The sequence below is a fragment of the Populus nigra genome, chromosome 16 (assembly GCF_951802175.1).
Source record: "Populus nigra chromosome 16, ddPopNigr1.1, whole genome shotgun sequence".
Taxonomy (NCBI): Eukaryota; Viridiplantae; Streptophyta; class Magnoliopsida; order Malpighiales; family Salicaceae; genus Populus; species Populus nigra.
This window is the reverse complement of record NC_084867.1, coordinates 14,051,599-14,165,194: the sequence shown is the minus strand read 5'-3', so window position 1 is coordinate 14,165,194 and position 113,596 is coordinate 14,051,599. Positions and strand designations below refer to the sequence as shown.

General features: G+C 34.1%; 16 protein-coding genes, 1 long non-coding RNA gene and 1 pseudogene across 33 annotated transcripts; 5 read left to right on the top strand and 13 right to left on the bottom strand.

The window, feature by feature from the left end:
• The first annotated feature begins 9,541 nt into the window (after positions 1–9,541).
• LOC133675749 (leucine-rich repeat receptor protein kinase EMS1-like) lies at positions 9,542–13,966 on the top strand. Its single transcript, XM_062097225.1, has one exon. The coding sequence runs from the start codon at positions 9,834–9,836 to the stop codon at positions 13,722–13,724; it is 3,891 nt and encodes a 1,296-aa protein (XP_061953209.1). The 5' UTR covers positions 9,542–9,833; the 3' UTR covers positions 13,725–13,966.
• A 1,592-nt stretch (positions 13,967–15,558) lies between these two features.
• Positions 15,559–17,062, bottom strand: LOC133675569 (heat stress transcription factor B-2a-like). Its single transcript, XM_062096990.1, has 2 exons — positions 16,622–17,062; positions 15,559–16,515 (listed from the first exon to the last, which is right to left on the bottom strand). Exons 1-2 carry the CDS (start codon positions 16,901–16,903, stop codon positions 15,934–15,936), a joined length of 864 nt encoding a protein of 287 aa, XP_061952974.1. The 5' UTR covers positions 16,904–17,062; the 3' UTR covers positions 15,559–15,933.
• Positions 17,063–22,491: 5,429 nt separating this feature from the next.
• On the bottom strand, positions 22,492–24,153 carry LOC133675071 (uncharacterized). Its single transcript, XM_062096350.1, has one exon. The coding sequence runs from the start codon at positions 24,046–24,048 to the stop codon at positions 22,624–22,626; it is 1,425 nt and encodes a 474-aa protein (XP_061952334.1). The 5' UTR covers positions 24,049–24,153; the 3' UTR covers positions 22,492–22,623.
• Positions 24,154–28,325: 4,172 nt separating this feature from the next.
• LOC133675649 (uncharacterized) lies at positions 28,326–30,173 on the bottom strand. The gene is made up of 3 exons (XM_062097098.1): positions 29,800–30,173; positions 28,804–28,907; positions 28,326–28,631 (listed from the first exon to the last, which is right to left on the bottom strand). The coding sequence occupies exons 1-3, from the start codon at positions 30,020–30,022 to the stop codon at positions 28,536–28,538; spliced, it is 423 nt and encodes a 140-aa protein (XP_061953082.1). The 5' UTR covers positions 30,023–30,173; the 3' UTR covers positions 28,326–28,535.
• A 1,869-nt stretch (positions 30,174–32,042) lies between these two features.
• LOC133676280 (uncharacterized) lies at positions 32,043–34,806 on the bottom strand. Of its 8 annotated transcripts, none has more exons than XR_009835563.1 (3): positions 34,115–34,805; positions 32,756–33,136; positions 32,043–32,411 (listed from the first exon to the last, which is right to left on the bottom strand). XR_009835563.1 is itself a non-coding variant. In XM_062097937.1 (2 exons), the coding sequence occupies exon 1, from the start codon at positions 34,738–34,740 to the stop codon at positions 34,123–34,125; it is 618 nt and encodes a 205-aa protein (XP_061953921.1). In that variant the 5' UTR covers positions 34,741–34,806; the 3' UTR covers positions 32,657–33,112; positions 34,115–34,122. The 8 variants fall into 8 exon arrangements, 2 of the variants coding, with proteins under 2 accessions (XP_061953921.1, XP_061953920.1); XR_009835564.1 differs by having other exon boundaries at positions 32,043–32,377; XR_009835565.1 differs by having other exon boundaries at positions 32,043–32,333.
• LOC133676282 (chalcone synthase-like) lies at positions 32,999–34,111 on the top strand (annotated as a pseudogene).
• Positions 34,807–35,278: 472 nt separating the features above from the next.
• Positions 35,279–38,039, bottom strand: LOC133676278 (protein phosphatase inhibitor 2). Its single transcript, XM_062097930.1, has 5 exons — positions 37,911–38,039; positions 37,607–37,645; positions 37,080–37,192; positions 36,565–36,741; positions 35,279–35,785 (listed from the first exon to the last, which is right to left on the bottom strand). Exons 1-5 carry the CDS (start codon positions 37,994–37,996, stop codon positions 35,547–35,549), a joined length of 654 nt encoding a protein of 217 aa, XP_061953914.1. The 5' UTR covers positions 37,997–38,039; the 3' UTR covers positions 35,279–35,546.
• A 482-nt stretch (positions 38,040–38,521) lies between these two features.
• On the top strand, positions 38,522–41,451 carry LOC133676279 (uncharacterized). 4 transcript variants are annotated; one of them, XM_062097931.1, is made up of 7 exons: positions 38,522–38,712; positions 39,341–39,545; positions 39,668–39,808; positions 40,239–40,347; positions 40,478–40,539; positions 40,640–40,743; positions 40,833–41,451. In XM_062097931.1, exons 2-7 carry the CDS (start codon positions 39,453–39,455, stop codon positions 40,975–40,977), a joined length of 654 nt encoding a protein of 217 aa, XP_061953915.1. In that variant the 5' UTR covers positions 38,522–38,712; positions 39,341–39,452; the 3' UTR covers positions 40,978–41,451. The 4 variants fall into 4 exon arrangements, with proteins under 4 accessions (XP_061953915.1, XP_061953918.1, XP_061953917.1 ...); XM_062097934.1 differs by having other exon boundaries at positions 38,534–38,712; positions 40,872–41,451; XM_062097933.1 differs by lacking the exon at positions 38,522–38,712 and adding an exon at positions 38,720–38,905.
• Positions 41,452–41,923: 472 nt separating this feature from the next.
• On the bottom strand, positions 41,924–44,127 carry LOC133676283 (uncharacterized). The gene is made up of 3 exons (XM_062097938.1): positions 43,835–44,127; positions 43,455–43,677; positions 41,924–42,218 (listed from the first exon to the last, which is right to left on the bottom strand). The coding sequence occupies exons 1-3, from the start codon at positions 43,991–43,993 to the stop codon at positions 42,160–42,162; spliced, it is 441 nt and encodes a 146-aa protein (XP_061953922.1). The 5' UTR covers positions 43,994–44,127; the 3' UTR covers positions 41,924–42,159.
• Positions 44,128–45,043: 916 nt separating this feature from the next.
• Positions 45,044–50,906, bottom strand: LOC133676238 (methyl-CpG-binding domain-containing protein 13). 3 transcript variants are annotated; one of them, XM_062097879.1, is made up of 6 exons: positions 50,483–50,904; positions 49,166–49,291; positions 48,965–49,060; positions 48,588–48,734; positions 46,805–47,465; positions 45,044–46,469 (listed from the first exon to the last, which is right to left on the bottom strand). In XM_062097879.1, exons 1-6 carry the CDS (start codon positions 50,564–50,566, stop codon positions 45,259–45,261), a joined length of 2,325 nt encoding a protein of 774 aa, XP_061953863.1. In that variant the 5' UTR covers positions 50,567–50,904; the 3' UTR covers positions 45,044–45,258. The 3 variants fall into 3 exon arrangements, with proteins under 3 accessions (XP_061953863.1, XP_061953864.1, XP_061953865.1); XM_062097880.1 differs by lacking the exon at positions 48,588–48,734 and having other exon boundaries at positions 50,483–50,906; XM_062097881.1 differs by lacking the exon at positions 50,483–50,904 and having other exon boundaries at positions 48,965–49,068; positions 49,166–49,293.
• A 12,634-nt stretch (positions 50,907–63,540) lies between these two features.
• On the bottom strand, positions 63,541–65,725 carry LOC133675861 (membrane steroid-binding protein 1). Its single transcript, XM_062097383.1, has 2 exons — positions 65,352–65,725; positions 63,541–64,084 (listed from the first exon to the last, which is right to left on the bottom strand). The coding sequence occupies exons 1-2, from the start codon at positions 65,657–65,659 to the stop codon at positions 63,745–63,747; spliced, it is 648 nt and encodes a 215-aa protein (XP_061953367.1). The 5' UTR covers positions 65,660–65,725; the 3' UTR covers positions 63,541–63,744.
• Positions 65,726–68,956: 3,231 nt separating this feature from the next.
• LOC133675428 (F-box/LRR-repeat protein At3g48880-like) lies at positions 68,957–73,524 on the bottom strand. The gene is made up of 3 exons (XM_062096796.1): positions 73,291–73,524; positions 72,596–72,991; positions 68,957–69,894 (listed from the first exon to the last, which is right to left on the bottom strand). The coding sequence occupies exons 2-3, from the start codon at positions 72,967–72,969 to the stop codon at positions 69,339–69,341; spliced, it is 930 nt and encodes a 309-aa protein (XP_061952780.1). The 5' UTR covers positions 72,970–72,991; positions 73,291–73,524; the 3' UTR covers positions 68,957–69,338.
• Positions 73,525–77,372: 3,848 nt separating this feature from the next.
• LOC133675383 (uncharacterized) lies at positions 77,373–78,128 on the bottom strand (the record flags this gene model as incomplete). The annotated part of the gene is made up of 1 exon (XM_062096727.1): positions 77,373–78,128. A coding segment is annotated over one exon (756 nt), but the record flags the coding sequence as incomplete, so codon positions are not given.
• Positions 78,129–84,306: 6,178 nt separating this feature from the next.
• Positions 84,307–88,206, top strand: LOC133676344 (protein DETOXIFICATION 24-like). Its single transcript, XM_062098008.1, has 10 exons — positions 84,307–84,443; positions 84,534–84,600; positions 84,902–85,154; positions 85,606–86,147; positions 86,467–86,553; positions 86,650–86,706; positions 86,821–87,059; positions 87,524–87,642; positions 87,820–87,906; positions 88,012–88,206. The coding sequence occupies exons 1-10, from the start codon at positions 84,311–84,313 to the stop codon at positions 88,093–88,095; spliced, it is 1,668 nt and encodes a 555-aa protein (XP_061953992.1). The 5' UTR covers positions 84,307–84,310; the 3' UTR covers positions 88,096–88,206.
• A 6,442-nt stretch (positions 88,207–94,648) lies between these two features.
• Positions 94,649–99,147, top strand: LOC133675013 (protein DETOXIFICATION 24-like). The gene is made up of 9 exons (XM_062096278.1): positions 94,649–94,788; positions 95,393–95,645; positions 96,514–97,055; positions 97,351–97,437; positions 97,537–97,593; positions 97,709–97,947; positions 98,436–98,554; positions 98,732–98,818; positions 98,942–99,147. The coding sequence occupies exons 2-9, from the start codon at positions 95,400–95,402 to the stop codon at positions 99,020–99,022; spliced, it is 1,458 nt and encodes a 485-aa protein (XP_061952262.1). The 5' UTR covers positions 94,649–94,788; positions 95,393–95,399; the 3' UTR covers positions 99,023–99,147.
• A 348-nt stretch (positions 99,148–99,495) lies between these two features.
• On the bottom strand, positions 99,496–104,102 carry LOC133675014 (uncharacterized). Of its 5 annotated transcripts, XR_009835319.1 has the most exons (5): positions 103,917–104,102; positions 100,969–103,304; positions 100,697–100,852; positions 100,581–100,634; positions 99,496–100,394 (listed from the first exon to the last, which is right to left on the bottom strand). It is a non-coding gene; the product is annotated as an uncharacterized LOC133675014 (long non-coding RNA). The 5 variants fall into 5 exon arrangements; XR_009835321.1 differs by having other exon boundaries at positions 100,581–100,852; XR_009835320.1 differs by having other exon boundaries at positions 99,496–100,634; positions 103,917–104,101.
• Positions 104,103–105,938: 1,836 nt separating this feature from the next.
• LOC133675619 (protein MEN-8) lies at positions 105,939–106,223 on the bottom strand. The gene has a single exon (XM_062097048.1). It carries the CDS (start codon positions 106,221–106,223, stop codon positions 105,939–105,941), a length of 285 nt encoding a protein of 94 aa, XP_061953032.1.
• A 230-nt stretch (positions 106,224–106,453) lies between these two features.
• Positions 106,454–109,905, bottom strand: LOC133676208 (probable methyltransferase PMT16). Its single transcript, XM_062097830.1, has 6 exons — positions 109,052–109,905; positions 108,255–108,465; positions 107,813–108,110; positions 107,323–107,715; positions 107,170–107,247; positions 106,454–106,930 (listed from the first exon to the last, which is right to left on the bottom strand). The coding sequence occupies exons 1-6, from the start codon at positions 109,721–109,723 to the stop codon at positions 106,687–106,689; spliced, it is 1,896 nt and encodes a 631-aa protein (XP_061953814.1). The 5' UTR covers positions 109,724–109,905; the 3' UTR covers positions 106,454–106,686.
• Between the last annotated feature and the right edge of the window lie 3,691 nt (positions 109,906–113,596).

Sequence of the window (113,596 nt, the reverse complement as noted above, 5' to 3'; positions counted from 1 at the left end):
TAAAAAGCATAGCAGATATATTTATGGATTAAATGAACAAATATCTAAGATTTATGGGAATTTTAATTATTCCTCATGGCTTGATTCAAGACTCCCTCCCTTTTAGTAACTTTTAGGCTATTAATTTGCCATCGAAATTCGAAACCTCAAGAGTCATATTGACAACATGTAAGCAAATGTTCCGAGAACTATAAGAGATTCTATCTTTTCCGGCCCTTCTACAGCACCGCCATTTTTTATTCAAGTTTGACAGCAGAAACTAAATAGAATATAGCCTCGCTCGCTATCAGGGAATCCATTGCAGCCAACGGTATAAAAGTCAAGGACATCTCATCCAATAGTGTTGCGAGTCATTTTTTGGCTAAGTGGGTTCCCTCTCTTGCATTCTTGACACACAATATAAATATGATTGTACTCCTTGTTGGCCACTTAATTAAATTTATTATTAATATATATCCGGCCCCATCTCACGATAATCACAATAAAATTCATATAATTTATCTACTTAATTAATATCTACTTAAGATGCATACAAGTAAGACGAAACTAAACTTAAATATATTACAGAAATAGAGATAAAATCCATTTTCATCGATCTATATTAGCTAGCACATAAACAAGAAATTAAGCCATGCATGCATTTCTCCATCACAGGAAGCTCTCTCGAATCTACAACCGCTCACAACCTGACACGTTTTCATCCACATCAATATCATAAGAGTAAGAAATACAGTAAGAATAGGGAACTGGCATCATTTTTCAGATGCCTTGACTGACAAATGACAATATGCTCAGGCTCAGTGTTGAAGATCGATCAGCATGAATTGAGGCAAGAAGGGCTTGCTTTTTCTTAGACATTTAAGAGTCTTTGACACGTCTAATGAAACTTTGGAATTGGCCGCCCTTCACTTTTTCGAGTCAAATATTACACAGGTGTCGTCCTTGCGTATCATTAACCAAACTTTAGAGGATCATTTTTTTAGTTAAATTTAGCCATTTGTCATCCTCTTGGATGTTTGTTTAACCAAGGGATACGTCTAGCTAGAATTGGAATCTGATCGAGTAAATTGTAGCTTTATTCCCATGTTTTTCAGAGATAATTAAATAATCTAGTCTCTTTAGTTTAAAAGGTACTTAATCAATCACTGTTTTTTCATCTTAATTTGCTTACAACCTTGCTTCTCTCTTGAATATATTGTTAATGAAATGCTAAGCTAGAGCCAATTTTCCCACTACTTTCTGTCGTGGACCCGAAGATTCGAACGCGGTGAAAGGATTACAAAGAAAAGACAGATGGGGGTGTCAGTTTACTGCTGGTTTTTTAGCTTGTATTTAACTCTAATAGTGTTTATTTTTGTTATTGTATTAATTAAATAAAAACTAGTTTTTTAAAAATAAAATTTTTAAACTCAGTAAAGTTTATCACATAAATCGTGAATTTAACAGATTAAGTCGCAAAACCCGAATCAATCCAATATATCAATATCTCAATATTATATATATAGAAAAGGTCATCTTGATTTTTTTAAACTCAAATCATGTTTTTTACTAGTCGTTCGGATAGTCTTTGAATATGTCAAATCGACTGGCCTATATCAAAACAACTTTTATATAGTTTAATTTTAAACTCAGACTAAAAAAAATTCAGATCAAGCAGTTTTAAAGCTGATTTATTGGTTCGAGTTTAATAACAATGTTAAATAATTTTCTATGACCTAAATATTTTTTTTATGTTATTTTTTTAACTCGGTGTAAACTTGTCATTTCTAAAACTAGAGGGATTAAATATATTTCTAAAACTTTAATTCTGATCAGTCATATTCTTGCCATATTGTAAATTTGTTATTTCATATAATCTAGTCGGAAGTCTACAATATTTTCATCTCTTTGATTTAAGAAGTGACACACTTCCTGCATATCTTTTTTTTTATGTATATAATTTAATGAATATGTACCTAATCCACCCAGAATGTTGTAAATTAGAAAAAAGCTTCTACTGGGGATGAAAAAACTTGAGACCCAATTTGTGGAGTTCTAACTTCTAACACAAAAGTTAATTTGTTTCTTTGATTTTTCTTTTTCTTGATATTTAGTCTTTTTTAGTGCTTTTTGTATGTCGAAGCAAGTTCATCTACGTGATCTGAGCAAAAACAGCCGATACGTCTGTCAATAGGAGGAGGCATCCATCCTCGATTTAACTGCTAGCTTTGTGCTTTGACTGTGTTATACATGCAGGCTAGGTCAATGAAATCCATGCCCATGAGAATGGCCCAAACATCTATTGCTTCGTCAAGGCCATTTAACTTCCTAGCACTAGGCCTGCATGTCTCATCCACGGAAATTCAATCCTAGCATGAAATCAAAAGCTTGGATCTATAGCTGGGCTGACACAGGCACATGCATGCAGCAAGGGGGAAGTAGCTCCTTTCGACTAAATTTTGATGTCCGATATGATGTGGAAGTAATGGTTGATAATGGGTAATGGCATGTGTATGACTTGTGTGGGTTTGGTGCCTTGTTTCACTTTCAATGCCAATAAAATTTTCATAGCTCAAAAAATTAGAAAAAAAAATGCGTGACCAGTCCATCTTACCCAACTCACCCTAGCTAGGGCCTAGCTGGGTATGTTTATAAATTTAAGTATTTATCTGTGAACTAGATCAAAATCCCAAGTATTGATCATAAAAACATCCTAATTATAATAATCTCGTGTTCTTCTTCTAATGATTACAAATCTTGCTCTTTATACCTCAAGTTTTAGACTTTGAATAATTACATAAGGTTATGTGTAGTTAGTGTTTTATGATATATATCTCATAAAGAAGAATGTCTTGCACATCTTGAGTAAGAATAATCTGAACCATGCTCTTTCATGTTCTTACCCCATCTCTCTCAAAACAATAAATCTTCGATCTGATGATCATCTTTTTCATGCAGCATGATCAGAGAGCGAGAGCGAGAGAGCAAGGGAAAGGACATTTCTCCTTACATGTCCCAATAAATCAACTACTCCTCCTACATCCCACTCTTAGCCTTGGGATCGATGACCTCTTTTAAGGGCTTATAATACCCTTGTCAAATCAAAATCCATTACCCAAATAACACCACTGACCACTAAATGGTCCTCGGTAAATTTGCACGAAAATATACGGGGCCATACAAAAACAGACTGATCCTCACTTAATGAAAGAAGGAAAATCATAGAGTCACTTGAAGTTTCTAAATCTTTGTAATAAAGCCATGCATTATTTTTGTTCACCTTTGCAATCAAACCTGTTAAAACAACTGCAAAACTTCCCTTTTCGTAACGCTGAAAGCGTGCACGCATCTTGATGCTCATGCATGATAGTGGGATGATCAGTGTTCTTCTGTTCTTCTTCTTTTTTCTCACTCAATCCCAAGAAAACAAAAACCCTTAGTTAATGCTTTGTTTGCTTTTCTAAGAAAGCTTCAGTTCATCTGACGCTTGAATCCTCCAGGCAAGATTTCGTGCTATTGAGTTGTGTTCTCATTAAATTGTGTAGCTGTTAATGGTTTGGCCAATCTCAACTACTACAAACTGTGGACGCGATGCTTTAGAGATGACTTCAGCCATGCTCATGCAAAAGTTCCTTTCTGGTACACCTATGCACTGTAGTTCATTAAATCAAGTGACATTAAGATAGTTTAAAATTTCAAGGATGGAATTGAAATAGAAGGAAAATATGAAAATGGTCGAAGGGGTAAACAAAATTGAAACTACATTGAGACGTTTTTTGAATATCAAGGAAGAAAAATTAATTTTTTTTTTTGTTAATGACGGTGCAAAAAAAAAAAAGGCTGTAAAGCCCAACCAAAACCAAGAGAAGAGGGAGAAGGGGAGGTGGAGGAAAGAAGGAAAGCTCAACCGAGGCCGGGATAGGAAGGAAGAAGGGGAGATAAATGTCAGTGCCAGCCGAACCATGCTCCAAGCAAGCCTAATCGAACCCTCTGCAAAATCAAGCCCTCCTATAAGTAAGCCCAACTAAACCCTTTCCTAACGAGCCTCACCGAACTCTCTCTCTCTCTTAGACCCTCGTCAAGTCACAAATGGTTATAGAGTTGTCTTGCTAAGCATTCACAATTATGCAAAAACCTGTCAACTTATCTTTCTTTTTTTATCAATACAACAAACCTACAAAAGCCATCCTTTCACACCAAGAGCTATCCCTCTTATTTTGTCAGACTCTCTTGCCTACTCTATCATCGATGACTATTTTCTTAGACACACCACAACATAAAGTTCGTATCTTTGCCTAAAATGACTATGCTTTCCATCAATGGTTATCTCTCATCCCAACTTCAACACCAAGTTTCCTGGTTTGACCACCTTTTCTCACTAATAACTCTCTCGGGATAAACTCAATTTTCTAGGAAAGCAAATACACATAATCATTTTTTCTCTCCACCATGTAAGCTAATGAGACCTAAGATATCTATAAATAACACAAATCACCTCATACAAATATTATTCACCCTTTCATACATTATTCACCTTTTATGTATTTTTCCCCTTATGGTTTACTAACTTAGTTAGCAAATTCACTTTAAGTTGTGTTGAAATGAAGAATCTGGAAACATATTCTTATCTTTCTTATGGAAGTCCATAATTCAATGAGTCTCCTAACAACAAGGATTGTACTAAATCCATCAAAATAGCAATATTTAACGAGATTTGTGAATATCTTTTACCATTGATTATATACTCAAGAATTTAGGTTTTTTAGCATTTAGATAATGAGTGATTACACTTTCACGTTAATATTCTATTTTTAGAAACTTGGGAAATAAAGGATTGGTGGTAGAGATCTTGATTCATGCAAAACAATCTATTTTAATGGGATTTTAGGATTATCTGGTTATTAAGTTAGTGACTTTACAATAAAAATTTATAGTAAATAAGCATTAAATTTTAAGAAGAAGAGTACTTGTTTTTAGTTCATGTGTGATAAATGATTTGTTATTAGATCACATGTGATAATTGCTCTGAGAATATATCAAGAAAAAAATAAAGATTGTAAATCCTTTTCTTGGGTGATTTGGAGATTATTTATAGTACTTGTACCTTGAAATTTCTTGTTTTAATTTGTTGAAGGGGTTGAAAGTCTTTTCCTTTTGAATGTACTATTGGGAAGGGAGTCTCTCATATTAACATTAATGTTGATGAAAATGTCTTCTAACACGACATTAATATTAATAGAAATACATATGTGCCTACAAAAAGCTTTTATATATTATCTCGTACACAATATTAATACTACTAAAAACAACTCTAATGATTAACATATATATAACCCACATGCTCTTGGACCTAGGAGTGGAGTCTAACATCTCACCAGACTTGCGTTTACTTGGAGCCAGTGAATAATAGAGCCTAAAAAGATGGGCTTAACATCTTACAATACCCATATATAATCGGGTCCAACACTAAACTGGTCTAGAAGGAGTTATGTCTAAGAGTGCTGGACTTTTGTTTTATAAACTTGATTTTTATTGGATATTGTCATCTTCTCTCTCATCTTTTATGAACTTTTTTAAGTAATAAATTGAATATAAAATATATTGATTCATCAAACTCATATGAGATTTAGAAATTAAATGGTCGAACATAATTTTGATGGAGTTTGCCAAAGGGAATGTTTTGTCCCACTAAACCTCATGTTGCATGCGTGGTAATTAAGACTCAATTTAAAGTTTATATATATATATATATATATATATATATATATATATATATATATATATATATATATATATATCAAACTGAAAGGACATAAAGACGCAAATATTATTACATGGATTTTGATTCGGTGGCAGATCACACAGTACCATCAGCAGCAGCGGCACATGTTATGCTGCCATCTCACTGCTCAGTGTCTCAGCAAAACTGAAAAAGTAATCATATGCTAACTATTTCTATGTGGGGCTGTCCTCAATAGGACAAATTAACTCAAAAGCTCCCTCTCTTTGTTTCTCCTTTTCTTAGCCGAAAGATAATGCAAACTGTATTTTTTTAATTTTAATTTTTTTAGTACACTATTATTAAAAATAATTTTTTAAAAATAAAAAAATATTATTTTAATGCATATATAAATAAAAAACACTTTAAAACACAGTCATTATCAAAATAGAGAATACATTTTAAAATAATTTTTTATTAAAAAATATATTAAAATTAATTATTTTAGATTTTTAAAATTGTCACATTAAATTTATAAAGAAATGTTTAAAAAATTATGCTGATGTTTTTTCATAACAAGTTTACCTTAAAAAAAGTATTCAAAAACAATTTCAAACTCACTCTCATTCACCTTAATCCCAGTTACCCAACATAACTATTTTGATCCCCAACTTCCACTTATACTTGAACTGAATTGTGTTTGTTCACAATTTCTTGAATTTAAGGCCACAATCCTAGTTTTGTGCCCCAGTATTTAGTGTATATTTTGCCATGCTTTGGTTGATGGATTTGACCTGTAGTTCAGATCACAGGTTAGATTTTTTCAAAGAAAAACTATAAAAAAAAAATTTATAAAAGTTTTGGTTTTTTCACTAACTTAGATTAATCTTTAACACATTACCGGGTGAACATGAGTTTCATAAATATAATTAATAGCTTAAATAACTATATACTAAATCTATTTTAAAATATGAAAAATATTATTTTAATATATATTTTTAATTAAAATAAACTTTAAAAGCCACTTTTAAACACAATCTAAGCAAAATTTGAATCTCAGAAGAAGCATATGGCATGGACTGTGCAGAAGAAAAAAGAAGAGGCAACTGGCAAAAATATAAATGCAATAGAGGTGGCGGTACAGGGGCAAAAATCCATACTCTTCCCTGCCTTGAACAGACAGCTCACTCCTCACACTCCACGGTCCTTTTAGTTTAAAATATTTTTTATTTGATAATATGTTGAAATAATAATTTTTGTATATTTTAAAATTTATGTTTAATGATATATCACAATGATATAAAATTAGAAATAAAATAAAAAGATTTAAGAGCGATTTTTGCATCTCAAAAACAAAAACAAAAACAAAAACAAAAACAAAAACACTTTCGATCGCTGCACTCTAACAAAACCACTACTCTCTCTCTCTGTCTCTGTCTCTTCAGGCACTCTCAGCTGTCTATCCCTTTCTCTTTGAGCAAGTCCATATCAAGAACAGAAGGCTCCTTTGAAAAAGACAAAAACAGCCCCACAAGTCCATAACAGAAGTACTTCACTCCCTCTGCATGCGGAATTGAGTTGCAGAGAGGCTGGTGCTTACGCGACAAGGAGCCAAATCCTGAAGATGTCCCTTTTAAGGGGCTGTTTGGTCACTTCACAACGTTACCCCTGCCCGGATCTGGAGTTTTGGACTTTACCTTCTCTGAAGAAAATATACGCTTTGGTCATTTCACAACACATGGAGCGCCCTCTGGTCCATGATTCTCTTAATGCCTTGCTAACATGCAAAGTTTTGCAGTCTTAATATTTCTTTTATGTTCCTTGTATTTATCTCTCATGTATTGTATTTCTTTTTAATTGAAGTCTATATTATGAATATCTCGACAACATGAAGTTAATAATTATATAAAATTATAATAGTTTTAAGATTTATAAAACTCAAACTAATAATTTTTAAAAAATAAACTCATGACTTAACCAATTAAATTATACTCCTCGTAATCTCATGAATTCTAATTATTAACTGTTATAACTTTAGCATCATAAAATTTATCAATTAATATTATATTTACAACGGAGGGCAAGATAAAGAAAAAGAAAAAGAAGGCCCAAGCAAGCTTGTGGTTCATTGAACTCTTCCTTTTGTAGGTGTTGATTGTAAGAAGCCTTGATCATAGGAAACAAAAGGAGATTTTGGATTCTAAGAAGGTTCATTTTCTAAAAAAACAAATTCGATAATCTAACCAAAGGTTAATACTAATTTTTTTTGGATTTTGGTGTTCAATTTATGCTTCCAGTCTATGATCTTTCAATATCAAGGATTCCAGTCAAGGCATCAAAGGACACTCGTACTCACACAACTCATGTTATTTTCAAAGCCTCGGTCTCCACCTTTTGGCCCCCCCATCTTTAATTTTGTGTAACTGTAATTAATGCCCTGATCTTCCTGAAATGTCACGAGACTTTAGCTAATTAGATAAGGTACGATTCAACAATATACAGTATATAGTTGTAAAGCCCATTATAGCTGCATAATTCAATTTTCTTCTTCAACATAGACTGTTCTAGGTCTTGGATCGGTCTAGACCCTAGATCAAACCACCGGGCCGATCCGTGTCTTGCAGTATTATAGATTTTTTTTGCAATTTCCTCCTTGGAAAATAGAGCAGTGCAGTTCCAAATCTTGATCAGCAAGACTTATTTTGCCCCCTAATTGCTCTAAATTTAGAAAACAAATGGCGAACCCAGAAAATGACAGAGATTTAAGATGCTTTCACCATATCCTGACAGAATCACCATGGTTTCGTAAATGAATATATCCCTTCTCTATGGCAAAAAGAAAAAGAAAAAAAAAGACGATGGCAAGAGTGCTAGGCTAGGCTATAGGTATGATCCAAAGTCCGAAACTCTCAACATGCACCATGGATAATGGCTATTGGGTAGCACAAAACACCATGCTCATAGAAGGATATCATTCCCCTATTTAATATATTTACACAGGAGGCAGTCTCTTCCTCCCTTTTCTTAACTTGAAGCCACAATCATACATAGTGCAAATAAAACTAGGTTAAGAACATTCAAAAGGAGAATAAAAGCAAAAAGGAGAGAATATATGTGCAAGAGACAAGCCCCGGATTCTCAGAAAGTAGAGGAGGCTGTGCCTTGCCGGTACTCCTTCGTGCTTTATTCTATTAAACTATACATGCTCTTAACTAGGTGCTCCTTCCATGTACGAAAAGATTGCTGGCGCCTTGAAAATAAATTCCATAGAAAGTCTTCGAAAGCCATGGTCTTGCATTGGGTTTCTCGTGAGCGAAAAAATAAAGTGAAAGTACAAATTGATCCTTTAATTTTAGAGGCTTTTCAAGCTAGTCCTATGGTTTCAAGAATGAGTTCGTCCTTCTTCGTCAATATAGGTTATATTTCGTTGGTGTTTCAAGACCCATAAAACAAATACAGAAAAGGCAAGAACGTGTTTAAGAGATGAAGATGAAGATATAAAACAAATATATTTTTGAGATAATTTTATATTTTTCAAACACAAAACAAACGGTGCCTTGCTTATTTCATGCCTTGTCATGTTTTACACATTTACTACTCGTAAAACACTAAAGATTACATATCAAAGTCATCTTTTTGACTGCACACATCTTGATTTTAATCATTTCTTTTATATATAATTCAACAAACTTGTATAAATTTTCAAACATAACAGTCATATGATTATCATGCAGGAGAGTTCATGGTATCCGAGTAATGATACTATGAATCATCACTCAAAAACTTGAACCTCATCTTGAAAATTAAGTTTGATATTTATACGAGTATGAACCCGATAACGAAGAATCCATAGCTTCGATTAACCTTACTTTTAAACAGAAAATTTACAATCGACTCGTCGAAACAGAAAAGCAGTTACAGAACACCTCATGTCATGTGAGTTGCATGCCTATCTGACACTCCCTTTCTCCCTCTCAAATAGGGCCATGGCGTCTTAGCTTGCTCTCACTTTCACCGTCTCCATTACTCACTCCGGTCACCTTCTCCTCTCTCAAAACGGGTTTTCCTTCTTAGCTCCCTCCTCCCATTTTCTCTATGTAAAACATCAAAAAGAACTCTCCTTTTCTCTTCAACAATGGCAATGCCTTTCAAGCTTGTGTTTTTTTGCTTTCTAATGTTAACAAAGCCTCTCATTTTGGTTTCAAAGTACACTGAAGATCAAAATACAGATAGGGAATCTCTCATTTCCTTCAAAAATGCACTCAGAAACCCAAAGATCCTTTCTTCATGGAACATAACTAGTCGTCACTGCAGCTGGGTTGGCGTTTCTTGCCATCTCGGCCGTGTTGTTTCCTTGATACTCTCAACTCAGAGCCTTCGAGGCCGACTCCACCCTTCTCTTTTCTCCCTTTCTTCCTTAACCATTCTTGATTTGTCCTATAACCTTTTTGTTGGCGAAATCCCACATCAAGTTTCCAATCTTAAACGCTTGAAACACCTTTCTCTGGGTGGTAACCTGCTATCAGGGGAGTTGCCACGTGAACTCGGTGTGCTGACTCGGCTCCAAACCCTACAACTCGGTCCCAACTCGTTCACCGGGAAAATCCCACCGGAGGTTGGGAAGTTGTCCCAGCTGAACACCCTTGACCTCTCAAGCAATGGGCTCACTGGGTCAGTGCCGAGTCAACTTAGTGAGTTGACCGGGCTTCAGTTCTTGGACCTTGGTAACAACCTTCTATCAGGTTCTCCAGTAAATCTCTTTAAACTTGAATCCTTGAAATCATTGGATATATCAAACAATTCCTTTTCTGGTCCCATTCCACCTGAAATAGGCAACCTTAAGAACCTGTCTGATCTTTACATCGGTATCAACTTGTTTTCTGGTCCTTTTCCACCAGAAATTGGTGACCTTTCAAGACTTGAAAACTTCTTTGCGCCTTCTTGTTCAATCACAGGTCCTTTTCCTGAAGAAATTTCCAATTTGAAGTCATTGAGTAAACTTGACCTTTCTTATAATCCATTGAGGTGTTCAATACCGAAGTCTGTAGGCGCAATGGAGAGCTTGTCAATTTTGAATCTTGTTTACTCTGAGCTTAATGGTTCTATACCTGCTGAACTTGGAAATTGCAAAAATTTGAAGACTGTGATGTTGTCTTTCAATTCTCTGTCTGGAGTGTTACCAGAAGAGCTTTCTATGTTGCCTATGTTGACATTTTCTGCTGATAAGAATCAGCTTTCAGGGCCATTGCCTCATTGGCTTGGAAAGTGGAACCAGGTGGAGTCACTTTTGCTTTCAAATAATAGGTTTTCAGGGAAAATACCACCTGAAATTGGGAATTGTTCGGCGTTGAGGGTGATTAGTTTGAGTAGTAACTTGCTGAGTGGGGAGATACCAAGAGAGCTTTGTAAGGCTGTTGATCTTATGGAGATTGATCTTGACGTGAATTTCCTGACTGGTGGTATTGAGGATGTGTTCTTGAAGTGTACTAATTTGAGCCAGTTGGTTTTGATGGATAATCAGATTGACGGCTCGATTCCGGAGTATTTAGCAGGGCTTCCTTTGACGGTGCTTGATCTTGATTCTAACAATTTCTCGGGTACCATACCTGTGAGTTTGTGGAACTCCATGACCTTGATGGAATTCTCCGCTGCAAATAATTTCTTAGAGGGTTCTCTGCCCGTGGAGATTGGCAATGCTGTTCAGCTGGAGAGGCTGGTGCTGAGTAACAATCAGCTAGGGGGCACTATCCCGAAGGAGATTGGCAATCTCACAGCTCTTTCAGTTCTCAACTTGAACTCCAATCTGTTGGAAGGAACCATTCCTGTGGAGCTCGGACACTCAGCTGCACTTACCACGTTGGACCTAGGAAATAATCAACTCTCTGGTTCAATACCGGAGAAACTTGCAGATTTGGTTCAATTACATTGCTTGGTTCTTTCTCACAATAAGTTATCAGGGCCCATTCCATCGGAGCCTTCTTTGTATTTTCGTGAAGCTAGTATTCCTGATTCGAGCTTCTTTCAACACCTTGGTGTGTTTGATTTGTCACACAATATGTTGTCCGGTTCAATACCTGAGGAGATGGGGAACCTTATGGTTGTGGTGGATCTTCTTCTCAACAATAACAAGCTTTCCGGTGAAATTCCAGGGTCACTTTCAAGGTTGACAAATCTTACAACCTTGGATTTGTCTGGAAATATGCTAACCGGCTCCATTCCACCAGAACTTGGTGACTCTTCCAAGCTTCAGGGCCTGTATTTGGGGAATAATCAACTCTCGGGAACCATCCCTGGGAGACTAGGTGTCTTAGGCAGCTTGGTGAAGCTGAATTTGACTGGTAATCAGTTGTATGGTCCAGTTCCTCGTAGTTTTGGAGACTTGAAAGAGCTTACTCACTTGGATTTGAGCTATAACGAGCTTGATGGTGAGCTTCCTTCTTCTCTATCAGGAATGCTGAATCTTGTGGGGCTTTATGTCCAGAAGAACCGGCTATCTGGGTCTGTAGATGAGCTCTCATCTATGTCCATTGCATGGAAGATTGAAACTATGAATTTGAGTAATAATTTCTTTGATGGAGAGTTGCCGCGGTCATTTGGCAATCTTTCATACTTGACATATTTGGATCTTCATGGAAATAAATTCACAGGAGGAATTCCTCTAGAGCTTGGGAATTTGGTGCAACTCGCATATTTTGATGTTTCAGGGAATAGGATATCAGGGCAAATTCCAGAGAAGTTATGTGCCCTGGTTAATCTGTTTTATTTGAATTTGGCAGAAAACAGTTTAGAAGGGCCCGTACCAGGAAGTGGTATTTGCCTAAACCTGTCAAAAATCTCACTTGCTGGCAACAAAGACCTCTGTGGGAAAATCATGAGTTTAGATTGCAGGATCAAAAGCTTTGACAAGTCGTATTATTTGAATGCTTGGGGACTTGCTGGGATTGCAGTTGGATGTATGCTTGTCACTCTTAGTATAGCCTTTGCTCTGCGAAAATGGATTTTGAAAGACAGTGGGCAAGGTGATCTTGAGGAAAGAAAACTGAACAGTTTTCTTGATCAAAACTTGTACTTCTTGAGCAGCAGCAGCAGCAGCAGATCGAAGGAGCCTCTGAGTATCAACATAGCCATGTTTGAGCAGCCTCTTCTGAAAATTACTTTAGTTGATATTCTTGAAGCCACCAACAACTTTTGCAAGACAAACATCATTGGAGATGGAGGTTTTGGTACTGTATATAAGGCCACTCTACCTGATGTAAAAACTGTTGCGGTCAAGAAGTTGAGTCAAGCCAAGACACAGGGCAACCGAGAATTCATTGCTGAAATGGAAACGTTGGGGAAGGTTAAGCATCAGAATCTTGTTCCGTTGCTGGGATATTGTTCTTTTGGGGAGGAAAAGCTCCTTGTTTATGAATACATGGTAAATGGGAGCTTAGATCTTTGGCTAAGAAATCAAAGCAGGGCTCTTGACGTCCTTGATTGGCCCAAGCGCGTCAAAATTGCAACTGGTGCTGCACGTGGGCTAGCTTTTCTCCACCATGGATTCACCCCCCACATTATCCACAGGGATATCAAAGCCAGCAACATCCTACTTAACGAGGATTTCGAGCCAAAGGTTGCTGATTTTGGGCTGGCCAGGTTGATCAGTGCTTGCGAGACTCATGTTAGCACGGACATAGCAGGAACATTTGGTTACATACCACCAGAGTATGGTCAGAGTGGGAGGTCTACTACAAGAGGAGATGTTTATAGCTTTGGTGTAATTCTGCTTGAATTGGTGACTGGGAAAGAGCCAACAGGACCGGATTTCAAAGAGGTTGAAGGGGGGAACTTAGTCGGTTGGGTGTTTCAAAAGATTAAGAAGGGTCAGGCTGCTGATGTTCTTGATCCAACAGTTCTTAGTGCAGATTCCAAGCAGATGATGCTTCAAGTGCTGCAGATTGCTGCTATTTGCCTGTCTGATAATCCTGCAAATAGACCTACCATGCTCAAAGTGTTGAAGTTCCTGAAAGGGATCAAAGATGAGTAGGTGAAAATTATCAGTGCCCGTGTTCATATCAAACCAGTTGTTATAATAACCCCCTAACATGTGTAGGAAGACGTGTTAGAATCTGAAGTTGTTAGTTAAGAGTTTAATGTTTCCTAGTCCAATCTTAATTCAGTCCATAGTTTCAGTTTCAGAGTTGATTGTCAATGTTATAAGAACTTAATGAGCATCTTTGAGACAATTGATGAACAACAAACACCATTTGGTACTGCAGCCTTAGAAAATGTGCAATCTCCGGTCATTTTCTCCGCCAAAGTTAAATTTATACTGCCATTAAAAGTGGAGGCAGGATGATTTAGAAAGCAGGCGGGTGAAGTCCTTCGAATATGCAGCATGATACTTTTATTCAGTTGATGTTGAGATGGTAATAGGTTCTTAGTAGTCACGCTATCCTCGAATCGATTTATATATATATATATAATGTATTAAGACTAAGTATCTACCTTACTTACATATCTAGATTAATGTATTAACGAAAAATTATTTATTGCAGTCTTTTCATGAATTTGAACTCGAGAGGTAATATATTTTGAAAACCCATTTATTTTTAAAAGCAACAGTATACTATATGTTTGCTTGCGAGGATAGTTATTAAACTGGTCTGGCGGGTTGATTTAGTGATGTGTTGATCAATAGCCTAACTTGGACAATTTTTAATATTGGACATCGACTTAGTAAAAGTTATTCCGGGTTGATCAAATTTGATCTTATTTATTTTTATGTATCAAAAGTGTTTTTAAAAAAAATTAATTTTTTTTGTTTTAAATTAATATTTTTTTTGGTGTTTTAAGATTATTTTGATATGGTGATGTTAAAAATAATTTTAAAAATATATTATTTTAATATATTTTCGAGTGAAAAACACTTTAAAAAGCAACCGTAACCACACTCTCAAATATACAACTTTAATGTCTTTATTTTTATTTTTATCCAAAACAATATTATTTTTTTAAAACTTATTGAAATGATATTGTTTTTACACTTGATTAAACTAAAGGTTAGCTCTACAATTCAACTCTTACTCGGATCACATCTCGAGTAATTACAACTATTATATCTAAAAATATTGAATGTGTTGGAAACAGAGTGCTAATGTATCCCATATTCTTTCTTTCCCTTCTTTTTCTTTTTCTTTTTTATTTTTCTCTAATACTACATCAGCTCATCTCTTCTCCTATTTTTTTTTCGTCATTGAATCTTTTAATTTTCCAAATACTTTTAAAACATGTATTATTTTTCAAAACTGTTACCAACTGTATTATTTTTTAAAAAAATAAAATAAAAGCTTGTTATATTTGGATCTTATGTAAAAAACTTTTGACTCAAAAACCAGTTTTTTCAAGTTTCATTTTAGGGATTTTATAAGCTTGTTGCAATTTTTTTTAAATAATATTAGTAATTTAAATGCCGTAATTGTTTTAACAAAATAACTTTTGTTTCTAACCATTAATACAACCACAGCCACAACCTAACTTGTTGACTGAAGCCAGCCAAAATCAACGCAGAAATTTCAAGATAGAAAGCATTCGTCTCCTTCAACCATGGGGGCTCGTGCTTAGTACTCTGTGCCGCCCAGCCTGGACTGATAACGGAGTTTTTTCTTTAGAACAGCAGCTTTGCTTTGTTTGCGCAGTTTCACTGGCACAAACCGCAACAATTTTTTGTCGCCGAAATTCTAGTGCTCTAAACACCGTTTTGAAGTGCAGTTAAACTTATTTTTTAAAATGTTTTTTGATGTAAACATGTATATTTCTACAAAATCAGAGGATAGAATCTGTAATAGGCTAAATGGAGAGTAAGTCAAGCTGATGGAAGATAGAAGAAAACCTGTTCAGTTCCATTTTGCCTTGGATCATCTCCATCTCCATCTAATACATACATTAGTGTCCCATATAAATAATAAGCCGCTTCTTGGGTGTGCTTATGGCTATCCCATGGTAATATTACAACAATCGGATTGCGCCGCTTGGACGCATGTCGGGTTTAATAACTTGTAACTGTTCTACTGAGTGTCTGTTTATCTACACAGTAATGCTGTGTTGTAAGAAGATGTTTTTTCAGGCAGAACGCAGTTTGAATGGCGTGGAGAGAGACGTGGCCTCATTAGATCTTTGATTAACTAGACCTTGTAGCATTCATTGTTCAATTCATGATGCGGTGCATCTTCACCGCCGCCACCGTGCCGCCGTTACTATCTATCTCCATTTCGACTACCATTCACCTCAATCTTCACCCCATCACTACTGCCGCCACCCGGTTGCCGCAACCGCAATTGCATCCCATCCTCCTCCACCTCCATATCCCCACTTAATTCCCTCCCTCTTTTCACACCAACCTCCACCCCACAAATCCTCGCTCCATCCCCCCCTTCCTCCTTCATCGGCAACAAATCCAACACCTTCCTCACCTCCTCCTCCTCCTCCTCTCGCAAATTCTCAAAATCCGACACCAAACTAAAAATATTACCACACAAACTCTTCATCTCCGTCAACTCCCCTTTTAACCGCACATTCTCCTTCCTCAACCTCTCATTCTCATCCAACAACTCCAATGACAACCCCGGCGAAGAACTCCTCGTCGATATCACTACTTGCTCATCCGATGAAGAATTCGACGACGTTTTTATCACTTTCACCGCCGCCGGTGCTGGTGCCACTTGCGCCACCGGTGCTGCCAGTTTCCTCCTTTGTATTTCACACAGCAAATTCTTTTCTCCTTTGCGAAAACATTCATTCGAAAACTCCCATCGATCCGGCACTACCTTCCTAAATCCCTGCAAAAAACCCCAAAAGAAGAATTAAATATAAAATTAAAACTTTGCCTAATTTCTACTAGGTTTTCTTTTTCCCTAGCAAAAATTTAGAAAAAATTAAACATACATAAGTATTTAATTGGCGAACGAAGCTAGAGAAATTGTTGTGCTTAAAGAATTTAGGGAGCAAATCTCTGGAGAAAAGGGTTGGATTCCAGACTACAAAAGAGGAACCATCTTCATTCCATGAAATCACATCGTCAATGGTGTGATCATCTACTATTTTAAATGTTTTTGTCAGAAATGGTGTTGGTATTGATCTTGATGTTTCTCCTCCAGCTGCTGCTGCTGCTAGTGGGGATGTTGGAGTTTCCCCGCTGTTTTGCTCCACCAGTAACGGTGACGCCATCTCCGTTAGTTAAGGTGGAGAAGGTTCGGTTTTGTTGAGGGGATTTTTTATGGAAGGGAAGGAGAGGAGAGTGAAGGAAATAATGGAGGGACAGAGAGATAGAGAGGGTGGACAGAACATTCCTTTTCCGCATTTAAAAAAATAATAATTTATAAAGTAACACGTGATAGAAAAATAATTAGGAATTTAGTATAATTTAAAAGTGTTGCCGATTTATTTGTGATATGCGAGGAAGCTCTATGCGACTTAACTGTCACAGTTAGTACTTGTGATTTCTGTTTATGGGCTGTTATCAATTTCCTATTAAAAAACAATAATCTGTATATTCATCAATAACCAGTTTTATGTTATTAAAATACAATTTATATAAACAACATATAATATATTAAATTGTAAATGACAGATATATACTTTAAAAAACATAATATTTTATTAAAAATTAAACTAATTATATATCTATCTACAATTATCATAACACATAATAACATATAATCATATCTAATAATCTCTTTATCTCGTTCAATTCGAGAACAGGTTTATAATATTCATATAAATAAAAAGAGGATTAATATCATCTCAACTTCAACTTGTGGATGAAACTGAGTCGCTCATGGATAGATCTGAGACACTCGTGGATGTGCTTGGATGGTGAAAGTAATCGGTGGTGGTTGGTTACGCCGGAAAAATTCAATACCATCCGCTAGTAGAGAAAAAAAAGCTTGGTTGTTGCGGGTTTTAATAGAAAAAGAGAAGTGTTTAAGGGTTGTTAATGGGTATTTTTAATGATGGAGAGAGAGATCTTGATCGGTGGTGTGAGGGAAGAAGCAAGGCAGAGAAATTGCAGGAAAGGAGAGAAAGAGAGAAGATCTCTGGTTTTTAATTCGAAACAAATTGTAAATAGTATCTGTAACTCGTCTAAGTGTATTAGTTTTTTTTAAAAAAAAAAATTCAATTGTGTTACTTCACCAAAAAAAATAATAATTTTACTATGTTAAAAAAAAATTGTATAGAAAACAAGAAAGTACATTACGTCTCTTCAAGAAACTTCCCATTAATTTAAAATATAGTTTTTGTTTTTTTTAAGATAACTAATATTTGTTTTTACCTCTAGAATATATTTTTTTATTTAATATTTAATATTTAAAAAGGAAAATGTTTTTCCCTTCACTCATATTCATAAAAGCCAACCCAAGGTAAATGTTAACTTGAGTCTATTCAAGTTTTGATTTTTTAAAATAAAATTATTTTAATATAAAAAAAATACTCAATTGTTTGAAATGTATAATAGACTTGAGTCTATTCAAGTTTTGATTTTTTTAAAATACCCTTGTTTTGGTCAAGGGTCTTTTCACTCAATCACAAAGAAAAAATAGCTTTATATATTTCTCCTAACCCACAAGAAGTCATAAGAAAAAAAAAACATTTTGTTAATATGCTTAGTCTTAAACAGGATAGTAGACTAATTATATCTCATAATAATTTTTCTCTTGAATTCAATAGTTTATATAAAAAAACTTTTGTATTTAAATTTAATCTTAATATTAGAAAACTGATTCAAGAATGCTGTTTTATTTATGATTTGTGTAAGAAGAAAACAACAATTATCATAAAAGAAAGTGGGTTCTTGTGTTGAAGGTAGGAAATTGAAACTACAAGCAACATAAATTCAAGGAGATGATTTTTGAGTTTTGTTTTTGTTATGAATATTTTTTGTTTAAAAAGTATTAAATTAATATTTTTTTTAAGTGTTTTAGATGATTTTAATATTTTGATGTGAAAATTACAAAAAATTAAAATATATTTTTAATTATATATATTTTTTAAAAGTATTCCACATTACAATACCACACATAAACAATGATCCAAATAAGAAACATGTAGAATCTGTTTGCCAAAAAATTGAATTTTTCTGTTTAAAATTTTTTTAGATTTTTGAATTATTTTAATGTATTAATATCACAAATTAATTTTAATAAATAAAAAATTATTATAATAAAAAAAATATTTAAAAAAACAAATATTATCCCAATACTAGTAACAAGTACAATCATAGTTTGGCGTAAAAGATGTCGGAAGGGGTGCTTCTTCTTTTTTTCCTACCTAGGCAAAGACTTTGAATTAGCTTTAATTAATATTAAAAAAAGCAGACTTTGGAACTTGGAAAACAATTTCTAATGAATCTCCTCTCTTGACCAGACCCTTCACGGCGCCGATGGCTTACGTTCCATCGAACAGGATTTGATACACCCAAAATTGCTTAAAAGACACTGCTCGATCCTATAATTTTATAAAAAGAAGTTAAAATGTTGGCGACAAATAATAATCCTCCCTGAGTAACTAAGACTCGATCTCAATTAACGAATATTGTCGGTATATATATTATTGTTTATAAGCAATGCGACTAATCTGATGAACATTAAAATTAATGGCTATATAAGTTTTTAGTAGCTCTAAGGTTTATAAGACTTGAACTGGTGGCTTCTACAAAACAAATTTAGAATTTGACCAGTAGAGCTACATACATCAAGATTATATAAGCATCATTCTTAATGTTGCATATTGTGCAGAGCCGCGACGATATCGTCCACTCTTGGAATATATCGTCCACTCTTGAAATGAATCTGTAAATCAAAAAATGAGATAGACGAAGATTTCTTAAAACCCTAACTAATCTTAAAGATCAGACATGAAAACTCTGTAGGAGACGCAAAGACGTTAATAGCAATTTTTTTAGGTTTTTTTTATTATTTTTTTGGATTTTTAAAAAATTTATCAAAATATTAGATAACAACACTTAAATTAAAACGATGCCCTTCATAAAAAGAATAAAATTGGAATAATATTTTAAGATTATTAAAAAATAAAAACTAATTTTAATGAACGTCCAACATCATCGAAGGCCCAATTAAACATTAGTTTTTATTTCTTGCAAAATTATTAGAATTGGAAGTATATTCTTGAGATTACTAAAGAATAAAATCTAATGTCACTTAATTAATGTATAGATGTTGATATCGATATATTGCAATTGATTTTTGCTCACAACATTATTATTTTAGTTTCAAATTTTGATAATGACCAAGAAATCGATATATTTACCCAGTCTATATATCGCACTCTTAATTGACCACCTCCTACAGAGTTTTCTAAGTCTTCGTTCTTGTGCTTTAGAAAATTCCGAAGATGAATCGCCCGAAGATTATTCTTCTTTTTTTTTCTACGATGTTAGGCAAAAAAAAAAAAGAAAATATCCTAAAACAGGCTCAACCAGTCATAAATTCGTTGATTTTTTTTATATTAAAACAACATTTTTTTTTATTTTATTTTAGGGTTCATTGGAGACCCTTTTTTTTTGTAAACTAATTATCAATAAATTAGAATTAATTCTTCTCAATTTGGATGAGTTCATCACCTTATTGTCACCAGCATCAAACCTCAAAAACTAATTTATTTACAATGACATCTTTAATCCGACCATCTGAACTCAAATTCTTTTTGGTCATATCTTTAAACAAACTGTACAGACTACAGAGTTACTAGAATGTTTATCTTGTAATGGTCTCTCTGTGCATCAACCAACCTTATTATTGTAAACTATACAATTTAATAAGAAGAGCCTGATTTAAGTTGAGTTTTATTTCAAACTGTTTATATATTAGCTTGGTAAAATCCGAGTAACATAGCAGATTAATTAATAACTCAGCAAAACTTGGATGAAAACTAATCTAGTTAACTCCAAGAAATTAAAATAATACTAAAAAAATACTTTTTTTTAAAATAATTAACCTAACAATCTAATAACTAGTTTTAAATTGGATCAAACATAGCTCTAAACTTATATGACCGCCATGTTATTGAGATGTCCAAAAGAAAAAACCTAACAACTACGTTTTTGTCAGATTGCAATTTATGAATTCAGTGATATGGCATGATCCACAAACTTAACAAAATGGCAACCTTTTGTTCCTGGTGCAATCTCCACCGGTCTTTTTTTTTTTCCTATTTTATGGGCTGTTTCCTGAATTCCAGAAGAGGCCTTTTCATGTAGACATTCCTCTGTTTTATCTAGTAATCCTATCAGACAACCTTTTCTTTGCAACATGTTGTGAGAAGTCACTTTCTTGAGGAAGATAACAACAAGAATGTCCAAGATAGGAGGCACATGCTCCCATTCATGAGATAAATACTCTTACCTATTTCTACTGGTTCTTATTTTTAACCCTAACTATATCCCGATGAGCATCTCTACTTGTTGGAATTCAGGAGTCTTCTGGTTGTAGGCTAGAGATGGCAGAGAAAATGTGACTTCTCAAAATTCCATCATTGACTGTTGTAACCGGGGACTTGTACTTTACAGAAGATCAAACAGTTTCGGAAGTGGACAGTTGGTCGAGAAAACGCCAAGTCGATGCTTTTAACATCTCCAGCTGCGCTTGAATGGACTAAGGCAATGCTGGGTGTAACTATTACTCCCTTCTGGTAACATATAAATATCGCATGTATCGTCATTGTATCTTGAAAATTTAAACTTTGGCAATCACAACAGAGAAGTGTCTAGACTCGACATTCAGCAGATTCACCAAAGAATGCATAAAGGAGCTTCCCACAGGCATAAAACTCCACTTCATTAATGCTTCAAAATTGGAGTCCTTCAGCACAGTACAGAATTGCAGCAAGGAATAAATCATTATCCCTCTTCTTTTAGATTTCTGTGAATTGATATCCATGGAAAAAGATAAGAACGGCTGGCAAAGGCGAGTGTTTTTAAGTACAAATAGTAACAAAATATAGGGATATGCATAAATAGGAATTTCAATAATCATGGTTCATGGATAAAGAGAAGAACGTACTCATGGTCCATGGTTCAGCAGCATGGACTCACTCAGGTCTACCTGGAGACAGATTCCCAACAATCAATGCATGGACTACAGAAGAGAAACAGATGCTCCTGCTTTGCGCAGTTTGTTGATGATCTTCTAGACCTTTGTGAAGCTATCCAAAACTCACTTTACCCATACTAACGGGGAATATAATTCAGTTTCCCATCGTTGAGGGCCGGGACTGCCTTTCCTATCGGAAGCACCTCAGTTTCTGGGCTGGCTCTAATTGACGCAAATCTCTATCATCTATGATATCATCCAGAGTCTATTAGAAAAAAAAAACTACATAGGAGTAGTCGAGTAGATGTCTACGTTCTTAGATTGGATTGAAAGTAGCAGCTAACACATTCTAGAGGTTATATCCAGCGCGAAAGTCACTAAGACCCCCAAATTAAGCTCAAAGTTACCATTCAGAATTTGTTATATATTTCTTGTTGATTTCGGATTTTTTTTTCCCGACATAACTCTTATCTTTCTTTGTATTTGTTGTCTTTATTGTTTTGCTTCCATCTAAGGTTGGCTAGTCCTGCTGAATGCGACGAGATCAGATACCACTTGGCACTAACATCATAAGTGGAAGGGATCACGGGATGTGGATGGCTACCCTATTTTGTTGCCAAAAGCCCACTCGGCCTTCCATTTGAGAAAAAAAGAAAGAAGACAATGAATGGAAATGGATACAGGGAGGAGACTAAGAAAGGAACAAGATGTCTGAAAATACTATCAAATATTAAAGAGAGCAGTATCTGTTACAGAAAAGAAACCCTCCTAACTCAAATTTAGAAGAAAAATTAAGTCCAGGGCCACGCATTGAAAACCATCACAAAAGAATGAAAGTCATCAAGAAACATACAAAGTGCCCCAGCGGTAAAAGACGAGGCTTGTTGAAGTGAAAGCTGCCCAAACAAAGACAATCCACCATGCCATGAACAAAGCAACTTCCTTGACAAAAGCAGTGCAAGGAATGAAATCACACCACAAATGGAGTTTCTTAAATGAGTCCCCATCAATCTGAGATAAGCTAAGGAACAGAAGTACCAGTATCGGCATGGCGAAAAACTGCAAAACTACAAGACATAAGTAGTGATTGTGCAGAAACACCTTGGCTCTACTAAAATCCAAATCTGGTATCTTGCTGGCATGTAATCTTTGGTACCAAGATAGCAAAGCTTCATTCAAATACATTTGCACATTTGGTCTTAAAGCCAAAATTTGGAAGATCCCTGATAGAAACAAGCAACAAAGCCTAAACTTATTGAAATCTGATTCTGTAAATCCCACATTCCCAACTAACATCTCGGCTTCTCCAACACTACCATTTGAATACATTCCATAACTATAATTTACGTTCTTGCTATAAAGAATTTGCGCAAACGGATTGATCCAAAGCAATGCCGCGAAAACCCCCAACAAATAATTGGCATACAGAATCATTCTACCAAACCATCCACAATAAATCATTGCCAAATTCGATCGAATCTGATCCGTTCCAATCCAAAATGACCTTGCATTCTTGCCAGCAGGTATGTACAGAAACCCCGCGAAACATCCCATTAAAACAGCAACAAAAAACCTCCCAAACCCATCAAGAGAACCAAAATCAAAGTCAAAAACAGAACTTGCAATCCCAGAACAAACAATTAGCCCAAAAACAAACCCCACAACACCAAAAATCAAACTCAACTGCTTCTCAGACTTCTTAGATGCAGATTTCTCGAATGAGACTTTCGCCAGCGAAACAAATACTTTACACAACACAAAACATGATAAAATCACAGGAATCAAAGACCCATTAACCAAAACCCCATAATCTTTCACCCCACCAGAGTACTCATAAAGCAAGAAACAAGAAAGAGCCACAAATGAGTAAACAAAAGAATACCAATAATCACCGAAATACAGTCTAGTTTGAAGGTGACCTTGATCAAGCTTCAATCTAAAGATCTGAGCTTTATTTTCATCAAACTCTAACTTCTCTTTGGATTTAAAGTTTCTCCTTTTGACCTCAGCATTATTAGTTTTTGAAGATAAATTTTGATACCCGTCAAGCCCAGAACCTGAATCTGAACTAGAGGGTCTTCTAATAGCAGCTTTGATGCCGCCGCCACCATTTTGTTGGCCAAGATTTTCTGGTTGGATATAAGTGTGAAGGCCTTGAAGGAAAAAGATTGGAACTTTGAGGAATGTGAGAAGGAATGAGAGTGAGATTGAGAGTGTGGCTTGGAGTATTGGAATCTTGTATGTCTGAAACAATTGGAGAAGCATTTTGCTTCTTCTGTTTTTTTTTAAGGTTAGAGAGAGAGAGTGTGCGTGCGCTTTAAGGAAATGGAAGGTGTATTTGTTGGTGAAGATGTCAATGCTGATTTTTAGGGTCTGTTAAGGTCTGTTTGGATATACTGTGCTTGAAATTGAAGTTATGATTGATATTATTTTTTAAAATAATTTTATATTAAAATATTTTTAAAAATAAATTCAAATTAATAAAAAAGGCACGAAGTGCTTGTCATGGCAGTAGCTACTTGCTAGCCTCTGCTTTCATCAGCCAAGGATACGGGGACCCGAAATGCTGATGTGTCTTGATCTTATTTGCTTCGTTTTTGGCGAAAGTTTTTTTTTTCCTGACTGAGCAGTTAAGAACATGTTTGTTGAAAGTAATTTTTGAAAAACTATTTTTTAATTTTTTTATATTTATTTATTATTAAAAAAATTAATTAATAAAAAATATTTTCCAGTCAAAGAAAAATTTAACTTAGTTTTTTAAAAAATATTTTTCCTGAAAAATTTGGACCGAAAACACTTTTCGGAAGTTGTGAAAAATTTAGAAATGTTATTTTATTTGCTGATTATATCAAATTTGATCCTCAAACTTTTGATTGTTATATATATTTTGTTTTGAATATTTATTTTTTAATTTCATCTCTTAAAATTTAATTTTTATATTAACTTTGGTCCTTATTTTTATAATTGTTATTTGTTTTTCCCTTATTATTTTTTATTAAAATTTTTTATCTATCAAATTTGATTCTTATTCTTTTGATTGTTACTTATTTTATTTGAAATAATTTATGAAATGTTAATTATTATTATTATTATTTTAATCTTTTAATCTTTTATTTTTTTTATTATTTAGATTTGATCTCTATTATTTTGATTATAATTTATTTTATTTGAGATAATTTATGAAATTTTTTTTTCAATTTCATTCTCATTCAACTTTTTAATTTGTAAGATTTGTTCCTCATTATTTTAATAAACTTGAAAAAAATAAAATATTAATAAGTTATTTTCCAGCTCATTTTTCATGATATAACCAAACACTGAAAAGTGTTTTCCAACTTATTTTTCATTACACTACCAAACATTGAAAAATAATTCACTTTCCCGGAATTCACTTTAAAAAAAAAAAAAACTTTCCAGCAAACAAACGGTATTGAAAAAAGTATTTTCAATTTGATTAATTGAAAGTATGTTTGTACCCATTTATATTTTAACTACAATTATTTTTTTTGGATGATTTTAAATTTAAATTGTTTATATTAAATTGATAGAATTTAAAAATAAACTCTATTTAAAAAAAATTAAAAATAAATCAAACCTACTTGACTATTTCTAAATAAATAACTTTTAAAGTTTATAGAGTATTCAAATGACTTGGTGTTATAATATTTTAATTGAAGTTTTTTAAAAAAATTATTTTTTTATTTTAAATTATTTTTTTATTTTAAATTATTTTTTTATATATTTTGGGATCGTTCTAATGTGCTGATATCAAAATAAATTTTTAAAAAGCATAAAAAATATTATTTTAATATATTTTTAAGTAAAAAATACTTTAAAAAATAATAATCACCACAATTTTAAAAACCTGCATTCTACTATTTGAGACTTATGAGTGGTTCAAGATTTGAGGTTTTATGAGAGGAATAATACTAAATAATTTTTTATAATTAATTTTTTTTTTAATATTAAGAGTATTCTTGTATGATATTTTTTACATACTGAAACTACTTTTTTTTGAATAAGATATTAAATAGATAATTAACATCTATCTAGTTTGTTGTATTTATAATAAATTATTTATTTTACAACCTCTTAGAAGAAATATCCTTACTTCTAAGACAAAAAATAACAATATAAATTAATAAAATGGATACAATTAGAAAACCAAACTATGGCAGAGTTAAATTGGGCCTTGAGATGGTTTGGAATTCCCTCGTTGGTTATCTTATTTTGTCCAAGAATCATGAGGGGGTGGAGGTGAAATTGAACCGGCCGAGTCGACATGTTTTATTTTAAACTGATTTTTTATTATTAAAATAATATTTTTTTAATTTTTTTAATTTTTTTTTATTATTAATTTTTTTTAACTTTGTTTCTTATTGAATTAATCTATCCGAAAACTTTACAGTAATTTATATAATGTAACTATACATCAAAATCAAAAAGCTATTGGATAGTTAAAACTTGTCATCATTATGGAGAGGCCAATCCATGTGCCGATGGTCTCCCTAATTTTGGTGCTAGCTACTTTCGATTAGGAAATTCTATTTTCTTTATTTTCATGATTCTCCTCCTTTAATAATTGAGAATCTGTTAAAAGATTACATGACAAATATTTGTATATAATTATTAATTTGTTTTTGGCCGTCGTCCCTTTTTGTAAAAAAAAAAAGGGGAAAATAAAGGGAAACCAAACTATGAATCGAATAATAAATAAATATTTAAAAAAATAATAGATTTACACAAAAAAAAAACTTTGGTTAATGGCTCTTTTTTCCCCAGTAAATTATCAAAACTATGTAGTAGGAAAAATGCTTTTAGTAACATTGTAAAAAAAACAAGCGATCCAAACCACACTAATGTATTTTCATATCTTTAGTAATAAATAATTCATTTTTAGGTCACTATTAATTTCTTGAAATGCTATTGCAACAAAAACATTTAAGCTAGGGGATCCATAAATGAAATAATAAGTCTTTAAGAAATAATAAAAACATATATAAATAAATAGTTAAACAGGGACAAATCATGAATTACTAGCTTTGATACCTCCAATATTGATTTATCTTCATGTCTTTTAGTTTTAGTGTTTAGTAAATAATTAAGCAGAGAAGTGGGTCAAGATAATTTCAATACAATCACTATATATTTAATTTGAATTGTCAATATATATCACATGCATGGTAATTAAATAATTATTTTCAATATCACATTAATGATTTAATAATTAAGAGACAATCATTAATTTAGATTGCCAAATTAGCAAGTCTTTAATCCACGGAAATTGTATGATGGAACCAAGAAAATATACATCCAACACCATGATCATGCCATATTCCTCCATTTCTTTCCACCCCAGGTAGAAATATATGTATATCCTCTCGAAGTTTCTTTGTTATGGCATGTGCTTGTCTACTTCAGTATTCTTCGCTTGATCAACACTTCCCTTCGACTTGAAGAAATGTTTTTTTTTATATAAAATTAGGGCGAATATTAATTTGTATATATATATAGCTGATCATTATACATCGCAAAACAAGGTTACCCTTTGGTGCCAAGCTTGCCGATCATGGGTGATTTTCGATGCAAGTGATCATCTTGAAGTGAAGAACACTTGGAGAAAGAGCATGCAATATATATATATATATATATATATATATATATATATATGCTCTCGTCCACCTTTATAATTAATTTATCGTTCCTTAATTTGGTGGAACCATGGAATTAAGCCATGCCTGGCTCGAAACTTGAAGAGATAAGACCATGCAAGTAAAGCACTCATCATCTCTCTATTTGCCTGGATAATTTGGCCATGGATCCACATAATTAACCTCCAAAAACGCAACAAATTATGCAAGTGATCTCTATATATGTGATGGAATTAAACCTAGCTAGCCAGGTATATACGTACGCAGGCAGATATCCAATCTGGTTTCTCATATTGAAATGGTGGATGAAGAGTTCATATACAAATTAAGAACATGTCTCTCTCTCTCTCTCTCTCTCTCTCTCTCTCTCTATACAGCTAGGGCTTTCAAGGAGCTGATCAGATCAATTCACTGCATCATGCGACCCCAAGATATAGTAGCTAGCTAGCTAACAATTAAGGTGCAATGTTCTCAGCTAGCTAGACGTGAATTATTTTATGAAAAGATTAAGCAACCAACTCTATCATAAAGATAAGGTTGGAATAAGATATCGAGGATTGATATCACTCTCCTTGTCGCCTGTCTCCATCCCCTTTTATCTCCACTCCCCATCCTTTACTGTAAAAGTATGTCTATTAAAACTCAAAGGAGAGAAAATTGCACACACACACACACATATATATCTATATATATATATATATATATATATTTAATTAACTGCCTAAAATTAAACAATCTCTGTCCAGCCATAAAATATCTACTTTGCGTTCTAAACGACTACTCAATCAAGAATCTAAAACAAAAAGTCAAGAGATTTGTCAAAATCCTAGAGGTTGCCAGGGATATTGACGCGTCCATAATCATATATATATATATATATATGAAGCGACCTTTGTTCTAATTAATCATGAAATGGCCCTAATTAATGATCTTGTATGTTTTAGTAACTAGCTTATACACTAATTAATAACATGATAATGTCTCACAAATCATGCATTAATGCTACACCAACATTACAACAAGCCGCTACTGGTGAAAGGAGAAAAAAACCATGACAGGGAAAAGAAAAGAGGCCACTACTACAGGAAGAATCTTTTTTCATCAGCTGGCTGGAGCCACGGGTGGCGGTGCAACTGCTACATTAGGAAGGTCTCTTTCATCTTTGTCATTCGTTCTGATATCAGCCTGTGGGACCACCTGTAGGGACACAGAGATAACTCATCAACATGATGGTCATAAGAACATAAAACTTAAGTGGGGCCAGGGTGAAATCATTTCTATCCATCTGATCACATGATCAAATAGTCAAACGCTGTGCAAGCAAAATACCATTGCTATCTTCTCATGCTAGAAATTGGGTGTCACCAACCTGATCTTGTGAAGGATCATAATGCTTATGGTGGGAAGAAAATCTCCTTGTTGATCTCTTATCAACTCTACCCTCCATTCTTGTTCTTGATGCACCAACAACATCTAAACCCAATATATACATGTACAATAAAATCAACTCACCAAAAGTGCATAAAAAGAACATAACAAGTAGTTATCGATGAATCTACTACCATCCCAACAAAAATCTTCCAGGGCATATTCGATACATTTTCCTTGTTTTGGACCATTTGTGAAACCACATTTTCCACCTTCAGCTAACGAATTACTTTTCTACGCCCTAATTATACCATTTCAATTAATATCTCTCAAAAAATCTCCCCCCTTTCTCTCCTACCAAACAACATTTTCTTTTGATTTCAGAGTTTCTTACAAACCACCGCTAAAAAATGGCTATTAGCATAAGATTTTAGCATCGGGACAGTTCATTTCTTGATTTAACAACGGATTAGCAGCGAGATATTTGTATAGAATCTTTTCAATATATATCAACAACAGATTTAGCAACGGGAAATCCGTTGTTGTTATTTACCTTTTCCCATTTTTCAGTAATGAACCAAATCAATCTTTATCGGCTTAATCTGATGAAGTATTTTCTTTTGAAATCATTCAAGTTCAAGTCCTTCTTTTACCACTTTCATGACCATCCCCATTGTTTACATTCCATCATTAAGACATAAATTAATCCAAGTATTTACCTAATTAATTAAGAAACTCTCATTTTCTAGCACAACATGAAATCATACAAAATTAACATGATATGGAGCCAAGCATGCTTGATCAATGATCATCAAGTCCAACAAAGAACACAGAAAACATCCTAAACAAGAAAGTCAAGATTACACCAGTAGTTAAGCTAAACAAGAAAAAACAAATCATGATTAACATTGATCAAGATCCTTAAAATCCACAAAGGGCAATTGCCAAAATGCACCTCGGGTGCAGTTAACAAACAAGGGGGTGTTGTTATTTTTACCTGGGGTGCCATGTTTCTTCTTTCTCTGAGATTTCAAATCAAGAGTTGACTCTGAACTGTCAGGCAAGTACCGGTCCAGACGAAGGAGAGGGCCATTGTTTTCAAGCATTGTACGGACAAACGATGCCTCCATTGATTGCAAGAAGTGCAGGTGTTCCTCGTTTGTCCAGTTATGTTCAGTTTTGTTGCTTTTGTTGCTGTTGTTGGAGATGTTAGGGTCCATGCCACCGGAAAATTCAGCTTGTTGGGATCAGCGGCCGGGAAAAGGATTTATGGGTGGGGCTTTTTCTCGCTGTTGTTGCAATTTTCAAGTGATTTTTGGGGTTTCGCCAATGGTTTCATGCCTAGATATATAGAGCTCGTTGTTTAGGGTGGTTTTGTTTATTCTTTAAGAACTCTCCTTGTGGCTACGCTTGTTGACACGAGAGTACTCAAAGTTTGTACTCGCTTTCCTAAATGAACACGTGTATTTTATTTTATTTTAATTCCTTTTCCCTGTATGCATTAGAATAAACAGAGTAATCCTTTAAGTTTTAACTCATAGAATTCTATGAGATCCAAACCCCAATTAATTTTATTTGAGGTTTACCTCCATAATTATTTTTTCAGTATAAAATTTTTCACATTTTCTTAATTTAGTATGTGAATTTTATGTTCTATTTAGTTAAAAAAAATATGAATATGTTTACATGCATAATTATATTGGTTTTACATCCATCTAAATTGAAGGTTTTTTATATAAAAAATCCCCTTTCAAAAAAATATGGTATTTAATTAATAAATAATTAAACAAATCTTTTATAAAATTCAATATGCAATTATCCACTAGGGTTAGTTGAACTATTAATATTTGTTTAAGAGAGAGAGACAGGGAGAGAGAGTACGGTTGGTTTTAGGGTAGTCGAGGAGGTGGGTGGAACAGAGGGGGCCTGTAAGCGAAAATATCTCATGAGGGCAAAAGATCAAAGGTTGGACCCGAAAAAGAAAGATATTTTCGGGGGACAAGAAAGAATCCTTTCGCATAAAAATCTAACACTGGAGTTTTAGGTTATGCTCCCGGTGGGTTTGATTTTTTTGTTTTGTGTTTATGTTATGACCCTTGTTTTCTCTTCTAATTTACATTTGTGCCCTCCTCATCCTTCTAGTGTGGTCAAACTCTGAGATGTTGACTTTATAATTTCCTGGTTTACAAGAATTTTATTTGTATGCTCCATTGATTTTCCTTTCATGGGTAGTCCACCATGCATGATTTTAGATACACTACGACTAGTACTTCTCAATTACATTATTATTATTATTATTATTATTATTATTATTATTGATGAGAAAATCATATTTGTTAAATTAGGAATACGTACGTATGTATGAATGTTGATGGCTAGAAAGTTGAATTTTGTAAATTAGGGGGGGGGGGGGTAAAAAAAGGGAAGAGAATTAAAAATAAGTTAAAATAAAGAAATATCAAAGAAAAGATTATCTCCTAAACTAAGTCCAAAATGGCAAACAAATCTTGAAATTTGAAGAATATCATGGCAATGAGCTATATTAATTACCCTAATCTTTAAAGAACACAACAACAATCAAGATTTGACATTTTCATTACAACATTTAAGATTCAAACATTACGAAAGTGGAACGAACGAACGAGGATTAAAAATTAGAGAAGAGCCATTCCACTCTATATAGACAAAAAAAAAAAATATATAATTAATAATTAATTAGACCTCCCTTTGGATGTCGATTAATCTATATATTTGAAGTAAAATAATTTGTGACCTCTAGCATTCTTCTTCTTCTTTTTTTTTTGGGATTTAGTAGGAGCACCATCTAATAGTGTGCAATGCTTCTTTGGTTTGGAAAAAGAGAAGGAAAAATAAAATTGCTAAACTTAATTTAACAGAGATTATTTAACCTGTTCTGGTTCTAGGATCAATTAGTGACTCATTTGAGCCGAGTGTTGAATTAGATCCCATGAAAGTTAACTTAGTTAAATTTAATAAATCTAGTTAAAATCTAGTTTATTTATTTTTTAATATTTTTTATGAAAACCTTAAAATTATGCTGTTTTGGATTAATCTTAGCTAATTTTTCCAATCCATAATCACGGTTTTAGGCTAGATTACAGACTAGATCGGGTTTAATCATTTTGGTTTCAAAGGTTAGTGAAATAGGAATTGAAAGGGATAGTAACGTGCAGAGCAAAATAGAGAGTAGCAATTCACTGGGCTTTCTTTCTAGTGGCGTGCGTGTAGAGAGTTTAATCATTTATTCAATCAGCCCACGGCTTAATCAAGACCACCTTCATCGTGTGTTGAGCCAGCAGAGACACAAGCCTGCAAAGTCCATGCTCTTTGATTTTTTCCCTGGCTATTACAAGACCACGTGATGGAAACCCCCCGTGCACGTGGGGCTCTATGCCTGCGCTAATCGCAGACTGCCATGTGGTGATATCCATCTGGCAATCCACTTGAATTGACTGCTGACCTCGTGATCATCGGCGAACATGACAGGAACAGCAAGCAGCAGGGATCGGTCTGCCACGTCAAGGATTGAAATACAGAGAGAGAGAGAGATGTTCCTGCTTTATTTTTATTTTTTGAGTAACATGTTTTCTGAATTAAAGTAAAGGCAATTGTTATTATTTTTTATAAAAACATGAATAATTTAAAATTATCTTCGGTCTAAACAACATTCCTTATAAATCCAGTTTTTTTTTTTTTAAAAAAATGAAAACATGTAGGACTGTAGAGGGGTGGATGATGTCCGGCTAATGTCGTGTCAAGTGTAGTATGATTTTTTTAAAATTATTTTTGATATGAATTTATTAAAATGATATGAAAATATTAAAAAATACTAATTTAAAATAAAATAAAAATTAATTTTTTTCAAAATACTATGGAAGGAACAAATATTGTTTGGAACAATTCAGAGTGAGGTTTTCATGTACATCTCTAACCTTGAAGAAGTGACTGAGAGGGATGCGCACCCATTTTAATGGAAAGTTTCCATGTACAGCTCCGTAAACACGACGATGACTTTGAAGAGATGATAGGATCGAATCCATAATCCGGCATGGGAGGCGGATCAACTCTTCACAGAGAAAGGTAAGACTGACGTGATTTTGCTGCATTTGGCAGCACATATATATATAAGCTTTGAGAAAATGCCTCGACTCAGACTCTGTTTATGAGCAAATAATTTAAAGCTTGCGTATATATGGCATATAAAAACAACCTCCAAAAAGAGAGACCGCCCCATAAAAACAAACAAAGGCAGCCAGAAATAACCTCAACAGATGGAGATTTTGGAGTGCCTACAAAATTGCCGGAAAGAAACCCTGTAAGAATAAATAAAACAATGTCAATCCTCAAAAGCAATAATGAAGATGCTAAATAGTAATGCCTTTCATTCTCCTAATGAAGTTAAGGTGGGTTGCCTCGTCGGACAAGCACTTTTTGGTGATGGAGCAGCAATCATAGGCTCAGATCCTGAAACGTTGATAGAAAAGCCTATATTGCAACTCGTTTCTGCGGCACAGGTTACGATTCTTGACTCGGCGCTGCAGGCAATCGAGGACCATGTTGGCGAAATGGAGCTATCGATCCATTTATCAGAGGATGCGCAAAAACTTATAACCATTAACGTTGATGCGGCTCTACAAGAAGTTTTTACCCCAATTGGTGGTGGTTCAAGTGATTGGAACTCGTTATTTTGGGCTGTACATGCAGGAGGGCGAGCAATTCTTGACGAGGTAGAATCGAAACTTGGGTTGAAAGAAGAGAAACTTGGTGTTGCTAGGCACACACTATGTGAGTATAGGAATGTAGCAAGTGCTTGTGTGTATTCCTTGTACTTGATGAGATGAGGGAGAGATCTGTCATGGAAGGCTAGGCCACTACAGGGAAGGGCTTGAAGTGGGGTGTTCTAATTGGGCTGGGACCTGGTCTAACAATGGAAACCCTTGTATTGCACTGTGTGTCCCTGCTGCGATTACAAGGAAGTCGAGCTCTTGACTGGCTCAATGTCTTCCTTCCGTAGCAAGTGCAATCCAAGCTAACAAGATCCCCCTTTTCCACTTGTATGATTGTATTTATTTTGCAGTATAAACTAAAGGGTTCTTAGCTCTTCTGCTTACGCCCCAAAAACAAACTAGCAGTCTCGAAACAAAGAGAAATAAAAGGCATATGAAAAGGACTAGATGATAGTAAACAGGGAAGCAAACTTCTACAACATTCATTATGCTGTAATTTCTTAAATTACAAAACATTCGATCCCAAACACACAATTTACCATCCAAAAAAAAACAAGAACATACCATTTTTTTCATTCAAGGTTGGTATGGCGAGATCGAATGACCTCAGGGCTCTGTCCTAAAGCCTCACCTAACTTGTAAACAACCATCTCAAAGAACACAAACAAGGCCCCCTCAAAAACACTTCCCATAGGCATTAAAGGCCTAGATTTCTCCTCGCCGCCATCGCCATCACCCTTGTCATCAGCCATGGTCTGTGCTGGCACATAACAAACCACGCTAGCATGCTTCACACAGGATCCTGTATCAGGCTGAGCCGTCAACAACAACACTGTAGCACCATACGATCTTGCGAGTGAGCATAAAGCATCAACAGTAGAGAATCCTCCAGGTCCAGCAGAGGCTATGAGGAGGTCATTTGAAGTGATTGGTGGGGTTGTCATGTCAAAGACAAAGTGGGTAGAGATGCCAAGGTGAGCCAGCCTCATGCATAGAGCCTTGAGCATCAGGCCCTCCCTACCAACCCCATAGAGGAAGACCCGACCATTTTGGGCTGCCGTGGAAGTGAGAGTGGTGACCATGAGGTCTAAGGGTGGTGGGTGGGGGCCAGTGGGTTTGGCAAAGATGGAGGCCATGTGATTGCATATTCGTGAGGCTAGAGAGGACATTGAAGGGGTTTCGGTCCCCATTGTTTTCTGCTGTATGCTTTGTCTTTTGATTCTTGTTTTTAAGTTGTATAGTACATCAAGGGATATCTATCAGGAAGAGTGTGTGGACTGGATTAAGTGAGGAAGTGAACAAAGTAAGCAAAATGCACGACCCATAAGCAGCTTCCAATTGCAATGACAATTGGGACCTAACGTTACCATACAGTCCAACCTTCCATCAAAAGCGAACCCTAACATGGGACCTCACGTTACCATAGGTTACTCTCAGTTGCGAGAGAAAAGTGTTCGATCACCGAAACACGAGTACTTCAAATACTAAAACTCAGTTTTCACTTGCTGAATTTTCAGCCACAAAACTTTGTTTCTCGCAATCTTTTACTTGCCATCTCACAATAACTTCTATAAAAGCAATGTCGTGCAAAGCTTGCCATCAAAAAGATTAGGGCAACTCTGACCTTCTCATAAACAGCAGAAAAATGGTCAGTTGAGCTCATCCTATGCACTTTGCACGATAATATACACCAAGTAAAACCATAGCCAACAGCAACAAAAGATTCAATTATCCATAAAAGAAAACACATGTTTATTTCCATTGGAGGAGTACAAGGGTGCAGCTGCAACAAAAAAGTTGTCTCATGACAATTGACAATGCAAGGCTCAAAATCTATTTACAAATTTCAAGTAAAATCACACATGAAAACATACAAATCAGGAAAGGTTACATCTTTGTTTTTGAGCGAAGGTAAGATACATATTGTTTTGTAACAAAATACCATGAAAGTGCCAAAACTGTCAGCCTCTCAAGTGTCAGATTGGTTTGATAGCCTCTAAACCCCATTAGCTGGAGGTGAAGAATTTTTATGTGAAGTTGCAGTACCTTCTTCAATCTCTATATCTCTCACACCAGCAGTTAATGATGAAGTGCCCTCCTTCTCAACACCATTCTCCTCGTCATCTTCGTCCTCTAGGAAAGAACCCTTCCGCCTTAGTTCCTTCACTTTCCGAAACTCATCATAATGTGCTCGTCTAAGCTCCCTAAAACTTGAACTTCTATCCGTTTCAGAATCTGACAGTGGAGGAACAAAGAAAGTCCATCAAAATCATGCTGGGAAATGAACAGATGAAAGCAGAACTATTAAAACTACATTAGAGGGAAAGGAAGAAAAGATGGCAATGATTTTGAGAGATCGGTAATCTTGAGCAAGGAGAGGCACTTACAGAAATATACATACTAAGAGAGCCAAAAAGATGGCAACAATTTTGCAAAAGGGAAAAGTGCAAACAACCCTACCCACAAGCACAAGAATCAAGGAAATTTAAGCTTCAAAGAAAATCATAGCTATATACAATGGTGAAGGTGAAACCCTAACTAAAGAGAATTCATTTGTGAGCTACATATACATCCTTCAGTTGCTGATGAGATGATTGATGGAGTCTAAAAATTTATGTCTGTTAAACAAAAGATTATGAGGGAGAATAGAAGATCAAAAAGCACCCGATACCTTCTGTTTCTTCAAAGATCCCTTCCCATGAAATTAATATACATGATAAAAATGATTGGTGCAATGCTAAATTCTCACAAGTTGCAACCACAAGGGAGCAGGGCCAAGCATTCAGAGCAGTCACTTCATGGAAAAAATGCAGAAGAAACAGACTTCTCCGAATTCTCTCACAGAGTCCCACTTTCATGTGATCAAAACTGGATAATGGCATGCCAGTACAATAGTGAAAGCAATGATACAAAGTTGATTCAAAGATTGTATGGTTGTCTATGCAATCTATGGGTTTAAGTTTAAAGTAAAAAAACTTCAACTTAAACTTAAGAGCAAAGATGCAATGATGGACCTTCTTCATCTTGTTCCATGGGATCAGCCTCATCCTCAGATGATGTCCAGCCACTAGATCGTTTAGTTGGGTTTCTACTTGAGGATGCCATAATATCCAATGCAGACCGCAGATCTTCTGCACGCATTGCATCCTCAATAACCTCATTAAAGCTGCCCCCCCTTGGAGAAAGAGAATCTACAATAGGGAAAAAAAAAACAGCATGGAAACTTCGGTTAGTGTCTAGGAAGATGGCATATTTTACCGACAAAAATTGAAGAGCATATAAGGAATTCTATCCAATCTTTTAAAGCAGCAAATTTAGTGAAAAAAACCTTCATGCAGTATCCAGTAATCAAAAAGAAAACTCAAACCAAAATTTGGGAAATACTAGACAAAACTCAAATCATAAAGGCTTGACTCCATCATATAGGTACTCTTGAGAGTTAACACCTGCAAAACACTACTGTACTATTGATGGACATTCAAATGCTAAGTAAATACCAGTATTGCAAAAAAGAGAGAGATCAACATACCATCATCGACATCAATCATGGGGTGATACGGGGTCTTGGGTTCGGTGATTTTCTGCCTCACAGGCTTATTTGCTTCAATTTCCCCAAGATTATCCTCGTTCCATTTTACTCCCCTGTTATCACCCCAATACATATGAACAACATGAATACAAATCTTACAACAACTCACGACTAAATAAAAACATAGATGCAAACTACACTGCAAAGACGGTATAAATCATTAAGAAAAAAACAAACAGGAAAACCCAATTTCTCACTCGAGCAATCAAAATAAAGGAATTTACAAAGAACCCACCAATAATAATACTCTCCATAAACAACTTCCATAAACTATATTCTATAATCATTAAGGAGAAAACCCAAAACCCATTTTTCTTCAAATAAGAACGTGCTGATTCCTAGCATTACAATCATAATACAAACATCCATAGATAACTAAAGAAAAGAAAACCCATTTTTTTTTTATTAAAGATAATTAAGAATACTAGCATGCAAGAATGCAAACAAAAGGAAACTGAAAAAATCACTTCATCTTTTTGGCGGCTACGAAACAGCTGCAGATTGACCTGATTCAACAAAGACAAAGAAATTTGTCAAATTCTTGATAAAATCAGATTAAACATACACTTAAATAATAAAACAGATCATTAGAATTAAAAGAATAAACAAAAAATTCAAAATTTCTTTCTGGGTTTAGAAAAAATGACAGATTGTGCATCATTTATGTAAATTTAATGGTAATCAATCAATAAAATAAGGAGATAAATACTATAGAAAGTAATAAAGTGATTATAAAAAGAAAAACGAGAGAAAGAGAAGATAGATCGGTACCTGTTTGTGAAATGTTCTGCTAACTTTTGTTTTGCTAGCAATTTTTTTGATTGCTCGTTTTGGCTTTTACTTTGTTTTTTTATCATCTCTTAACTCTCCTGCTGTTTCCAAAACTACCCTTTCATACCTTTAACGGCGTGTTTGGAATTTGGACAAGTAGAAAGAAAGGAAGCATCGAGAAAAACAAAAGTAATTAAACACGGGTTTTCTAGTTAAATTTAAAATATTTTATTTTTTTAAAAAAATAAAAATAGTATAGTTTAATTTTTTTTTAAAATCAAATATGTTTTAAATAGATCATAAATTTATTAAGCGTAAACTGCCATTTGATTTATTATAAAACCTGATTTAGATTGAGATCTAGATTAGTGGATCCAAAAATAATAAGTGATAGATTTGAGATTTAATTATAAATGAAGGAATTTATTAAATTCAACTCAAAGTAAAGAGTTTAATATGATAAAATTTACAAAGTAACATTAAACCTTTTTAAAAAAAAATATCAAAAAAATATATTCAAATTCTAGATCACTTAAAAAAAATTCATTAATGTCAGTTAAGCTACAGCTTATTAAACAGAAGAACTTCTATTTTTGTCGATTTTGATGATCCCTTCTTTAAAACCATCCAAACATAACCTAAGATTATTGAATATATAAATAAATAAATAAATAACCTAACAAAAAATAAAATAAAAAAGAGTGAAAGAAGTTCTGAAATCACATGTAGATTTGAGCAGGAGGAGCAGAGCATCAGCAACTACTACTCTTTATTATTATTCTCTTTCAATTGTCACCAAACTGTAAGACTCTTTACTCTTACATGCATGTGCCTTTGATTTTTTCCATAACATATTTTATTTTAAAAAAATGTTTTGCTTTTTTTGGGTCAAGTTTTTATGATTTTCAATGCTAAAAAGCAACTGGGTTTCTCTCAATTTTCAAGCTTGTGCTCAATTTTGATTTTGGGTCACTTTTACTTTGATGGTTTTTGAGGTGGGAACTTGAGATTTACATGTGATTCAGTTTCTTATTAGTGTTTTCAAATCCAGATCGTGATTTTAATCTATCTTTCTGGCTTTTGAAGATGGAAGTTAAGATTTTTAGTTATGTAATAAAAAGAAAACGGGAATGTGATTTGATTTGATTAGATTGCCACTTTTTGTGACAATTGCAATGATGGCATGTGCAGAGATTAGAGGAGTGTTAGTTGCCAATATGAGCATATGGAGAGTGGTTAGTGGAAAGGTTAATTGCCTGCCGAATTTCGTGTTTGTTAACAGTGATGTTTGATTATGCGTTCAATAACTTTTAGTGGTGTTAGAAACCTAAATCAAATTATTAGTGAATATACAGAGGAATACGGTATGTGGATAAAGTAGATTGAGTTGGAATTCTCTGTAATGTGGATTGTTTCTCATTGTATTTCAGGATTGTTAATCAACGATCAGGAGAGGAATCTATTTAGAATTGTCAAGTTTGTTCCTTCTAAGACTTGAATGTTGGAAGGAACAACTGATTGATAAGATTAGACAACACAGAGATGTTCTCGTTGTTTTATGGCCTTTGGAAGTATATGTTTAGTAAGACAGAGCTTCATGTGCTCATTCTTGGGATCGACAAGGCTGGGAAGACGGTAATGCTTTTCTTTTGCCTTGATAGTTGAATCCATCATAAGTTTTACAGAATTGCTCTCTTCATTTATCTATAGCTGCCAGAGAGTTCACTTATTGTCAAGTTTTGTTTGTGAATTGGTAGACATTGCTGGAGAAACTGAAGTCAGTATACTCAAACTTGGAAGGCCTCCCTCCCGATCGAATTGTCCCAACTGTTGGACTTAATATTGGTCGTATTGAAGTGGAAAATTCAAAACTGTTGTTTTGGGATCTAGGAGGTCAGGTATGTAAAGTTGATAAAAAATTATCAACTTTCTGAAACTGTCTAAAATCTACACAGGTTGGGTTTTCTGTTGCTTGGCAAGGCTTAAGTGTTTTTTACATCGTTGTGGTTGTGCCAATTCCATTGCAATGGAGGCACTCTGCTGAACAACAGGCTTTGAATCAGATTTTAAATTCTTGGTCTTATGTATCATAAAAATACTCCAGGTTATATATTATGTCATGCTTATTGTTGTTAATTAAAAGAAAATTATGCATAAGCTCTGTCTAGGTGTTACTACAACTTTTATGTGAGAAACAGGCTATACATAACGTGAGATTTCAATTAGAAGAGTGATTATATTCTTTGGTTTTTGGTTTTATATGATGTGTTACACTGTATATGCAACATGCTCAATGTTTGAAGTATCTCTACACATTTCTCTTGCCAGCCTGGTCTTCGCTCAATTTGGGAAAAATATTATGAAGAGGCACATGCTTTGATATATGTAATTGATGCTGCTTGCCCATCCCGTTTTGAAGATGCAAAATATGAGTTGGGTAAGTGACATTCTATGGTTAAATTGGGGAAAATGTGCTGATGTATTATATGGCCACAGTTTTAATCGTAATGAAGAGCTTACTTTTGGTAAGAGAATGATGCACTAAAACCTTGAACATGTTTTAACAGAAAAAGTTCTTAGGCATGATGAATTGCAGGGAGCCCCTCTTTTGATATTAGCAAACAAGCAGGTATGACCTACTGTGCCTCTATTGTCATATTGCTTGTTGATCTTGCATATAATTAAGAAAAATGTACGTTTTTGTTTCTTAGACATAAATTTTATGGCAGGATCTTCCTGATTCTGTATCGGCAGATGAGCTTGATCGATATCTAGACCTTAAGAAGTTGGATGAAAGGGTTTACATGTTTGAAGCTGTTTCAGCATATGATGGGTAAGTACATGCTAGAACTTTAGGTTCATTTCTGCCTGAACAATAGAGGCTCAGAAAATAGTATGTTGAAATCTGACAACCAATCTCAGCATCCAAACACCAGATCACAGATTGATATTTGATTGCAGCATGGGGATCAAAGAAAGTGTAGAGTGGCTCTTGGAGGTAATGGAACGAAGCAAGAGAACTGAGATGTTAAGAGCTCGTGCAGGTGTAACAGGCCCTGGTGCTTAGAGACTGTCCGATGCAGTTGTTTGCCCTGTGTTTTGTAGCAGCTGTAAATAAACAGGGATTAACTTTGAGTCTACATGAAGAAGTCTTCTCAACCTCCCCTTCCCTGCCGCAGCACAGCCTTCTCATTTATGCTCAGTATACTATACTTCTACTCCTGTACTGCAATGGAGCAAGTCAGAGGAGGGAGAACACTCCATATCTGCTGGAGTGACCAAGGTTGCTGGCGTGATATGTTACTACATTTGCCACTTGAAATGTTTTGACTACCAAATTTTAAAATTGCTGAGGTGCATTAATTTCTCATTCAATGATATTAGAGGAGTTTAAGATATCATTTGCTCTATTTATCAAAGAATTCTGATTGTTGTTTCATCAGTTGAGACCCACAAGATGTTTTTAAGAGATGCAAATTTATAGAATGTGTGCCTGTTGCCTAGTTCTATTCAATCCTATGGAGTTTCTCTTGTTTTTTCATGATGTGAGTAAGATGAAGCTTACAAGAGATGCGAGATTCTTTCTTTGTTTTATTTTCCTATTTTTATTTTATATTTATAATGAAATCAGCCATTAATCAATGAGGAAAGTCTAGCATTACACAGTGAGCTGTCAAAAAGAGATGGCACTCATGAGTAGCATATTAATAAGTTCCACGGTTCTGCTCGACACTTAGCCAAGGTAACCTTGACAGATTTTGTTTCGCTATTTTGTTTGAGCAAAATAAATGCTAAGAATTGAGTTCAAGAAAATCAGCGGCATTGAAATATGGAATTCGAAAAACAAAAGCTAATATTGGTCGTGGGTTGAAGGGAAGGCTGTCCCACAAGGCACTAGCCATGGTTTTTGCATGCGTGATATTCCCATTTTCCCTGTCCTGATTAATCCAGGCAGGAGGGCTGAGTGCGCCGGAGGGATCTTATATTCAGAAAACGCTAACCTCAAGAATGTCTTAGTTCTTATAATGCTGAAAAATTATGTATTGGAATTCAGATATAAGGTTACATTCATATATCAGACATTCAGAGTTTCATCCTGATAGAAAAGACTTGAGATGAATAAGCAATGAAGGATAAAAATCTACATCCTAAGCTGGTTTTCTTTCATGAACAATTACACAGTTAACCAAAATAGCGTCTTGCTTCAACTTGGCGAGTCTGCAAATGGACATGTATGCTTGCTTGCCGATTAGTTTGGAACAGCATGACCTGCAGGTCTGACTCTTTCCTTCACCAACGGTTGCAGTTCTAAGGGGAACGAAAGACAAAAGGAGGAAGAAGAAATGTCAAGTTTGTGCAGCGGAATAGTTATATGAAGACGAACAAATATCTTGAAGATAGAACAACCATACAATAAGTTCCAAAAGGAAAGGCAAAAGAACAGAAGAGGTATCAACAAAATCAGCTGGACAACAAATATTTACCAAAAAATCAACAAATAATTTTCAGCCACTCATTTTCAGAGTCACAACTACCCCAAATCAGCCACATCAAACAAATTAGCCAAAATCCTAGCTACTGTTCGTCAGCTCATCTAGGCTGGTAACGAATTCTCAAGAGCTGTAAAAGAGCCAAAAAAAGAACCCAGCAGCAATTTCAACTTACTCTTAGACTTCCTTTCCTTGTCTATTTAGAATCTAGAACAGATTATATTGATTACAATTCAGTCTATTATAAAAAACAAAAGATCAATGTTTTTTAAGTTACACACTTCTGTAGGACAAAAAAAAAGGGAGGAGAGGAAAAGGCAGCAATTAGATCGAATTTTGAAATCAATGAATGACAAAAGTTGGGATCATGGGATGATAACCCCAGAAGTTATTGTATTGACAATAAGAAAGATTACGCCAATAGCCTAATACAACTAGTTCTTTGGCAAATTGGAAGGACAAAAAAGAAATGAGCGCATTTAAAAGTAAGCTAAAAACCAAGTAGAAATGTCTACAAAAACATGATCATTAATTCGTTCGAAACGAAAAGAACTTAAAAAACAAGATCAAGGGAAACTTGTGATGTCCTGAAGTTTAAGAAATGAACCAAGATATACAGCTACACAAACAGAGAGAATAGGCTAGTCAACAGGCACCTCAAAGTTAGATACACACAGAATGAAATAGCTCAAAGCACAATACCTCTCAACCAGATTCTGAGTCATTCGTCAGACAGACTCCAACAAAATCCACAAGCATGCACCATAAGTAAAACATCAAATGCTCAAATAAAATGATTATCCATGGTAAAAAGTACTGCTACTTCCCCTTTCCGTTGGAATCTCACAAACCCACCTATAATTAGCTCATGATCTAAAGCTTCAATTGCAGCAAATTCGACAGATTTCAACAAGACAAAGAATCCAAAAGGCCATGAAAATGTAATAGCAAGCACCCTTCCACACATTTTTCCATTCAAGCAATCCCCACTTCCTTTTTCGAGCATTAACATGAGCAAACCATAAAACAGCAACATGTTCTTATATTAACTTACTGGATATTAATGCCTTGGGTCTTGTCTTAAACAAAATCTTATGCCTGATAATCCCAATAACATCCAACTCAACCTTAGACGAAGGTAAGTCACCCTTGTTGTTGTCATCACTCTGATCCACATCCATAAAGCGTTTAACTTTCTTCAAAACCAACAATGGCTTCTTCAAGGTCACTTTAGACCCTGTCAACTCATGATACCCAACAGTGAAAGTATAGCTTTCCTGCACCAAAACAACAAAAACTCGAATCATAAAATCACATACTTAAAACTGTTAGATTCTTGCACTAAAAAAAACAAACCCAGATAAAAAAATCACTTGCAGAATCAAAAGAAAGTGAAAAGACACAAACTTTTCTGAAATGTTTTTTAATGTGAACCTGAGAAGAAGAGGACAGTCTGCAAAGTTGGCCAATTTGGAGGTTTTGGAGGTGGGTTTGAAAAAAAGAAGGGTTAAGTTCAACTGTGCCTTGTAATTCAACTACTACCCATTCTCGACAATTCTCTGCTCCACAGCTACACTTCACTTGGATTTGCATTTTCTTGTTTTTGCTTTTAGTTCGGGTACTTTCTCGCTGTGAGAAATTTCATCAAACAAGCTGTGGACAACAAAAAGAAATCGGGTTTATACCAGCAACGAATTGGCGGCAAGTTGGATGGGTTTTGGCGGTTCTTTTCTTTTCATTTATTTAAGGTTTTATATTTATGAACACATTTAAGTACCTCAGTAGTATTTTCGGATCAACTTAAGTACACACAATAATAAAATTTACTTTTCCAACCCTTTCATAAATAGATCATTTGATTATTGTTTCAGAAAAAAAATATAGAGACAATGAAAATAAATGATTATACAAGCTTATTTTATCAAGTGTTAATCAAGCTATACAACATGTTAAAGCATGGCTTAATCCTTGCACAAAACAAAAGGATTAGGATTCAGCCCATCGTTTTCAATTTTCATTGCTTTCTTTTTCTTCTCTCACAATACAAATAACAAAAATGTATAGGGCAACTAGAAATCGAAAAGAAAAATAAAAAAAAAACATAGTAAAAAAAAAGTTATCACTGAATTTCTTCAGCTATCTAATGGGAAAGGATGACATTGAAAATTCTGGAAATTATAGGAGTAATATTGAGAAAGTTTAAACCACAGGATCAAAATTAGAACCTTGATGAATCTATAGGGGGCGAAAATATAGTCTCCCCATTATCTTACATGTTATTTACTAAATGAGAAGTTTAAATTTACTGAATGTGGAGTTCTCCAATGCTTCTTCGGCACACGAGGACTTAAATTCAGTATATTCGTGGCTGTTATTTCAACCTGGACTTCCGTAGACTGTAGTCAATGTACCCTTTATCTTTGTTTCCAGGAAAGGCAGCAACTGCAACATGGATTATTGGAAACATGTCTGGACCTCCTCTTACGGTTTTTGAACATGGGCTTAGATTGTTAACGAGCTCTCATGCTTATTTCAAAAATGCAGGCAAACTACTTCGAAATTAGGACAGGCTTAGAGTTAAGGTAATGCGGCCTGCCACTTCTGCATGTGAAACACCATTTGGTGGCTAAGAACTAAGATGGATTACAAGCAACTACAATCCCACAAAGGGTAACTAAACTTGAAAATTTCTAACAGTTACAGCAGTTATTGAGTTAAAATTTAATTACAACTACATTAGTACAAGAGTGAATTGGTACACCTAACAAGAGAACTTTGGATGATCTTGTTCTGAAAATTATAATCACATCCAGAAAAGTTTTCCGATCTGTACAATTGAATCAAAACAAGGGGACTGCTTATCTTCTACGTTTATTGCTTCTTTCTTCGCTATGCTGGCGTCGACTAGATCCAGCTGAGTATCCTAAATTAACATGTTTAGTGTGCGGCAATGCAGGCCCTACCAAAGCTGCTTGATTAAATGAAGGCTTCTCTGAAGTGCCGAATTGCTGGCACAAAAATTCAGCTTGGCAAAACTCACCTACATTTGGCAAGGTGAAGCCACTACTCTGTTGCTGTTGCAAAGAGCCAGCTTGCTGCGGAAGGCAATCCTGAATCACATCAAAGTCCAGTGGAATGGCACCTGTGAGAGTTTTTATTGCAAATTCAATGCAGGGGTCTGACCAAGCATCAGCAAAAGGCAAGTTGAGAGGAGATACTGGCTTCTCGTCAGCCTTGCTGCTAGTTTCAACCCCTCTAGCATGTTCTGGAATAAACAGATTTCCATTATTCCCAATGTCTTCCTTCCCAGCATGCTCATCCAAAGCAGCCATGCCCACAAATTCATTATTGCTTGAACCTGGTGACACTTTAATGCTATCGGAATTAACAGGAGCGCCAGTGAGAGTTTTTATTGCAAAGGCAATGCATGGATCTTGCCATAACTCCTCAAGTGGCAGGTCAAAAGGCAGTCCTGGCTTCTCACCACTATTATTGGCAGTTTCAATCTTTCCACCATGTTCTGCAGAAGCGAGTTTACCAGGAGATGAAACAACAGCACATTCATGCTTCTCGTTCCTCTCCTTTCCTGATCCTGCCTTTCCAGCATGCTCCATATCCACAATACCATGCTTGCTTTCATTTGACTCCAATGGCCTTTCTGTGCTTTTGGAGGTGTCAAATGCATTCTTTGTATTCAGCTCAGTGTCAAGCTCACCACAGGAAGCCTGCTCACTTGTACTAGCAATTATCTCATTACCTGGTTGAACTGCAGCTCGACGAACTCGAGTTATTGCCTTCAGTTCTGGCGTTGGAGCTGGTGGAATGCCAGCAAGACGCTTTGAGGCCCGACGAGGAAGGTTGATATCATTTTTATTCTTGGATTTTCTTAATCCAGCCCTTTTAATTTCCTTTCTTGTCTCCCCAACTTCCAATAGTAGTTTATCCTCTGGAACACCATGTGAAGGATCTTCAACGAATGAAGTCCTAACAAAATCACACTTCTCTTCTGTCCGGTTGGAACCCTTATCCTCAGGAAATTCTGAGCTGCTTGATTCAGTTCCTACTCCACCTGCATCATTAAGAAAACTCATACTGATCACAAGGTCTTAGCATGCAGATTCAGAGTCATAACCCCCAGAAATTCACCCAACAAAACCCCACTCAGGAATCCTGTAGAAATTGCACATCCTCCGGCAATTTGTCAAGTTACACATCCAGCTCCTCTTATAAATAACTATCAAGTACTCAAAAGTAGAACTATTTTCCCAACCTCATCCCTTCCATCTTCTTACACTCACCTCTTTATAGAAAGAAGCAACGAGAAAAAAAGCAAGAAGGATAAAAAAATTGTAAGAAAGCAACTACATAATTTTTCTTGGCAAGGATAGGAATTTATGAACATACACTGGATAAGAGTATGCTTGGAGACAGCTGTGCATTCTCCTGTAGAGGCTGAAGGAAGTCTCTGTTTGTCCTTAGAAATTCCACATGACTTCAAGCTCTGGTCACTTATAATTGAACTTGGATTTCTGTCAACTGTCAACTGTTGTTTCTTAGTTGCAGACACACACTGATCAGAAGTATGCTCAGAGACAGCCTTGCATTCTCCTCTAGAGGCTGAATCATGTATCTGTTCATCTTTAGCAATTACACATGACTTCCAGGTCTGGTCACTTATAATTGGACTTGGCATTCCACTGACTTCCAATTTTTGTTTCTTGGCTACAGAGACACACTGATTAGAAGCATGCTCAGAGACAGTTGTGTATTCTCCTGCAGAGGCCAAGTTAAGTGTCTGTTCATCTTTAGCTATTTTGCATGACTTCAAGCTATGGTCACTTATAATTGAACTTTGTGTTCGGTTGACTTCCAACTTTTGTTTCTTGGCTACTGACTCATACTGATCAGAAGTATGTTCAGAGACAATTACGCACTCTTCTGTAGAGGCCGAATTGAGTATCTGTTCATGTTTTGCAATTTCACATGCCTTCAAGCTCTGGTCACCTGTAACTGGACTCGGTGTTTCATTGACTTCCGAATCTTGTTTCTCGGCTACAGCTGGTGACTACAAGAGAAAAAGAAAATGTACTAAAAAAAGTTAACAAATTGAAGATTACCAAATTTAATCCAATCAATAGTTTCAATTGACACTCCAATTAAGGAGCACCAGAAAATAAAGTTAGACAATCATCAATGTTGCTAAAAGCGCTAATCAGTGCAAGATGTCATGCGCAACAAAGTAGCTTGTGCCTTAGTGTCAGTTTCGGAAGTAAGAACATACAAAGTGGATCTGTTCAAACATGATTAGAAAGCAGAAGCACAAAACTACTTGCAGACCATCACTTTTCAAAAGAACACTCAAATTTCTTAGGCAAGAAATGGTGCTTAAGTGGTACCTAAACGCCTCAACCTTGAGACCACACTGAAATCTTCCTCTTGCTAAGCAGATAATTGAGCATATAAAGGGTGGAAGATTGGGGTTACCTGAAAGCTAATACACTTTGACACTACAGAAGCACAATGACTTTTTAGACGCAAGAAAAGGTGGATAAATTAAAAATAAGGTTGTTTTCTGTTTTTATGCTGCTATTTAGACATACACACATGCATATGAAGGGGATAGAGCTACTTGAACAAGCAGTTAGACTCCAAAGGAGTACTCTACTGTCGGAGGCAAAAGGTTGGCGCTACTAGATTTCTTGACTCAGTCTTATAAAGGAAAATGGGGAAGGGTAAGGCATTTTTAATTCCAATCAACTATTTACACGTTGAATGAAAGATAGTAGAGCTAGATGAGATTGCCTAACCCACATACCAAAAGAGTCTTTGCCTAACCCACATACCAAAAGAGTATTCCAATTTCGGAGACGAGTAACGGTGGTTAAATAAGTGCCAATATGAGTAAATAAAAAACACTTGTTTTACCAATAAAAGCATCTCATTATGGTTGTGTTTATTTTCATTATTCTGGTTAGTCACAGATTGGACATTTTGACAAATCTCAGATGGACAGGCCATCCTAGGACTGAACTGACCAAAAGAGAGAGTGACCAAACTAACCAAAAAAATTTTTAATTACTACATAAAGCTATATAAGGAAACGGTTGGAGGATGCAATTAAAGAAAATATCTGATTAACCAAATATATAAAGATGTGAGAATAGAAGCTAGTTATTGATGCACCCACACAGGTTTTATCATCTTCCAACTCTACAACACAGTTGTCTTTGCGGTTTCGCTTGAATGCCAGCCTTCCTACCACATCACTTTCAATGTAGCGATGGGCATCCTTCATTGAGCGGAAAACACATCCACTTACAGGGTCAGTGTAAAACTGCAGAAAATAAGGTCAAGTTAAATAATATATGAATCCCTAGAGGCTGAGCTATATTAGCAACTCATTAACTTTAGAGCATGAGTAGCATGCCAATGGAAGTTAACGTGACAAACAAGTATTTCTGGAAACAAGATTTGAGAGAATTGTGGATATGGGATGATGTTCATATTAAGGACTAAGGAGCTCATGAAGAAGTTTTGCCATAAGAGGAAGTACAGGTTCCATACCGGGTCTCTTCTGATTCTGCCACCTTTCTTTGTTACTTTGATTTCCTTGGTCCATCCCAGAGGTAACCCTTCTGGTACAGTCTTCTCGATTACAACCTAGATTGCTTGATCATTAAAAGCTTTTTCCAATAAATTGATAATATAACCAAGAAAAATAGAACAAAAAAAAAAGGCCCAAAAGAGCAGCATGCTTCCTCAGACCTTGTTTGAGGACCACTGGTCATTGCTTCCTTCCTTTTCTTCAGATTTAGGATGGCTTCCGTTGAGATAGCGAGATACCTCAATCTTGGAGTTGAATCTGAATCCACCCGTGGGAGGAAAATAAAACTGCAATAAATACAATGATTTAAGATAAGATTTTCAGCTGAAAGATGATTTAAAGTTGTTACTTCATTTAACATCTTTTTATTGCTGCACTCTTACTTTAAGTAACTTTCAACTGATAATCAAAGACAAGCAGAATCGTATCTTGAAAGACATGGTCATGCCTCCATTAAATAAGAGGCGAGTGAAGCTCGCATAAGAAAACTATGCCAAGTGGCACTAGTTAAAAAAGCCATCACAATTTAAGATGCTGTAACCCAAAGACTTTTAGCATTACTCTAGAGAATACCCTTTCATTTCAACAAGGATTAGCGAATATTGGAGAGCTAAGCAAAGCAATAGCAAGTCTTTAGCAACTGGATCCAGGAATCATTTTGGTGGCTTCACATACTCCATACTTTTGAATAATTTGATACAATCAAATAAACATCTTCTGTATAACCGAACAATTAAAATGTGCAAACTTATCTTATTCATTGTAAATGGCTTTCCAAAATCATTAAAAAAGAAAGAAGAAAGAAAGAAACCCTAATGCAGCCATGAATTATATATTCTTTCTATTTTCCAGCTTCCACTCAAGGGAGCAAAAGCGAAACGAAGCCATGGAAAATGGCTATTGGTCCAAGGCCCTATCTAATAGAATCAACAACTATTTACTTTATGGAAAGTTCAAAATTCATTTTCATGTCAGAACATGAAAATAAATTTACTGTAATGCTTCATGGTATCACACTCCAACAACACAAAAGAACTTCACTTTGCTGAATCTGTTCTTCATCTCACTTAACACAGCTCAAGTTTGAATCTTTAATTCACAAATTTACAAACCAATTTCTAGACGCACAGCAAATGGGCATGCATCTCATAATATCCAAACTTCAACTCAAACTTTCCATTCCTACAAAGTACTGGACATTACCAATTACCGCATCAGCTAAAAATTAACTTGCCTCAACGAAAAAAACATAAATTCACTTCTATTACTTCTACACAAAGCTCACCAACAAAATCCAAAAACCCTAAAGATCCAAAAACAAAGGATAGCAAAACCAAAAGGGTCATTTCTTCATCAACAACAAAGCAAAGATCTTAACTTTACCCAGAGCTACATATCTAAAACAGAAAAAGCCAACACAGAAAGACCAAATCTTGAGTTAACAAAAGACTAGATAAAATTAAACAGTTACCAATTACCTTATCTTTTTTACCGCTATCTCTCACTTTAACTTCTACCCTCCAACCTTCTGGCAACCAGTCATCGGATTTAGGATCCCCCATCTCGTCCACAGTTGTCTTTTCCCGGCAGTGATCACCGACAACTGAAAAAACCACAACCACCACCCTTTTTCTTGTACTAAATAAATAACTGCTTTGTTTTTCTGAGAGCCAAGGGTCTTGAGAAGGAGGAGGATATGGGAAAATTCAGGACAAAATGAGTGTGTGCAGGATCCCACGTGTTGCCAAACTTCTAGTGTTCTTATTTGACCATACAACATAAGCATGAAACTTGTCGCTCCCATCACAGTATTAGTATTTGTTTTGTCTACTGTCCTCGGTATCTTAACCAGTCTTGATGTGTTACAGTAGGTAACACACCAGTTTCTCACATTTACATCTCGGATTTTAATTTCATTGTTTTTTTAAAAAAAAAAATCCAATTGAAAAGAAATTTAGTTATAAGAGAAATTTTTATTTAGTTAATGGTGTATTCTTTTTTGTTTTATTATCTATTTTATCCTGTTTCTGAGAATGAAAATAGAAAAAAGATGAAAAAATCGACAAAGACGAACTTACCAAATCCATGATGGTTTATTCTGACCAAATGATTATTTGATTTATTTTGAAACTATAAACATTAATTAATTGATTTTGATTAACTATAAAGGATTTTTAGCTACAATTACTCTGGTAGTGTGTGATTTTTATGGATTACTTTACATGCTGAGTGTGGACTTTTGTTGTTCTTCTCCTATTTTGCTCATCTGATTAAGATTCTGGAATATGATGCTTCTTGCAACGCTGTACGACTCCATGGTCTTCTTGGATTTGTTTGTTGGAAGTATTACCGTTAATCTTATCCATTACCTTGTCTTTTTCATGGTTTTAAAACTTGATTTTTGTATTTATTATCGATTAAAATGTTTGATTTGAATTGATTTAATAATTGTTTTTTTAAAATCAAAATTAAATTCTTTTAATGAAAAAACCTAAGAAAAAATTACTTATAAATTTATTAGATGTTGATCAGGATCGATCATATTATTAAATTAATCCAAAAAAAATTATATTTTTAACTCAAAATAATATCTAGATCTCAGAGTTAATTCCGTCCGAGTTTCAAAACAATGTTTTTTTGAACGGATGATCAAACACCCTATAGGAATCTAGTTTCGGCTAGCAATCAAGCTTTCCGCTAGCAAGACTTCAAGATGGTATTGAAGACTTTCGCATGATCCTTTAGCCTTGTTTAGTTGAGATATTTAGGGTTTTGGATAAACTCAATATGAGCTTTATTAACGGGCCCCAAGTAATTAAATTCGGGCCTGAAAATGCGCTTCAGGCCTTTGGAATTTACCTACATGTTATTTTGGGCCAGCGGGCTTGAGGTGAGGGGAAGGACAGCTTTCTAAGTGAGAGAGGGCTGTAACAAAGCTTAGCTAGTGTTAATTAAAATAATATCATTTTATTAAAAGTTAAATCACATTTTAATCAGGTCACTAGGATTTTAAAATTGACTCTCCAAGTAAAATTAAATTGATTTTAAATTGATTTTTTTAAAAAAATTAATTCGAGTCAAAAATCAAGTTGGTCGAGTTTAGAGTTGACCCATCAAATTATGTCGGGTTTAATTATTATGGTGAAAGTATAATGAAAGGTATGCTCCTGAAATTATCCAAAAATAAAATGTAATTTTAATTTTCAATTAAAAAAAACACAATTTCACTTTGTAGTTGACCAAAATTTCAATACAAATACAATAGTTAAGGAATTGGTATGACTTAAGAATAAGGTTTTCGAATGAAGGGTTTAAAACAAGATTAAAAAAAGGATCTATCTTAATTATTAAAAAATATATTGATTAAAATTTTTTTAGCTCAAGATTTGTGTAAGTGGATTGAATAAGACATAATTTTAACCTTTGATGGCATGAATCATAAGAGGAATTATTTCAGAAAAGGATTATTAGCAATATATACCACATCCTTTCCTCTTGATTGCCTTGTTTGTTGAAGAGTTGTGAAAAAAATGTTGTTGCCATGCCATGAACACCATGGCTTAGGTGTAATGAATTGTAAAATGATTCTTGTGATAAAAAGGTTTTTAAGTGTATCTTTTAGCTTTTATTTTTTAAAAATTTTTTTATTTAAAAAATTTTAAATTAATATTTTTAGAAAAAAATTAAAAAAAATATCATTTTATTATATTTTAAATTAAAAAGTATTATACATTAAATTACCAAATACACGCTAAGAAACCATTTGATATTATGATGCTTTTTACTTCACTACAAGAAAAACCATTTGATATTATAAAAATTTGATTTTATAAAAACTAAAATAATCTATTTTTTCTTTATGAAGATTTTTTTTTCATTTATTATTCATTCAAAAACTCATCTTACAACAATTTTAATTAAATATACATTTTTAAATCTATTTCTATTAAATCATAACTTAAAATATTTTTCTTAAACTGTTATTTTATTTAATCAGAAGCAAAAACAAGCTAAGTAGCTGCTAATAATCCTGGCTATTTAGCACTACCAAAAGTCAAATTTTATTAATTGTCAAATGGGATAAAAATTAAAGCTCCGCCCGTTCCTCCACCAGTAGACCTGCATTCTCTTGCAATGCCTCCAAGAAGTGCATCACATTAAACAGCTAATAAAGGCACTTAAATTAAGTGATTACTATACAGAATTAGCATTTATTAAATAATATATGGAAAAGTCAAAATAATATTTCGTAATTGTTCATTTTTTTCAATTAAATTAAACTTGTGATGATATCACTAAAGCCATGGGCTATGTGAATTTGGACACAAATGTATTTTATAAAAAAATAAATCATGAAAAAGAAGAAGAGAGAGCTCATATATATTTTTGGTTGATTTTTCTATGACTGTCTCATTTGATTGTTCCCGTAAACCTTCTTGATTTACTATAAGGACTCCATAATTTTCTTTTCATCATATTCTCCAATAAAAACAAAAGCCCTCTTCTCCATGGATCAAAACATTGTGCTAAATTCATGATATTTGATGCAGTAGGCACCTGGGGCAATTTGGATTCTAGGGTTGAAGATAAAATGCTGTTCCTGGAAGTTTGTGGATGAGCATATTTGATTATTTTTCCAATGCATAATGGGCCCTTGTGTAGCTAGCTCCAAAGTAAAAAATATGAACAAAAAAGAAGAAGTAAGGATGCACAAGTGAGTAATTTGTGTACATGAACCGTGGGCAGGAGGCCAGGAATAATGGCTGCAAGCATTTGAAAAACAAAACAATTCAGGAGTTGTTCATGATCCAGAGAATCTTGCTGCAAAGGAACATCATTGTTTAACTTGCTATTGATAAACAGTTCAATACAAAATCAATAATTCTGGACAAAACAGAATTATCTACTTCAACTACATCGATCATTCTAGCGGTATAAAAAACAGTCCTGCAAATGTTTTACCATAAGAAAAAAAAAAGATAGAAATATGTTTAATTGAAGAAATAAAAAATAAAAATGATAGTTTTAAAGTGAATTTATGTCTTCTAAACTAAAAAAACATAAATATATTTTCTTTGCCTTAATTGTTTCTGTTTTTTGTGTATCGAGACAACAATACAACGCTGTCCAAATTAGTACTGGCAGAAAAAAAAAAAATTTAATTCTGCAATCTTCAAAACTGGATGTATAGGGAAAATATGTATAGATTATTCAACAAAAATATTTTAAAAACACTATATATATTTCAACAAATGGAAACAGATTGGAATTTTGTTGATCCGATCAGTTGTGGAGTGGGTTTGGTCCACAAGGAACGAGCCTGCGCGAGACGCTGTGAAGTGCCTTGATGTTGTTAGTGCTGGATTCTGAAGCCTTAAAAATGGAAGAAAGGGCTTGTAGAAACATTGAAGAATGTTTGGTTTTCGACCCTTGTTCTGTTTCTCCATTGCTAGTAGATCTTCTGGTATCGCGGCAAGTGGTGCCATGAACGAGTACCAGGAACACTATCAGGGAAATAAGGAACAGCTGAAGATTTTTATTCCTCATGATGAAAATGGTGGGGATATAGAGACCAGAGAGGTTGATAGATAGGAAAATGGATTTTAGAGCAGAGGGAATATGGTAGGTTTGTTGTTTGTACTTTGTCTGTGTGGTTAATTAGGTAGCTTCGAAGTTTATTTATAAGGTTGGCCATGTCAGGCCAGGCCACCTTATGTTTATTAACGTTTGACATTCATGAATTATCAACTTAGAATTTTTATTTTTTTATTAATATGTGTGTCTGAATTAACTTGTATGTATCTCTTAATTAATTTTATAAATTTTAAAATTAATAATAATATAAATTTTCAGTAACCTAGTAATAAAAACTAATAATAATATCTAAATACCAAAATTCTTCGAAAGTTGAATGTTGAGGGCACATCTTGCTTGTCTATAATATAATTACAGGTAACAAGTAATTTTCGAATGAGGTTGAATTTGCGAAAAAATATTATAATATCTAAAATAATTCAAAATAAAACTCTCTCGAATTGACAGGTGGGCCTGCTACAGGTTTTAATAATTATGTATGGAAGAATATTTCTACATAACTTTCACATAATTATTTATAGTTTTCTGGGAAAAAGTCTACAACCTTTCCTGAACACAAAGCATTTCTCCGTAACGAGGCTGACTACGTACAGATTGCAGATGCCACAAGAATTTAACCCTCCACGCCACAGGTTTCTTATTACAGATAGCATAATCTCTTACAGTAGAATGTTTTTGTTAAGGAAAAGAACAGAATATGCATTCTGCAGTTGTCTTTCAAAAAGGCAATATATATACATGCAATGCTGCCAAATTACATTGCCTGATCCCCATGGAGACTAAAAAACAGTAGAGTAGGTGGACCGGCTTTCCTGTTTATTAAATTGATAAATCCAAGTTGACTCTATCAGCGTGCAGGCCAGGCTTCGCCAATTTAATTATTTCAGGCAAATATATATGACGTATGGATCGATGGATATAGCTAGCTAGAGATTAAATGAACGGACAGCTTTTTAATTTCGCCGTGTGAGGTGATATTAGGGTGTTGCTATTCAGCATGAAATAAGCATAAAAACTGATCAGCGCCTTAAATATTCTCAAAATTTGAGCGTAGTGACAGGTTTGTAAGGTTGGGCTCATCAAGCATGAAGCATGACTTGGAATCTTGAAGAGGCAGGAGGATGGCTGAGGGGGTTGGTGGGCACCAGCTATACATAGGATAGGGTTCTGCAGGAAAAACAATGAAATAACCAATCTCTAGACTGAAGATGATGCAGAAAGAACAGTGCATGACACATGAATTAATTTATAACGAGATTGTAGGTCACCGCATACTACCGCGAGTTTATAAAATAAATATATTTAATAGTGTTATAATTATAAATCAGTACTAAATAAATAATAAAAATTAAAGATATGATGAAGCTAATATTTCATGACGGATAAAAAAATTGTGTTGGTGATCAAAACTTAGAGACTGAACAAAATAATTTGTAGCAATCCACAGTATTTTGGTAGAAAAGATACAGTGCTTTCACTATATGATTTAGCTTTTTTGTTAATAAAAAGAAAAAAAAATTACAAAGCTAAATTCTCTACCAACTTAATATTAAAAAAAAACCAACAAAGATAATTTTGGAAGAAAAAAACCCGTGAGGAAAAACGTTGTAACAATTGACAATGTTTTGTGAGGAAAACTACAGTGCTTTTCCTAATAAAATAAAATAAAAAACTATTTAGAGAAATACTGTAGCAATCCATAATGTTTTGTGAGAAAAACTACAACGCTTTCCCCATATAATTTAGCTTTATTGTAATTATAATTCTTAACCAACTTAATATTAAAAAAAATAGACAAAGATAATTTTGGAAAAAATAAAAAAAATTATATGGGAAAACACTGCAATAATTCACAGTATTTTAAAGAAAAAACAATTATAAAACTAAATTTTTAATCAACTCAATATTAAAAAAATAAAATCGACAGAGACAATTTTAAGAAAAAAAATATTAAAAAAAACACAAAAAAAGGAAAAAATCATGTTGGAAACACTATAACAATTCATAGTGTTTTGTGATGAAAGCTACAGTGTTTCCCCACATAATTTAACCTTATTTGTAATGACTTGTAATTGTAATTTTCAACAATATTTTGTGAGGAAAGTTACAATACTTTTCCCATATGATCAAGTTTTATTACAAAGTTAAATTCTAACAAACTCAATATTAAAAAAAAAATCAACGAAGATAATTTTGGAAAAAAATATTAAAAAAAAAACACAAAAGAAACTAGAAAAAAATCATGTGAGGAAAAACTTTATCAATTCATAGTGTTTTGTGAGGAAAAATTTGTATTTACTTGTAATTACAATTCTTAACCAGTTTAATATTTAAAAAATAAAATTGACAAAGACAATTTTAGAAAAAAAACATAACAAAACATAAAAAAACTATATGAGAAAAAACACTGTAGCAATCCACAGTAATTTGCGAGGAAAGTTACAGTGGTTTCCTCACATATTGTAACTGTAATTTTTAACCAGCTCAATATTAAAAAATAAAATAAAAAAATATAATTTCAGAAAAAATCATAAAAAAACAAAAACAAAAACAAAAACAAAAAAAACCATGCGGAGAAACACTGTAGCAATAAATAATGTTTTAAAGAAAAAAATTACAAAACTAAATTCTCAATCAACTCAATATAAAAAAAATCGACAAATATAATTTTGAAAAATAAAAAAATAAAATAGAAAAATTATGTGGGAAAACATCGTAGCAATCCACAGTATTTTAAAGGAAAAAAATTACAAAACAGAATTTCAACAAAGATAATTTTTTAAAAAAAATAAATAGAAAAAAAAAGAAAAAAAAGAGGGAAAGTTGGAAAAAAATGAAAAAAAAAGGAAAAAACACTATGGATTACTGTTGTAATCAACAATGATTTAGGTATGGGGGAACATAAAAAAATATTACAAAAGAAACACAAAAGAAACTGGAAAAAAACCATGTAAAGAAAAACTGTATCAATCCATAGTGTTTTTAGGTGTGGGAAAGTTGGAAAAAAAATGAAAAAATGAAAAAAAAGAAAAAAGAAAAAAACATTGTGGATTACTGTTGTAATCCACAATGATTTAGATGTGGGGGAACAGAAAAAAATATTACAAAAAAAACACAAAAGAAACCAGAAAAAAACCATGTGAAGAAAAACTGTATCAATCCATAGTATTTTGTGAGGAAAAACTTGTATTTACTTGTAATTGCAATTCTTAACCAGCTTAATATTTAAAAAAATAAAATTGACAAAGATAATTTTAGAAAAAAACATAACAAAACAGAAAAAAAAAATCATATGAAAAAAAACACTAGCAATCCACAGTAATTTGCGAGGAAAGTTACAGTGGATATATTGTAACTATAATTTTTAACCAGCTCAATATTAAAAAATATAAAAAAAAAATTTCGGAGAAAATCATAAAAAAACAAAAACAAAAAAAAACCATGAGAAGAAACACTGTAGCAATAAACAATTTTTTTTAATACAAAACTAAATTCTCAATCAGTTCAATATAAAAAAATCGACAAATATAATTTTGAAAAATATAAAAATAAAATATAAAAACTATGTGGAAAAACACTATAGCAATCCATAGTATTTTTTTTAAAAAAATTACAAACCAGAATTTTTAACCAGCTCAATATTTAAAAAGTAAAATCAACAAAGATAATTTTTATAAAAAATATTAAATGAAAAAAAAGAAAAAAAAATTGGAAAAAAAGGAAAGTAAGTTTAGAAAAAAAAAAGGAAAGTTAGATAAAAATAAAAAAAATACATAAAAAAAACACTATAAATTATTGTTGTAATTCATAGTTATTTAAATGTAGAAAATCAGTGATTTCTCCACTCCATTTGAATATTGTTAATAATATTAGTCTACTTTGAATAAGAAAAGTCATCGTATAACAAGCCTGATTTCAGCTAAAATTCTTGTCAAATTGAGCTCCATCTATTATAATGCTTCTCCCTCTCCCCCTCTTTTTTTTTTAATCTTAGAACTGCTTCCTTATCAACCAATACCAAATCTTTTTCACAGATGATTTTAAAGACACACCCTCTATATCGATGTCGATTTGGTGTATTCAAGAGAATAAATAAAATCCTCTTGAATGGTGGTCTCAAGGTTTGAATTTAAGAAGTCGAGAGAGAGAGAGAGAGAGAGAGAGAGCAAATTTCCTTGATCTTAATTAGGGTTTGTTATGATCCATCTTGTTAACTGTGTACTACTCACTGCCTTGAGCTTTCCTTATAATTGTTCTTGAAAGGGAATTTACTAGAATTAAACAACTCCTCAATTGTGCTTGACTAGCTAGTCAAGTTGGTTTGAACAGTACAGTTCGATATGAAGATTTCAAACCCTTCTGTTCTATGCTCTGTTAGCCATCCATGTGATCAATTTCAAGATAATTTCAGTCAGACATTTAGAAAACTTTCTTTCTATGTATCAAGCACATTTGACCGTCATCCTATACCAACAATAAATAGGGTCTAGGAAGTGCAATGTTCATAGCTAGAATATATAGGTTAAGGCCTTATATAGAACATGGGCACGGCTGTGGTTACATCCACGTTTCCAAACGCTGATACAATCACAGCCATGTACGCGTTCCAAACAGGGCTGTAAAAAGAAGTAGATTTGTATGGACGCATGATTTTATAGGTTAAAGACATAAAGATAAGAAGAGAAAAAAGGTTGGAATCTTCCAACTACAAAGTCAGCTGTCAACCCCAGCCTAGTGTTTGTAGTTTTTTTTGTCTTCAGTGTCCCTACTGGCTGCACGGTCCTCTCGGTATTCAATGCTTTGATCACTGGCTTCCTCTTCATTATATAACAGACCTTATTTGCTAGGTAATTTTCTTGAAGCATTTCAAGATAACTAAAAATAATTGACCATACAGTGGCTAACTTTGACTGGATTACATGGCCATTTGAAGCTATGATGCACAGCTCACATGTCACAATTATACAGTCAAGTGGGACTATTACCGCAACACCCTCACGAGGAGAAAAAATGAGCTTACATTTTCCTTAAAAGCTTAATTAACTACTACACAAACTAAGCATGGTAATTAATACATGATGTACTTTTACAACTCAATCTAACTTCGGTTCTTGGGAAGAATGAAAGAACTACAGAGAGGGAGGCCATCTTTCATTCTTTCCAGGAACCAAGTGGATTTTCTGTCTCCAAAGCAGCATCAAGGACTTCTCATGGAAACAGATAATTACAAAAAACGACAAATCCAATCAATTGTGAAGTGGATTAGGTCCACCTGGGACAAGCTTATGAGATGCAGCATACAACTTCTGGACCTTGTCGTCTTTATTGAATTTCACAGTGTGAGCAATAGCCGGCAGGTGCTGAGGGAGTGGGCGAGAGAACTCGGTGTTAAGTTGCAGTTCTTCTTCATAGGTAGCTCGGCTGATATGCCTGCAAGTAGAAGGATGGAGTAAAGATAGCATGATTGTGCTGCAAACTAGAAGTGGGAGTAAAGGGCTATAAGCTATTCTCATGATTTGAGTCTTGATGAGATGATGAAAAAAAGAGGTTCTAGAAATGGTTTTCAAGTAGAGAAACACAGGATGTTTTGAGTAATTTTTAGTAGGTCTAATGTCTTTATAAGGGGATCAAGCAACCTGATGGGAAGGGAGATAGGGCCAAAATTAACAATCCAATCCTATTTGAAAAACACGAATAGTACCCATCTTTCTATTCCTTGGCAACCCTACCTCATATAATTGACAGCAACAGGTGCCCTTGAAAAAGGGTTAAGAGAAAAGGCCAAGTTTTTCGAGGAGCAAAACGATTAATTATCTCAGACTGCTCAGATCCCTATGATTGATGGAGTAATGAATGCAGGCTGAAAGCCCTTCCAATCTCGACCATTTCATACCTTGGTTTGGTTAAATATCATAGCAACTCAACTTTCCAGGGACTTATAACTAGGATTGAAATGAATGGCCTCAAAACTCAAGAGATGAACTCAACTGTGTAAATTTGTTGTCCATTATATTCTTCAAAACTCATGAAATCTTCATATGACAAAAGTAGATGATCTGTCCATAACTTCTTTCACAAGAGAAATTAAACATGGAATTAGTCGGCCAGGCACGAATCACAAGACAAATTAAATCTTGGCATGCCATTGCAAAAGAGGGGACAAGGCATTAAATAGAGTGTACGTGTTTGATAAGATAGCTCCATGATCACCTTCAAGCTGCCAGCGCAAAGAAAGCGAAATTTGCTACCTATGTGTTTCTGCGTTTTAAAAGTATTTTTGATAAAATTTAAAATTTTTTTATTTTTTTATTAACTTCAAATTAATATATTTTTAATGTTTTCAAATTATTTTGATGTGCTGATGTCAAAAATAATTTTTAAAAAATAAAAAAGCATCATTAACATGCATTTTAACACGAAAAACTATTTAAAAAGCAACCGTAACCACACTGCCAAACAAACCTATTACCACTGTGATCCAACAGTTGCCCTGCTTTCATTCAAGTTAATTGCAAAGCTCGTCTCGGTGGAGAAATTTGAGAGCACTGGGGATCAACATCTGCAGCGGATTGAAGTACGTCGGGTAAAACTAGTTACAGTATATAGTCATTTAAGAGTGTGTTTGGTAGTGTGGTTGTGAGTGCTTTTTAAATAATTTTTTATACTAAAATACATGTCAATGATGTTTTTTTATTTTTTAAAAATTATTTTTGACATCAGCACTTCAAAACAATCCAAAACATACAAACCATATTAAATTTTAAAAAATAAAAAAAATTCAGATTTTTTAGGAACACAGCCGCAGCTGTGTTCCCAAACGCTGTCTAACTCGTAGATTGTAAATTTGTTTTTTTTTTAAATATTTAGTATACAAGTTGTTTCAATGTGGTTTTTTTATATAAAAAATTCAAAATATAAATAAAAGGCTTATAGAAACTGAGATAAAGATATTTTATAATATAAAAAAAGATATGTATCTGATTATTTTTATTAAATTTATTTATTTAAATAAATAAAAAATAAATTTAGAAATAATGACTTAAAAGATAAATACAAATGAAACTGATTGAATAAACTCGCGCTATAAAAAATATTATGTAAAGTCAAACACATCAACGATATAATTTAAAAAGGAATATTTTTTATTTTAAAAATAAACTTTATTTGTAAAAAAAATTATAGATAAATTAGAATAATACATTGAAAAATAAAATAGAAACAAAACAACTAAAAAAACTTATATTCAAAAAATACATGTAAAAATCATTATCTAAATCACGATACCGAGATAAACTCATAGAAAAAACTTGAAGATAATCATGAAACTAATGTTAAAAAAAAATGATGGCGAATAATAAGATCGTATGAAACCGAATTCTCAACAAATTAAATGTTAAAAGATGGAACAAGGAAAAAAATAATTACATAAAAGGATAAAAAAAAATAAGGGTGAGAAAAAACATTAATTAGAGGGATAAGATGTTTTAATTGGAGGGTTTAATTGACTTAAAAAATAGGTTTAATAAAAGGAGAAAAAAATCAAAAGAATGAGGGTGAAACTGAAAAAAAAAACATAAAATTTGATGAATGATGAAATTAAAAAAAAAAAACTTCAACAAAAGTGTCAAGGACAAAATTAGAAACTTAAAAAAACAAGGATCGAAATGAAAAACCAAACATACAAGAAATTTCAATTGAATGACTAAATTGAAAAGAATAAAAACTTTTATAGATGAAAAAGGAACAAAATAAAAAATTAATACAATAAGAACTGAAATTGAAAGATAAAAAACAGATAAGACAATGATATACATTACCTATTAAGAAAGAGAAAAGAAAAGAAAAATCAAACTACCATCGGCAACAATATGACCACATTCAGCTATCATGCGTCACTCCAAACGGAAAAAGACATAACAATAAATTTAGGAAGATAGTGAAAGGTTAGTTATGTCCACTGGGTGAAATCACACGCGTTGCCCGAATGACGAGGACACCAGCTCTACCAGCTTTAAGCATTAAGAAATTTGAAAAAAATATAAAAATATCAAAATACCCCCAACCCTAATAGCTACACAAAATACCCATATGAAAGGAAAGTATAAAAATATTCCTATATGTTAAGCTTATATTTAGTCTCTCTCAAGTTTAAAGATATAATTCCACTATAAATTAAAATTCAATAACCCCAAAATATTCTTACCCGGCAGCACAATTATCTTTTTTACTCTAGAGAGCAGGGGCAAGTATGTATTTTTACTGCTAAAAAGTTTATACAATGCCAAAAAAACCCTTTTGGTCATCAATTCTATATTTTATTGATTTTAAAAGTAAAAAAATAAAAAAATATCAACACCTCTACTTAAAAGACTCCATTTTTTTTGTACCAAAGAGTATAAAGATAATTTTAATCAAGATATATTTTACGTCATTTAGTTTTTCAGGTAATGCTTAGAAAATTTTCTATTGCTGGAATTTCTTTTTGACATTTAACACAGTATATAATCAACTTACAGCTGGTTGGTGGCCAAAAACATGGTTCACGGGTTTAGCTGAATTTGCACAGAAATGCAACTTCGAGAGGTCTAAAGTGCTACAAATGAGCCTCTGCCAACCACGGGAAGCGTTCACTTTGAACAGCCAGACTTCCAAAAAACTGTTTTCATTTCCGAAATTGAGGTTCATGTTAAGAAAAACGTACTGGGATTGTGTGGCTGTTCATTAGTAATTCCATATCATGCATACGAGAAGCAGCGGGCATTTCTACTTGCTTCTCTCCTCTTTCCAAGGCTTAGCTTCAAAGCTAAGCATAGCTTGGGATTTATGAAATACACTCTGCTCGCATAAAGAGATTTTCATTTTCTTGTTCCTGTATCTTAAATAATAATACATGATCATCACAGTGATTGCTGACCAACTGATACAATCATAACAACACAAGTTAAAATAGACACTTTATATAACCAATTTATTAGTTAACATTGAAAATTAAAGCAAGTTTATAATAGGAGCATTTTGACTGAGAAATGTAAGATGCTAAGACATAATGCAAGTGGCAAGATCCACCAAAAACATGCGTTCAAACAGTAACTCTTTCTTCATTGGGGATGTTTCGCCGACTTCAAATGAGCACTTGAAGGCAACACTATTCCTCCTTGGATTCAGCAACAGCGGGGGTTTCGACATGTGCAGGAGCTGCTGGACCATCTTCAGCTGGCTTAGAAGCATCACTTTCTGTAGCCTCTGCAGCAGGTTCACTGGTGGAGGTTCCATCAGTTACTGGAACTGTTTTCTTGATTGTCCCAACCTTTTCATATTTGCTCATGAACTTGTATTCCCAGTCCTGCAAGGCTTCCAATTCAAATGGACCAAGACCAGAGACATCACCGGTTAAATCTTTATCTTCAAAAGACATCTTTGCTAGAGCCCTGCTAGCATCCTTGCCAGCAAACAATGCATAAGGTCCGCCAGGTCCATAAAACATCCTGTGACAAATATGTGCAGCAAGCTTAGAAGTTTCTGCACGAAATTTGAGTAGAGAATGTACATTGAAAGAAAAGTTAAACCATAAGAGTATCCTGATACACAGAATTCATGGTCTCATACTAGATTAATATCCAACCCTCATCTGAAAAGATTATAATTCACAGTCATTGTTAACATCCACTGCATATCATTACAAGTCACTGAAAAAAAAAAGTGGCAAACAGATCCTTTGGGTCTTATACCTCCAAGGTGTCAGGTCATCTGATTATAAAATGCATGATGTAATTGTACTTATAGTTTGCATTTAAGGGATAAGAAGATTTGCTGAAATCATGTCCAAACAGGGTCCTAGTCATTGTTTGTTCATCACATATAACAACAATTAAGGTACACCAACGCTGAAGATGAGCACATTGGTATGCTTAAGATTCACAAATGTCTCATAGCAAGCACAGGGATGGACCAAAACTCACCACTAACAAAGAAGCAATATGGAATATAGAGCGAGGTCACAGATACACAACATAAACCTTCTTCCACAATGTTCATGATGCTCAATATCATTCATTTAGTAGCAGCACATGAGCTGTCAAGTCTATAATTTTGATCATATACATAGTTTTTTTATGGTTTATAGCAATCCAAGGTACAAAAGATTGTGAAAAGAACTGCCGGAAAGCAAAATTTTAGTCTTTTACTTATTGTTCAGCGTCTGAATGAAGACTCATCCATTAGTTAAATTCAAACCACACCATAAAATTGCTGACAAACAAGTGAAACACAAACAAAAAGTAAAGAAAACCACAAACTATCGAATTACCCAGATAATGCATTCAAAATCAAGTCTTTATCACAAAGGGAGAGAAAAAGGAAGATTTACACGTCAACTTAACACTCGTAATCCATTAAAAAGGATTTGAAAAATTGCAACTTTTCACTGACAAATTCACAAAAAAGTAGCACCTTTTTAGAGATTCACCGCAAGAACAAGAAAAAAAATAGCATCAACCACAGGAACGAAAAAAAAGTTGCATCAACCATCAAAACAAAGAGCACCAAAAAAGTCAAACAAGGAAAAGAAGGGTGATTTCTTGGAATCAACTAAAACCTTAAACCAAAATTCCAAAAATTTACAAGCTAATAACACCCTTTGACCCAAAAAAACACAACAATCCCATCACCTCAAAAAAGAAAACAAACCCACAAATTCTCACAGCCCAGAAGCAAAAAACAACCAAAAATACCAAAAAAAGATTGAACCTTTACCTGCTTTGAGAAACATCATAGATCTGACCCTTAATAGCCATAAGCAAAGGCTTTTTAGAGTCAGTACCATCATACTGTTTTAGTTCTTCTTCGGTGACTTCACCGAGTTGAACAGGTGGAGGTAAAGGTTGCATCTGCTCTTCATATTGTCTTGGAACATGTTGATGATTATCAGACCCACCAAAAAAACCTGATATCACATAATAAGCGGCTAACCCTAAAGCTACAACTGTAAAGAAAGTTGCTGGTGATAGTCCTGTGTATGCTGTTATGGCTTCTTTCAGTGTTTCCCATAGTTCCAAAGCCATGGTTTTATCTGTGTTTAGAGAGAGAGAGACTTCACAGCCTTAATCAATATAAGGAATTAAGGATTGCCATCACATCACTTTAGGTAGATAAAAAAAAAAAACAATTCTTTTATTTTATGGGAAAAAAATTTTCTTTTCATATGTTTTTTTAAAAATATTTATTTTTATATTTTTTATGGGAAAAATAAAAAAAATATTTTTTTGGTTCTATTAGAGGACTAAAGATTCCACGCGTCCAGGAAAGGGATTGGATGGGGACTTATTTTTTTTTCCCTTTAATTTGATGTCTTATACTTAAAAAATTACCTAATTGGCCTAGTTAGGTACATCATATCGAATTATTTGGTTTAATTCTCATCAATAGATTTTGCCTACTTTCCCTAGTCTCAAATTTTTGTTTTAATTTGTTATTTTAAGAGTTTGTTTATTTTTATATTTTAAAATTATTTTAAATAAAAAATTATTTTTTTATTCAAGTGTTTTTTTTAGTATTTACAATATTTTAATGTTTTAATATCAATTTAAAAAATATTTTAATATATTTTTAAACAAAAAATATATTATTAAAATTATTTCTTATAAAGTTGAGCACTCGTGTGAAACCAAGGTTAGTTTTCATAATTAAAGTATAAATTGTAATTAAAAAAATATGATCAATTACAAATAAATTTCTTATAATTTAGTCGTTTTAATTTCTTAAAAAACAGAGATAGAGTGAGAAAAATAATAATTAAACTACTGGAAAGGTTTTGTAATCAACCAAAACAATTATCCTTTTGTTGTTGTGTAGTTTAGAAATTGTTAAGCTTTTGATGTTTTTTTAACATATAAGAGAAAGCATAATGTTTTCACATATTTAAATAAAATTATATAGTAAACACTTTTTATTTAATGAGATAAATGGTTAATTATAAATATTAAAAGGTAGAAGAATTAGACTTGACACCTAGATAATAATAATAATAATAATATAATCATATGGTTATTGTAGTCACTTTGTACATGTGAGTTTAAATGCTTATTTTTATATATTTATATTAAATTGAGAGAATTTAATTATTAAAAAGTATTAACTAGAAAGTTAGAAATCTCCAATTGAACTCATGAGAATTTTTTTTTTTTTTAATGAATTTTGAGTTTCTTACACTTGACACTTTTTTCCATTTTTTAAAAATAAATTCTTAAAATATAGGAGAAATAAGCGTTTTTTCCCCAAAAACTAGCACAATAATAATAAAAAAGTTTTAACTAGTACAACTGAAATAATAATTCTCAAATTAACATAATTTGACTAGCTGTGCAAGTGACACTTGTGCATCTCACACAAGCTAAAAATTATTTCCTTTTTTTTTTTGTTAGCTTATATTTTTTTTTGTTGCTTAATTTTTCTATTTAATAAAATTTAGTTATATTATTATGAACATCTCATCTGTTGTTTTGTGTAAAACAATAACTAGAGATAATATTTATTTTTTTAATGAAAGTGCTAAAAAATAATTAATTTTTGCCTAAATTAAATAAAAATAAATTTAATTATTGAAATAATCATAATAATAAAACTAAATTAACTAAACATAAAAACGCAATGCTGGTAGATAAAAAAATATTTACTTACTAGCAACAAAAAAAAAAACAAAAAAATAGGTCACACATGTCCACTTATATGAGTGATTATAGGAGTCATATTGAGAAATTGATTTTTTTGCTAGTTCGGAATTTTTTTTTTAATATATCAATTTGAGAAAAAAAAAACTTAAAAAATAGAGACCAGACAACTCCATCGTTGTGTTTTTTTTTGCACACAGGTTAGTGAAATCACGAGGGTTAAAAAAAATCTTTGACATGAAAGAATATATTTTTTAAAATGTTTTTTATTAAAAAAATATATTAAAATAAAATTTTTTAATTTATTTTTAATATAGCATATTAAAATAATAATAAAAAATTAAAAAATTATTTAAATAAAAAAATTAAATTTTATCAAAAAAATATATTTAACCTCAATTCCAAACATCAATGCACCCCTGGAATCTACACATTTTCGGTGGCTTTAACACTAATTTTTTATGTATAAATTATGGAAAATCAAATAAATGATCTTGAAATTGTTTCTTACATGGAAGTTTTAAAATTTTAAAAAGAATTACATTTGACTTGCTTTGACTCGCTAATCCCTTTTCTAACAAGAAATTAAATCAGCATTTCCTAAAAATAATTCTTTTTAATTCTAATTTTAATCGGCAACGTAGATAACACTACTCATCTTATCATAGATAACACTAGCTATCTTATCATCTAAGTTAATGCTTTGATGATCATGATTAATCCATAGTGTATGATTTAGTTATTTATTTATTTTTTGTAGAAAATATACCAAATTATAATTTTTAACAATTTTTTCAATGTTTTTAGCATCATTATTTTCAAATCTAAATGTATCTTGAAAAATAATTTCAAATATATCATTAAATACAATCTAGGTAATGGATGCCAAATAACTCCAGTATTTAGGATTGCAGTGAATAATTTTTTTAATTAAATATATATATATATATATTTTTTTTTTATTTTAATTTTTTTATATTAACACATTAAAATTATTAAAAATACTTAAAAAATATCAATTTAACACCTACTTGAAAAGAGTAAACTAAAACACACTTTTGTGAAAGTCACCAAAACAAAGATCAGAAAATAACACATCACAGCTTTGAACTTTTTATCCTTCGATCACCTGTCAAGCAAACTTCTTGTAAGACCGGTAGTTGCCAAATGCCAACCAAGTTTGTCCAAATGGTGGTTATGTCCTCTTTTCTTTTCTTTTCTGTTCTTTTTGTTTTTGTTTTTTTATTTGTGTCAATGGGAATCCCTATAAAAAAAGAAACTGAATAATGCAAATTGCTCATCAATCCATGACTAAGAAAAAAAGAGAGAAACAAAAAATATGGACACCATTATACAATTACAGTGAGGACTTTAAAGGGTTTGGAATTTGACTGTTGAACTGGAAAATGACAAAAACTTGGATATTCAAAGATCACGCAGAGAAAATTGTAGGAGGAAATCATGACCAGTTCAAGCCGCAAGTTATAGCCCTTGCATCTGAATAAAGTAATGAACAAAAATCTATGATCAAACCACAAAAATCACTTGATTTTATATTCAAAGCTGACAAGATTATATTAACAGATGAGCCTAAATTCAGTGTTTGTAAAGGTTCATGATTTCACAAATCTAAGGTTAAAAGTAGACAGGGAAATTCTTAGAGATCAGGCAACACATCAAAACACTCCTATCTTGATAAGGGAAAGAATTAAATAATTTCGTGAGGTAGCTAAAAGGTACAAAATATATTATATATTCAAAAAAGGAAACAAAAACCATAAATAAAAAAAGAGGGTGCCCTAGGAACAACTAAAAAAAAATGCAATTTATCATGTATATATATACATTTATCAGCAGTAACAGCAAATCTTCAGCCCCTCCACAACCACCCAGAGTTTGGCATTTTATCACCACAACTAACATAAAATAGACAGAAAGCCCTTAAATGCTTCCTTCAACATTGTCTTCTGTTCCTGGCATGCAGTGAAAGAATAACCAAGAAAAAGGAGACGTGGACATATAGTGGTGGAACTTGTAGCCCACTATAATTTGGTCTGGTCTTAAAATGCTCAAATCAAAGAGCAAGAGAGCTGACCTCATCTTCCTTCCACAGCCCTTCGTCGTACTTGTACCACCGCATGAGCCCTTCGTCATTTCTTGTTTTTTGGCACATGATGCAAGTGTCACTCATGCAGGCTAAGAAGTCGTGTAAATGAGAAGCCTTCTCCAGGATAGTTTTATCAAGCTGCCTAACAATTCTTCTTGGCGCGGGAGGTGGTGGGACTTCTATCAGGAGGCAATGCGATATGTTGAGCACTTCTAGGCAACACAAATTATCCAAGACGAAGATCAATGTGTCCTTATATAGCATTGAGCATCGGAGGCTCAAAACTTTTAATGTTGGAAGATAGGTAACAAGGGAGGAAGCAAAGTAAATGTCAAACGGGCCCATGATCTTGAGTTCACTGAATTTCCTGCAATTAGCAGCAATTGCCTGAACAAGACGAGGGGGATTCACTATGCTAGGCATTGTCAGGGATTCAAGATCCTTCCACAGCTCAATAGCTTTGATCATTACAGTCTCTACTCGATTCCATGCTGGCAAAACAAGTCTTTTAAGGCGTGGGCACCTGGACAGAGGAAAAAGTCAATTATATCAATGTTATTGTCCCTGGCACAGTGTTGCCTATTCTCCAAAAAGAAGGGGAAAAGGCAAAAAGAGAAGAAATACTAAAGACATCCCTGTAACATCCAGGAGCACATTTATATTCTTACAGCGAGCGGGGGGGAGGGGTGATAAAACTTCATCTAAGCTGCATGCCATCATGTGACTTAAAATTATGTTAGCAATATCTGTGGTTCCTAAACAATTATGATATGATAATTGTTCCTAGGCAATATACAGAGGTCCTATAATTTAAAAAAAAAAGATGTTCGCAACAGAAAAAAGTAGTTTGTGCTCATTAAAATGCAAATGAAAGGTGATGATTCCATGAAAAATTATTTTATGATGAATGTTCCATAATGCCACATTGATCATGTACAATCACAAATAAGTGATTCCCTTTACAGCATAAATTGCTACTAAGAACTACATACACCACATTTAGGATATAAACTTTAATCCAGCTGGACAATACTATTCCATAAACTTTTTTAAGCACTCCACAAACTTCTTTCAGCATCTCACTCCTTCAAACCATAGTGTTATTTTTACAAGCTGTTTCCAATGGACCGCCAGCAATAAATGCCCCAGCTGAAACATCATTAAACAGTTTTTCATACTTTATTGACATCTTTTAACTTGTTACTCATATCTTAGGTTTATGTTAAAGTCTATACAGAATCAGAGGACCCCCCTTGCATAAGAAACCAACAATAGTGGATAGCTTGGTTAACCTCTGTATTCTTAGTCTACTAGTTAAGAATCTCAATAGCTAACAGCAATGGGATCTGTGCTAGTAACAGCTATGCCAATTATCAGACACTCCAGGGAGAATAAATTACTAAATAGTTTGAATCTAATCAACCATAACCTTACACAGCCTTTTCGCAAAAGAAGCATCATATTATATTTTGACCTACCATTCTACCTCAAAAAAGCCATATCATATCATTAGAAACCATTTACTTCATATTTTCACCATGTTCAATTCTATTAAAATGCCCTAAAACAACATAAGGGATGCTATTTGTAAGACTACAACATTCCTTCATCCTCATTCATGAGTTTCTCCCTGTTTTTGCCACTATTTGATGCATATATGAATCCTGAAACAAATCGCCATCATTTGCTTTGCTAACAATCAGATGTAAAATCTGCTAATCCACTTTCAGCATCATACTCACCACTTTACCATCCCAAGAAAGTCACATGTCCAACCACTAGAAACCTGAAAATAATCGATTATAAAAGAGCACCCAGGAAGTACATCTATAGAATCCCTATTCAGTCGTAAATTCTAGTTTCAACAATACATTTGACCTTTATTTATATCTTCAGACTGCCTTGTTACCTCTACTTCAAAGGGGCCAGTATTCCCCTTATTCCAGGCAGCTATATTTTTCACTTGACTCCCCCCCTTTTTTTTTTGTTAAAGTGATTGATAATATAGCAAAAAACTAACCATTCTCTGCATTATGACCAAACAAATAACTATTTACAGCTGTGCAGTTTCCATACTTTAACATTGTTGTCAAAGAAATCATCCTCAGCCATATCTAAAGTATCGACCTTGTTCAATTCATCTATAATCCACTACTACCTCCAAAGACATTGTCACAAGAAACTTTCAATCTCTATCCAATAGCTGCACCCAGATATAGAATTACTGAATACCAAGCATTCTAAAAAGTATAACTTAGTCTCTCTCAGTCTGGAGTGTGATGCTGCATTGAACATGGCACATCTCAACTCAAGTCCAAATCTGTGATAACTTGCATTTTAACAACTCCACTTCTGGCCTCTATTTTGAAAGTTAACAGCTTATTAACACCAGCCAAGTATCAACTTCAATAATTCAAGGCGGGCTGCTTTAACTTGATATGTTGACAATACCTCTAAAACCACTTCTGTATTTAGCCATAACCAACCAACTATACATTTTACAAGGTTAAGGAGCCCTTTCATACCAAACATGTCTTCTAACACCAAGGAGCAACTATCCCTTTTCTCAGATCCGGATGGGCATATCCAACTCATCCAATCATACCAGTTGTGACATCATTACTAGCTTAAAACTTTTGAGTTCTGACTACCTAATTCTCCTCCGTTGACAGGTTTCACCTGACCCGATTGCCACATGCCTCCACTCCTCAGCTCAGAGAATTTGCAATAGCCTCTCTTATCATTCCAATGAAATCAGGCACACCGACTTCTTATTAACATCCTTAGATCACTTGCAGTAGCCTCTCTACCCCAAACCAACCTGTAATAAATATATTAACAAGACCTTCATGGGGCCCTCGATTACTTTTTGCAACAAGTTTGAGCCACTGAACGAACCAACCATCAGATGCACATTTTGCCTCTCACATCTCCCCCATTTTTAATTCAATTAGCACATGTCCTTCAATATCTAATCCACCACCTTTTAACAAATCTCATCTCCAAACTCTACTCCCAAATTTGATTAGATTGGTCACAGCAACTCCCATCAATCATCATCAATTACCCCGATCCTAGAATCACCTAGAGTACAACCTCTAGCATTCAAAATTCATCATCTTATACTCTTAGATTGCATATCAATTATAAAACCATCACCATGAGACATTATCAGAAACTTAAACAAAAATTTAAAAGTTAAAAATCCACCAAAAAAAAGTTACCTTTGAGCAGTATAAGTCAAGTGGTCCTCGCTCACATACAAATTGAAGTGAAAGAACAACGATGTTATATTTCCCCGGCTGAGATTCAATGAAATCTTCAAGAATTGAGTCAATGTCTTATCAGAATGACCATGCACATACACATAAGGCTCTAATGGGATTTTGATGAAATTAGATTTCAACATGGACAAATCAAGAGTTCTCCACAGAAAAGGATCACAAGCAGCCAAGCGCCACGTGCTACAAACATGAGCAATGCCTGAAGTTAATTCAAACACAGTCAATGACTGAAATATCTTCACCAAGATATCAATGTCCATGTCCTCCCATCTCCTCCTCACAGTTCCACACTCTTCTATTTCACGAAATTCCATTGCTTCACAACAAAGGAAAAACCTACAGAAACCAAAGAAACAAAAAGGGAATCGTGAAAAACCATAAGAATTCAAGAATCAATACCGAAAATCGAATCTTTTCAACTCCAAAAACACAAAGAACCCACAATTCAAGTACAAAAGATCAACTAGAAAAGATTTGGATAGCCCCCCACGTGCATCTACAATGATCTTGTCCAGATCACAACACTCCAAATATTATATCAAGATTAATAATCTATGATCCTCTACGATCCAAAATGGATCTGGGTTGTGCAGAAACATAAAAGGGAGTAAGCAGAAGAAGGTAACAGCAAATACCTGGGAAATTGAGACTTCTAACGTTAGATTCTTGCCAGACTCCAGGGGATAATAATAAATAATGTCTGAAATGGTTCGGCTTTCCTGAAACAACAGGAAAGAATCAGATGGGAGAGGCTGTGATTTTACCCTAAAAGCCTGACGTTCGTTTCATAACGTTTGCCTCTCTGCAAAATAATCGAACTTTACATGGAACATACAGGTTTGCTTGTAGAGTGGTGACAGACCAATCCTGTTCCAGTCAATTCATGGGGTTAGGGGAGCATTCGGTATCGGTATCCCTACTTACAGTATCGTTTTATTTTGGTCCCTGTAATATTTGGTACCATTATTGACATTTGAGATAAAGGAAAGGATCAATTGGATTACAAAAATAACATAAAATAACTTGAGAAATTATGATTCAACTCTTTACTTATATAAGTTTTAAATTAAATTAAGAAAAAATATTGTTGTTTATCCATTCATGATTATTACGGAATTTTCTAGATTAAATTAATTTTTTTTATTTTATTACATAATAAAAAAATAAAAGAATACTATTATTAACCCAAAACTAAATAATAAAATTCAATAAAATCATTCCATTAAAAAAAGAGATTAAAAGAAAATACAGAAAAATAAAAAAAAACCCACAGAACCCCTTAAAGGGCCAATAAAAAAATAGTTCAAGACACACGGGCATAATACTTTTTTTTTGTTCGTCCCTTCTATTTTTAGAAAAAATATGCAAACCTAAAAGGAAATATTGTCGCCATTAAAATGATTAAAGACATGTATTTAATGAATAGTTAAACTTACCTTGTTCTTTTAATTGTGTTTATAATTACTAGGGGAGTAAAAAACTGAAAAATTAAAAAAAATAACCGAAAAAACTGAATGATTAAAAAAATCGATTAAAATTTTGAAAAAACTGACCAGTTCGGTTCAGTTTTATAAGTATAAACAGAAAAAGCCGAGCCGAACCGAACTCAAACAAAAAAAACCCGAAAAAAACCGAGCTAAACCGGTTTGAACCGGTTTAGTTTTTTTAAAGTTGTTTTTTAATTTGGTTATTTATTTTTATAAAAACCGAAGCGAACTGAAAATGATCACCCCTAATAATTATCATCCAAGATTTGATATTTTAAAAAATACATTAAATGACCATATGATATAAAACCAAAATGATACACAAATATAACGAAACACAACCAACTTCTGATAGATGGATGGTTGGTTTCCTTGAAACTAAAACCTCCATGACTAACAACTTCTCAAAATCTCCGTAAATTTTTGTTTCTCAAAGAAATGTCTAACCAAAACGCTTGTAAATTGTGATTGTGATGTAAACGGTCAAAAGAATAATGTCAAAAGCTTTACTTATTATCTTAAATTTTTGTTTAAAATGGTTTTTTTACATGATATTTGATGATCAAAGCTCAAATCTCTGTTAAAACCTGAAAAACTTTCACTCAATTTCTGCTATGGTACTGTCAGCTTTTTCTCATGTCCCAAGAAGGCGCGCGCGATGTTCTCCAAACGTCCAAGGCAAACTGAGCTTTCAATCGTGCAAAAGCCAACGTTTTCAGGCTGTTCCATCAATTGAGAAGTGGACTTGCAGAGATGTCAATGCTCATGGCATGGCACATGCTGTGCACAGTCCCACATAACATGGCGATGAAATAGTTCTTAACTCCTGGACTTAGCATGGATTCAGCTTTGAAATCTCAAATTTTTGGCAGAGTTTTTTGTAGAATGGGGCCAATTTCTGAGTGATCAAGTTTTTGTAGAATAGAGCTTCTCCATAAAATGCTTATACAACCTGTCCGATAACAGGGGATATTTTAGGTTTCCATCACTATCTTTGAAACCAGCAAATTTCAGATTTTTCAACTTGACCCACCGATTGTGTAGGAGATCTTCATAAGTGTCAGAAATCCTTTTGCTATGCATGCTGTTTATGGTGCCTCATAGAATGAAAAAGAAATCCTTCTTCACCATTGAACTTTGCCAGGAGGATTCGGCATTGATTATTTACAGAGGGGATTATTTACAGACAAGCTGTATCTCAAGATCTCGCTCACCACATCGGAGTTCTCATTGCTTTGAATTGCAGACTTATTTTTGCACTAATATGTCTTATTCTCCTACTGAATACCTAAAGATTGAGAGAAAAATTTGTTGCTAGTGTATGGTGTCGTGGTAATTATCCTCTCGGATTAGAATTATTGGAAATGATACGAGTGGAAAGGACAAGAAATTCTTGTCATTTCTCAATAAAAAAAAATAAGAGTCATCACCTAATATTTTGATAATTAGAAACCCAATATTTAAGCACATTTGTCTCTATATTTAGTAAGATTATTCTATACTTTATCATGACTACCTTTGCAATTATAACTTCTTTAGTGTTAAGTAATGTCAAAGTACGATCTTTCATTTTAATCTCATACTCCTTCTCCAACAATTATCCTAAGCTCAATATATTATTTTTTACTGTTAATATATAATATACATCATTAATAAATTGATGACTTTCATCTCTCAATTTAATCAAAATTGTACATTTTTCTTTGATGGCAACCTTTGAATGATCCACAAAGATGACATTACTTCTAATTGTTTCATCAAGCTCCATGAACTCGTTTTTGTCTTTACATATGTGGTTGCTGGCTCCATTGTCTAGATACCACATGTTCTCTTTGCCTTGCATTCTCTCATTATGCACTAGTAGTAGGGTGGCTTCATTCTTTTCTTCTGTCACAAGATTTGTATTCTCCTCAACCCTCTTGGTTGGACTCCAGCAATCCCTAGTATAATGACTTGTCTTTTGATAATTATAGCATTTAACCTTAGATTTGTCAAACCTGGATCTCAGATTACTGCTATTAGTGTAACTAGTCGATTGGTTTGCTTTATATGGTTGACCGATTGACTTGTTGAGGCTGCTTTAGCCTTCTCTTCCAAATCTGCCTCTTGCTTCTCTTCCTTTGCTTTGTCCATGTCCTCCACCCCCTTGAGAATTCCCAAAACCATATTATTTTGAAAAAAGTGCTTGTACATCCACATCCTTTTGAATCTTATTGACTCTTTTTTCATGAGCTTGTAATTTTCCCATGAGATCTTGTATTGAAAGAACATCTATATTTTGTGATTTCTCTATTGCGACCACCACATAATAGAACTTCTTTTGTAAAGAGCGTATGATCTTTTTTAGCACACGTGTCTCTTCCATCTTCTCTTCATATCTCTTCATTTGATTGTATATGACCAATACTCTTGCAAAATATTCTAAAATATTATCCGATTCAAGCATATGTAACTTTTCAAAGTCATCACATAACTTTTATAGATGTACCTTTTTCACATTGTCAGCTTATTGGTTTGATTCTTGCAAAACTTTTCATATTTACTTAGCAGTAGTTGTGTTGGCTACTATTTTAAAAGTGACATTAACTAGACATTGATGAATGATTGTTAGTGCTTATTGATCTTTCCTTCTTGTCTTTTGCACGACCTTCTTTTTGGCTGAAGTCAACATTACTCCATCTATAGGTTCCTCAAGGTCTGTTTCAACCATCTCCTATGCATCTTAGGAACCTAGCCGAGCTATTACTGGAATACATCAAGTTTTATAGTTATCTTTTGTCAGCTTAGGGTATTAAAGTGAGAAGTTTGGATTGACTATGTCAAATATTCAAACTTAAGTTTTGATATCACTTGTTGGAAGTAAGGCAGGTGTGATATAAGATCAACACAATAATGTAAGGTCAAGAACTTAAGAATAAGAAGAAGATTGAGAGAGATATAAACTTTTATTAAGTGTTTCTCTTTAAGTTTTCTTAACTATTCTTTTTCTTTTGTGCTTATAAATAATGTTGAATTGCAAGTCTTTTTATAGGCATAAAATCATAAACAATAGAGGAATTACACTAATATAAGAAAATTCTAATCTGAATAAAAATTATATTCTGCTAACTAAATTGATCGATCATTTTTTATTTTTTAAGAATCTAAAATTTAGTTTACTTTCAACATCTTGAACATCGACAAATAATATGTTGTGATGGTGACCTTCGTACGCTTTATGGCGGATATCATCACTGGACATTCAACATCCATGTTGAATTTGCAGAAGTACTTACAAGAGTAGGTGAAACCAAATTGTAACGATAACAAACTTTGCATTCTGGTCTAGGTTGGCGTTGAATCGGAGAGTATAAAGTTTGAGAATGGTGTGGATGGAATGGGTGATGTATTTTCTGAGGCAAATTAAAGCACGAGTTATGGAGGAAAAACTTGCATTTTTTGCTGCAGCTAACGTGTGTCTGACCTGAGCAGTGCTTCTGGCAAGCAGAGCAGAGAATTTCATCATCATGCTTTATCTGCGTAAGCTTCAAGGGATGCCCATGGCTGAAATGGTGAAACTGTTGCTGACCTCGGGATTCCATGAAGAGAGGATACAGTGCACAACTGATCTCGATCCTGAAATTGCAAGGCTCACGGAGGTAGGAGTAGAAATCATAAGAATTGCCACAGGCGTTGCAGTTGGACTCTTCCTTATCGATGCTCAAAGTAAGAAGACAAGGGTGATAAAAGTGCAGGAGTGTTGTTGGCAACTGAAACTCAGCGCATGATCGGTGCAGATAGAAGTTGCAGAGATCGCAGCCATATAGCGCGCCAGAGGTGGGTTCTCCACATATCCTGCAGGAAACACCATCACCATCACCATCACCATCACCATCACCATCATTATTATCCTGCCTTTTCTGAGTAGCTACTAATGGATGAAAGTTAGTTAAATGGTGAAGTAGATCTTGACCTTCAATTATGGCCAGTTTCTGAAAAGCACATTTTTAATCCAGATCGAAGTTGCAATTTTGACAGTGAAAAGAAAACCCAAAGTGTAGGTTGTGCCCTGGAAGAACTCCCCGCATGCTTCGCATCGAATCGGCACAAACGTCACCTCATTTTTCATCAATGGATGCTGGTGGATCAAGCCTCTATACTCCATCTCTGCTTCTCTCTCGAACACAACAACAAAGTTTTTCCTTCTCCGATTTCTTTATTTATTGGATCCAGTCTGAATGACCTGAGAAGGGATGGCTTCACTGCCTGTTTCCAATTTGTATTTACTTAGCATTGACCTTTCTCTTGATGGCAGAGTCCCAGGAGGTAACTTCTCACATCCAACTTGCAATTATAAATAAGAACAGAAAACACTACTTGCTAATATTATATAATTAACACAAACATTTCCCCTTTCTTGTCTACAAAAGACACTGAAATTTTCTAGAGTAGCTAACAAATCACTAAATTTCTTATATATTTTTTTTGAAATAAAATATCAGGGCAATTGACGTGTCATCTACTTTGTGCATAATCCGATAACCAAAGATATGTGGAAAAACATTGTACAAGTTTTTTTTGGGTGAAAACCTATTTTCAACTAATTTTTGACCAAAAATACTTAAAAAACCTCAAATACCTTAATAAATTTATTCATGACCTTAAAAAAACTAAAAAATAGCTCAAAAGACCAAAATCAACTTGAATTCAAAACATTTTTGTGGTCAAATCTGCCTTCTTAGACAAGAAAAAAAAAACACATAAGTGAAGCTCCCCTCGTAAAATGAAACCCATTTACACCAATTTCAACTTTTTTAGTGGCTAAAATTATCGTCAATGACCATTTTCTCTCTCTTCACCGGAACCCAGCAATTGATCCTCTATCCAATTTTTCTTTTAAAAAATACAATTGAATGCTAATTTGGGTTCAGAAATGATCAATTATACAAAGAAAAAGTTCAAGGATTAAATAAAAAATTTAGAAAAAAATCATTGCATCCATCCACAATGATTTATGAGAGGATGAACAATAATTTTAGCTACAATGTTTTCGCCACAAGTCTTAGTTTTTGTTAATTAATAATTAATAATTAATTCATAATTGGTAGCTAAAGCTTGATTGCTCTAATTATATTTGTATTCAATCCTTGACAGCTTAGAAATAAGGTACAATTCAACTATAATCTTAGCAGCTGGATACATGAAGATTGCAACCACTGCAGTATCTGTTTTCTCACTTTGGTAAGATTTGTTACAAAATTTGGAGTATTTTTTTTTGGCTTTGTACATTACAAAATCAACTGTTAAAATAAGATGCTTTAATGTTAATTTCAATTGTTTCAGCCACAACATCGATCCTTTCATGAGAATTCATGCTTATCGATCGCTGGCTTTCTTGGCGCTGTATGGTACACTTAACCTTGCATTGCTAGATGTTGAGGATGATTCGGTCTCCTTGAGCAGCATTGAGTGGAGTATATCATTGGAGGATTACTTGCAAGGCAGGTGGAGCCGCTCATCAAGCTTAGACTAACCAACACCATTACTGGCAGGTGAAATAAAAGCACAACATTATTCACTCCCTGCAATTCTTTAATTTGTATATATATCCTTTTTTATTACACAACAAAAAGACAAAAAAAAAAAAAAAAGAGAAGAATAATATAGTCTTGTTTACTATTAATATAGTCTTGTTTACTATTAATGAATAATATTTACTTTTCATGAATAGTTTTTACTATGCAAAGCTTATTCATAACGAGTCTCAAACTCGGTTATACTATTTATGATCGTTTAGATTGAGCTCCACCCCTCCTCTCTTTCTCCTCCCTTTCTCTCTCATTCCTTAACTCGATATAGTCTTGTTTACTATTCATGAATAATGCTTACTATGCAAAACTCATAAAAAATAAGTATCAGGCTCGGTCATGCTATTTATAATCTTTCAGACTGAGCTCTACCCCTCCTCTCTTTCTTCTTCATTTCTCTCTCATCCCTTAGGTCGATATAATCTCATTTACTATTCATGAATAATGCTTACTATGCAAAATTCATTCAAAACAAGTTTCAGGCTCGGTCATACTATTTTTGGTCATTCAGACCGAATTCCACCCCTCCTCTCTTTCTCCTTCCTTTCTCTCTCATCCCTTAGCTCAGTATAGTCTTGTTTACTATTCATGAATAGTAATGAATAATATTTACTATTCATGAATAGTGTTTATTATGCAAAACTCATTTAGAACAAGTCTCGAGTCCCCAAACTTGGTTAGACTGAGCTCCACCTCCTTCTCTTTCTTTCTCATTCCTCTCTCTTCCCCATCCTTTTTCAGTATGAGAGAGAAATATATGATAAGGTTATTCATTATAAATGAATAGTACTTTTTCAACCTATTTGAGCTATAAGGTAGCTTCTTCTCCTTTCTCTCCCTTCCCTTTCTCTGTTTTGTTTTGCTTGGTCTGACCGAGCTATCCTGTATCACCTCGTTTTACTATTTATGAATAGTACAATTTGCATGGTACTATTCATGTATGGACTATTCATCATTATTCATACTATTCATGAATGATAAATTTTCTCGGACATTTCTCCATATATTTTTCTAGATATTTTAAATAAATTTTCTAAGTTATATATATATTCTTAGGTTTTGAGAAAGAGAAGAAGGTCTGAACACTTACCTTAACACTTTTCCATTATACAAAGAACACACATCTCTTCTCTATACACAAAAATACTATTTTTATCTTCTTAATTTTTTACTTGTTTATCACTTGGGAAAAAACTCAAATACTAACTTAAGCATCAGAGTATCCATCATTCCACGAGAGACTTGTTTTATAGGTATGACTCAGGTCCAGAACTAATCAACCCGGGAAAGTTAATATTTTTCTGTGAAGACTTTCCACAACTTCATCACTTTTGGTTTTCAACTTTCTTGTTCAATTAGGTTTGTGTTCTTCTTTGGGTTGCTTACAAATGGGTATGGCATGAGAAGTTGTTTATGGTGTGCCCTCCTCCTTCCCTTTAGTAGTCACTAGATCCTTATCATGCGTTACGCTGCAGGTTGGATCAATTTTTTTAACATACAAAAGAAGCATCCAGGGGCTGCTAGCATTTTTCTAGTAGAAAAAAACTTTTAATCCATGCGAAGATTGACTCGATGTGATCTAATTAACTTGATAGGTCCAAAGGCAAAACGTATGACTAGTAAAAATATAATTTGACTCACAAAAATTTAAGAAAACATCTTTTTTAAAACAAAATATTGAAACAATAACATGTTGGATCAATTTGTCAAATACACGACTCGAATCATGAGACCATGATAACCTCAAATAAATAATTCAAAACAAATCATGAAACTCAATTCCTAATCAACGCAGTACTGTTGAAGAATGAAAATGAAAAAAAAAGACTCGAGTTAACCTGCCAACCCCGTAACTTGGATTATGAGACCATGATAACCTTATAGAAAGTAAATAAAAAAATGACCTGAGTCAACCCAGGTTAACTTGTCAAACCGGCGACCTAGGTCATGAGATTGAGATAATTTTGTAAAATAAATCAAAATAAATTATGAAATCCAATTTCCAATAAATTTATTGTTGAAGGATGATTTTTTTTTAAATTCAATCTAAAAACAAGACTTAATAAAATGACTCGACCTGAGTTAACCAATAAAACACGTGACTCGAGTTATGAGACTTAGATAATTTTATAGAAAGCAAATAGAAACAAATCATGAAGTCTAATTCCTAATCAACTCATTGATGAAGAATGAAATTGAAAAAAAATACCAATTAAAAAAAACTAAAAGAACTGGAGTTAACTGGGTTAACCCTACAAACCCGCGACTTACGACTTGAGTCATGAGACCGAGATAACTTTATAGAAAGCAAACCGAAATAAATTAATCATGAAATCTAATTTTTAATCTACCTATTGTTGAATATGAAATTGAAAAAAAATCTCAATTAAAAAAGACAAAAAAAACTCATGTCAATCGGATTAATTCGCTAAACCCATAATACAGGTAATGAAACCAAACTAACCATATAAAAAATTATAAAGCTCAATCTCTTCCTATAAAACAAATATAATGATGAATTAAAAAACACATATATTAAAAAAAAACCTAAAGAAATAAAAACGCTTATAAGATGGTGCAGCAAAGTATGACCACTCTTAGTTTTTGGTTAACAAATGTAGTCCCCGACTTGTTGCGACGGCTCTTTCTTTTTGACCTCAAAGGTATTGATGATGATGATTCTATTGTAACCCTGAACGTGTACTGATAGAGAGTGAGTGAGTGAGCAGAATCATTGGATATGACTCGCAAAAACGCATGCTTATATATCCCAGCAATATGGAACTTCATGACACGAATGGTCATGTGCGATGGGTCCTTGAAAGTCCTTGGCATCCCTGATCACCAGTGCCATTAATCATTGACGCCTTGCCTCGGTTAGCTCTTTCCTTCACAGCATTAGATCCCCCCCCTTCTCCTCTCCCATCACCATCATTCAAAAAGCTAAAAGTGGAGTTCCAGTAATAGTCGAAGGCTCACAACCAAGTCCAAAACATCACATATGCACTTTCTGCTTCAACCGACACCATGTTTATGACATTAACACAACCAGAGGATTTGAAGGAATCCAGAGGGTGGGACACGTTGAAAAGATAAAAGATTTTACATCTGTATATGCTGCTGTCTGGGCTCTATCCCTGTCCCTAACCGTACTCACCTTTGAAAATAATATCCTTGTTCTCCCCCGCCCCCCTCCCACGCACACACAGAGAAGATCAGGCAGTCTAACAGGGCAGGAATAAGGGATGATTACGTTTCCTTTCTTAATTCCCAGCTTTCCAGTTCGTTTCTAAATTTCCCTGCTCGCTCTTCCTTTCTCCCCGGCTTTATTCCTACACGAGAAAGTCCCTCATTTTCTATCAGAAGCTCTTATAAAAATGGATGCAACACAATAAAGTCTCGATCACAAAACTACTTGTACGGGAATAACGTTTCCACAATTTCATCAAGAAGCCATTTTATATAATTACCATGCTCAAATTAATGGGAGTAGCTTACTGTATATTTCAAAGATACCGAGCAATATTGTGATTGTTTCTCACCACTAGAGAATAATGTCTTCATGATGCGTTGTCAGTGAACATATCTCAATAGAAAATATATAATAAAAAAGATCGACAATAAAACATAAAATTCAGGATGTATTATTCACTTTAAGGCTTAACTCTTTTAAATGTATCATACTCAATTATTTAATTAAATACCTGGAAGATAAAAAGAAAGAGAGAAAAGAAAAGAAAAAATAATAATAATAATACTGACAATCTAATGCTCATGATCTGTCGATTTTGAGGAGCCACCTGGGGTTTGACCCTCAGTTGTATTATGTTCATGAGCTGTTTCACTTTCTTTTTCTCCCGCGTTTACACACCGTACCAAACTACAGAGGAAGAGTAGTTCTTGGAGGCAGCAGTACCATCAATGCTGGCGAATTTTTTTATTTTTATATCATGGATACATTCTTGGATGTAATTCATGGATGAGTAATTACTTTCAATAACTAAACTACGGGAAGAAGTTTGTAAACTCGAGGTTCCAAGCCGACCGATTATATATTTACATGTAGTTTAAAAAATACAAATGATAGAATTCAAACAAAAAAACTATCATCCTTTTTTAATTGATTTATTATCAGTTGATTATTTCCAGGTGAGCTATTAGCTCACTTGTAATGCTGACGAAACCAATGCTTTCTTGGTCACGACAGCTAAAAGTTAAAGTTTCGATTAAATAGCGTTTCCACGAGACTGATTTTGACTATCATCCAAGCACAAATACCTTCATTTAAAAGAATATTTTTGATATCAAAGTCCGAATGAAAGTTAAGGAATTTCGGGTCCCATGGAGGAACTGCGCTGGCTAGAGGAGGAGACCACGAAGGTCGTTCGGGCACACCATCAAAAGCGGAATCGGAGGGAAAGATAAAAAGATAACATGCATGACTGGCAGGTTGCTGCTTCACGAGGGATAAAGGTCTTATATGGGCCCATAATAATAACAATAAAACAAGGGAATCGATGGAAAGAATTACTAGGTCCACTTTCACAATAATGTAAAGAATTGGCAGCCGATTTAGTAATGCCCTTTACTAGACCAGCTTCATGCTCAAATCAACTCTCTCTCTCTCTCTCTCTCTCTCTCTCTCTCTCTCTGTATCTCCCAAGACCAGCCTCTCTCCTTTTCTCTATCGCTCTCGGAAGACCAGCCAGTCTAATTTCAAGGCAGAAAAAAAAGGTGCGCTAAAGTTTCTTTTCTTCTCCAATATTTGTTTTTCCTTTCCTTTTTGTTCTTAATCACTTCCTTACTCTTTTGATCTGGTGGCAGTCCAAGATTATATGTCGATATTAAACAAAGAAAAGCTTTGCTCAGGAATGAACAAGAAGGAGAAATGGTATAAAACATTGCATCAACTAAGGTTTAATATATAGTAATATCTTTCAATTTTCAGAACTATATATATATAAACTTGTTCCACTTTAATTATTAAACACATATGGTATTATTAATTTAATAATATACTTTTACGGAAACTTGTTCCATATTTTGTGAAAATCTTGAATTGAAGCTGAAAACAAATACACACACAGAAAGAAAAACTGATAAATTGCAGATCAAATACTAGTTCATGTTCCCTCCTTGTTGAGTCAATTAACAACAAGCATTTGATGTCAATTATCTCTCTCTTTCTATAGTATTATCATGGACAACTCAATACAAGAGAGTCTTCTTGTACCGGAAGAACTGAGCAATGTTGATCTGAAGACAAGAATTTGGACGGAATCTAAGATGATATGGAAGATTGCATTTCCTGCCATGGTGGCTAGAGTAACTTCATTTGGAATGATTGTGGTGACCCAAGCATTTCTAGGACACATTGGCAAGTTAGAGCTTGCTGCATACGCTCTCCTACAAAGTTTCATAGTGCGATTTATAAATGGCATATTGGTAGGTTCTTTCTCTCTGCATGCATGCCTCTTTTACTGTTTTGAGCTATACGGAATAATTGAAAACAATTAAAAATAATATATCACCACTAGAAATTTGCTAAACACTCAAGAAGTATTAGGTCAACAAGGTGGCGTGTAGGTTACATATGAGGAAGCCGTGGCCCCGAATTTTTTTAAAAAAATCTACTATAGTCTCTAAATTCTAGGCTCATTTTCATATGTGTTCCTTAAAATTTATGACTAGGCCCTCCAAAATTCGTAAATTTTTAATAATATTCTTGAAGCCTAATTGATAATTCTAACTCCCAAAAAAATCGTCAAGCCTAACAATAATTCTGATCCCACCAACATTTTAGTACAATATGATCAATTTATCTATATGTGTGTAATAAAATCATGAATGTATGAGAGTTTTTTTTTCCTGATAACTTCATTTTTTCTTTTCAAAGATTGGCATGTCTAGTGCAACCGAAACTTTGTGTGGACAAGCATTTGGAGCAAGACACGACCACATGATGGGAATTTACTTGCAACGATCATGGATTGTTGATGGTGTATCTGCAACAATCTTGCTCCCTCTCGTCACTTTCGCAGCTCCTCTTTTCAGACTACTTGGCCAAGAGGAGGATGTAGCAATAGCAGCGGGAAACATGTCTCCATGGTTCATTCCCTACGTCTATTATCTTGTGTTTAGCTTGACCATTCAAATGTACTTACAAGCTCAACTAAAAAACAAAGTTGTCGGATGGTTTTCGGCTATTTCCTTTGTTCTTCATATCCTTCTGTCCTGGATATTTGTGAATAAACTTGAGTTAGGAACTGCTGGGGCCATGGGTGCATTGACCATATCTACTTGGTCTTTGGTTATTGGATTGTTAGTGTACATCTTCGGAGGCTGGTGTCCAAATACGTGGAAGGGATTTACAAAAGCTGCCTTTGCTGATATCCTGCCTGTAGTAAGGCTCTCCATATCATCCGGTTTCATGATTTGGTGATTTCTAAATTTCACTAACATCTCAATTTCATTTCTTGTAATTTATGATAAATTACTATAACCTCTTAAGGTATTGTGAAATTATTAGATCATCTAATTTATTTTTTTAATTTCACACAAACTCCCTTCTCATTTTTTTAAAAATATTGTAAGAATTCTCTTTTGTATCCATAATACCTTTACAATTAATGTTATTATTAAATATCATAAGTTTATACTAGGGAATTTTTGAGGTTATTGTAATTTATCTTTGCATTCATAATTGGCAGCTAATGCTTGATTTGCTCTAATAATGTTTACATTCAATCCTTGACAGCTTAGAAATATGGTACAATTCAATTATAATCTTAGCAGCTGGATACGTGAAGAATGCAACCACAGCCATATCTGCTTTCTCACTTTGGTAAGATTTGTTATGAAAATTGGAGTATGCTGGTTTTGCCTTGTACACTGAAATATTCAAAAGAAGATGCTTTGATGTTAATTTCAATTGTTTCAGCCAGAACATCCTTACATGGGAATTCATGCTTAGCTTTGGCTTTCTTGGCGCTGCATGGTACTCCTAAGCTAACATACGATTTCCACTCTCTCTCTCTCTCTCTATGCCTGAATTTATGGAGCCACATATAAATCCATCACTTGACCAAATTTGTGTAATAATTTTGTACAGCGTGAGGGTAGCAAATGAGTTGGGGAGGGGAAACCCTAAAGCTGCAAAATTTTCTGTCGAGATTATCCTCAGTACATCCATAATTATTGGAGTTCTGATTTGGGTTCTGTGTTTAATCTTTGGTAAAGAAATTTCGCGCTTTCTTACAAGTGATGAAGAAGTTGCAGAAACTGTGTCAAGCCTTGCTGTGTTGCTTGCTTTCTCCATCTTACTTAATAGTGTTCAACCTGTACTCACAGGCAAGTTTTTCTTTCTTATTTTATTCTATGATAAACTAAAATGGTGTGTCAAATCAAAGCTGAATTAGAAAAAGAAAGGGAGCATGAGAGGGGATCAACATATGAAGTTTGATTGATGCTAAGTGCAGTACACTCATCCAGAGGGCCAATACATCTTTGGGACGTCCTTTCGTGGATGTGAACCACATATGGTCCAGACGAGTGTAGGCACTTAAGTGGTCGTGGTGGCACTTGGCATATAAGGTTGTGAAACAATTCTCATGAGATTCATGATAAAATTGTGATTCCATGAAAAGTAAATCATGAGAAAACTCCATTAAGACTCTGAACCTTATCAAGGAATTATTTTGACCTGACAAGTTAGTTAATCGGTGAAATGGGACTTCGAAAACGATTTTATAGGCTCTAACAATTGCGATTTCTTTATATCCTTTTGTTTTGTTTTGTTTTTCCCCCACTTCTAGGTGTGGCTGTTGGAGCTGGTGTGCAAAGTGTGGTTGCATTTGTGAACTTGGGTAGCTATTACATAATTGGGCTACCTGCCGGGATTCTACTCGGATATGTGGTTCATCTGGAAGTTCAAGTAAGTATGACTTATACCCAATATCAAGCGCATTAGACGTCTCTGTTTATTTTTTCATACCCTCTCCCTGCCTTCGACTGGAAACCACTGTTTTATTAACACTGATTCATAACGTTTGCTACCACATTCTATACAAAGTTTGATTCGAAGTTACTGAGTAAAGGTTGCTACGTACAGGGTTTATGGATGGGATTATTGAGTGGAGTTGTAGTGCAAACGCTTATACTCTCCTACATCATTTGGAGGACTGATTGGGATGAGCAGGTTTGTTAATAAAAAGTGAACCTTCCCTGCAATATTTATAGAATTTAAACTACTATATTAGACGCTGGTTTGTCTATATATATATATAATTACCCTTTCTTGCAGGTGAACAAGGCATCTGAAAGTCTTAGACGCTGGTTTTTAAAATCGGAGAAAGATTCCATTGAGAGCTCCGCTCCTGCAGCTTGAGACGTTTTTGTGCAGATCTATTGTAAACGTTGGGACACCGCAATAATTTGATGGAACACTTTAAATAGTTCCTATTGTTGTTTCCTTCTTTACTATAATGATATTGTTTCTATAAAATATAAAACATGTATATAAATCAACAAATAAAAAAAAATCAACTTATAGTACTTTGTTAACAAAAAAATAGAGTTTTAACATCCACAATTAATTTTTCATTTACACCATAACACAAATTACCATATTAATTTGAAGATTTTTGAGTTCAATAAACCAAAGATACGGTATATATAATTGTTAACGATTACACAGGCATGCCAGCGAGCAATTTTAAAAAATGTCACTACATTATACCCTTTGCAATTTTAAAAATTTCTATAAACACTTCACCAGTGACCAGACAAATTAAGGAAAAGACAGACACCCGCTCTTCAACTTACCAACGATGATTACTTGTAAAAGTATTCAACAAATGTAAATTAATATATATATATAAAGAAGATTGAAGTAGGTCCCATTTGGACTATTCTTCCTCATTATAACTAGACTCTACTTGTTGTTGAAGGCTATAGATTCTGATTTCCCCCTTCAAATATGTTAAGATTAACAAAAGGACTCCTTAGATGGACTAATCTTTAAAAACCTAAACCTAAATTGGTTGTCACGGGATCTCCTCCTAAAAACAATAGTTTCAAATGAAATGTGGATGGATCTTCGTTGGGAAAGCCTGAACCTTATGTATAGGTGGTGTTTTGTGAAACCATTATCAAATTATTCTTGGTATCTTCTCAATATCAACTGGTATTATAGACCATGAAGCCAAGCTTCGAGATATGGTCAAAGCTATTGAAATCTCAGCCTCTAACCCTCTTTTACATCACAAACATATTATTATTGAATCAGACTCTTCTAATGTTATTAGTTGGATGAATAATCCATAAGATTTTCCCATCTAAAGAGATTTGATCTAGATTTTCATATACCTACTCAAAATTTAATGAATATATTTGTCTTCTATATATTATAGGAAATTATATAATTAGAAAGTATTGATAGGCTTAATCTTGTGTTGCATTTTATACATTAACCTATCATACATGTGGCCCAAGTCATCATGAGATTGTGATAACTCAATAGAAAATAAATTAAAAAAACCATAAAGCCAACTTTTTTTTAAAAAAAAACTAATGTCGAACAGTTGAAGAGAAATAATAGGCATAACCTATTACTTAGGCAGCCTTTCATATTTATATATGTAGGGCAATATACAATAGTTAAGGTAGAGATTACAACACTAGAGTAGTCCTATATATATATATATATATATATATATATATATATATATATAGACACACACATTCTGTAATATGCCCCCTTAAGCTGAGGGTGAAGGATCGATTTGAAGCTTGAACCAAAAAGTAGTAAAAGAAACAGTAGGAAACGACTTAGTAAAGACATCTGCAAGTTGATCCCGAGAAGAGATAAAATAAATCTTAATCTCTTTCTTGGCAACTATGTCTCATATAAAATGATGATCAACCTCAATATGTTTAGTACGAGCATGAATGATAAGATTCATAGACAAATAGGTAACATTAAGATTATCACACCGAATGGTAGGAGCAGAAGTAGAAGTAATATGTAGATTTGACAATAAATATTGAAGCCAGATAACCTCGGCAGTGCTGTTTTCTAAGGCTTTATACTCAGCCTCGATGGAGGAGCTGGCAACTATGTGTTACTTGCTTGATTTCCATAAAATCGGTGTATGACCAAGAAAACAAGGTAATCACCTGTAGACTTGAGATCATCAATACTACCTATCCAATCTGCATTTGTAAAGCCATGTAAAACAAAGGAGGAATTGTGAGTGATATGTAAGCCATAGGATACCATACCCTGAAGATAACGTAGAATGCGTTTAACGACAACCCAATAAGAATCTATAGGAGCATGCATAAACTGACAGACTCTGTTAACAACAAAAAGATGTCTGATTTTGTAAAAGTGAGATATTAAAAAGCACTAACGATTTGACAAAAACATGTAGGATCAAAAAACAAAGAATCAGACAGCACTGTAACTTTGAAGGTAGAAATAGGAGTATCAACAGGTTTGCAAGAGATCATACCAGCCCGAGTAAGGATGTCGAGAAAACAAAAAATCACTCAAACGAGTGTACCACGCCCACGAAGCTTGCTTCAAACCATATAATGACTTATACAAATGGCACACATGAGAATGAAGGGTAGAGTTAACAAAACCTGGAAGTTGTTTCATGTAGACCTTTTCGGCAAGGACTCTATTAAGGAAGACATTATGTATTTGGAGTTTGTGAATCTTCCAACCATGCAAAACCGCAATGGACAAAACCAACCTGACAATTGCCTGCTTAATTAATGACAAGACTAAAGTTCTTAGAATAATCAATGCCTTCTTATTGAGTAAAACCTTTAGCAACTAATCATGCCTTATACCGCTCAATGTTGCCATCTGTATAATGCTTTATCCTGTACACCCAATGACTACCAACAACATTCATTAAATGATGAAAAGGAACCAAAGACCAACTGTTGTTGGAGCACAATGCCTGGATTTCATCTTGCATAACACCATGCCAAGCGTCATACTTGTCAGCATCAAAGAATGCAATTCTTTCATAGATGGGAGGAGAGAGTACCCGATAAATAGGTGCAACAACCATGGCTATAGACGTCGTCAGATGTGCTATTTTGGACAGTCGTAGATGAAGGACCATGTGATGCTGACGAGCAGTAGGACGAGATGGAGGAGAACTTGAACCTATAAGCTGTTGGAGAGGATAATAGAAGAGATCAACAATTAAATTCAGGTCTGCTGAAGAACCAGACCGAGATGTGGAGCTCGCGGGAGAAGAACCTTGTGAGACTACAACAGAACTAGGAGTCTTTACAATAGCAGACCTGAAAAAATACAACTCTAAAGGAGAAGAACCTGTACTTAAAGAATGATCATTGGAGAAACAAATAGATGGTGAGATAAGGGCAGGGCTAAGGTGTTGTTGGATGGTGGCAGACATGGTGGGGCGGTGGGTTGTTTGGTTGGATGGTCTGCTGGTATGGTGGACCGACGGTACAGTGAAGGAGAAAATTGGTGAAGTAATCAAGTTTGGCAAGTGAGTAGGATGTATGGGATGGGAGGAGGTGTTAGGGTGTTATGCTATTTATTCAGATTTTACAAAAGGAAACACATCTTCATGAAACCGAATATTACAAAAGACATAAACACGTTGAGAAGCTAAATTAAGACAATGATAACCAAGATGAGAGGAGCTATAACCTAAGAACACATATGGAGATGAACAAAAATCCAGTTTATGGGCATGATATGGATGTAAAAAGAAAAACAAATGATACCTAAAAGCATGCAGAAAATCATAATCAGGAGTACGATGAAACAAACACTCAAATGGAGATTGATTTTGGAGGACAAGAGTAGGCATGCAATTGATAAGATATACTGATGATTCAAACGTATAATTCCAAAACCATCATGGGGCACTACATTGTCCTAAAAGGGTAAAGTCAGTTTCGATAATATACCGATGACGACATTTAACAGTGCTATTTTGCTCATGTGTATGAGGAAAAATTAACCGGTGATGATTATCAATAGTCTGAAAGAAAATGTTTAACTTATGATATTCATCACCCCAATCAGTTTGAACAGATTTAATTTTTCATGAAAATTGACGCTCAACAAGAACTTGAAAATGATGAAAGGTAGAAAACACATCAGATTTCACAACAAGAGGATAATACCATTTATGTTTTGTATGTGCATTGATGAAAATAAAAAAAGTAACAAAAAGCATTAGAGGAAAACATAGAAGTGGAGCCCTAAACATCATTAAAGATTAAATAAAGTGGAGTAGTAGTTTTGTGACCCGTGGGTCTCTACGACAGACGTGACGACTTGCCTAGCGGACAAGCTTGACATTGAACAAGATAACGTCTAGAAGTACAAGCTATTTTATTTTTTGAAGCTAAAAAATTAAAAACATGGGAAGTAGGATGATCCAATTGACGATGCTACAAATTAGAAGTTGTAGAAATACAAAGAGACTAGTAAGCCTGAGGGATTGACGTGGCAAAAGACTCAGATAGAATATAGAGACTATCATTACTCTGACAAAAAATAAGCACTTTCTTGGTGGTGAGATCTTTTACATAAAACACAGATGTGTGAAATTTAAAATAAACATTATTATCACGATAAAATTTCTAAACAGAAAGTAGTGGCTTGGTAATTTAAGGAACATGAAGAATGTTAGATAAGGTAAAAGTATGTTTTGGGGTATGTAACATAGTATGTCCAATATTAGATATGGAAAGGCTCTTACCATCACCAACATGCAAATGATCATTATCGAAATAGGGTGCAGACTCGGTTAGAGTCGCAAGATCATGCGTAATGTGTTGGTTCGCACTAGTGTCCGGGAACTAAGTAGAAGTAGAAACATTACCAACAATAAGATAGGTAGTCAGCTGTTGTCCATTGCTGCAAAACTAAGCACATTGAGGGGTTGTGTGGCCGAAGAAGAAGTTGAGCTGACATTTGATGTTCTTTTCAAAGGACTGGTGAGGAGACCACTACGAAGAACTAAAGTTCCTTTTGTTCTGCTGTCGATTGCTCTACATTCAGTTGGTGTGAGCAGACCCCTGAAAACTACAAAAGTTAGACCTGTGTTGGTGGCTGTCACGATTGTTGTTAGGAAGCCAGTTGTCGTGAAAACAACCTTTGTTACGGCTGAAGTTTGGGTTGTTATGATACTGGGCAAGATTGGCCGAAGGGAGCAGAGGAAGCATGAGCAACAGAGGAGGGTTGACATCCATGGATAGAAGGAAGGTCTTATGAAGAAACTCATGGGTAAGGAGATGGCTATGAAGATCTGTATACGATAGAGGTTCTGCCTTGGTCACGAGGCTGTTACCAAGTCTTTGAACTCGTCACGAAGGTCATGAAACACATAAATATTGAAATCTTTAAGAGAGATTAGCCGACCATCAGCAACCAATTCATCAAATAAGGATTTTGCTTGCTGCATATACATAACAACCGAAGCATCACCTTGCCAAAGATCTTGAAAAGACCGATGAAGTTGCTTAATGTGAGAATTAGATGGAGAGGTAAGAGCCTGCTCAAGAGTACGCCAAACATAATGAGAGGTCTGACAATCTACTATAAGATGCAGTACATCTATTGAAAAAGAGGAGAGTAATGCGCTCAAAATAAGTTGATCATGTTACTTTCAACGAGGAAAAGAAAGGTTGATGTGTAGAGAAGAACTAACAGAACTGTCAATTTTAGATATATGGTAAGGAGGACACGACACAGAGCCATCAACAAAGTGGAAGATACCTTGACAAAAAAGATATGACTTCATCTGTATTTTTCAATAAAGATAATTGTTGTTCGCAGGCTTCAATAAAATAACTTGCTGAGTATTAGACGAAGCAACTATGGCTAGAGTTGAGGTCTTCATAATATGAAGAGGAGCGACATAAACATGAGAGGAGGAACCATTGTTCTGCTCTGCAAAAAAAGTGGTTCGTTGTTGGGGGAAGGAGTCATAAGCAACAGCTTGTGTATGGCCAGTCGACGGTGCTACAACACCAGTTTGGTGGAGGGAGAAGTCAGTAGTAACATAATCCATTAGGGAGAGAGAAGTTTTAATGTGTTAAGGTTCTGATACCAAGTTAAAGAGAAATAGAAGGTTTAACTTATTAGGTAGTCAACCTTTTCTATTTAGATATGTAGGGTAATATACAATAGTTAAGGTAAAGATTACAACATTAGAGTAGTTCTATAATATTTCCTAGCTATATACATATACATTCCATAATAAAATATTTTTTGGAAAAATAATGAAATTAAAATCCAAGATTAACAAGAAAAAAATTTTTAAATATAGTTTGAAACTTCAAAAGCAATTTGAAGGGCCGTAAGAGTGGAATTTGACAAAATTAACTTTTGCTTAAAAACATCTACAGACTTTTACGACTTTGATTATGATTTTATCTTATCTAGGGTTTAGATGTGTGTTAAACTTAAATCCATAGCTTTCTCTTTGTCAACAACTACCTTTGTGGTCTCCCCTGGTGACTTGGAAAGTAAGCCTCAACCCGAGTTCAACTTTCTTGAGGAATTCACCTATAAACTTTAAGCTCAATACATGATTGGATTAACAATTATGAATATTTTGAATCAAACTGAGCATTTTAACAACTTCTTAATTTAACCATTTATGTTCATCAATTTGATTCATAAAATCCCGGGTTAATTATTTCACATCAACAGCAGAAGCAGAAGCAGAATTGAACGGAAATGCAAGGATAGCAGACTGCTAGGTGATGAGGGGTGTCTGAGAATGCCGTTAACGGGCTACTTTTACATACAAGTGGTGGTATTGGCACCATAGGCCCTATACGGGCCAATAATAATAATAATAATGAAACAAGGGCATCAATGAAAGATAGAAAGAATTACTAGGTCCGTTTTCACTATAATGTGAAGAATTGGCATCCGATTTAGTAATGTCCTTTACTAGACCTTCATCCTCAAATCAACTCTCTCTCTCTCTCTCTCCCTCTCCCTCCAGACCAGCCTCTCTCTCTCTCGGGAACAGCCAGTCTAGTTTCAAGGCAGAAAAAAAAAGTACGCTAAAGTTTCTTTTCTTCTCCTGTATTTTTTTTTTTTTGTTCTTAATTACTTCCTTTCTCTTTTAAACTTGAAAGCAGTCTGAGAACTTATGTCGATACTATACACAGAAAAGGTTTGCTCAGGAATGAAAAGAAAGGATAAATGGTATAAAACATTGCATGCAAATATAGTAATATCCTTCCATTTTCAGAGCTATATATATATATATAGCCTCGTTTCCAAGTGAAATTAAATCACAATAATTTTATACGTTATTCTAAAGTATAACTTTGTCAAGGAGAGTTGGAAATATTTTCTCTGTTCTAGAAGATATGAAAATATTCCTTTATAATTAATGTTCTCTCTTGTGTAAATTAATATTTTTTGTTCCTTATGTTCCACTTTAATTATTAAACACATATGGTATAATTAATTTAATAATATACTTTTACGGAAACTTGTTCCACATTTTGTGAAAATCTTGAATTGAAGCTGAAAACAAATACACACACAGAAAGAAAAACTGATAAATTGCAGATCAAATACTAGTTCATGTTCCCTCCTTGTTGACTCAATTAACAACAAGCATTTGATGTCAATTATCTCTCTCTTTCTATAGTATTATCATGGACAACTCAATACAAGAGAGTCTTCTTGTACCGGAAGAACTGAGCAATGTTGATCTGAAGACAAGAATTTGGACGGAATCTAAGATGATATGGGAGATTGCATTTCCTGCCATGGTGGCTAGAGTAACTTCATTTGGAATGATTGTGGTGACCCAAGCATTTCTAGGACACATTGGCAAGTTAGAGCTTGCTGCATACGCTCTCCTACAAAGTTTCATAGTGCGATTTATAAATGGCATTTTGGTAGGTTCTTTCTGCATGCATGCCTCTTTTACTCTTTGGAGCTATAAGGAATAATTCGAAACAGTAAAAAGTAGTATATAAGCATCTTCTTTCTAATCTCCATTATTGTTTCTCTTTTCTTATTCATTATTTATGTCCATCCATTTCACATCTATCCACTTGTCTCTGTCCTCCAAAAGACTGAGAAGGAATATATGTACGCATCTTTTTTCTTTCTTTTTATTTGATTTTTCATTTTTTTCTTACTTTATTATATATGTTCATCCATTTTACATCCATCCTATAGTTCCTGTTCTTTCAAATCTTCTCAAATGCATTTCTGTTGAAAAAAATTCATCAGTTGTAATCCTGAGTTCGACCATTAATATTATAATGTAATCTTTTATTAAACAGTTTTTCCAAAACTATCAGTCTTATATTTCTTTTTTAACTAAATCCATTTAAAACAGTAAACTAATACATTTCAAATTTAATATTCAATAAGTTTACATTGTAAAACTATGTCAAAATTCTTTCGAACTTGAAGCTTATGCCACTGGGTGAACAGGGTGGCGTGTAGGCTACATACGAGGAAGCCGTGCCCCCCTAAAATTTTAAAAATTTACTATAGTCTCTAAATTCTAGGCTCATTTTCATGTGTTCCTTAAAATTTATTACTAAGCCCTACAAAATTCTTAAATTTAATTTTAATGATATTCTTGAAGCCTAATTGATAATTATAACTCCCAAAAAATCCTCAAGCCTAACGATAATTCTGATCCCACCAGCATTTTAGTACAATATGAATAATTTATCTATATGTATATTATAAAATCAAGAATACATGCGGGCCTTCTTTTCCTGATAACTTCATTTTTTCTTTTCAAAGATTGGCATGTCTAGTGCAACCGAAACTTTGTGTGGACAAGCATTTGGAGCAAGACACGACCACATGATGGGAATTTACTTGCAACGATCATGGATTGTTGATGGTGCAGCGGCAACAATCTTGCTCCCTCTCGTCACTTTCGCAGCTCCTCTTTTCAAACTACTTGGCCAAGAGGAGGATGTAGCAATAGCAGCGGGAAACATGTCTCCATGGTTCATTCCCTACGTCTATTATCTTGTGTTTAGCTTGACCATTCAAATGTACTTACAAGCTCAACTAAAAAACAAAGTTGTTGGATGGTTTTCTGCTATTTCCTTTGTTCTTCATATCCTTCTGTCCTGGATATTTGTGAATAAACTTGAGTTAGGAACTGCTGGGGCCATGGGTGCATTGACCATATCTACTTGGTCTTTGGTTATTGGATTGTTAGTGTACATCTTCGGAGGCTGGTGTCCAAATACGTGGAAGGGATTTACAAAAGCTGCCTTTGCTGATATCCTGCCCGTAGTAAAGCTCTCCATATCATCCGGTTTCATGATTTGGTGATTTCTAAATTTCACTAACATATCTCAATTTCATTTCTATTTATGATAAATTACTATAACCTCTTAAGGTATTGTGAAATTATTAGATCATCCAATTTATTTTTTTAATTTCACACAAACTCCCTTCTCATTTTTTTTAAAATATTATAAGAATTCTCTTTACAATGTTATTATTAAAAATCATAAGTTTATACTAGGGAATTTGTGAGGTTATTGTAATTTATCTTTGCATTCATAATTGGCAGCTAAAGCTTGGTTTGCTCTAACAATGTTTATATTCAATCCTTGACAGCTTAGAAATATGGTACAATTCAATTATAATCTTAGCTGCTGGATACATGAAGAATGCAACCACTGCAATATCTGCTTTCTCAATTTGGTAAGTTTTGTTACAAAAATTGGAGTATGCTGCTTTGGCCTTGTACATTCAAAAATCAACTGTTGGAAGATGCTTTAATGTTAATTTCAACTGTTTCAGCCACAACATCCTTGCATGGGAATTCATGCTTAGCGTTGGCTTTCTTGGCGCTGCATGGTACACTTAAGCTAACATACGATTTCCACACTTTTCTTCTTCTCTCTATCTCTTAATTTATGGAGCCGCTTATAAATCCATCACTTGATCAACTTTGAGTAATAATTTTGTGCAGCGTGAGGGTAGCAAATGAGTTGGGAAGGGGAAACGCTAAAGCTGCAAAATTTTCTATCAAGATTATCCTCAGTACATCAATAGTTATTGGAGTTGTGTTTTGGGTTCTGTGCTTAACCTTTGGTGAAGAAATTTCACACTTTCTTACAAGTGATGAAGAAGTTGCAGAAACTGTGTCAAGCCTTGTTGTGTTGCTTGCTTTCTCCATCTTACTTAATAGTGTTCAACCTGTACTCACAGGCAAGTTATTCTTTCTTATTTTCTATGATAAAACTAAAATGGTGTGTCAAATCAAAGCTGAATTAGAAAAAGAAAGGTAGCATGAGAGGGGACCGACATATGAAGTTTGATTGATGCTAAGTGCAGTACACTCATCCAGAGGGCCACAACATCTTCGGGACTCCTTTCATGGATATGAACCACATATGGCCCAGACGAGTGTAGTCACTTATGTGGTCGTGATGGCACTTGGCATAAAAAGGCTTTGAAACAATTCTCATGAGATTCACGATAGAAAAGTAAATAATGAGAAAACTCCATGATCCATCGTTACTTTTTTGCTTAACTCATAATAATTTATAGAGATTAAGATTCTGAACCTTATCAAGGAATTATTTTGACCTGACAAGTTGGTAAATCGGTGAAATGGGACTTCGAAAACGATTTTATAGTCTCTAACAATAGCGATTTCTTGGTCTGATTGTTTTGTTTTTCCCCCACTGGTCTAGGTGTGGCTGTTGGAGCTGGTGTGCAAAGTAAGGTTGCATTTGTGAACTTGGGTAGCTATTATATAATTGGGCTACCTGCCGGGATTCTACTCGGATATGTGGTTCATCTGGAAGTTCAAGTAAGTATGACTTATACCCAATATCAAGCGCATTAGACGTCTCTGTTTATTTTTTCATACCCTCTCCCTGCCTTCGATTGGAAACCACTGTTTTATGAACACAGATTCATAACGTTTGCTACCACATTCTATACAAGTTTTGATTCGAAGTTACTGAATAAAGGCTGCTACGTACAGGGTTTATGGATGGGATTATTGAGTGGAGTTGTAGTGCAAACGCTTATACTCTCCTACATTATCTGGAGGACTGATTGGAATGAGCAGGTTTGTTAATAGAAAGTGAACCTTCTCTGCAACATTTATAGAATTTAAACTACTACATATATATATAGTAGGTGAACAAGGCATCTGAACGTCTTATATATACTTAATTACCCTTTCTTGTAGGTCAACAAGGCATCTGAACGTCTTAGACGCTGGTTTTTAAAATCGGAGAAAGGTTCCATTGAGAGCTCCACTCCAGCTTGAGACGTTTTTGTGCAGATCTATTTTAAACGTTGGGACAACGTAAGAATAATTTAACCTTACTATATTAATTTGAAGATTCTTGTGTTCAATAAATCAAAGACAGTACATTTAATTTTTTTAGTGAATCTATTTTGATGTTCTCAAGATCTGAATCTACTTCACCTAAGAAGTTATGAGGCAGTTTTCTCTTTCTAATCACTATGCTGATCTTGATACATTTATCTTGTTACCAAGTCATGATGCAGAAAAATGGCCATTCACAACAGTCTCGAGCCTCCTTCAAAACCCTTAAAATACAGTAATCATGCATTCAATTCTTCGACCTATCATTTCAAAGGCAAATGAAAATCATTCTGCCAAGTCTTTTTTTTTTCATAATAATCCAAAGATATATTAAAAAAAACTCGTGCTACCCAATTAGAGGATAGCCACCATAAAAATATGAAGTTTTTACATAAAGAAGTACCAAAACAGAAGAGAAAAAGAAACAAAAAAGGTCCTGCAACATAGTACCGTACAAACATTTAGCGTTGTCTTTTGATGCTTGTCAAGTTTCGAATATAGTCAATACTAATATAAAGATCATTACATATGTAAGAAAAATGAGATTCACAATTTCTTAACTAAGTAGATAATCGATGGAGTGTCAGGGAAAAGCAGAAGTCCAAATCTAGGCTAACATCATTGAAAACCAAATTATTTCTGATTAACCATATGCTCCAAGGAATACCAAAAGAGAGTAGTTCCAATGCCGTCCTTTGAAACTTGCCTTTAATCATCATTGGTCATTGATGTAGCAGCTTATCAAGTATGTGTGGAACACTCTAATAGATCCCTCACGTGGAACACTCTAATCATCATTGGTCATTGATGTAGCAGCTTATCAAGTATGTGTGGAACACTCTAATAGATCCCTCACGTGGAACACTCTAATCATCATTGGTCATTGATGTAGCAGCTTATCAAGTATGTGTGGAACACTCTAATAGATCCCTCACCACGAAAAAAAATTGGTTCATAAATTCCATATAAATTGACAGTGAATCAATATATGATTTCAGCTTTTTATAACCATTAAATAGAATGGACAAAATGACTGATCCAAGAATGAAAGATGTCAACAATATAAGAAAGATCTTATACACAGTTTATGTTGAATGACCAACCAAATAAAAGTTTGAATGTTTGGAGGAGCCACAGACTTCCAAACTTGTATCTGAAAGGAGCATGATCCACTACACTCTATGCTATGAATAAAAATGGTACAAGATTTCATTGTAAATTTTTCATCTTGGCAAAGAGTCCATACCTTCAAATCTGGTTTAGTATGATAAAGCTTTACCTCTTGAAGAACCTGATGTGAAGACATTTCCTGCTCAATTTAAAAAATTCTTAGAGTTCGGCTCCATTTGATATTCTACTCTCAATTACCATTTACCCATGATCTTATTTTTTAAATTGCTGTTGTTGGTGAACTTGAAATCTTATATAATATTGGAAACATAATTTTCTGAGAAGTCCCACCTAACCATCTATTACTCTAAAAAGCAATAATTACCTGCCTCAATTGAGCATTGTTAGTGAAGGATTAAAGATTCCTGCACCAGAGTGCCTGATAAATAAAATGGTATCAATTCGATGTATATGGAGAATTTAAAAGTTTATAAATATTACCTGGAGTAATGGAGTTTGACTAGGTGGGTCTTGCTAGTCAGCATAAAAATTTGATTGTCGGTACATGTTAGGATTATCTTGATGGTCCATAACTACAGGATTCTGCAGCGGGTACATGCACTGAACCACCTGATTGGCCTCAAAATTATACGCACCCTGCACGATACACATGAAAGGATCATTCAATTTTAGCTCAGTCATGGGGGGATCCAACTAAGAAAAATAAGGGTCTAACTATGAACAGTTATGATAGAAATTATGGTTAGAATAACCTGCAGAAGAGGATTGTGAGTTGGGCCTTCAGTAGTAACACATGCTTGTGGAGGACTTGAAATGCCGTTAATAAAATTAGGGGAGGGTGGTTGTGCAAGCTGAAATCTTTTTTTCTGACAGCCTTTTCCAACCACATTTTTCAGTTGATGTCTATCAGGAACATCTCTCCCTTTCTTTTGATCCGTCCACTCTGTTGTCTTCTCCTTGATCCTCGATTGCCTTCTCATTCAAGAAAAACTCTGCATTTTCACTTTCGTGACCATTCACTATGGTGCTACTTGAATTGATGCCTTGACCCTCATCAGGTTTCAACATCAAGACCTTCTCCACCCCTTCAATTAACTCATCTAGTTTTCTTAAGGAAAACTGAAATGCATCCTCTGATTCAGCTGCCCTGGCTGACATTTTCAATATGTTGCGGCACAAATCTTTGTAACGGTTAGCTACAACCAACTTTGGGTTTTCTTGAGCAGCGAAATCATTGCTATTTCTTGCTCTTCCAAGCCTTGCATCTTTTGTCAATCTCTTCAAGATATATCAGGACGGGACCATCTTTATGTTCCGATTATCAAGAACTTTCAAAGTATGGCCACATAAAAATCCGACATTCTCAAATTTCATGCAATTGCAAACTACTGTGTCATCTGTTGAATTGATTGTGACTGTATATTCTTGAGTCCGTCCAAATGTATTGACTTTGTATTCAAGCAAAAATCCATTCTCATTGCACTGGCTGACTACGACATTTAAACACTTCTCATATTCCTTCTGAAATATTTCAAATGCCTTTGGCGTATAAATAGCACTTGCATGCTTTAGCAAAACTACATTACCTAGTAACCTTGGCATGCATCTAGTCATTTCATCATTAGCATGTATTTCTTTGACACGTTGCTCATTTACCACCCTTTCAAAAATCTTGAAAATCTGAAGCGCATCTTGGTCAGAGTTTAGATAACTTCTCAAGTTCTTAGATAAATCTTCAACCACATGCGAGCCTTTCATGTCAAGAAAAATGTGTTACTGCCATATACTATGGACCACTTCTCTCTTTCTCTAAACATCCATCTTAGCCACTCATTTTGTTGAAGGCCATATTTGTCCAGCAGACCCTCCCAAGCATGAACGAAAGCCTCCTCATAATTGGAGTCATAAATACAACTTTGAAAGTCACAAGAAAAGGATTCAATATCCTTCACTAAATGGCTAAGATGCTTAAGAACATTCTGGTACATCTGCCAAACACAGATACGATGGCTTGTTTCTGGTAAAATTGAATTGACTGCTTCTGCTATTGCTGCATCTTGATCTGTAAGAATGACTTTTGGCTTCTTTCCAGACATTGCCTCTAGAAATGTATTAAACAGCCACATGAGCGATTCAACAGTGTCATCGAATAAAAGTGCAGCAGCAAATATTATTGCTTGATTGTGATGGTTCACTCCCATGAACTGTACAAATGGCTGAAGATCTTTATTTGTTCGGTAAATAGTGTCCAAACAAACCACATCACCAAAATGGTCATAATCCACTACCATTCTATCGTCAGCCCAGAATATGTTACTTACTTTGTCATCAATATCAACCTGAATGCCATGAATAAATGATGGATTTTCAATGTGTTGCCTATGAAAATAACACAACAAACGTCCTGCTTCCCCCTCCTTCATATCTCTAATCCTTTCAGACCGTGGGGAATTTTCAAAATCCATGGCCAGATAATCAAGAGATTGACAAACTTCAATTCATCTATTCATCAGTCCATAGGTTGAGCTTGATTCTGTCCCTGAGTTTCTAGACAAGTCAGCTTTGGCAGCTTGATCAACAAATAACTCCCTCTGTAATAGCTGTGTGTCAGCATTATTTGGTTCTATACTATCATGATTATGCTCTGCTTCAAAATGTGTCACTCTGTATTTACCATCAGGCTGGCGAGTGACAATCATGTGAGCCAAGCAACCAGTTCTTGTTTCTTTCTGACGTTTCTTCACATTAAGGTCTCTCTTGTCTTTCCGCCGATAACCTTCCTTAGAGCAAGTAAACTTTCTAGAGACCACTAGACCATGCACCTTACTCCTATTTAACCAATCTTTTCGAACACTGAAGCCTACCACTTTGGCATACTTGTTGTAAATTCTGTAAGCATGTTCGTCAGATTCAAACTCTGTACCAATTTTTAGTAACCCACCCCTATAAGCATCATCTTTTGATGAAGCACTGAGTTGAGGTGCATTTACCAGTGCAGAATTTAAACTACAACAGTCCTGATCTATGTTCAAGTCCATCTTATCTGACGTTGGAAGTCCAATTTCCATGCTGGCATCATAAGGAGTACCTAATTAATCAACATCTCTACTCATTGATATTCAAGAAACAGGAAGAAATAAGGACAACATGGACACATTACAGACAACAAAGACAAAACAACAATCATTACTTCACTTTGACAGGCATCACAACTGACAAATCCATCAAAATTCTTAAACTACAATCATCATCTGCCTATGAAAATGCGAGACAAATACAAGAAAAATTGCATTCATTTCAACCTAATAATCACATTTAAATTTTAAAAATTCATTAAAAGTCTCTTACCTGTGAAATTAAATACTAAACACTGAATTCATTGAATTATTTGTTGAAAAATATACTCCAAAAAATGCCACTGTCAGTGAACTTACCAGTACTAATAAAAATAATATTAAAAAAAACAAATAACACACAAAAATAAAGTTTCTCTTGAATTGAAACTAACAACTACACGACACAATATACACACAAAGGTTCTCCAAAGCTCAAAACCGGCATTGTTTTTACAGTAAAAACAAACCCATTTCTCTAAACTAAGTATGAAACTAGAAACCCACAAAAGTCAAGAGTCTTGATTGATAATAAGCTAAATTTCTATAAATTGCAGGACATGGAAAGATAGAGATACAGTGTGTACCTTTAGTAGGGTTTTCGAGGTCTCAAAGCTTCAAATCCAACAGGGTTCTTGTTATATAGAGGAAGAGGAGGAGAGGGATTTGAGATTGTACGGAAAAGTTCATGTTTATGAGTCACTTCAGTTCTTGTCTGGAACAGCAAGCCATCCCACCCCAATTCCCATCAGTTAAGTCCCCTCCAAGTGCCTGAGTGCTCGGGGCTAAGTATAATTTGTAAGAGTTTTGGGACGTTGATGCAATTTATCCAAAAACTCTTTTTGTTTTTTTTTTCCCCTTTTTTTTTATTAGTGAGATATATTGAGTTTTAGAAAGTGAAAATTAAAATTGAGTTTATTGCGAATTTTGTAAATTGATTAAAGTTATTTGTGAACTATTGAATTGAATAAAATCACAAGTATATGTGATTAAAAATAATTTTTGATGTAGGTTTAATTAATATTTTACTTTTAAGAGAAAATTAGAATTTTTAACTTCATACTTATTAATCGTAATTAATATTATCCTTATTTTGAAAAAAAAAAGAATTATTTATAAAGACTAAATTTTTCATTATTAATTAAAGTAAAACTTATATATATATATATATAAAATCATGCTAAATGCAATTAAAGTTCCTTTGATTAAATTTCAAATAAATCATTCATATGTAAACTAATTAATTTATCAAAAAATAAATAAAGAAATTGCGGTCTCTAAATGAGATGAAAAGGAACTTAGCATTCTCTTAAGGAAATAATATTTATATTTAAGAGAAATTGTTTTTTTAGCTATCATTTAAGAACAAAAAAAAATAGTAGAGGTAGAGAGAACAATTCTCCACGCACAAGATACAAAAATTAATTTTAAAACTATTTTAAAGAATAAATTATTTATTTCATGTCTATATTTATTTCATTTCTTTTACATGTATTCCTCATTGATAATAAAATTTATTTGTTTATTTATTTATCTGTATATCATAATCTTCCTAGATTTGATAGTAAATTAGAATATATATATATATATATATATATATATATATATATATGAGAATTATACTTAAGATTCAATATTTACATGAACTTAGTATTTATTTTGAATTATTTATATAATTACAAAAACTCTACTTTTTATTAATGGAGGATCCTGGAATCTACTCCAAATTATCTGATAGGAAACAGTTCTTTCTCCTGTCCGCAATCTGATAAATACAGAATGAATTAGATGAGGTAAAACCCGTCTCAAATCAGCCCTATTGCGATCCCTAGTTATATAAGGTTGCTCTCACTGGTACTCGCATCTAGTTAGCTGTTTGCCGTAGAACACAAAGACTACACTTCACATTTTGTAAGCAGATATCTGAATTCTTGACGGGCTCGTTTACAAGCGATGGACTCACACATGCTACGGTTCACCCATGTTCACGAAAAACACTAATCTTAGAAAAAGCAAGAGTAGATTGACTAGTGAAGTTAGATTAATCTTTTTTCATGCCAAATATAATAATATTTGTTTGCTACGAGCATGCAACCATGTATCACAATCACAAATTATCTTAAATCAACTCATAATGTGCTTTATTTATCAATCAGCATGAAGATTTTCTGCTTTGTTACAGTTCAGGACACATTTTAAAGGGAAGAGAGAGAGAGAGAGAGAAAGAGAGAGAGAGAGAGAGAAGGAAAGGAGAAATGATAGAGATTGATGGATCAGAAACTTCAATGATTGAAGTTCCAACATTATTCTTCGGTCGCTCTCTTGCCAGCGGGCTTCATGCTTGTTTTGTTCCTGCAAATAGATCATATATAAATGTTATTAAGAAATACAAGTCAAACTATTATGATCTAAGTAATGGACAATTCATGCTTAATTAGGTATGAACGTTGGCTCTTTGCCTGTACGATGGATCATATCATATCTTTTTGTTGCTAGGAATTGTTGGTCTGGGGAATAAAATTGGCACTTGCTATTAATTAAGATGTTAATACTGTTTCTTATCTATAATAATTTAATTTTTAAAGTTTGATTCATTAAGTTCATACCTACTAGTTACCACAAGTGAGAGGTGGAAGATTGCATTGAGAAGGAAGGCGAGACGAGATCTGGAGAGTGCTGCAGAGGCAGTCATGTTGCACTGCCTCCAGTGCATTACAACACTCAGCACTCGGGTTGGTGTTAGCAGCACCAGGTACCACAAATGGTGCACACACATTTAGGTTATTGAGCTGGGATGTGCATTGCTGCGAGTGAGCCAGTTGAGTCTGCACTGCAAGTGCAGTGAGCAAGAGAAGCACTGCTACTGGGGAGCTAAGGGATTTGAGTGCTGCCATATTTGATTATCTAATTTCTACTGATTAGATTTCAAATGCTTGTGTGCTTGCTAGCTTACTTTGATGTCTTATTTTTTCTAGATTTTGCCTTAATTTATAGTTAAAGTTTGGCCACATGCATAGAGTTGATTTCTTACATGACTCACCTAATACAAATTTTGAGCTCATAACAACTGTGTTGGATTCAATGTAGTTAGATCATCAGATTTATTTGTAAAAAAACTGGCCAGTTCAGGAAATATTCTTGCTTCGGCCCATTTCCATTTCATTGATGAAAGTAAACACAAAAAATTTGAATCAAGGGCTAGCCGGCAAGGCTCTTCTGTGTCCAATTCAAGAGGAGTAACATAATTTGGAGAGTTCTGATTTCGTTAAGGTTTAACTATGCTAAGAAACATATTTGAGAGTAAAAAATAAGAACAATATCTAAGAAGAAAACAAAAAAGTAGAAATTAATAGCTCATTAAGAAGATGTGGTGGACTCTTTCTGATGATCAGCAGGAGCTGTCCAATAAGACTTGACAGCAAAAAGAAGTTTTTCCCTTTGATGAGGTCCATCTTCATGATCAACAATTCGACTGTCCCAGTTCAATCTATCAGTTATTTTCTTAATCTTCACCAACACATCAACATCATCTCTAAATATTACATTTCCTTCAGGTCTCAGAATTCTATCCATCTCTAGCAAAATATCTTCCATTTCACATCTGTAACAAAAATTCATGTCAGAAACCAGTAATTCCTTTATTTTTTTACACAATTCTATATCCTATATATGAAGAAAAAACTAACAAGCGAATATTTTCTGCCCCCACATGACCATGTGTTAGGTATTTCTTGCATATATATTTTTTTTTCATAGTACTATAACAATGTTATAGACCATGATTCTGCATATTTTAGAACAGAAAAGGCCGCAGAAAATTTTCACTAAATAATTCCTTACCTGCCGTCATAGAGGGTAAATACAGAATCAGCATGGATGAAGTCATAAGTTCTTGGATAAGTAGACATTGCTTCACACCTGTAAAAGAAATTGAAATCATTACACCTCCATTCAATTTTATAGCAACAAAACTTTAGTGTGTGTTCTGCTTACCAATCCTGATATGTTCCAATTAATCCTCGCTCATAAATTACTCCGAGAGTGTTAGCCTTGGCTTGGACAGGAACCACGTTCATAACCCATAGTGGGTCATTTATAAGAGCAGCAGCAAATCCACCCAAGTAAGCATTCATGTCCAAAATGTTACGGTACCTTCCTGGTTTTTCTAATTGGTTATTTACAGCTTTATAATATGACACTCTCCTATTCCAAAGTGCTGTATCTTTTTGGAAAGTTTCAGCTGTAATCCCTTCCAAAGTTCCTCTACTAATTCTTGGTGGTACAGCATTCAATCTCTCAGGCCATTTCAGCAATTCTCCGCCGGCAACGTCTTGATTGGTAGATACCTCAGGCAAGTTAGTCAGACAAGTCTCCATGTTTGTGTACCTGAAAAAAAAATAGAATGAAATTCCCATTAGTCAAGTATTAAAACCATACCACACAAGAAAAATGTACATTTCTTCGGATTGCAAAGAGTATGTACCAGGCTTTGTCAGGATCATGAGCAGGGCAGAACGGTGGATTTTGTGTGATTTTCCTGATAACTTTACAATTCAAGTGATTGATTGGCTTTTGCCATATGGCAATGTCATCTTTCTCCACCAACTTTTTCCAACATAAGCTATTAGCCACGGTCTCAATTTTGTTCTGTTCATCATTCAAATCATCTTCTGTTCTGTCCCAGCCCTTCCAATGAGTCTTCCAATTAATTGGTGGACCAGACAAAATCCAATACCCACCTGGCCTTAGAACTCGATCGACTTCAATCAAATATTGCCCTCCTGTTTCACACATTGAGGAAAAAAGCTAATAAGAACTTTTGCATGAAATATATATGCCCTCCTGTTCATCATTCAAATCACCACAATGTCAAGCAGACAAGTCCTGAAAGATGATTAATTTTGGTTCAAGGTATGTATATGTACCGAAATCGGCCCATGGAATAAGGCAACGAGAGCAATGTGCCATGTCGAAGGCTCTGGATGGGTATGGGAGCCTTTTTGAGGCCATAATCCCGATCAAGGCAGGAACTCCTCTTTCTAGGGCAAATTGCACCTGTGCTTCGTGATTGTCTCTTGGTGCAAAGGACATTGTTAATACGTTGCGTGACAGAAGATAAGCTCCCCAACTTGCAACCTGCACTAGTTGGAACGAATTTCAGGGCCTGGAAAATTCTTTCACTCGTATATGCAAAATTCTTTAACTTGTAAAAAATGGCCCAAATTCCCATTGAATTTTACATGCAAGCAGTAAACAAGCTCCGGCCCCTTGTCCCAATTAAGTGATCGGAAATCGAGAATGTACAATTAATGGGGGATTGTGAAATTGGTGGATAGTTGGAATTTTCTTGGCTAACTAATAAAAGAAAGTAAGATATATTTCTTAATTAGTTTCTTGACGCTTTATATAGTAGTAAATCAAATCTCATTACTCAGATTTGCAATGATACGAAATCTAACATATTCATTCCGTATTCATCCCATCCCATTGTTTCACTTGCCCAAAAAGTCATTAAAATCATTCCAAAAATAAAAAGAAAATCTAAAATTTACTCTTAACCCTGATTTTAGACATCCCCCAATTATTATGGATAGTTACAGATTTTGCCAGTTATTACAATTGAAAAGGAAAATTAAAAATATGGAAAAAAAATAATTTAATAAGATAATATTAAGGAAGAAAAAAAAAACTAGTAGAGATTATGTGTCAGGAGTTTAATTACCCCGCAGCCAGTATCAATGGCAGTCCTAATAGACCCATCGTTGAGATCAATCAATCTTCCAATATCATCAATATAAGCATCAGCGCCATTAGGAAACATAGTCCCTCCACCAGGAAATCTAAACCGATCACCTTCAAATCTGATCCAGTTTTGCACTGCCTTCTCCACCGTTAGGTGCTTGTGTGGCACGTTATTGTACCAAGCATAATCCCTACTTGCAGGCCATGTAAAAGGGTTCCTGTACCCGTAAGGAGCTGGTATACGACACTTTAGTAACTCGTCTTTCTCTGGACAATGCCTTTCTTCGTATATCAATTGATGCCTGCTGAATTTAAATGATCTCTTGGGATCCTCACATGGCGTGTACTCACTTAAATTCACGTTGCATGAAGGGTAGGTTCTGACTTCTGATGTTAACGTGACATCTAAATCACCTGCACTGTGGTGGGTTGCAAAGTCAAGAGATTTTCCTTCTTCGGTTACGGTGGTGGTGGGTTTTGAGGGGTCGCATGGGATTGAAACAATGGTGTTGCGCCAGGAACCGAAGAGATAAGAGAAGGTGCAAAGGAAAAGAATAAGGAGTAAGGTGTACAGGTTGATCTTCTTGAAGAAAGGGAAATTGGCGGTGACGGGTTTGGAGATGGCATGGTATTGTTGATGAGGACCAGCCATGGTTAGCTAGGGAAATCTCCCCTCCTTGAGAATTTTTTTTTTTTCTAGGTTAACGTTTGTTCCTCCCAACAAAACTCTCTACTTATTGTGGTTTGGGGTTAGGGAGGGATTGAGAGAAAAGGGGTTGAAGAGAGATAGGTTTTGAATCAAGTTGATCATGTAGGCGATGAGTGTTAGAGGTGTTCTCGTTTTAAAAAAGGAAAGAGACATCTTATAGTAATATTAATGTTTAATTGCTTAGACGTGGGAGGAAGGTATTATTAGGGGACAATAAACCAAAATAATTGGTGGAGAAATGGAAAGTTAGAGGGGGAGAGAATGGAATATTAAATTAATGGTATTGATAAATGTTTACTTAATAAAATAATTATATGATGATTTGTAAGTGGGATTTGGGGAGTAAGTGGGTCAGCTAGCTAGGCTAATCCAGTCGAGTAGATACTGTCCAGGTAAGGAGAAATGTGCATTTTGGTCCAGCTGCTGATCACATCGTGCCTCCCTGTTTCTTCAACAGATAAATTACTAGAAAATTAAAGGTTCCAACCATTGGAGCCCTTGAAGGAGTTCGTCTAGCTTTCTATTATTAGCTTATGCCCCTTGTTTTGATGTTGCTATATATGTGGATGTGGAGGTATCTCTATATAACCCTCCATGCAATCTCATGTACACAATTCATGGACTGATGCTTTCTGGCACAAACTTCCTCTCACGAAAAGTTTGTAGTCGTGAGGCATAGAATTATATACAACAACTAAGAAAATGCATGGCATTAATGTTACCAGCATTAATTTCTATGTTTTTTTTTGTAAAATATATATATATATTTGTTGTGAATATACCAACCCGAACGTGGGATGAGTTGCTTAAAATCCAAAAATACATGGATGATCTGCTTAAGAAGCAACCTGGTCTGTTAGTATGTAATTTGTTGATTAAAGAATTTTAATGCCTGGTTCGAATTTTTGGCCTAAAAACTAAATCGAGAGTTACTGAATAGTTAAGGTACTATTTTGAGGTTTTCCCATAAATCTTAATGAAAACTGAAAATAAAAGAAGAAAGTAAAGCTAAAATGTTTGCAACAATGAAAGAAAAGGGGCTATCATTGAGTTGTCAAATTACGAGTAGATATCCAAAATATTCATCCAAGTCTTTACTTTTTAGATGTTATTACAACCCTTTATGATATATAAAAGATAGAAAACCTTATTAATACTGAATAAAAAATAAAAATAAAAAAAATTATTCTCTTCAAATAAAAAACATAATAATATTAAATAGATAAATGTAATTAACTAAGGAAAATACTCATTTTCCTTAAACAACTTTTGCATCAATCTTTTCGGGCTAGAAGGAATTTGTCTTTGAGTTCAGATCTTAGTTAGCAACCTTCCTTCACAAATATCCTTTGTGTACAGGTCAACTCATCATAAACCCCTAACATAACATATTTGTGTGGGATGCCCTATCGTAAATTCCTAACACAACATCATTGTACGAATCATCCTATCGTAAGTTTCACCACCAAGATTTTAAATAACAACAACTCATAAAAATAGAAATAACATACTAGTTTTTGGACTAAGAAAAATATTTATGTCCTAAAAAATTTGTTGTAGAAGTCTCCTGAAATTGGAAGGAACTTGTCCTCGAGTTCAAATCTAAGTCAGCAATCGTCCCCCACGAACATCTTTTATGTGTGGATCACCTCATTATTGCTACCCAACACAATACCTTTGCATGGGATGCCTCATTGTAAATCTTTAACAAAAAATCTTTGTGCGGCCTACCCTATCATAGGTTTTACCATCAGAATTTTCAATAATAGCAACTTAAATAGATAAAAAGAACACACTAGTTCCGATACATTTTTTTTTCTGAGAGAAAACTTCCTCATCCTCTCCTACACTAGCACGTCATATTCTGCAATCTCTTCCGGTCATGGTTATTCAACAGCACATAATAACTAACCATCATGAATTGTTAAGCTCTAATACATGTTCTTTATTACCTCCAACCAAAACATTTAGGAATCGTTAAACTCTAATAACAATTGACATAGACAGGAGCAAATAATAACAGGGTTTGTTACAAGTCAAAACCCGTAAAAAATAAGAACATTGCAATTATAAGAAAACATCTAAAATATTTAGTTTTTATTCATCCAAGTCTTCACTTGCCAAAAGTTATTACAACCCTTTATATAGAAAAGCTAAAAAACCTTATTAATACTAATTATGAAAATTAAAAATAGAAAAGTTATTTCCTTTAAATAGAAAAATTAGAAAAGTTTAATAATACTAAATAGAAAAAAAAATTAAGAAAAATATTTATTTTTCTAAAAAAAAATCCTTCATCATGTTGTCTTTAATAATATCATTGCTAAAAATTTCAAAAAGATCTTTTAGCAACTACTAAACGACTACAAAAATATAAAAATAAAAAGAAAATAACTTGGATTTATTATAATGTTTTATGATCTTCAATTTGACCAACATTATAAAATTATGATTCTTAATAAAAACTAAATAAATGTAAAATTCACACAAGTGCAGGCTTTGATCCTTAAAAATATATGATTTTCTAATGTGGATATTAATCTCTGAAAATAGGAGATTTTATTGATTTTGAGAAAAAAAATTGTTACATGAAAGGTCCTTAATCATCTATGGCTTTAATATATTTGTTTTTATAATAAAAAGTCAAATCAATTTCAGTTGGATACTAAAAATTGACAAGGACTGCTCAGTTTTCAGTATAGTTTTTAGTTCCGACCCGGTTCAAGGTCAGGGTTTTAAGTTTTGACTGGGTTGTCCAGGTCAATTCTTTAAAAAAAAAAACAAAACGATGTCGTTTTAGTAAAAAAAAAATAACTAAAAGTCAACGGGTTGCAACCAAGTTTTTGACCGGGTCTTGCCAGGTCACACCAGGTTTTTTCTTCCCCTATTTTTTCTTCAACCCGGCCCGGTTCCAACCTCAAGTCAGCAGGGTCCCGGGTCGACCCGCCAGGCCGGACCGGGTTTTAAAACTATAGCTTTCAAGCCATGACCCTTTAATTTCATATATATACTACATGTCATACCCGCGCGATGCCGCGGGCTTATGGCATGCTTGTGCATTGTCGTGGGTTTGTGGAAAAAATTTTAAATATATATATGAAGAAAAATTGTTCCAATCCACAATGTTTTCAAGGAAAAAACTACAAAGTTAAATTCTTAACTAACTTAATATTAAAAAAATAAAATCAACAAAGAAAATTTTAGAAACAATCATAACAAAAAAAAATAAAAGGAAAAAAAATCATGCATGGAAATACTGTAGTAATCTATAGTGTTTCACGAGAAAATCTATAATATTAATTCTCAACCAGTTCAATATTAAAAATAATAAAATCGATAAAGATAATTTTGAAAAAAATCATAACAAAAAAAATCATGGGAGGAACACTTTAGCAATCCACATTGTTTTTAAGAAAAAAAAGTACGATGTTAAATTCTCAACCAGCTCAATATGAAAAAAAAATCGACAAAGACAATTCTAGAAAACAACAAAAAAAATCATAAAAAATGAAAAAAAAAACCATGTGGGTAAACATTGTAGCAATCCACAGTATTTTAAAGAAAAAAACTATAAAGCTAAATTCTCAACCAGCTTAATATTAAAAAAAAATTAACAAAGATAATTTTGAGAAAAAACATGTGGGGAAACATTGTAGCAAAACAAAAACCATGTGGGAAAACAGTGTAACAAATCACAGTGTTTTAAAGAAAAAATATACAAAGCAAAATTCTCAACCAGCTCAATATGAAAAAAAAAATCGACAAAGACTATTTTGGAGAAAAAAAAAAGCATAAAAAAAACTATATAGGGAAACA

What these genes read in the sequence shown, in the direction of transcription:
- LOC133675749 (XM_062097225.1), top strand. Translation starts at nt 9,834, where the DNA reads ATGGCAATGCCTTTCAAGCTTGTGTTTTTTTGCTTTCTAATGTTAACA.
- LOC133675569 (XM_062096990.1), bottom strand. Translation starts at nt 16,903, where the DNA reads ATGGCGTCACCGTTACTGGTGGAGCAAAACAGCGGGGAAACTCCAACA. An exon ending in TTCGCCAATTAAATACTTAT is followed by an intron (nt 16,516 to 16,621) that starts GTATGTTTAATT and finishes GGTTTTTTGCAG; the next exon opens with GGATTTAGGAAGGTAGTGCC.
- LOC133675071 (XM_062096350.1), bottom strand. Translation starts at nt 24,048, where the DNA reads ATGCTTCTCCAATTGTTTCAGACATACAAGATTCCAATACTCCAAGCC.
- LOC133675649 (XM_062097098.1), bottom strand. Translation starts at nt 30,022, where the DNA reads ATGGACCCTAACATCTCCAACAACAGCAACAAAAGCAACAAAACTGAA. An exon ending in GAAGAAACATGGCACCCCAG is followed by an intron (nt 28,908 to 29,799) that starts GTAAAAATAACA and finishes TATTGGGTTTAG; the next exon opens with ATGTTGTTGGTGCATCAAGA. An exon ending in ATGATCCTTCACAAGATCAG is followed by an intron (nt 28,632 to 28,803) that starts GTTGGTGACACC and finishes GTGTCCCTACAG; the next exon opens with GTGGTCCCACAGGCTGATAT.
- LOC133676280 (XM_062097937.1), bottom strand. Translation starts at nt 34,740, where the DNA reads ATGGGGACCGAAACCCCTTCAATGTCCTCTCTAGCCTCACGAATATGC.
- LOC133676278 (XM_062097930.1), bottom strand. Translation starts at nt 37,996, where the DNA reads ATGATAAAAAAACAAAGTAAAAGCCAAAACGAGCAATCAAAAAAATTG. An exon ending in CATGATTGATGTCGATGATG is followed by an intron (nt 36,742 to 37,079) that starts GTATGTTGATCT and finishes TCCCTATTGTAG; the next exon opens with ATTCTCTTTCTCCAAGGGGG. An exon ending in CATGGAACAAGATGAAGAAG is followed by an intron (nt 35,786 to 36,564) that starts GTCCATCATTGC and finishes CTCCACTGTCAG; the next exon opens with ATTCTGAAACGGATAGAAGT.
- LOC133676279 (XM_062097931.1), top strand. Translation starts at nt 39,453, where the DNA reads ATGTTCTCGTTGTTTTATGGCCTTTGGAAGTATATGTTTAGTAAGACA. An exon ending in TCGACAAGGCTGGGAAGACG is followed by an intron (nt 39,546 to 39,667) that starts GTAATGCTTTTC and finishes GTGAATTGGTAG; the next exon opens with ACATTGCTGGAGAAACTGAA. An exon ending in TTTGGGATCTAGGAGGTCAG is followed by an intron (nt 39,809 to 40,238) that starts GTATGTAAAGTT and finishes TTCTCTTGCCAG; the next exon opens with CCTGGTCTTCGCTCAATTTG.
- LOC133676283 (XM_062097938.1), bottom strand. Translation starts at nt 43,993, where the DNA reads ATGCAAATCCAAGTGAAGTGTAGCTGTGGAGCAGAGAATTGTCGAGAA. An exon ending in GACTGTCCTCTTCTTCTCAG is followed by an intron (nt 43,678 to 43,834) that starts GTTCACATTAAA and finishes GTTTTGGTGCAG; the next exon opens with GAAAGCTATACTTTCACTGT. An exon ending in ACCCAAGGCATTAATATCCA is followed by an intron (nt 42,219 to 43,454) that starts GTAAGTTAATAT and finishes CGTTCCCCTTAG; the next exon opens with AACTGCAACCGTTGGTGAAG.
- LOC133676238 (XM_062097879.1), bottom strand. Translation starts at nt 50,566, where the DNA reads ATGGGGGATCCTAAATCCGATGACTGGTTGCCAGAAGGTTGGAGGGTA. An exon ending in ACCAGTGGTCCTCAAACAAG is followed by an intron (nt 49,061 to 49,165) that starts GTCTGAGGAAGC and finishes CAAGCAATCTAG; the next exon opens with GTTGTAATCGAGAAGACTGT. An exon ending in CAAGCATACTCTTATCCAGT is followed by an intron (nt 46,470 to 46,804) that starts GTATGTTCATAA and finishes TTAATGATGCAG; the next exon opens with GTGGAGTAGGAACTGAATCA.
- LOC133675861 (XM_062097383.1), bottom strand. Translation starts at nt 65,659, where the DNA reads ATGGCTTTGGAACTATGGGAAACACTGAAAGAAGCCATAACAGCATAC. An exon ending in TATGATGTTTCTCAAAGCAG is followed by an intron (nt 64,085 to 65,351) that starts GTAAAGGTTCAA and finishes TATTTGTCACAG; the next exon opens with GATGTTTTATGGACCTGGCG.
- LOC133675428 (XM_062096796.1), bottom strand. Translation starts at nt 72,969, where the DNA reads ATGGAATTTCGTGAAATAGAAGAGTGTGGAACTGTGAGGAGGAGATGG. An exon ending in TTGACTTATACTGCTCAAAG is followed by an intron (nt 69,895 to 72,595) that starts GTAACTTTTTTT and finishes TCCTCTGTCCAG; the next exon opens with GTGCCCACGCCTTAAAAGAC.
- LOC133676344 (XM_062098008.1), top strand. Translation starts at nt 84,311, where the DNA reads ATGCTCAAATCAACTCTCTCTCTCTCTCTCTCTCTCTCTCTCTCTCTC. An exon ending in ATGAACAAGAAGGAGAAATG is followed by an intron (nt 84,601 to 84,901) that starts GTATAAAACATT and finishes CTCTTTCTATAG; the next exon opens with TATTATCATGGACAACTCAA. An exon ending in TGGTTCATCTGGAAGTTCAA is followed by an intron (nt 87,643 to 87,819) that starts GTAAGTATGACT and finishes TGCTACGTACAG; the next exon opens with GGTTTATGGATGGGATTATT.
- LOC133675013 (XM_062096278.1), top strand. Translation starts at nt 95,400, where the DNA reads ATGGACAACTCAATACAAGAGAGTCTTCTTGTACCGGAAGAACTGAGC. An exon ending in GATTTATAAATGGCATTTTG is followed by an intron (nt 95,646 to 96,513) that starts GTAGGTTCTTTC and finishes TTCTTTTCAAAG; the next exon opens with ATTGGCATGTCTAGTGCAAC. An exon ending in TGTTCAACCTGTACTCACAG is followed by an intron (nt 97,948 to 98,435) that starts GCAAGTTATTCT and finishes CCACTGGTCTAG; the next exon opens with GTGTGGCTGTTGGAGCTGGT.
- LOC133675619 (XM_062097048.1), bottom strand. Translation starts at nt 106,223, where the DNA reads ATGGCAGCACTCAAATCCCTTAGCTCCCCAGTAGCAGTGCTTCTCTTG.
- LOC133676208 (XM_062097830.1), bottom strand. Translation starts at nt 109,723, where the DNA reads ATGGCTGGTCCTCATCAACAATACCATGCCATCTCCAAACCCGTCACC. An exon ending in CCATTGATACTGGCTGCGGG is followed by an intron (nt 108,466 to 109,051) that starts GTAATTAAACTC and finishes CAACTAGTGCAG; the next exon opens with GTTGCAAGTTGGGGAGCTTA. An exon ending in ATTGGAACATATCAGGATTG is followed by an intron (nt 107,248 to 107,322) that starts GTAAGCAGAACA and finishes TTTCTTTTACAG; the next exon opens with GTGTGAAGCAATGTCTACTT.